The sequence below is a fragment of the Triticum aestivum genome, chromosome 1B (genome assembly GCF_018294505.1).
Source record: "Triticum aestivum cultivar Chinese Spring chromosome 1B, IWGSC CS RefSeq v2.1, whole genome shotgun sequence".
Lineage (NCBI taxonomy): Eukaryota > Viridiplantae > Streptophyta > Magnoliopsida > Poales > Poaceae > Triticum > Triticum aestivum.
This window is the reverse complement of record NC_057795.1, coordinates 330,684,789-330,828,967: the sequence shown is the minus strand read 5'-3', so window position 1 is coordinate 330,828,967 and position 144,179 is coordinate 330,684,789.

Sequence of the window (144,179 nt, the reverse complement as noted above, 5' to 3'; positions counted from 1 at the left end):
ACGGTATTGCAATGATAGGAAACAAGGCATAGGGTTCATACTTTCACTAGTGCAAGTTCTCTCAACAATAATAACATAGATAGATCATATAACAATCCCTCAACATGCAACAAAGAGTCACTCCAAAGCCACTAATAGCAGAGAACAAACAAAGAGATTATGGTAGGGTACGAAACCACCTCAAAGTTATTCTTTCGGATCAATCTATTCAAGAGTTCGTACTAGAATAACACCTTAAGATACAAATCAACCAAAACCCTAATGTCACCTAGATACTCCATTGTCACCTCAAGTATCCGTGGGCATGATTATACGATATGCATCACACAATCTCAGATTCATCTATTCAACCAACACAAAGTACTTCAAAGAGTGCCCCAAAGTTTCTACCGGAGAGTCAAGACAAAAACGTGTGCCAACCCCTATGCATAGGTTCATGGGCGGAACCCGCAAGTTGATCACCAAAACATACATCAAGTGGCACGTGAAATCCCATTGTCACCACAGATAAGCATGGCAAGACATACATCAAGTGTTCTCAAATCCTTAAAGACTCAATCCGATAAGATAACTTCAAGAGGAAAACTCAATTTATCACAAGAGAGTAGAGGGGGGAGAAAACATCATAAGATCCAACTATAATAGCAAAGCTCGCGATACATCAAGATTGTGCCATAGAGAGAACACGAGAGAGAGAGAGAGAGAGAGAGATCAAACACATAACTACTGATACATACCCTCAGCCCCGAGGGTGAACTACTCCCTCCTCGACATGGATAGCACCGAGATGATGAAGATGGCCACCGGTGATGGATTCCCCCTCCGACAGGTGCCGGAACGGGCTCCCGAGAGGTTTTTGGTGGCTACAGAGGCTTGCGGCGGCGGAACTCCCGATCTATCTTGATATTCGATGGTTTTAGGGTATGTGGACTTATATAGGCGAAAGAAGTCGATCGGGGGAGCCTCGAGGGGCCCACGAGAGGGGAGGGCGCGCCCAGGGGGGTGGGCGCGCCCCCTATCTCGTGGCTTCCTCGATGCTCCCCTGGCTTGCACTCCAAGTTTCCTGGGTCACGTTCATTCAAAAATCATGCTGCCAAAGGTTTCATTCCATTTGGACTCTGTTTGATATTCCTTTTCTTCGAAACACTGAAATAGACAATAAAACAGCAAGATGGGCTGGGCCTCGGGCTAATAGGTTAGTCCCAAAGTAATATAAAAGGTATAATAAAGCCCGTAAACATTCAAAACACATAATAATATAGCATGAATGCTTCATAAATTATAGATACGTTGGAGACGTATCAGCATCCCCAAGCTTAATTCCTGCTCGTCCTCGAGTAGGTAAATGATAAAAGAAAGAATTTATAAAGTGTGAATGCTAGAAGGTGCACAAGTTTGATCAATGATAATTTCAATCACCTTTTCTAGCATGATTATATGTCATGATAGTAGTTCATCTCATGAAACTTCTCACGAACAAGTAACAAGCAATTCACATATTAAAGCATAGACCATAAAACTAGCAAACTTCATTCTTAGTCATCAAACAATTACAATTCATCTTAGTTTCAGGAAGGGTCTAGGTCAGAGCTTTGATTTAGCAAACTTCACATACTCAACTATCATATAGTCTTCTACAATTGCTAACACTCACGCAATACTAATGGTTATGCAGTTTTAATCGGACACTGAGAAAGATAGGGGCTTATAGTGTTGCCTCCCAACGTATTCACCTTTGGGTGATGTCAACAATAATAGGTCATGCTAACTTACATCCAATTGGATATATATATATATACATACATAAACACTATTCTAATCACGGGATCAGAATAATATTCTGATCACAACCTGAACTGCACGAGTAACGCACCTAAACTTCTCTCTGTACGAACCCGACCTTCGGGCTATCTTCGCAACCGTGCCTTCTACCGCGACTTTTTCTGGTTAGTCGTGTTCCATGTGATGTAAGTGTAATTTTCAAACGATTTTTAGCAACTAAATACTCGTTTTAGATAGGAATCTCGCTCATAGGCGGATTTTGCACTCGGGTCGTGAAGAACTCGCGTTTTTTGCGATTTTACTGCCTGAGTTGTTCGACCTGAACTTCCCCCTGTGCTAGGTTGAACTTCCCGCAACATTGCTCAAATAGGGCTTGCTATATACCGTTGGAAAGCTATGGACACGAGTATCATGACCCAAGTTAAATTTTTCGCAAAATGTAAGCGGTTTAAGAGCAGTTTTGAAAACCGTTTTTTCTTCACACAAAAAATGTGAATCATAATTTCGATCGCATTTCTAAACCGTTTATCGGAATGAGGCATATAATATGGCGTTGGAAAGCTGCTGCAAAGCTGCTCCTTCCACATGTTGAAAGTTTTTTCTAATTCCCTATGGTTAAAGAGTAATTTGAAAAAACGTAAAATTTCGTAAACCAAATAGCTGAGTTCGTTTTTTCGATGTCATTTCTAAACGGCTAATCCAATGAAGGCATATGATATGGCATTGGAAAGCTTATGAAAATGCGCTACTTTTTCATGTTGAAAGTTTTTTCTAATTTTGAATGGTTTAGGAGTAATTTAGAAAATGGTCTAAGTCTTACCGAGTTCGTATTTTTGAGCTAATTTTTTAACCATGCGTCCGAATGCATCAAATGATATGGCGTTAGAAAGCCTGAACAAACTCGAAACTTTTTGGTATGTATTGTTTCTCCCAATTCTTTACGGTTTTAAGTCAGTTTCGAAAATGGCGAAAAACGTATTTTCGCCGTAATTTCTACAAACTTTATCGGAATTGGGCAAATAATATACCGTTGAAAAGCTACGAAAAATGCGAAACTTTTTCATGTTGATGGTTTTCTCTGATTCCTAGCCGTTTTCAAGTAATTCCGAAAACGGCAGGATCATTCGTTCTGCCTCTACCGCGAAACAGATTGTTCGAAAATGCACCGCGTGAAGAACCTGAACTTCTCGGTGCGTGTACCTGAACTTCACTCTGTTTTTCACGTGATTTTTTTGCTCGTAGATCTTCATCCACTGCTCGTTGCTCTCCATCCCACTCACGGGAATTGAACGGGTGATACACCGATGGAAAGCTGCTGTAAACACATAACTTTCCCGTGCTGATCATTTTTTCATACTCGCGACGATTTTGAAAGTTTTTCATCTGAAATTCATTTAGCGTAGTAGTTGAACTTCCTGTTGTTTTCACCTTGAACTTCTGGGACGTATTTTTGTTTGCAATTTTCTCATCCATTCGTAAGTGTTACACAAATAATATTCCCTTTTGTACAAACGTCTCTCACAATAATTTCTTTAACTTTCTCCGACCAAGGACTTGAACTTACACAAATGATATTACCGTCGTTTCGAGGTAGATTAGAAAATGGCGAGATCATGATTTCTGCGTTCATCATGAACGGAAATGCACTGCGTGAAGTAGTTGAACTTCTGGAGCATGTCTGTTTGAACTTCACTCTATTTTTTGACGTGATGTTTTTCACCCGTAATTCTCAAACCACTTACCATAATTGAGCAAATGATATACCGATGGAAAGCTATTAAAAACACGCAACTTTTTTGTGTTGATGAGTTTTTCATACTCGCAACGGTTCAAAATATATTTTTGAATGCGTAAAACAACGTCTTTTTTGCCTGTTTTTTACATGTAACTGAAGGTCGGACGTCTCACACTAGAGATCTCGAACTTCACCAGGAGTAGCACGTGAACTTCTAGCAACAAAATCTTTTAAGCTTTTTGTTTTCTATTCTTATTTTCCTATCTGAAATGCATTTCGTGTAGTAGTTGAACTTCCAGCTATTTTCATCTTGAACTTCTGTCATGTTTTTTAGTTCAACCTCTCTCACAAATTTTTTTTGAACTTCCCCGGACAGAGCACTTGAACTTGTAGCAACAACTTTTTTAGAAGTTATTTTATTTTTGAACTTCTTGTTTCCATTCTTTAATAACGAGATAAATCTGAGTTTTCTATAATCATCAAACTTCTGCATCTTTTTAATTTGGACTTCCTTGTTTTATTTCTTAATTTTTTCTATGAAATTTTGAAGCAGTCTATTTTTTAAAAGTTGAACTTCTTGTTTCCATTCTTTAATAACGAGGAAAATCTGAGTTTTCTATAATCGTCGAACTTCTCCATCTTTTTAATTTGGACTTCCTGGTTTTATTTCTTAATCTTTTTATGAAATTTTGAAGCGCCCTATTTTTAAAAGTTGAACTTTTTGTTATTTTATTTTTGAGCTTCTTTGTTTCCATTCTTTAATAACGAGGAAAATCTGAGTTTTCTATAATCATCGAACTTTGTCATCTTTTTAATATGGACTTCCTTGTTTTATTTCTTAATCTTTTTTTACAAAATTTTGAAGCGCTGTATTATTAAAAGTTAAACTTCTTGTTTCCATTCTTTAATAACGAGGAAAATCTGAGTTTTCTATAATCATCGAACGTGTCCATCTTTTTAATATGGACTTCCTGGTTTTATTTCTTAATCTTTTTTTACAAAATTTTGAAGCGCTCTATTATTAAAAGTTGAACTTCTTGTTTCATTTTTTAATAACAAGGAAAATCTGAGTTTTCTATAATCATCGAACTTGTTCATATTTTTAATATGGACTTCCTGGTTTTATTTCTTAATCTTTTTTAAGTTGAACTTCGTCATTTTTATTCTTTAGTAACAAGGAAAATCTGAGTTTTTTTTAAATATCGAACTTCTCTATTTTTCTAATTTGGACTTCTTGGTTTATTCTTTCAGTGACGGCAAAATCCTAGTTTTGTAATAAATATTGAACAGTTTCGTTATTTAAATTTGAAAATTTAGAGTTTTTTTTAGAAATGTTGATAATCCCGTTTTTGGATCTGTTGTATGCTGAAAAGACACTTTTTGAGAGGAAAAAAAATAGTGGTACATCTTTGTGAACACATGAAACTATGAGGCAATAATATTTTAACTTGACCCTAAAACTTGACCTTCTCGAACACAACTTCTTGACATTCAGAAAATAAATAAATAAAATGAAAAAAATACACAGTTGTAGAATAGATCAATTTCTTTCTATTTTTTATATGAAATCTCATTCGCATATGAGAAAGTAGTGCCTCGGCTTTTATTCATTTTTTAACAAATGATAAATTACGTCCAGTTTCTTTCTGTGGAATTTCGATAAATGAAAATCAAGTCGGATGCTCAAACATAAAGAAACAATCAAGAGTTTACTGTCACGCAGACCTTTATACAGAGCAAAACTTTCATCGGTGGATTTTGGACAAAGCGATGCTCTTTTACCCCACTAGGTGTTCTCTAAAACCAAAATGATCTTGTCCTTTGAGCAGCGATCTTGCAATCTCCAACTCGCAATCCTCCTTTTCGTCTTCTTCCGTGTGTGCCCATATCCCAAGATCTACTAGTTCTAGCAACCTCGTTTGTGTAAAATAAAAGCACAAATGTGGTATAGTGCACTGGAAAAGCTCTCTGGTGATACTACAAAAAAAATCTCTTTGAACCTCGTTTCCCCATTATCTCCAAACTGCATTCCGCTTAAAATCTTTTGTGTGATTTGCTTCTGCAAAATATGACGACCTGGTTCATCATGGTGGTGCCTGAAACGCAAGGATCGATAGAAGCACCCAAGAAGAATTAGAACTCCACGGTGTTGATTCATTTTGGAGAAGAAAACTCATGTTTTCCATTTTTTGAAGGACCTTTGAAATGAACCAACATATCACTACTTTTTTGCACCTCCAAGTATTTCTGAACTTCAGACAAGAAAATAACATAGAAAACAATACATAACTGAACATAGTATAGTAACAGGGAACAACATGTGAGCGAGATGGAGAGAAAATGTACCTTGGGGCGTCGATGTGCTAGGCAGCCGCACGCCATAGCTGCCGGGCGGGGGAGGTGTATTTGTACGCTGCATGCAGTCTGTACAAGAGATGGTCAAGGGCAGCTTCATTGTCCATTGCTGAACCTGCAAGTCGATGGAGAAGTCCTCCAAGGAGCATTTGTTGATGTGAACAGGAAGCATTATTTCACCCAAAAGCTGTTGAAAAATCATAGTGCAAATTCATTTAGGTATATATCAACAGAAGTCCAGAAGAAGGTGGGGCACAAGTCCAGAATATGAGGAACACTTGCCGCCGGAATATTTGGAGGAGCGTGCACGACATTTATTTGGTGCAAGGGCCTGAACTCAAAGCTCTGCATCAGTGAGGAGCTGGGCCGAGAACCTTGAACGGTGCTGGCATGGCCGCAGAGTCAGGGTAGCTCTGATTTTCATTTGTGGCCAAGGAGCATTGGGTGCGGGGGCGGCCGTGGTTGGCGTGGCAACGCAAAAGGGAGGAGATGCAGGGAGGCGTTGGAGACTAACCAAGGTGACGCACCAGCGACGAATCAGACTAAACTCTGACCGGTGAACTTCGCGCGACGGCATAGTCGACCTGCAGTAGCACGGGGGGAGACCTGGATGGGATCTGCTCCCCGGTCGGGAGATGCTACGATGGGGATCCGAGGCAGCGCCGGCACAGGTGGTCGCCGGCCGATGGTTGGCCGTCAGAACAGAAAAAGTTATGACGACCATGTCTAGCTCACCGTAGGAAGGGAAAAGGAAAGGGCAGGCCGTCGGTGACCTCCGGCAAGCACGAGATGCTCCCTGAGCACGGGATCTCGACTAACGTAATGGACGGTAGCCTCGAGCAGGGAAGTTTGACGGCGGCCTCAAGCATGGCGACGACATCCGCCTGGTGGAACGAGGGTGGAGGCAGGGTCCGACGTGTGGTGGAGGCAGCCGGCGTCCGGGTCGGTCCCTAGGGACGGATCCGCGGCCAGCGGCGTCCAGTTGGCCAGATCTATGGATGGGCAATGGCTCCAGTCGACGTATCCGATCATCAGGGAGAGGAGAGGAACTGGCGGCGGTGCGCTGGGAGCATCGGGGTGAGGCATGGTCCTGGCGGAAGTAGATGGGAAGAGGGTCGAGGAGCGGCGGCGGGGGTCCGGGAGGCCGCACGGCGGCGGGGATTCCAGGAGGCCGCGCGATGGCGGAGGGCCCCGGCAGGTCACGCGGCGGCGGGGTGGTCCGTATGGCAATGGGATCAGAGGATCGGGGGAACGTGGCCTAGTGAATCGAGCAGTTCGGGTCGGGGTGTTTTTTTTGCCGTGCGTTCAGGGAATCCGGGAATGTCTTCGCGGCCGCTTATAGAGGTGTTGTGATCAGAATAACTATTCTAATCCTGGGATTACATAGTGTTACTTTATATATATATATATATATATTTATATATATATATATATATATATATATATATATATATATATATATATATGGAAAATACATCCTACCACCCGGTGGTAGTTACCCCACATATCTCATATACTAGCATGTGGTACTATATATACTATTTTATTATATTAAATATGTTCGTATACTATATTTAAGATCTTTCAAAACAAGTTACATGAAAAAATTGCATATGAGCCCATAGTTTTTGTTATATTTGTGAAATACGTACATATTTGTATGTAAAAAAGAGCATACTCAAAAAATGGTACATACTACCTAAAAATTTGTATATATACTATCTAATCGTTGTTATATACTACATACTACATGTATATACTATCGATTTCAACAGATACTACATACAACATACAAAACGCAAGTGGTGGTAACTACCACTGCTTGTAGGAAACATTTGTCCTATATATATATATATATATATATATATATAACACGAGGTGCTTGCCAAAGGATAAAATGAAAAAAAGGGAAAGATGAAGATCACCTTGACTCTTGCATAAAAGTAAAAAATAGGCTCTTCGCAGAGGGAAGCAGGGATTTGCAGAGGTGCCAGAGCTCAATTTTGAAATAGAGATAAATAATTTTGAGAGGTATGATCTCATTGTCAACATAACAACGAAGAGTTCCCAATATCTTCCATACTACATACATTATAGGCGGTTCCCAAACAGAATGGTAAATTTTTTTACTCCCCCTCCACCAACAATCATCAATCCATGGCTTGCCCGAAACAATGGGTGCCTCCAACTAACATCAAATCTCGGGGAGTTTTGTTTGCAATTATTTTTGATTTGATTTTGATCTTTTGATCATGGGACTGGGCATCCCGGTTACCAGACATTTTACTCGTGAATGATGAGCGGAGTCCACTCATCTTGAGAATAACCCACCTAGCATGGAATATACTGACAACCCCTAGTCGCTACATGAGCGATTCGGGCATACAAAACAGATTATTATTTGAAGGTTTAGAGTTTGGCACATGCAAATTTACTTGAAACGGCAGGTAAATACCGCATATAGGTAGGTATGGTGGACACTCACGGAAAAAACTGGGTTTAAGGATATTTGGAAGCACAAGTAGTATCTCTACTTGGTGCAAGGATTTTGGCTAGCATGAGGGGGAAAGGCAAGCTCAACATGTTTGATCGATCCATGACAATATACTTTAACTGAGATGTGAGAAAACATAACCCATTACATTGTCTTCCTTGTCCAACATCAACTCTTTAGCATGTCATACTTAATGAGTGCTCACAATTATAAAAGATGTCTAAGATAGTATATTTATATGTGGAATCTCTCTTCCTTAAATATTTTTTCATGAATTGTTCAAATGACCAATACAATGCTTGCTAACCTTCAATAAATTTACAACCTCTACTTCTTAGATGTGAAGTCATTACTCCCCATGGGATATGCAAATGAAACATATATAATTTCAGATTTATGACAATCAACTCATTCAACAATTTACTCATAGGATATAAGTGAAGCACACGAGTAAATAAAAAATAAAAAAACTACTCTAAAAAGATATAAGTGAAGATCAATGAGTAGCTAAATAATTATGTAGCTATATGAAGACTCTCTCTCATTTAAGAATTTTAGATCTTGGTATTGTATTCAAACAACAAGCAAAACAAAATAAAATGACATTGCAAGGATAGCACAACTCAAGTGAAGAAGCAAAAACTTAGGCTCAACCGATACTAACCGATAGTTGTTGAAGAAGAAAGGTGGGATGCTTACCGGGGCATCCCCAAGCTTAGATGCTTGAGACTTCTTGAAATATTATCTTGGGGTGCCTTGGGCATCCCCAAACTTGAACCTTTGTGTCTCCTTAATTCCTCTCATACCATGGTTTCTCTTTTTATCAAAAGCTTCATCCACACCAAACTCAACAAGAACTCGTGAGATAGGTTAGTATAAACCAATGCAAAACCTTATCATTTTCTACTGTAACAAATCACTAAAATTATTATTCAACATTGCATACTAAATGCCTCTGCATATTTAATACTCCTATCCTCAAATAGAATCATTAAACAAGCAAACATATGCAAACAAGCAAACATATGCAAACAATGCAAACATAACAGCAATCTGCCAAAACAGTACAGTCTGTAAAGAATGCAAGAGTATCAATACTTCCCTAACTCCAAAAATATGATAAAAATACTATGCTGTAGAAGATTCATCAGATCTCAATATGCAAAAAGTTTCAACATTATACTATTCTCTGACTTTTCTAGGGAATTTTTGCAACAGCTGTAAACTTTCTGTTTTCAAACAGCAACATGTATACTAGCAAAAGAAGCATGGTAAAGACCATCCTTGACATTTTTATTGAAACTAAAGATGCAAAACATTATTCTAAATAACAGCAAGCAAATACTAACAAAAGAAAATGACACTCCAAGCCAAACACAAATCATGTGGTGAATAAAAATATAGCTCCAAGTAAAGTTACCGATAGACGAAGACGAAAGAGGGGATGCCTTCCGGGGCATCCCCAAGCTTAGGCTCTTGGTTGTCCTTGAATATTACCTTGGGGTGCCTGGGGCATCCCCAAGCTTAGGCTCTTGCCACTCCTTATTCCATATTCCATCGAATCTTTACCCAAAACTTGAAAACTTCACAACACAAAACTTAACAGAAAACTCGTAAGCTCCGTTAGTATAAGAAAATAAAACCACCACTTAGGTACTGTAATGAACTCATTCTAAATTCATATTGGTGTAATATCTACTGTACTCCAACTTACCTATGGTTCATACCCTTCGATACTACTCATAGATTCATCAAAATAAGCAAACAACACATAGAAAACAGAATCTGTCAAAAACAGAACAGTCTGTAGTAATCTATATCAAACGTATACTTCTGGAACTTCAAAAATCCTACAAAATTAGGAATTCCTCAGCAATTTGTGTACCAATCCAGAGCAAAAAGAATCATATCAGAATCACCTTTCTGTGAATTAACAAAACTAATTAACTGGATGCAAAAGTTTCTGATTCTCAGCAGGATCAACACAACTATCACCGTAAGCTATCCTAAAGGTCTTACTTGGCACTTTATTGAAACAAAAGCTATAAACATGATTATTATAGTAGCATAATCATGTGGACACACAAAAATAGTAAGGATAGATATTGTGGTGTCTCCCAATAAGCGCTTTTCTTTAATGCCTTTCTAGCTAGGCATGATGATGACAATGATGCTCACATAAAAGATAAGAATTGAAACATAACGGGAGCATCATGAAGAATATGACTAGCACATTTAAGTCTAACCAACTTCCTATGCATAGGGATTTTGTGAGCAAACAACTTATGGTAACAATAATCAACTAGCATAGGAAGGTAAAACAAGCATAGCTTCAAGATTTTAAGCACATAGGGAGGAAACTTGACATTACTGCAATTCCTACAAGCATATGTTCCTCCCTCATAATAATTTTCAGTAGCATCATGAATAAATTCAACAATATAACCAGCACCTAAAGCATTCTTTTCATGATCTACAAGCATAGAAAATTTACTACTCTCCACATAAGCAAAATTCTTCTCATTCGGAATAGTGGGAGTATCATAAGAGACTTGAACACTAAAAATTGTTTCCACATTAAAAGAGTAATGTTCAGAAAAAGGGTAATCATAATCATGACAAGATTTGTAAATATAATCATCACTACTTTTTATAGCATAAGTTTCATCACAATAATCATCATAAGTAGCAACTTCGTTCTCATCATAATCGATTGAAACCTCTCTCAAGATAGTGGAATCACTAAATAAAGTTGACACTCTTCCAAATCCACTTTCGTATTCATCACAATAAAATTCAACATCCTCCAAAATAGTGGGATCACTACTTCCTAAAGTTGACACTCTTCCAAACCCACTTTCATCATTATAATCATCATAGGTAAGAGGCATGCTATCATCATAACAACTTTGCATATCAAAACTTGGGATGCTAAAAATATCATCTTCATTAAACATAGCATCCCCAAGCTTGGGACAAACATTAATTTCAGCAAATATATTCTCAAATATTTCGTCCTCATCAAACATAGCTTCCCCAAGCTTGGGACCTTTCATATCATAAGCATAATCACTCTCATCATTAAAAATATGGATAGCACCAATAATATAGCAATTATCATCATCACAATGAGTAGTAGGAGCAACATCACTTGGGAGGGATACCTTTCTACCTTTGTTGCTCCTTCTTTTCTTTTTCTTCTTCACATTATGTGTGGGTTCGAGTTGGGATGCTTATTTTCTCTTATCTTCTTTGGTGGCTTTACCCAAAGTAGGGAGTTACGACGATACCGGTGCTAGGAAAATTTCCTCCCCAAAAATGTATAGATTTGAGAAATGGCTTTGTCAAATAGATTTAAAGAGTTAGTGCATGATGTTTGGAACTCCGTTTCTAATGCTTCTTCTGCTATTGAAAACTGGCAATTGAAAGTCAGACTTCTTAGATTTTTTAAAGGGTGGAGTATTAATATTGAACCTGACATTAAGATAAAGAAAAAGTTCTCCTTATGGAGTTTGATATTCTTGATGTGTTCTTTGGAAAAAATTAAACAATGATGAGATGACTAGGTGAAAGTGATTAAGAAGCAATTAAATGAGATTTGGAAGACCGAGAAAACCTTGTGGCAGAGGTCTAGAGATAAGAAGATTTTTGAAGGGACCAGAATAATTCTTATTATCACTCCTTTTATAATTATAAAGACAGGAAAAGGCATTTATCTACTCTTGTGGGTGAAAATGGTCCTATCTCTACTACCACTAACATGCTTGATGTGACTACTTCTTTTTATAAGAACTTGTTTGCTTTCGAACCCAAAACTTCATTTAAGGTGTAACACCCCAATAGTTAAGCTATAGTGAACCCATGCTAATGATGCCATGTCATCACTTTTTGCTAAGCCAGATTACCACTTGATAAAAATCAAAGTAAAATTCAAATTTAAATTTAAGTCAAATCGCTATTTCTACGAACAGTGAAACAAAAATGTTTACAATATGTCATAAAATCCCCAAGTATAGCTAAAAATAATTTCAACTCCATTTTAATGCCCCAAATGGCCCTAACAATATTTATAGTGGACTAGCAACATTAAATAAGCACATTCAAAAGTCAAAACTAAATTTGAACAATTCCAATTGGCCTCAAATTTTTTGTGTAACCTTGTAGTGTTGACTAGAATTTATGAGCAAAGTTTCATATTAAACAAAACTAAATGAAAAGCAACAAAGAAATAAAGAAACAGAAAAGAAAAAGGGAAAGATAAACACGTCCCTGTTCACCTAGGCTTCAAATCAAACAGTACGGCCTGGCCTAGCCCAACTCCCACTTTCTCCTACCTCTGGTCACAGAGGCACCATGGACGATGCACGCACGTCCATGGCAGGGGATCTCCACGTGCCAAGCATCCTCCGCTTTCCCGCCATCACCCATGCCGACAAGAAGTCCCCTGTGACCCCCTGACAAACCCTAGCCACTCCCCCTTCCCCCTCACGCCGCTTTCTTCTCCCTTGCGCAAGGCCGAGCCGCCATCGACATGCCTCACCTCGCCCGCATGCCCACCTCATCCTGCGCCCTAGAACCATGTCCTTTTGCTGCAACATCGTCTGCTGCATCGTCTTCGCTCACTGGATCGAGCCCAGAGCCCTTGTAGCGTGTGGATCGACCGTCTTTTTTGCCTACGACCGCTAGTGATCTTCTTTGAATCCAGCGATGTTTGTTGCTACTAGGCCATCACCGGTGTCACATCCCTGGATTATCTGAGTGTATTAGTTGCATCAGTGAGCATGCATCTTGGTAAATTCAAATGAAATTTGAATTGAGGAATTTTCAAAGCCTCAGAATCCTTTAAAAAATGATGACCAAGTTAAAATCTTTTCAAATGAGCCCAAGAGAGATGTTCCTGTTAAGCGTTGAAAAATATTGGCAAGAATAAAATTCAAACCAATATTTTTGGAGGCTTTTAAATATTTATTTTGGGCCTTTGAATTAAATCATAAACTATTTGAATTGGATTTATTTCTATTATAAAAGAAATACATGTCCAATAATCCTGAAACTTTAAGAGTGGCTGTGACATTAAACCCACAGACCACAAGAATATTTTCAGGAGCAACAAAAATGGTTTAGTGCTCGTACTAAATCAAAACATACAAAATAAAATAGAAAAAACCAGAACAAAATGGAACACACAGAGAGAGAGAGAACCACCTGAGCCACTTACCTGGCGCCCCACCGCAGCCCAGCAAAGGCCCAGCCCACTGGCCTCTGCCACTCGCCACCAACCTCCCGACAGGAGGACAGCACGCGCGTGGCAGCCGCGCGCGAGCACACGCCCCGCCACCTCCTACTTGCCACTGAGCTCCTGAACGCGTGGATGAACGCCCCGCTGCTGTCTTGTTCTAGGCGACACCTCACTTCCTCCTGGCTCTCTCCCTCGCCCTCTCCCTGCCATGGCCGTAGCCGCCGTTCGTTCACCGATGTCGCCCGCGTTGACACCATCTTCCCCTCGTATCCCCGACGTGTCTATGGGCGTCGCCGTCGTCCGCTTCGTCGAGCTAGCCGAGCCCCGAGTGCTCACATGCCCCGACGCGACCTCCCCGACCTCGCCTTCGCCATTTTGTTACCGAGATCGCCTCTGACCTCCATCTATCACCAGCCTCTCCCCGAGCTCGCCGATGCCACCGTAGCAACCGCCGTGAGCTCCTCTCTCTTCCCCCTAATCCCGCTACTCCTCTCACCCTCTAGCTATGATTCCTACCGGGCCAAATCCCGCAGCCGCTCGAGCTCATTGCCGAAGTTGCTCCGGCGGCCATTTGATCGTGCCAGCATGTCCAAAGGGCTTGTGGGCATGCCTAGGTATCGTAGGCGTCGAGAACCGGTCGTTTTGCACACATAGCAACGAATCCATTGTCACCCGAACTTCAGCGCCGCCTTGAGCTCGTTTCCGACGAGCTCCGGCCGCCCTAGCTACGGCTGCCTGCTGCGCTGGATGCAGGCGAGCTCCGGCTCCCCATGGACGCTCTTCGCTGCTCCTCTGGATGCCGGAGGAGCGAGCCCGAGTCCCTCCGCCGCGTCTGTGGACGCCAACATCTAGCCACCGGTGGTTTAGCCCCGGTTGACCAGGGATTTGACCCCCTGGATCACTAACATGCAGGCCCCGACCCCACTAACATTTTAGTTAGGTTTAACCTAAGGCTAATTAACTATGTTAATTAGCCGAGTCAATGACATAAGGGTCCCACTGGTCAGGTTTGACCTGGACCGACCCATTGATCTGATGGCGTCACTCAGACGTCATGCTGACATAATAATTCATTTCTGGAATTTAAAATAAATCATGAATGATCTATTTATTTCAAAAAGTATCCTAAACTTCTAAAATTCATATAAAATCAACCGTAACTCCAAATAAAATAATTTATATATGAAAAATTATCAGAAAAATCCAAAGATATGAATATGGCATTTTCATACACGTTTGAAGAACTTAAAGTTGCTGTATAAGCCAATTTGAATTAATGGCATTTGAAATGCCTTATATGGAATTTGAATTTGAATCTAGTGTTCAAACCAACTCCATTTAAATTATTGCTAGCTGCATTAGCTCAGATAACAACATATTGCCATGTCACATTCATGCATCATATTGTTGCATTGCATTGATTGTGTTTCCTCTTTGTTGCCGGTAATTGTCCCCCCCCCCCCTTAGTGGACATTGTTCGGGCGATGAGTTCGATGACACCGATGAAGAGCTCTCTTCAGAAGTGCCAGGCAAGCAAAACCCCCTTGATCACTCCGATGCAATCCAACTCTCTCGCTCCTGCTCTCTTTTACTGCATTAGGACAACAACGATTCAACTGTTACATGCTGTGGTAGTTGAACCCCTTTTCCTCTACATGACATGTCTTTGCCACAATAAATAGTTGAAACCCACTAGCATGAGTAGGAGTTGTTTGAGCCATGATGTGCGTACTCATTTATGCTTGCTTGTTATGCCTACTATGCTTAGAGTTGCGTCAGGTCTGACTCATCTGGGATGGATTGGAATGATGTGGACATGTCCTACTGTTGAGAGCTAAGTGGGTGAACACGATTTGGGAAAGGTAGCGGTGAGAGGCCATGTAGGAGTATATGATGAGTTGTCTCATTGAAACCGTCCTCAGGAACTGAGTTCTGTGTTTGTGATCCAAGAACAACTACTACCACACGTTGGGAAAAACTTGGCCCCAACCAACCAACTTGCAACACGTGCGTAGTTTTCTTGGTTTAGCCGGTTTCTATCATAGATTTGTGAAGGATTTTAGCACCATTGCTTCACCTTTGCATGCTTTGAGTAAGAAAAATGCTCCTTTTGTTTGGGGACCATCCCAAGATACCGCATTTAAGGAGCTTAAGAATTTGCTTACTCATGCTCCCGTGCTTGCATTACCCAACTTTGACAAACCTTTTGAAATTCATTGCGATGCTAGTGGTAATGGCATAGGAGAGTTAATGCAAGAAAAGCGCCCCATAGCATACTTTAGTGAGAAACTTTCCGGAGCGCAACTCAATTATCCCATCTATGACAAAGAGCTATATGCTTTAATGTGAGTTTTGCATGAATGGGAACATTATCTTCGCCCTCATGAATTTATCCTCCATACCAATCATGAAACACTCAAGTACCTAAAGGGTCAAACTAAGTTGAACAAGTGTCATGCTAAGTGGAGTGAATTCATTGAGTCACTTTCTTATGTCATCAAGTACATCAAAGGCAAGGAAAATGTTGTGGTGGATGTGCTTTCCCGCATATGCATGCTTTTTACTAAACTTGAATTGAGTATCATTGGCTTTGTGCACATAAAAGACTTGTATGCGCATGATCCTTGTTTTGCAATTCCTTATGCCAAATGTTTGACACATACATCTTGGGAACGCTATTACATCAAAGATGACTATCTTATGAGAGCTAACAAACTATGTATTCCCGAGTCTTCTCTTTGTTTGTTACTTTTGCAAGAATCTCATGGAGGAGGACTAATGGGACACTTTGGACGCGGCAAGACATTCGCTATGCCCTGCAAGAACTATTTTTGGCCCAAGATGTTCCGCAATGTCTCACGCTTCACAAACCGATATTCGACATGTCGCAAAGCTAAGTCAAAAGCTCAATCCCACGGTCTTTACATGCCACTTCCTATTCCATATCAACCTTGGGAAGACATTAGCATGGACTTTGTACTTAGTTTGCCTAGAACTTATAATGGAAAGGGTTTCGTGTTTGTTGTTGTGGACCGATTCTCTAAGATGGCTCATTTTATCCCATGCAACTAGAGAGACGATGCTTCACATATTGCAAATATTTTTTGTAGGGAAATATTGTGCCTCCATGGAGTGACAAAGACGATTGTCTCAGACCGTGACGTCAAGTTCTTGAGTTAATTTTGGAAGACTCTATGCGCCAAGCTCGGAATCAAGCTCTTGTTCTGTTCGGCATACCACCCTCAAACCGACGGCCAAATGGAGGTGACGAACCGCACGCTATCGACGCTTCTTAGTGTGTTGATCAAGAAGAACCTCAAGGAATGGGAGGAGTGCCTACCCATCGCCGAGTACGCCTACAACCATGCAAGACACTCTACAACCGGCAAGTCTCCCTTCAAGGTCGTCTACGGTTTCAACCCGTTGTCCCCATTGGACATTCTTCCTCTTCCACTACAAGAGCGCATCAATATGGACGCGAGTGCACAAGCAAGCTATCTCAAGAAGATGCATGGAGATACAAGGCACTCCATCGAGCGCCAAGTACAATGACATGCGACCAAGATCAACATCAACAAGCAACCCATGATATTCAACATTGGAGATCTTGTGTGGCTACACCATTCTCAAGGAACGCTTCCCCAAAAAACGCAAGTCCAAACTTCTACCACGAGCCGATGGACCCTTCAAGGTTCTAGCACGCTACAACAACAACGCTTACAAGATCGACCTCCCACGTGACAAGTATAACGTGAGCGACATGTTCAATGTCAAGGACCTCTCTCCCTGCAATGGTGATGAAGTTTTTGATCCGAGGTCAGATCTTTCCCAGGGGGGGGGGGATCATGCAGAGCATCGCACGATCATCCCCATGGACGCATCTACATCTCCTACGACATCACTTGGACCAATGACAAGAGCTCGAGCAAAGGCCATCGAAGATAAGGTGAACTCACTCCACTCCGAACTACCACTTTCTACACATGAGACATGGCTACTACCTCAAGCGGAAACACTATGTGTGATCAGGTACTTGGAGGAAGGCCACGGGGCAACTACATCCAACGGACAAGATGGCAAGGGCACCAAGTATGAGGGACAAGAAGAAGAGCTGCCGAAGAAACTCCAGCCACCAGACGACCGGAGAACATCGGACGTTCGGCGCCTGAAGCCCCTACCAGCCCAAGACACATCCAACACAAGCTACAACCACCGGCGACCGGTAGGGGCCAGACGTCCAACGCCTGGAGGTGCCATCCTGCCAGCCAAGTCCCAGCTAGCGCAAGCTCCCAGTGACCGAACATCCAGGCTCCACCGGAAAGCCGGCAGGTCCACACCCGAGCCAAATCAGCAGAAGTCCGAAGCGACCGAACGACCGGCCGTCTCCGGACGTCCGGTGCCACTTCAACAGAACCAAAATAGCGGAAGTCCAAACCCTACCAGACGTCCGAACCCTACCGGACGTCCGGACCCTACCGGACCTCCAGAACCTCGCGAGCCACCGGACGACCGGTAAAGGCCGAACGTCCGCTTCCTATGTGTGCATCGCGTGTTGGGCCGAGGCCTGTGTACCCCTCCGCCCACTTAGACTATATGTATTCTTTCCCCTTCCTCTAGCTAGGGTTAGCATTGGTTTAGCTCATTTGTGAGATAGAGCTTTGCTCATCCATCCGGATCTACTCCACCGAGAGCAACCATTCCCTCTTCGGAGAAGATCCACCTTGGATTCAAGACCCCTTCATGGGAAGACCTCTCAAGACCTCCTCTTGGAGATGAACTAGTTGCCACTTGTATCGTCCTTTGTTGGATTCGGATCATGTATCTCTTTGTGTTTCGAGGATCTAGCACATGTGTAATCAAATCTTGTTGGTTTGAGTGATTCTCTCGTGTTTCCCCTCGCGTTTTCTCCTCGTGTTCTTCGTGTTCTTCATAGGATTCCCTCCAATCATGAAATATTGGGCCGCTAGGGTTCTACCCTACATCACATTGCCATGGTGAAGATGGCTCACTAATGTAGACTTGATGATGATAGTCAGATCAAGATAGAATTTGCATCCAGACCAGATGTCTTCAATATGATGTTGTCAGCCAAAAATTTCATTGTGTTTTAACTAAGCTCCCAAGTATATATAAACTTCTCACGGATTTCTTCTGTTTCGGTGTCGACCGATGAGCAACCTTCTTAAGGGGAAATGAGGTAACACCAAAGATTCAAATAAAGAAGCACAAGAAATGATCGATTGCAAGAAAGCACACCGCATACAAGTTACATAACTACTCCACACAATCACACACAAACATGATGCTAAACAAGGCAACATGATCTACACAGATACTTAAACCTTACGCTAGGACAAACATTGGGTGACTGATGAAGAAGCTGGAGTAGTGAGTGGAGTAGCTGACACAGAAGCTCCGGTGGAATTAGATGGAGGGGTCGATGGAGAAGCCGGCTGAGATGGAGTTAGGGTAGCACCAATCAGTCTTCTGGCTCTGGTGGCGTCTCGGACTAGCTCAAAAATAAGAATATACTCAGCCGTCATGTATCGGGACATGGCGAAGATGGCTGCATCATCGTGAGAACGAACAGAAGGGAACTTGACTAGCTTAGGATTCTCGACGAGGGTAGGATAGTACTGATAAGCACGGTTTTATTATATCATACTCTCTTGATGACGAAGACCCGTGACTCTGGCCATTGCGTCTAGCTGAACCGCACATTCTGGAGTGGCACCATAACCACCATAGAAACCATAGGTGTGTCTCCTAATAGGAATCGCGGCTGTCAGATGAACATCGGTGACATATTCTAGGATTCTTCCTCCAACTGGAACCTGGAAGCACTACAAAAAAAGACACATCCCTGACATTTTGGGCCGAATGATTTCTTTTTCTGTCATACTTATGACACTTCTATGACGATAATTGTGACAAAACCCGGTATCATCATAAATGTGGTGGGCTCATACTTCTATGACAAAAAATCATGACAGAAAATGGGCTTTTCGTCCTAGGCGGGCCGGAGACGCAGCTGCATGACATTCTTTGGGCCGTCCATGATGGAAAAAACTGTGGTAGAAGCGAGGGCATGGAAAATTTCGGGGAGTTCCCAGTTACGGTGGGTGGTCGGGGGCCGAGCGATGCGGGTTTCTCTCGTACACGTACGCGCGTGGGTGCGAGGCGTTGGGCTCTAACTGAACCCGAGCGAGGCGTCGCCTACTGAACCCGAGCAATTGCATTGCAGGCTACGCGTTACTGAAACCAAGCGATTGAGCGATTCCTTTGCTACTGCTGCTAACTGAAGCCGATCGATGCTGCCTCTGGATGAACAGTGAGCGTTGGTGGGGGGGGGGGGTTGGATGAACAGTCCCCGGTGGGGGTTGGATGAACAGGACCCCGTGGTGTTGCCGCTGGATGAACAGGACCCCGATCGATCGAGCCAGTTGGGCATGGATGAATAGGACCCCGTGGAGGGCTGGATGAACAGGACCCCGTGGAGGGAAGGTTGAACAGTAGCCGGTGTAGGGCTGGTTGAATAGTAGCCGGTGTAGGGCTGGTTGAACAGTAGCGGGTGGAGGGCTGGATGAACAGTAGCCCGTGGAGGGGTAGTTGAACAAGACCCCGTGGAGAGGGCTAGTTGAACAGTAGCCGGTGGAGGGCTGGATGAACAGTAGCCGGTGGAGGGGTGGTTGAACAGTAGCCCATGGGGAGGGTTGGTTGAACAGTAGCCGGTGGAGGAGCGCGCGGTGGAGGCTGGATGAACAGGAGCCCGTGGATGAACAGTCGCACGTGGAGGCTGGAGGAGGTCGACGGTGGATGAACAGTAGCCCGTGGAGGCTGGAGGAGGTTGACTGTGGAGATGAATAGTATCCTGTGGAGTCCCGTTTTGTGGTACGCCACACCCCTCCCGATGAACAGGACCCCCATTTCGACCGTAGCGCTCCAACACAAGTCTGTTTCCTCCGTTTTGCCGTACGCCACACCCTCCCGATCAACATGACCCCGTTTCGACTGTAGGAGGTCCAACAGAAGTCGGTTTCCTTCGTTTTGTGGTACGCCAGACCCCTCCCGATGAACAGGATCCTGTTTCGACCGTGGCCGGTCAAACACAAGGCCGTTACCTCCGTTCCACGGTACGCCAGGCCTTGTTTCCATCGGATGTTCCGTCCAAGCCCTCCCGATGAACACGACGATGCATTCCGTTCCGACCCAGCCGGTTGGCTCCCCATGAACACGAGGACGGCGTAGTTTCTCCATTCCAACCCAGCCATGTACACGAGCCCTGGCCGTACATATGTGCGAGTAGGCGTTCGAGACCCTGCCCGTATGTACGCACGTGGCCGTATTTTCTTTCTTGCACCCTGGCTGTTGTACATACATGTACATGCTACGTGCGCGCCTCTACTACGACACATGTGCGCCTGCATTGACCAGTATGTACGTACACATTCGCGACCAGAATGACAACGCTACGTATGCTTCGACCAGGTGGGTCCCGACTGTCAGGCACTTCGTTGTGTGCGAATATGTAGCTGGTGGGTCCCAGCAGTCAGGGGGCGAATCATTTTTTTGCCCGTAATATGGACGCACTTCCTTGTGTGCGAAGATGTAGCTGGCAGGTCCCAGCAGTCAGGGGGAAACTTTCTTTTTTGCAAAATACGGTGGCCCATCCGGTGGGTCCCTGCTGTCATGTGGAGGAATCATTATTTTCCGCGTAATAAGGAGGCACTTCCTTGCTGCGGCCGTGGACCCAGCTGTCAGCCTCTCCACGTACAGTGCTCTTCCGATGGAAGTCGTTCCTTGACCATGTTGACCATGCCGCGCCGAGAGCACCAGGACGGTGGACGACGGCAAGACCTAGGAAGGGGACGACACGGAGCCGGGGAAGATGCGGCAGTGGATGCCCGGAGAGGAGTATAAGGGTTCACTGGTTCGGCTTCGGTGTGAGGCTGTCGTCGCAGCAGAATAATAGGGGGTGTGGGTGAGTGGAGGGATGGCCTATCCAGCGGTGGGAGTAGTAGGGGGCGGTGAGGCCTCCGCGGCAGCACAGCCGTCCACGAGAGGCAGGAGCGGGCGGCACGACCGGCGCTGCTTTGGGCGGCTGGAGCAAGAAGACCAGAGGTTGAAGAAGCACTACGGCCGTTGGATGGACATCGTACGGTCACTGGAGCTAGAATCGTTCATATTGACTAAGTTGACAAAGCCCTCCGTCCCCGTCAACTTAGTAGGCCCACAAGTTAGCCTCCCACTATGCTGGGTCCCAGTTAGCAGGGGGAGTATTCATTTTTTTGTGCGTAATAAGGAGGCACTTCCTTGCGTGCGAAGATATTGCTGGTGGGTCCGACCTATCAGCGGGGGGGGGGGGGCATTTTTTTCACGAAATACAGAGGCCCTTCCAGTGGGTCCTAGATGCCAGCTAGAGGAATCATTATTTTGCGCGTAATAAGGAGGCATTTCCTTGTGTGCGACCGTGGACCTAGCTATCAACCTCTCCATGTACAGTCCACGTCCGATGGAAGTTGTTCCTTGACCACGTTGACCACGCCGCACCGAGAGCACCAGGGCGATGGACGACGGCGAGGCCTAGGAAGGGGATGGCACGGAGCCGGGGAAGACGCGGTAGTGGATGCCCACGCGGAGAGGAGTACGAGGGTTCACTAGTTCGGCTGCGGTGTGAGGCTGCCATCGCCGCAGGGCCTGGCTAGCGATGGGAGTAGTAGGGGGTGGTGAGGCCTTAATGGCAGCATAGTCGGCCACTGGAGGCAGGAGCAGGCGGTCTCGCCGGTGCTGGTTTGGGCGGCTGGTGCAAGAAGAGCAACGATTGAAGAAGCAGCAGGACCGTTCGATTCAAATCCGGTTACTGATGCTAGAATTGTTTGTTGACTAAGTTGACAAGCCTTGAGTATGCGTCAACTTAGTAGGCCCACAGGTCAGCCTCCCAACCGGTGCACCCTAGATGTCAGTGAGAGGAATCATTTTTTTTGCATAATAAGGAGGCAGTTGATTGCGTGCGGCCAGGCCAGCAGAGGGAGGGCCGGTGAAGCCTGCGCGGCATCACAACGGGTCACAAGAGGAGGGAGCAGGCAGTCCCGCCGACGCTAGTTTAGGCGGCTGGAGCAAGAAGATCAGAGGTTGAAGAAGCACGTCGGCCGTTGGATGGACATCCAACAATCACTGCTACTAGAATCGTGTGTTGAGTGACAAAGCCTTGCGTAAACAAGTCAGCCTCGAAATCTATGGCGTGCACAACCCATTTGCTATTATTTTTATAATTTTTACTCATTTTCTAATTCATATGGAATTTATTGCAGCCCATTTTCCATTTTTAGAATTGCTGCCCATTTTCTGGTCAGTACCAGGGTTAAAAAATTTAATTAAATATGTGCAAAATTTTGAAAATTCGCAAATTTTTGCTGGGGAACAAAATATTCTTGATCCAAAAATTAGTGGCCATACTAAAACAAATTTAAAAATAAATTAGTACTATGTCATGTTAAATCCAATGAAATACTCCCTTCGTCCCAAAATTCTTATCTTAGATTTGTCTAAATACAGATGTATCAAGTCACGTTTTGGTATTAGATACATCTGTATCTAGACTAATCTAAGACATGAATTTTGGGACGGAGGGAGTATAAAATATCAGTGAAGAACAAAAACAAAAAAAGAAACTAATATCCCATGTGCTATAATTTTTCTGGAATTTTGAACCCCTTTGATATTACTTTTAATAGACACTGACCATACTCTTTGGCCAGGCCGGAATGCATCCCTCCTCGCCTTGAAAGATTTGCAGCCCAGTAAGTCGAAGAAAACAAATAGGCCTAGCTTGGGTATTCTTCAAAAAGAAATATTGGGCTACCTATTTTCCCAAAGAAAAAACTGCTGGGCTGGTCATGTTGTTAGACGGGCCACAGAGACCGCACAACCCAGTTTATAGCCTGCTCCTTCGAATTACTACTAAAAAAAGTTGTGCAATTCTGTCGCTAATTGGCTATACATTGAAAATGATGTGGGTCCCAGATATCAGCAGGGTGGATTAGAGTAAAAAAATGAGGGGTGCATCTGAGTAGTAAAAGAGGCGCTTGCTTGTGTTCGGGAGTGGACCTGGTGGGTCCGTATTGTCATACTCACAACTACAGTCCTCTCCCGATTCACTATGTTGACAGGGACCGTTTTGAAAAAAAAACTATGTTGACAGGGCCAGACGGCGGTGCCGCTGCGAGCGCACCAAGGCGGAGGATAAAGTGCTGGCGCTAATGTGCTGGGCTGGGTTGGACATTCTTATTGAAAAATAAAAATGGACTGGAACTATTTACGACGTTGACTACGATTTGCATGGGTCCACTGGTTGCAGGAAGAAAATGTTGGGAGAAAGAAGACTGGTCGCTATCTTTGCCTAAGAATAATATCGACTGAATGTAACGACACTATCATAAGAAATAATATCCTCCTATTAAATCGTGAATTTAAAGAACTAGTGCATGAGCATTTAGCTTTATTTATTTATTTACTTATTTATCTTTAAGGGACCATGAGCATGTACCTGGGCCGGATTCATGTGAGAGCCTCCCTTCTAGTTAATTATGGGCTCCTCTATTGGGCCTTCATCACTAGGCTGCATGTTATCAACAAGTGGAAAATGTGTTCTGTATGAAAAATAGTATGCGCTACGTACGATACGGGGCACTAAAGGATCAGACCATGCAACGACTTCCAAAACATTGTGTTTGTCATTCTAACAACACATTTATTCAACCAACAGACGAAATATACTGCTGATTGTACATTGAAAACAGCAGTAGTAGCAACCAGGGCTGGGGGTGCAATAGAAGTAGTAAGCAGGCCAGAAGAGTAAAGACGCAACTCTCTCTTCCAAACCAAACATCAACCATCATTACAAAAGGGCTACGAAAAAAGAACAAGTGTATGCATCAAACTAAATAAAGATCCTACTACACCAAGTGTACGCATCTAACTAACTGGCTCAATTAGACGCTACTATTTATTAAGCCGTCGAGATTGGTTGACGGCTTGAACCAAATGGGTGCCTGACTGGGGAAACTCCAGCCAACAGGCCGAAGTATGATACTTGCGACCCTCTCTCCTACTTTGGGTCATAGAGCGTGGCGGCACATATCAGGGTATGGTGCATGCAGAGACGCATGGTACGCTGTGTACACACAGTTTTGCCTGATGAACGAAACCATGCTGCCATCATGATCCTTGCCGTCGGTTATCTACTGGTTAATCGGATAATTCAGTCTGACAAACAGAGAGCATGTACCAAGGCTATTTACCAGCCTCCAGTCAAAAATTCCTGAAGGACCAGAGAAGCTGGGATCCTGCTCAAAGACCTTGCAGTGACTGTGATTGTATTCCGCGAAACAACATGTCCGGTACGTGTGAACGATCATCAATCGTTCGCCATCGTCTGATCGAGCCAAGAAGCACCTACAACTGCCATACCGCTTTTCTTTGAAAGGTTATGGGATTAGGAAGGGTAGGGACACCAGGCGGCCTACAACATCATATCAAGTTGGAGTCAAATAAAAAAAGGCTCTTAATGTAGTCAATCTTAAGAACAACATGTTATGAGCATGAATACTTTTTCAGTAAATGTTGACAGTAATATAAGCAAGCCATCATGATATCATAGGAAAGTAACATACTGCTGTAACAGCCGTTTGTAGCGATGACTGGAGTAGGTCAGCAATACGTCCAACCATGGAAGAAGTCGACGGTGTAAATGAAGCCCTTGTGTTCAATGGCATCAGAGAACCATGGAGGATGTATGATCCTGTGATGGACGTACAGATTTATCCACTTACCGCAGTGACCTGTCAGATAGACGAGACCGCGGTTGAAGAACGCAATTAGCCTGAAGTCTTTATAATTCGTAGATCTTGTGGGCACTTGGCAGATTACAATCTTGAGCAAATCAAACTTGGTATCATGTTGGCTACTGTAAGATTCCGAGTATTCTGGGCCGCGGTACCAAAGCAGTGTAGTGTTAATCGAAGGAAGGGGGATCAATCGCCGGGTGTAGACCTCCACGAGTATCCAGCTGCCGCAACCATCGATGAGCACCATCCAAGATGTGTTCATGCCGACCCAGTATATAACATTAATGTAGTTGAGGGTGACGGGGATCAGATCGCAGTCAAGGGGGTTGATGCTCGCCACCCTACGATCGTTATGCTGCATGACACGCCATTTCTGAAGATCACGCAGCATCAGCAAGCAAGGAGCTGGCTTAAAAAGCTCCGGCCTGAGGGCTTTGAGTAAACAGTACAGCCCCGACGAGCACGCGGCGAGCGGCATGGTACTGAGATTGTCCACACGTGAAACAATGAGCTTGATTACCTCTGTGGGGGAGCGAATTCCAACCACTCTTTCGGCGGACGCTGCTCGGTTCTGCAATTGTTAGTGCTTGGGTTTTGGACGAGGGGGGAGGCGCCTTAGCGGGGATGGAAGATTGGACGAGATTATGTGCGGACTAAGATGGAGAAGCGAATATGTGCTGCGGGAAGTGGACATGTGATGATGACTGAAACACGCCGCTTGACTTACGAGACACATACCAACAACGTAGGGTCATATTGATGCGAGACAACTTGCTTGAGTGATTACAGTACTGGTACTCCCTACGGTACCTACTACTATGCCCTAACTTGCTTGAGTAGAGTAGTAGTGGAGTGGGACTCTGCTCTACTACTAGCACCAGAGTAGTATATTCTAATCTAAAATAGTTACAAACTTCAATGCCTAAGCGTGGAATGACTACGAACCACCATTGGTGCTAACTCCAATCCCCAGCAAACGTTCGCTGGGAGACATGGCAGTTGCAAACGCCCGCGACGCAGTTACAGTATGTGTGTAAGCATGGCGGTTTTGTCAAATACTATGGCTTAAAACAGGCCACCGTCGGATGGAAATTTGATGGTTACGTGGGATTCGCCAAGATTGAGCTCATGGCGAACAATCGCCATATATAATTACTAAAAAAAAGTTTAAAACACCTGGGGCTATAACTTGCATTGGCTGACCACTAACAATGATATTAACATAGTTGTAAAATGGTCAAAGACCGTGTCTACATGGTGTTTGGAATTATATGCAAAAAAAATAGCAAGATGTCCATGCATTGCACGACACACCATCATCACCAACTCGGTTTTTTCTCTACTCCTACTCCTATAAAAGACGCAGTTGGTGATGATGGAGGCGAGGAGGTGTGTTCAGCCAAGCGTGCAGCGGACGACGTAGTACTATTTGATTTGTTATAAAAAACAAAGAAGAGTAGTAGAGATAGAGATAAGAGTACAGATAGAGACTTAGGGAGGAGCACCATCTACTGCTTCGTGTGCTACTCCTGCGCTCCATTCGGCGGCCACAACGTCCCCTACAGCCACTCCCTCCTACGCTCCATTCGGCGGGTGCTATTGAAATTTGGGGAGCGCACTCTCGCGACTACTGGCAGCCATGACTTCACCGACGATGACTTCTTCCCCAACCTCGGCTACCTCTTCCTCGATTACATGGGCGACAACCTCAATGCCAACGGTGCTACTCCCGTTGCACCGTATGTGTTTCTATCCTTCCTGTTCGAAATTGTGGTAGAATTCATGTTTCTACTCTGTATCCTAGATTCTATCTGTTCATCTACTATGCTAGTCCTCATGATTAGTTTAATTTTTGTTATAGCTGTCATGATTTATTTTGTTCTTATTCGGATTAAATCTGGTAGTAACTTGCTCATATATTCAACTTGCGCAACGTCCCCTACAGCCACTCCCGTTTCATGGATGGCCTGGTCGATGCCTCCAAGGAGCCCTTCGTCTACTGCTATGAGTACCTGCTGTTTTGGGGCTCGCCGGCGGACATCGTGCATCACCTCACAGATGCGTGAGGTGGTCACTACTAGCCCTTGGCGAAGAACATCAAGTACGAGACGTGCTACCCGTTCACCGTGCCGGAGTCGCTGGAGGATCACCGCCGCCTGCTAGTCTCGGAGGAGGACGACAGCGTCTTCCTCTTGATCGTGGGCCCCGGCGAGGCCCGCGCAGGCCACCACCCCATCTCTGTAGTGTGCGTCTGGGGCGACGCCGCTGACGCTGACGCTGACACGAGGCCGATGTACGGGTGCATGCTCACTGTTACTACCCCGCAGAGGTACGTGGGCAGCGACACCGGCTACATCAAACTGACTAGGACTCTGCAGAGCTGGGACCTTCCCGCCGATGTGGACATGGAAGACGCATGGTATGATTTACCCCCCAACACGGTGCATGGGGACACCAAGTAGGTTCACCTGGACATATGCGTTGCCAAGTTAAATGTTGATCATTAGTCTTCGCTCAATGTAATCCGTTTTCTAAGCATGTGGAGACTTCCATGCATGATCTTGTTCTATTGGAGTATCACGCATGAATAAAAGTGTATCCATTTATGGTTTAGTCTAGAATCTTTCATGTATGAATTTTTACTACAGTACTGGTGAAAGACTTACGATGAACCATTTCTTACATCTCCTCTGCCCCCTTCCAAGTCATCCTAATTTAATCCCTCTGTCTAGGTGTATAAGGGCATGGTTAATACTTAATAGTATAGCCAACTGTTAATTATAAGAAAGTGCCATGTCATCTGTAGCCAACATATATAACAATCGATACTCAAAAACTAATTCTTAAAGATCATTTCTTGCAAAGCACAATAAGTGTTATTTCTTCACAAGTTTTGGATGCGGGTTGAACAGTTAAACACTTTTGTTTGCAAAAGATACCTTTTTATCTATTTCACCCAGATGTTTGTGAGCTCTAGAGATGAAATAATATCCGAAGAAACCTATCGATACCCGTTATACATGAGATGACCCCCACATCCTTTGTCAAAATAAACAACTCCCCGATAATTGCATTTCACTCTTCCGTGCAACGCACGGGCACCTTACTGTAGATTAGTATGACCAAAAAGTGAACTAACATTATATATAGTACGATAAATGTTGATGCATATCACCTAAAGTTATATCATTGAAAACTATGTTCAAATACAAATCCAATGATATAGTTTTTGTTGACACGCACTAACATTTTGTCAGTTAAATCTTCAGTCAAATTCAATGGGGGGCTAATAAACCATGACCGATGTAGTACAAGTGTAGAGGGCGGCGCTGCACGGGAGTCTCACCCTGCTCGTGGCGTGGCAGTAAAGCTGTCATATCACAAAACCAAACCACTGCCAGTAATAAGTGGCCTGGTAAAATAAACGGACAAGCAACCATCACATCCCTCCGTCTTTTTTGCATTTCATCTCTCTGCATTTACTTTCTCCGATTCATCTCGCACACTCAATCCCTAGCTACTGCTCCTAGTATCCCTAGCTACTACTCCTAGGGCTAGTTCTTTTGGTGGCTTAAAAAATAAGTCGTCTCTTCCCCAGCTTTTCCCATAAGACTAGTCATAGTGGAGAGTAACATTAAGGCGGCAAGGGCGGCGCTAGGGGTATTCTTGGGTCTTCATGTGAACACCCATGATTTTTACAAAACATTGTTGATTTTGGCAAAATAGTGACAATTTTCGAAAAACAACAATGATTTTGGCAAAATGAATACACATGAATACCCGGTTGCAAATTCTTGGAGCCGCCATTTAAGGCGCCTCACTCATTTATTTGGGCTTCTAAACTACTACTAGTACCTCCGTCCTGGTTTATTCATCACCATTGTAATTTGTGGTAAATTTTGACCAAAGATTTAACTGATAAAATGTTAGTGCATGTGACATGCACAAACATTTCATTAGTTAAATTTATGATCAAAATTTGACATAGATTACAATGGGGACCAATAAACCAGGATGGAGGTAGTAGTAATGGGATTACTAATCTAGAAGCCTAAACGAACTGGCCCCTGGTACTCCTACTATTAGTAGTGCTCAAGTTGGAATTCCAATTGCACGGCACAACTTGTTAGGCAAAAAATTCGATACAGGGTGTAGGAAGCGGTTTGGGAATTTGCATGCCTTTCCGACCAGTGAGATACTCCGTACAAAGTACGACAGAGAAATAACCACAGAGAAGGAAGCTAAAAGTAAACAATCAAACGAGCATTTTTGCATTTGTTTCGCATCGAATCGTTTCACAAGCATGACTAGTGTTGTTTTTCTACTTTTACAAAAACCGCATCATAATGTTAAACGTGCATTTGCATGTACATAAGTAATAGTAGTACTCCCTCCATCTAGGTATATAAAGTCTTCCCTCCTTCTCGGTCATGGTGCATAACCAAAGATGACTTATTCACCTGGACGGAGGGAGTAGCACAGTCTGCAAGCATATATAGAGAGAGACGTGTAGTGCGATAGTATATAGTAAAGTTTCTGCTATATGCACATACTTACAAAATGCGTATAGATACACAAGGTTTCCAAACTTTCCCTCTTACATACTTAATTAAGGACACTAATAATTCCCGAATGTTCGGGATTTATCATTTGCGTCCTAAAACTAATGAGATCACCTTACAAAACTAAATTATACTCCTACTAAAAGCCACGATGCTCGCAGGAGCACTTGCGGCGCGCCGACACAACACCTCTTCCCCAGCCTCGCAACTCGCGAGATGCTGATTGGCGGCTTGCCGGCGGGCGAGCGCGCTCTCACCGGTGTGGTGATCTGGCACCAACAGCTACTCCTCCTCGCTGGAAGTGTGCACCCGGTCCACGTACCGCCAAGCGTAGATGAGGCGCTTGGGCCCGACTGCACTCAGGGCTTTTGCACGGGCATCCTCCGCCACCCTCATGGCCCTTGCACGAGCCTTCTGCCAAAGAGCCAATTGCCTGACTCTCTCAGACGCGACATAGACCTGCCAGGTAGCTTGCCCCGCGGCGCGCTTCTCTTTCTCGGCCTTCTTCTCCGCCTCTATTTTGGCGTGCTCTGCCGGAGGCAAAGCCTCCCACAAGGCGACATCCATTTCTTTTCGAAGCTCCTCAAGGCTGGGGGGGGCTCAGTGGGCGGCGTAGCGTTCTCCTCATTGTGGGGAGCCAACACGTCCTCCGACGCGCGTGCTGGCGAGATTGGGAACACCGACGCGTCCACCTCGACACGTTGCGGTGAGGAGTGGAACGCCGACTGATACGTCTCCAACGTATCTATAATTTTTGATTGTTCCATGCTATTATATTATCCATCTTGGATGTTTCATATGCATTTATATGCTATTTTATATGATTTTTGGGACTAACCTATTAACCTAGAGCCCAGTGCCAGTTTCTGTTTTTTCCTTGTTTTTGAGTTTTACAAAAAAGGAATACCAAACAGAGTCCAATTGAAGTGCCAATTTTTCATGATTTTTTATGGACCAAAAGAAGCCTCCAGAGTAAAAGAGTTGGGACAGAAGAGTCTCGGGCTGCCCATGAGGGTGGGGGGCGCGCCCACCCCCCTGGGCGCGCCCCCCTATCTCGTGGACGGCTCGGAGACCCCCCTGATGTGAAACCGACGCCAAAAATTCCTATAAATACAGAACCCCCCAGAAAGAAACCTAGATCGGGAGTTCCGCCGCCGCAAGCCTCTGTAGCCACCAAAAACCTCTCGGGACCCTGTTTCGGCACCCTGCCGGAGGGGGATCCCTCTCCAGTGGCCATCTTCATCATCCCGGCACTCTCCATGACGAGCAGGGAGTAGTTCACCCTCGGGGCTGAGGGTATGTACCAGTAGCTATGTGTTTGATCGCTCTCTCTCGTGTTCTTGATTTGGCACGATCTTAATGTATCACGAGCTTTGCTATTATAGTTGGATCTTATGATGTTTCTCCCCCTCTACTCTCTTGTAATGGATTGAGTTTTCCCTTTGAAGTTATCTTATCGGATTGAGTCTTTAAGGATTTGAGAACACTTGATGTATGTCTTGCATGTGCTTATCTGTGGTGACAATGGGATATTCACGTAATCTACTTGATGTACGTTTTGGTGATCAACTTGCGGGTTCAGTGACCTTGTGAACTTATGCATAGGGGATGGCACACGTTTTTGTCTTGACTCTTGAGTAGAAACTTTGAGGCACTCTTTGAACTACTTTGTGTTGGTTGAATAGATGAATCTCAGATTGTGTGATGCATATCGTATAATCATGCCCATGGATACTTGAGGTGACATTAGGGTTTTGGTTGATTTGTGTCTTAAGGTGTTATTCTAGTATGAACTCTATGATAGATCGAACGGAAAGAATAGCTTCGTGTTACTTTACTACAAACTCTTGAATAGATCGATTAGAAAGGATAACTTTGAGGTGGTTTCGTACCCTACAATAATCTCCTCGTTTGTCCTCCACTATTAGTGACTTTGGAGTGAATCTTTGTTACATGTTGAGGGATAGTTATATGATCTAGTTATGTTATTATTGTTGAGAGAACTTGCACTAGTGAAAGTATGAACCCTATGCCTTGTTTCCTACCATTGCAATACCGTTTACGCTCACTTTTATCATTAGTTACCTTGCTGTTTTTATATTTTCATATTACAAAAACCTATATCTCCATCCATATTGCACTTGCATCACCATCTCTTCGCCGAACTAGTGCACCTATACAATTTACCATTGTATTTGTTGTGTTGGGGACACAAGAGACTCTTTGTTATTTGGTTGCAGGGTTGCTTGAGAGAGACCATCTTCATCCTACACCTCCCACGGATTGATAAACCTTAGGTCATCCACTCGAGGGAAATTTGCTACTGTCCTACAAACCTCTGCACTTGGAGGCCCAACAACGTCTACAAGAAGAAGGTTGTGTAGTAGACATCAAGCTCTTTTCTGGCGCCGTTGCCGGGGAGGTGAGTGCTTGAAGGTATATCTTTAGATCTTGCAATCATATCTTTTTGTTACTTGTTTTATCACTAGTTTAGTCTATAAAAGAAAATTACAAAAAATGGAATTGAGGGTGCCTCATATGCTTCATCTTTTTAATGTCTTCCGTGAAAATAAGGATTCCGAAAATTGTGCTCAAGTACTAGAAGAAGAATTACATAGAATGCTTGGCATAAAATATGTGAATGATGAGCATGATTGCAATGTTGTTAGTATGAATTCTTTGAATACCCATGATGCTAATGATATGCAAAGCCACAAGCTTGGGGATGCTATGTTTGATGAATATGATATGTTTTGTCCCCCAAGTTTTGATGAGCAAATTTATTCTGATGAAAGCGTGCCTCTTATTTATGATGATTATTGTGATGATGCGTATGCCATAAAGAATAAACATAACCATGAAACTTGTCATCATGATTTTAATTTTCAATTGGATTATGCTTCACATGATAGTTATTTTGTTGAGTTTGCTCCCACTACTATTCATGAGAAGAAGTTTGCTTATGTGGAGAGCAGTAAAATTTATATGCTTGTGCATCATGAAAATAATGTTTATGTGATGGTTATAATGTTGAATCCATTCATGATGCTATTGAAAATTATTATGAGGGAGGAACATATGCTTGTAGGAATTGCAATCATATCAAGTTTCCTCTCTATGTGTTGAAAATCTTGAAGCTATGCTTGTTTTACCTTCCTATGCTAGTTGATTCTTGTTCCCACAAGTTGTTTGCTCAAAAAATCCCTATGCATAGGAAGTGGGCTAGGCTTAAATGTGATAGTCATATGCTTCATGATGCTCCCGTTATGTTTCAATTCTTATCTTTTATGTGAGCATCATTGTCATCATCATGCCTAGCTAGAAAGGCATTAAAGAAAAGCGCTTGTTGGGAGACAAGCCAATATTTACCCTTACTGTTTTTGTGTGTCCACATGATTATGCTACTTTATTAATCATGTTTTATAGCTTTTGTTTCAATAAAGTGCCAAGTAAGACCTTTAGGATAGCTTATGGTGATAGTTGTGTTGATCCTGCTGAAAATCAGAAACTTTTGCACCAAGTAAATTAGTTTTGATAATTCACAGAAACGTGATTTTGATCTGATTATTTTTTCTCTTGATTGGTACACAAATTGCTCAGGTTTTCCTAATTTGTTAGGATTTTTGGAGTTACAGAAGTATTCGAGAGTTACAGATTACTACAGACTGTTCTGTTTCTGACAGATTCTGTTTTCTATGTGTTGTTTGCTTATTTTGAAGAATCTATGAGTAATATCGGAGGGTATGAACCATAGAGAAATTGGAATACAGTAGATATTACACCAATATGAATTTAGAATGAGTTCATAACAGTACCTAAGTGGTGATTTATTTTCTTATACTAACAGAGCTTACGAGTTTTCTGTTAAGTTTTGTGTTGTGAAGTTTTCAAGTTTTGGGTAAAGATTTGATGGACTATGGAATAAGGAGTGGCAAGAGCCTAAGCTTGGGGATGCCCAAGGCACCCCAAGGTCATATTCAAGGACAACCAAGAGCCTAAGCTTGGGGATGCCCCGGATGGCACCCCCTCTGTCGTCTTCATTCATTGGTAACTTTACTTGGAGCTATATTTTTATTCACCACATGATATGTGTTTTGCTTGGAGCGTCGTTCTGTTTTATTTTGTTTTGCTTGCTGTTTGAATAATATCCCAAGATATGAAATTGTTAAATGTTAGAGAGTCTTCATATAGTTGCATAATTATTCGACTACTCATTGATCTTCACTTATATCTTTTGGAGTAGTTTGTCATTTGCTCTAGTGCTTCACTTATATCTTTTTAGAGCACGGTGGTGGTTTTATTTTGAAGAAATTGATGAAATCTCATGCTTCACTTATATTATTTTGAGAGTCTTCTAAAACAGCATGGTAATTTGCTTTGGTTATAAATTTAGTCCTAATATGATAGGCATCCAAGAGGGATATAATAAAAACTTTCATATAAAGTGCATTGAATACTATGAAAAGTTTGATTCTTTATGATTGTTTTGAGATATGAAGATGGTGATATTAGAGTCATGCTAGTAGAGTAGTTGTGAATTTGAGAGATACTTCTGTTAAAGTTTGTGATTCCCGTAGCATGCATGTATGGTGAACCGTTATGTGATGAAGTTGGAGCATGATTTATTTATTGATTGTTTGCCTTATGAGTGGAGGTCGGGATCGCGCGATGGTTAACTCCTACCAACCCTTCCCCTAGGAGCATGCGTGTAGTACTTGGTTTTGATGACTTGTAGATTTTTGCAATAAGTATGTGAGTTCTTTATGACTAATCTTGAGTGCATGGATTATACGCACTCTCACGCTTCCACCATTGCTAGCCTCCGTTGTGTCGCATAATTTTCGCCGATACCATACACCCACCATATACCTTCCTCAAAACAGCCACCATACCTACCTATTATGGCATTTCCATAGCCATTCCGAGATATATTGCCATGCAACTTTACACCGTTCCATTTATTATGACACGCTTCATCATTGTCATATTCCTTTGCATGATCATGTAGTTGACATGGTATTTGTGGCAAAGCCACCGTTCATAATTCTTTCATACATGTCACTCTTGATTCATTGCACATCCCGGTACATCGCCGGAGCCATTCATATAGAGTCATATTTTGTTCTAAGTATCGGGTTGTAATTCTTGAGTTGTAAGTAAATAAAAGTGTGATGATCATCATTATTAGAGCATTGTCCCAGTGAGGAAAGGATGATGGAGACTATGATCCCCCCACAAGTCAGGATGAGACTCCGGATGAAAAAGAAAAAAAAAGAAAAAAAAGAGACCATAAAAAGAGAGAAGGCGCAAATAAAAACATAAAAAATGAGAGAAAAAGAGAGAAGGGAAAATGTTACTATCCTTTTACCACACTTGTGCTTCGAAGTAGCACCATGATCTTCATGATAGAGAGTCTCCTATTTTGTCACCTTCATATGCTAGTGGGAATTTTTCATAATAGAACTTGGCATGTATATTCCAATGATGGGTTTCCTCAAATTGCCCTAGGTCTTCGTGAGCAAGTAAGTTGGATGCACACCCACTTAGTTTCTTTTGATGAGCTTTCATACACTTATAGCTCTAGTGCATCCGTTGCATGGAAATCCCTACTCACTCACATTGATATCTATTAATGGGCAACTCCATAGCCCATTGATACGCCTAGTTGATGTGAGACTATCTTCTCATTTTTTGTCTTCTCCACAACCACCATCCTATTCCACCTATAGTGCTATGTCCATGGCTCACGCTCATGTATTGCGTGAAGATTGAAAAAGTTTGAGAATACTAAAGTACGAAACAATTGCTTGGCTAAAACCGGGGTTGTGCATGATTAAATACTTTGTGTGATGAAGATAGAGCATAGCCAGACTATATGATATTGTAGGGATAACTTTCTTTGGCCATGTTATTTTGAGAAGACATGATTGCTTTGTTTGTATGCTTGAAGTATTATTATTTTTATGTCAATATTAAACTTTTGTTTTGAATCTTATGGATCTGAACATTCATGCCACAATAAAGAAAATTACATTGATAAATATGTTAGGTAGCATTCCACATCAAAAATTTTGTTTTTATCATTTACCTACTCGAGGACAAGCAGGAATTAAGCTTGTGATGCTTGATACGTCTCCAACGCATCTATAATTTTTGATTGTTCCATGATATTATATTATCCATCTTGGATGTTTTATATGCATTTATATGCTATTTTATATGATTTTTGGGACTAACCTATTAACCTAGAGCCCAGTGCCAGTTTCTATTTTTTCCTTGTTTTTGAGTTTTACAGAAAAGGTATACCAAACGGAGTCCAATTGACGTGCCGATTTTTGATAATTTTTATGGACCAAAAGAAGCCCCCAGAGTAAAAGAGTTGGGCCAGAAGAGTCCCGGGCTGCCCACGAGGGTGGGGGGCGCATGTGACACCCTCAGTTCAATTGTACACTAATCATACATGCAAATGTGTACGATCAAGATCAAGGACTCACGGGAAGATATCACAACACAACTCTAGACACAAATTAAAATAATACAAGCTTTATATTACAAGCCAGGGGCCTCGAGGGCTCGAATACATAAGCTCAAATACACAAGAGTCAGCGGAAGCAACATTATCTGAGTACAGACATGAGTTAAACAAGTTTGCCTTAAAAAGGCTAGCACAAAAGCAACATTGATCGAAAAGGCAAGGCCTACTGCCTGGGAGCCTCCTAACTACTCCTGGTCATCAGCGGTCTCCATGTAGTAGTAGGCACCGACAGTGGCATCTGGCTCCTGGGCTCCGACATCTGGTTGCATCAACCGGAAAGAAAAAGAAAGGGGGAAAAGGGGGAGAAAAGCAACCGTGAGTACTCATCCAAAGTACTCGCAAGAAAGGATCTATAGTACATATGCAACATTATCAAAGGAAGGCTGTATATGTGGACTGGGATGCAGAAATGCCAAAATAGAGAGAAGACCTAGTCCTATCGAAGACTAGCATCTTCTGGAAACCACCATCTTGCAGCAAACTGGAGGGAGTAGAGTAGCATAAAGTAAAGTAGTAGTAGTGTTATCAACCTCGGCCAGATATCCTTTCTCGACTCCCTACGAGAAAGAAATCCCAGAGCCATACTATCCATTTCTCATCACAAACCAATTCCCATCACAAGTATCCAGTTCTAGTTGTATCGATCGGGATACAACTCCAAGTGTCCGTTACCATAGGACTGGCTATCGATAGATGTTTTCTTCCCTGCAGGGGTGCACCAACTTACCCACCACGCTTGATTAACTTCGACCGGACACACTTTCCTGGGTCATGCCCGGCCTCGGCCAAACAATACGCCGCAACCCGACCTAGGCTTAATAGAGAGGTTAGCACGCAGGACTAAACCTATGCCCCCAGGGGTCATGGGCCATCTCCCTGGGAACTCCTGCATGTTGCGAACGCGGCCGGTGATCAGACCTAGCTACCCCCTTCAAAAAGGCAGGTGCTTACCAGTCCAACTAGGCGCGCGCCACTCAGTCGCTGACGTCTAATAAGCTTGGCTGATGCATACGACGCAGAACGCCCATACTATGCCCACGTGATGATTAGTGCTATTAGGACAGAGGCCCCTCGGATCAAATATCCAAATCGTAGTGGATTAGGAACGCGCGGTAACAAGCAGAGACTCACGAAAGATGTGACCCCGTTGCCCCGTCTCGAGGACTTGCGGCAAGGGCTAGGAATGCCCGGCCACGCCTCGTAATTATCTCGCGGGCACCCTCCAGGTCAACCCGTCTCCACATCACTCGCGGGCACCCCTCAGGTTCGACCCGCCTTTCCAAGTAACAATGGTGAAGTCCAAGTATCCGTGTGTCCAAACATCAAGGGGAAAACCCAAGGAATCACCCCCGGTGAATTCCACTCGATGTAATCATCAAGGTGAACGTAAGAGGAATCACCCCCAAGGTTCACACTTGAGGGGTTGCACGACAGAGTCGTATCAGAAGTGGTTAAGGCGGAATCACCCTCGATGACCACGACCGAATAGCTACACTATAGGGTTAACATCAGAAGTGCTGTAGAGGTCTCACCCTTGGCACTCGATAGTAACCCATCAGTGTCGAGCAACTAAGGGGAAAGTGATGTGCGGTGCCGGGGCCTGGTCTTCAATCCCGTTGATCGGGTCTTCGATGATGAAGCAGGAGCAACAATGACAAGGTGGGGGGGAGGGTCACTGATGGATCACTAACCAACGTATACTAAGCAGTTTAGGATAAGAAAGTAAGGTAACAATAAGCAGGTTACAAAAGCAGGATATGCATCAGAATAGGAGCAAACAATAACAATAACAAAATCTAATGCAAGCATGAGAGAATGGAATGGGTGATATCGGGATGATCAAAGGGGGGGGGGGGCTTGCCTGGAAGCTCCGCTAAAAGGGAAGAAGGGTCGTCGTCGATGTAGTCGATCACAGGGGCAGCATCGGTCTCGAGGTCTACCGGAGAGAAGAGGGGGAAGAAACAGTAAATATAAAGCAAGCATAGCATCACAAAGCATAACATGGCAATATGTTGTGCCGGGTGTGACCTAAGGTATGGCTACACGACAAAGGTGAAGGGGAAATTTAACCGGGAAGGTATTCCCGGTTCCAGACCTGTGTCAGACAGATGATTGGAGGGGGAATGTTCCATGTTCAGATAGTTAGAGGCATCTACCAGGTAAACGGACCGCTTATCCAGATTCGTTGCATTTTTCTGAGCAACTTTCATGTAGAAAACATTTTCATCGGAGTTACAGTTTAATTACTATGAATTTCTAAAGGTTTAAACATTTTCTGAAATTATTTAAATTAACAGAAATGGAATTATGATGTCAGCATGACATCTTGATGACCTCAGCAGTCAACAGAGCGGCTGACCAGGTCAAACCTGACCAGCGGGTCCAATGGGACCCACATGTCATAGAGAGAGAGAGAGCTAACAGAGTTTTAAAACTAACTAAACAAAGTTATTTAGCAGGTAGGCCCCACCTGTCATAGGCTAATTAACTAAACTAATTAGTTTTAATTATTAAAATATTTTAGTTAGAGGATTAAGCAGTGGGGCCCGCATGTCAGTGGCTGGGGCCTGCCCAGTCAGCACAGTTGACCAGGTCAACTAGTCAATAGGGGACCAGGGGCCCCACTAGCAGTGACCCAGGGGGTGGCCCCAGGTGTGCCAGCTCAGCGTGGCCGGCGGCTTGACGCCGGCGCCCTCTAGGCGCGGCGGAGGACGCGGCCTGGCGTCGGAAACACGCTACGAAGTGCCAAACCGCGCGAGACGACTTGCGTTCGAACCGTGGAAGCGTTCCACGTCGACTGGTGGTGGTGCCGAACCAAAAGGTCGCGGGAAACGGGACCGGCGATGAGCTACGGCGGCCGCGCATATGGGACCTCAACGAAAACTATGCTAGGAGGCACGGGGAGGCACGTGCTCGGCCTCGTTGGGCTCCTGGGAGATCCAGGAGTTTGACGGTGGCCTCAGGCGGCGGCAACGTCGACCACAGTGACGGCCACAAGCTCGTCGGTGGCGAGCAAAGCACGAATGCGGTGATAGCTAGCTATGGCACGCGAAGAGGCTGAAAGGATGGTAGCAGGAGATGGAGTAGCTCACCTAGCGGCACGCACGGTGGCCCTTGGAAGGTTAGGAGCAGCAGGAGCGTCGGAGAGGAGGGAGATCACCGGCGACCGAGGCGGAAGGGGGTGGCTCGATCTGCGGCCTGTGGTGCTCCCCGGCTTGTGCTCGTGGACGTGGAGGAGGTAGTCGACAAGGGCAGAGCTGCTGGACAGGTCGGCGAGGCGAACGGGTCTCGATGGCCGTGAGGATGGGCGAGGCACGGCGGCGGCCGCGTCGGCCTCCTCTCCAGAATGAAGGAGAGGGAGAGGAAGAGGCGGAGAGGGCGAGGAGATTCTGGGAGTGGGTGGAGGTAGGTGGGGGAGGACTCGAGGAGCCGGAGGGGGGCGCCCTTATCCTCTCGTGGGGGCGTCGCCGGCGAGGTGGCTAGGCGGCGACGGGCGCACGCTATCCCGCCCAGTCGGAGGAACATGAAGCGACCGGGGGAGGGGGAGGGGGCCGGCCTAGCTAGGCCAGTTGGCTCGGGCCAGGCACTGTGCACTTGGCCCAGTGCATAGGGGCCTATGCTCTTTCTCTTTCTCTTTTCTTTTTGTTTTTCTTTTTTAGCAGCTTTTGCATTTTCTTTTAGCCACAATTGACATTGCAAAAATTTGCCACTGGCCAAAACAATTATTGGGCACTGCCACAAAAAGTTTGGGGCCACCAGGAGTTGTCCAAGCATTTTAGAAAATGAAAAGGACACCTTAAATACTGTTGGACCAGATAATAAATTCCCAAGGGCAATTTGGGAATTCCAAAAATGTTGGCTTGAACATGACAAATATCTAGGGATTATTTGCCATAGGATGAACTATTTTATTTGCATGAAAGAAGAAGGAAATATTTTACATGCAATTTGAATTTGAATTTGAAGCAGATTTTGGACAAGTGGCATTTTGGCATGATGATCACGATGACATGACCTTCATTAGGGGGAGATTACTGTCGTGTGATGCTGGGGATGTTATAAATCTCCTCCACTACAAGAAATCTCGTCCCGAGATTTAAGTGGGGAAGTAAAGAGTAACTTCGGGTGAACTGGCCCTTATAGGGTTAATTATCTGGTGAACAATTCAGGGGATGTGGCAGAAGTATCTCTCGAGTTGAAACTTAAGAAAACATCGAGAGCAAAATATGAAGGTACAATAGGAAGTTTCAAGCGAATGGACAAATGATCGATACCTGAACAGAGTGTGAGAAGGGGGTTCAGAGCACTGGGAATAGATCATCTCTCGGACTCGTGATAACACACAAAGCCAAGAGCATAAGATACTTCGGCATCAAGGTTGTAAAGGAGAGTCAAGCTTCGATCCTGTGGTACTGTGGGTTATGGGCTCACCATGTGGTAGAAAGTAGGAAGGAAGCTGACATCTTGCATGGTCACGATAGCGAGGCATGTCAGAGGAAAACCTGTTAGTTATGGTGGCAACAATGTTGGTACCAAGGGCGAGGGATGAAGAGAACCATTTTCCTGCTCGTTGAAATGAAGCGGACCCATAGGCAAAGTTCTCGTCCACCCGCAGTTACCGGAATGTTAACAACAATATTAACAAGGTTATACTTGACAAGGTTGTACACCGAGGTGTTTACCTAAGCAGGGAATTACCTCTGCTTAGATAATTTAGGTCACGAGAAAGGTTAAACAAAACAATGGAAAGGAAAAATGATTAATTGATTATTCAAATTAATCAATGGGAAGGGAAATGTGTCTACACACAAAAATTGGGAGTATATCCTTCCCAGGGAAAAAAGCGGAGCAGGAAATACATGACAGGGCAGCAAGTTCAAAAGCATTTAGATAATGGGGCGAGGGAAGAATCATGATATTACGCATACAATGATGTGAGGGTAATTGAACGAGGAACATTTTGTATTATGCTTCCAATGTTCTTGTTGATATTCGGAATACCACAGTCATGCTTCGATGCAGCAACGATATGGTGTCAAGTAAAGATTGGGTTTGAAGATCTCAAGAGATACCGAGAAACAATTCCAAGATTATCTCAGAACTTAAGGAATAACCAGGCACAATCAGGTCTATGTTGGAAGAAAGTCAAGATGTCATCGCTGATATCACAAATCATCGAGGGGCAGGGATGGTATTTCTAGTCATGAATTCAATTGACATCTCTTAAGAAGCCAAAGTGTTGACGGTGATCACGATAGATTTTGTTGGGAGGCTCTATGAAGATGCCATCGAGCAGAAAAGGAAAGATGAAGTGAAAGGCTATGAGAACCACGGATTCGACACAAGCTCGAAGTCAAGCTTATTGTTCGAGGTGAAATGATAAGATGAGGAAGATCAACATAAGCTTAGCTCATCGTTGGAAGTTGCTCCGGGCATAAGGACCAGGTAGCACAGTTAAAAGTTGACACGATAAAAATATAGCCGATCAGGCTAGGAATGATGTGATGGGGTATAAAACTTCCCAATATCAATTACTAGGTGTAATGTCGGAAGGTAATTCGGAGTAGAGATTGCATGGGGGAAATGATTTGCAGAGGATAAGTATTTTAAATTATCCGGTAAATGGAATCAAGGAGGAAATATGGTCGGAACCACGATTGCAAAGGATCAATTCATAGGTACAAGATGAGCTTGTACCAAAGAAATAATTATGTTTACGAGCAGCTTCCATGATAAGTTCTACATTGGTTCCATGGGCATGAACACGAAGTTCAAGGTCGACTCCCACTTCTTTAATGCATCTCATTTCATTCACCTCTCGCTTTGATAAAACTGTATTGTTGGAATTTTATTTGTCAGAACACCGGAAGAGGATGACTTGTGAAAACTTTCGGGTTCTCACGGATTAGGGGAAGGCATAGGTTCAACCCATCAGGCATCTTAGTATCATATACCACAAGTTTCAAAAGTAAATACACAAGCTCGAAAGCAGAGCATGGTTGGCCAAGCAGAGGATACAATTTACCAAAGGCATTATGTATCAGGGGAAGAACTCACAAGGTGATTGAATATGAAGGACACTATCGGATAAAAATCCAACAATGGATCGGGCGATCCACAACAGAGCCGATGTGAGTATCGGTACTCACTCAGAGGAAGAAGAATGCAGAGGCATCGGATTCAAGAATCACCTGATTAGTCTGATGCTTAAGTAGAAAGAAACTATGGTTTCCAAAACGAAGGATGAGAAGCAGACGCTCTGATCAAGGATGGATAAGTCGAAAACACTTAGTTAGGCAATCAATAAAGGTTAGAATTGCCGAGAACTAACTCATGTCTGGAATAACGCCTGAGCCGGAAAGATAATTTTAAAAAGGATAACCTGATGACTGCGTGCGTACGCACACATTGAATCAATAGGCTCAAAATGACTAAGACAAGGGATGTTAACGAGGACTACTAGTCATATGGAATTAACCATAATGCAAGCAGGTGAGAGTTTCAAGAGTAACAGGCTGCAGAGGATTTTCGAAAGATCGGAAAGTATTCCGAAGAATTATGTGAGACACATGAACAATGGAGAAGAATGGATCCTCGATAAATGTGAGGAAAAACCCGTAAGGGTTTTCATGCGAAATAAAACTGCAAGACAGTAAAATCAAAGGATTCTCGAGGCAACGGAGAATAGTTTGAGGCATCTTGTAACAATAAGAGCGAAGAGAAATGATCATGAGAATGACAAGTGCATGCAGATATCCATAGGGATATATCGGTGGCAGTGAATTGCAAAGGCGATGAGCACAAGGGTCTCGGGAAATATCAAGGGATATCCTCAAAATCTTCTGACGAAGCAAATGATCTTTCGAAATGAGGACTCTTTGGGAGAAATAGTTACGAGAACCTAGAGTTAGAGTTTGCAAAATCATTTAACCCGAATAGAATAGAGATCAGAGTCCCAGAGCATAGACGAGGAGTAAAAGATCCTAATACCACCCAAATGGCGACGTGGGCTCGTAAGACTCACAGCCATGTTAGTAAAAGTTTTGTAGTGACTAGACTCAACTTCGACCAAGGAGTGTGGAAAGGGGGATTCCTACAGGCAGTCGGCTCTGATACCAACTTGTGATGCCCTCGATTCAATCATACATTAATCGTACACGCAAATGTGTACGATCAAGATCAAGGACTCACGGGAAGATATCACAACACAACTCTAGACACAAATTAAATAATACAAGCTTTATATTACAAGCCAGGGGCCTCGAGGGCTCGAATACACAAGAGTCAGTGGAAGCAACATTATCTGAGTACAGACATGAGTTAAACAAGTTTGCCTTAAAAAGGCTAGCACAAAAGCAACATTGATCGAAAAGGCAAGGCCTCCTGCCTGGGAGCCTCCTAACTACTCCTGGTCGTCAGCGGTCTACATGTAGTAGTAGGCACCGATGGTGGCATCTGGCTCCTGGGCTCCGACATCTGGTTGCATCAACCGGAAAGAAAAAGAAAGGGGGAAAAGGGGGAGCAAAGCAACCATGAGTACTCATCCAAAGTACTCGCAAGCAAGGATCTATACTACATATGCAACATTATCAAAGGAGGGCTGTATATGTGGACTGGGCTGCAGAAATGCCAAAATAGAGAGAAGACCTAGTCCTATCAAAGACTAGCATCTTCTAGAAACCACCTTCTTGCAGCAAACAGGAGGGAGTAGAGTAGCATAAAGTAAAGTAGTAGTAGTGTTATCAACCTCGGCCAGAGATCCTTTCTCGACTCCATGCGAGAAAGAAATCCTAGAGCCATACTATCCATTTCTCATCACAAACCAATTCTCATCACAAACCAATTCTCATCACAAGTATCCAATTCTAGTTGTATCGATCGTGATACAACTCCAAGTGTCTGTTACCGTAGGACAGGCTATCGATAGATGTTTTCTTCCCTGCAGGGGTGCACCAACTTACCCACCACACTTGATTAACTCTGGCCGAACACACTTTCCTGGGTCATGCCCGGCCTCGGCCAAACAATACGCCCTGACCTAGGCTTAATAGAGAGGTCAGTACGCGGGACTAAACCTATGCCCCCAGGGGTCATGGGCCATCTCCCCGGGAACTCCTGCATGTTGCGAACGCGGCCGGTGAGAAGACCTAGCTACCCCCTTCAAAAAGGCAGGTGCTTACCAGTCCAACCCGGCGCGATCCGCTCAGTCTCTGACGTCTAATAAGATTTGGCTGATGCATACAACGAAGAACGCCCATACTATGCCCACGTGATGGTCAGTGCTATCAGGCAAGAGGCCCCCAGATCAAATATCCAAATAGTAGTAGATTAGGAACGCGCGGTAACAAGCAGAGACTCAGGAAAGATGTGACCCCATTGCCCCGTCTCAAGGACTTGCGACAAGGGCTAGGAATGCCCGGCCACGCCTCGAAATTATCTCCCGGGCACCCTCCAGGTCAACCCATCTCCACATCACTCGCGGGTACCCCTTAGGTTCGACCCGCCTTTCCAAGTAAGAATGGTAAAGTCCAAGTATCCGTGTGTCCAAACATCAAGGGGAAAACCCAAGGAATCACCCCAGTGAATTCCACTTGATGTAATCATCAAGGTGAACGTAAGAGGAATCACCCCTGAGGTTCACACTTGAGGGGTTGCACGACAGAGTCGTATCGGAAGTGGTTAAGGCGGAATCACCCTCGATGACCACGTCCGAATAGCTACACTATAGGGTTACCATCAGAAGTGTTGTAGAGGTCTCACCCTCGACACTCGATAGTAACCCAGCAGTGTCGAGCAACTAAGGGGAAAGTGATATGCGGTGCCGGGGCCTGGTCTTCGATCCCGTTGATCGGGTCTTTGATGATGAAGCAGGGGAAACAAGGACAAGGTGGGGGGGAGGGGAGGTCACTGATGGATCACTAACCAACCTATACTAAGCAGTTTAGTATAAGCAAGTAAGGTAACAATAAGCAGGTTACAAAAGCAGGCTATGCATCAGAATAGGAGCAAACAATAACAATAGCAAAATCTAATGCAAGCATGAGAGAATGGAATGGGCGATATCGGGATGATCAAAGGGTGGGCTTGCCTGGAAGCTCCGCTGAAAGGGAAGAAGGGTCGTCGTCGACGTAGTCGATCACAGGGGCAACATCGATCTCGGGGTCTACCGGAGAGAAGAGGGGGAAGAAACAGTAAATATAAAGCAAGCATAGCATTACAAAGCATAACATGGCAATATGCTGTGCCGGGTGTGACCTAAGGTATGGCTACACGACAAAGGTGAAGGGGGAATTCAACCGGGAAGGTATTCCCGGTTCCGGACCTGTGTCAGACAGATGACTTGAGGGGGAATGTTCCATGTTCAGATAGTTAGAGGCATCTGACAGGTAAACGGACCGCGTATCCGGATTCGTTGCATTTTTCTGAGCAACTTTCATGTAGAAAACATTTTCATCGGAGTTACGGTTTAATTACTATGAATTTCTAAAGGTTTAACATTTTCTGAAATTATTTAAATTAACAAAAATGGAATTATGATGTCAGCATGACATCTTGATGACCTCAGCAGTCAACAGAGCGGCTGACCAGGTCAAACCTGACTAGTGGGTCCAATGGGACCCACATGTCATAGACAGAGAGCTAACAGTGTTTTAAAACAAACTAAACAAAGTTATTTAGCAGGTAGGCCCCACCTATCATAGGCTAATTAGCTAAACCAATTAGTTTTAATTATTAAAACATTTTAGTTAGAGGATTAAGCGGTGGGGCCCGCACGTCAGTGGCTGGGGCCTGCCCAGTCAACATAGTTGACCAGGTCAACTGTCAATAGGGGACCAGGGGCCCCACTGGCAGTGACCCAGGGGGTGGCCCCAGGTGTGCCAGCTCAGTGCGGCTGGCGGCTTGACGCCGGCGCCCTCCAGGCGCGGCGGAGGACGCAGCCCGACATCGGAAATGCGCTACAAAGCGCCAAACCGCGCGAGATGACTTGCATTCGAACCATGGAAGCGTTCCGCGTCGACTGGTGGTGGTGCTGAACCAAAAGGTCACCGGAAACGGGACCGACGGCGAGCTACGGCGGCCGCGCATACGGGACCTCAACGGAAACTATGCTAGGAGGCACGGGGAGGGATGTGCTCGGGCTCGTTGGGCTCCTGGGAGCTCCAGGAGTTCGACGGTGGCCTCAGGCAGTGGCGACGTCGACCACAGTGACGGCCACAAGCTCATCGGCGGCGAGCAGAGCACGGATGCGGCGACAGCTAGCTATGGCGCGCGAAGAGGCTGAAATGAGGTGAGCAGGAGACGGAGGAGCTCACTTAGCGGCACGCACAGTGGCCCTTGGAAGGTTAGGAGCAGCAGGAGCGTCGGAGAGGAGGGAGATCACCGGCGACCGATGCAGAAGGGGGCGGCTCGATCCGCGGCCTGCGGTGCTCCCCGGCTTGTGCTCGTCGACGGGGAGGAGGTAGTCAACGAGGGCGGAGCTGCTGGACAGGTCGGCGAGGCAAACGGGTCTCGATGGCCGCGAGGATGGGCAAGGCACGGCGGCCACCGCGTCGGCCTCCTCTCCAGAACGAAGGGGAGGAAGAGAAAGAGGCGGAGAGGGCAAGGAGATTCCGGGAGTGGGTGGAGGTAGGTGGGGAGGACTCGAGGAGCCGGAGGGGGGCGCCCTTATCCCCTCGCGGGGGCGTCGCCGGCGAGGTGGCTAGGCGGCGACGGGCGTGCGCTGTCCCGCCCGGTCGGAGGAACAGGAAACGATCGGGAGAGGGGGAGTCGGCCGGCCTACCTGGGCCAGTTGGCTCGGGCCAGACACTATGCACTTGGCCCAGTGCATAGGGGCCTGTGCTCTTTCTCTTTCTCTTTTCTTTTTCTTTTTATTTTTAGCAGCTTTTGCATTTTCTTTTAGCCACAATTGACATTGCAAAAATTTGCAACTGGCCAAAACAATTTTAAACAATTATTGGGCATTGCCACAAAAAGTTTGGGGCCATGAGGAGTTGTCCAAGCATTTTAGAAAATGAAAAGGACACCTTAAATACTGTTGGACCGGATAATAAATTCCCAGGGGCAATTTGGGAATTCCAAAATTTTTGGCTTCAATATGACAAATATCTAGGGATTATTTGCCATAGAATGAACTATTTTATTTGCATGAAAGAATAAGCAAATATTTGACATGCAATTTGAATTTGAAGCAGATTTTGGACAAGTTGCATTTCGGCATGATGATCATGATGACATGACCTTCATCAGGGGGAGCTTACTGTAGTGTGATGCTGGGGATGTTACAGCGCGCCCACCCTCCTGGGCGCCCCCCTATCTTGTGGACGGTTCGGAGACCCCCCTGACGTGAAACCGAAGCCAAAAATTCCTATAAATACAGAAACCCCCAGAAAGAAACCTAGATCAGGAGTTTCGCCGCCGCAAGCCTCTGTAGCCACCAAAAACGTCTCGGGACCCTGTTCCGGCACCCTGCCGGAGGGGTGTTCCCTCACCGGTGGCCATCTTCATCATCCCGGCGCTCTCCATGGCGTGAAGGGAGTAGTTCACCCTCGGGGCTGAGGGTATGTACCAGTAGCTATGTGTTTGATCGCTCTCTCTCGTGTTCTTGATTTGGCATGATCTTGATGTATCGCGAGCTTTGCTATTATAGTTGGATCTTATGATGTTTCTCCCCCTCTACTCTCTTGTAATGGATTGAGTTTTCCCTTTGAAGTTATCTTATCGGATTGAGTCTTTAAGGATTTGAGAACACTTGATGTATTTCTTGCATGTGCTTATCTGTGGTGACAATGGGATATTCACGTGATCTACTTGATGTACGTTTTGGTGATCAACTTGCGGGTTCAGTGACCTTGTGAACTTATGCATAGGGGTTGGCACACATTTTCGTCTTGACTCTTCGGTAGAAACTATGGGGCACTGTCGGTGTCAAAACCGGCGGATCTCGGGTAGGGGGTCCCGAACTGTGCGTCTAGGCGGATGGTAACAGGAGACAAGGGACATGATGCTTTTACCCAGGTTCGGGCCCTCTCGATGGAGGTAAAACCCTACTCTTGCATGATTAATATTGATGATATGGGTAGTACAAGAGTAGATCTACCACGAGATCAGAGAGGCTAAACCCTAGAAGCTAGCCTATGGTATGATTGTTGTTCGTCCTACGGACTAAAACCCTCCGGTTTATATAGGCACCGAAGAGGGTTAGGGTTACACAGAGTCGGTTACAATGGTAGGAGATCTACATATCCGTATCGCCAAGCTTGCCTTCCACGCCAAGGAAAGTCCCATCCGGACACGGGACGAAGTCTTCAATCTTGTATCTTCATAGTCCAGGAGTTCGGCCAAAGGCTATAGTCCGGCCATCCGGACACCCCCTAATCCAGGACTCCCTCAGTAGCCCCTGAACCAGGCTTCAATGACGACGAGTCTGGCGCGCATATTGTCTTCGGCATTGCAAGGCGGGTTCCTCCTCCGAATACTTCATAGAAGATTTTGAACACAAGGATAGTGTCCGGCTCTGCAAAATAAGTTCCACATACCACCGTAGAGAGAATAATATTTACACAAATTCAATCTGCTGACGTATTCCGTGGCGTGACATCACACCACGGCCAAGCCTTTATTCGAATCGTTTTTACTGTCCCACCTCAGCGCGTTTAGCGAGGCGGTTTCCTTGGCACGTCTTGTCAAAGCAGAGATCGTGTCCCCTTATTCCGGGATTCTCATTAATACGGGCGTGGGTAACCCAGTCGTGCCCGTTGGCACGTCTCCTCTATCGAAGGCGAGTCCCGAACGGTCACGGGGAAGGCTCTTGGTATTCAACCTCTTTATAAAGAGACCAAGGCTCCACTCCTTTCTTTCAATCTCAATCGAATCCGCCCCTCGCCTCGAGTTCCAACACCCAAAGCTCCAGATTCAGGCGCTTCGGACCTTCGATGATGTCCTGCTCCGACCTGCAAGGCCGGTGGATGCCTTCCTCCGTTACGGAAGAAGACGTGCTAAAGCTAAGAGATGCCAGGTATCTAACCGGCGAAATTTCGCATAGGCTGCCTGCCCAAGGGCAGGTTATTCCCACTCCCAAGCCTGGCGAAAGCGTAGTGTTCGCGTCTCACTTTCCTTCGGGGGCTAGGCTTCCCGACGGACCCCTTCGTGAGGGGGCTCATGTTTTACTATGGGCTGGAATTTCATGACTTGGATCCGGAGTCCATCCTCCACATCTCATCGTTCATTATCGTATGCGAAGCCTTCCTCCGCATTACCCCTCACTTTGGATTGTGGCTCAAGACATTCAAAGTGGAGCCGAAGATGATCAAGGGGCAACTGGCAGATTGCAGAGGGGCTGTTATAAGCAAGAGTGCTAATGCTCCACGACCCAAGGGCTCTTTTCAAGAGGAGCTCAGCCTATGGCAACAAGAGTGGTTTTATATCACAGCTCCCAGGGGCACCAAATGGGTGGCGCCACTTGCCTTTCGCTCGGGTCCTCCAGCGCAGCTGGCATCATGGGTCAATAAAGGACTTGACTGGGGGCCGTCCAAGGACGTGCCCTTGTTGCAAGGCCGCATTTAAGACCTCCTAGAGAGAGAGAAATCACTCTGGTCGTAGTAGCACAGGTCATGCTGATTCATCGCATCCTGCCCTGCAAACGTTGCCTCCTTCGCCTGTGGGAATTTAACCCGGAGGGACCACGAGATCTCCAACATTTTATGGGCGCAACACCCGTGGAGATGTATAAGCTTTTCTTCGGATCACAAGCGATGTGTCCGGACTTGACCGAGGATGCAGGTCTGAGCTGCAATCGCCCGGATACTCAAGTAAGTAGCTTTGTACCCGGACATGCTATCCCATATTTGTCATGAATTTTCCCTCAAAAGAGTTGTCCCTTGAACAGGAGTGGATAGCAAAAGCAAAGTTAATCAGGTGTCTAGCCCCCCTCCCTGAGACCACGCCGGATCCCGTGTTATTCAGGATGCTGGAGGTTGCGCCTTCAGAAGAAGGTGAAGGGGGGAACAAGGAAGCTACCGCCTCCGCGAAGGAGGCTGTCAGGAAAGGAGGGATCGAGAATCCCTCCATCCAAGGGAAGAAGAGGACCACCTCTGAAGACCCGGAGACCATGGTCTCAAAGCGGGGGAAGAAATCTTCGTCAGAGGGTCCTGCGCCGAGAGATGCCTCGGCCGCATTGTGCCCCCAAGGGGATCAGCCCTCCATCGAGCCGTGAGTAAAAAGGGGAGTTTAAAAAAAAATAAAGGATATCCCTACCCTATTTCTGATGAAGATAACCGAAATTTTACCTTGTAGTTCGGATCTCAGCCCTTCTCAGGAGAGCTCATCTTTGGGGGATCTTCGTCCGGAAATGATAGAGAGCGAAATGCCTCCCCCTGCCGTACCGTCTTGCGAGGCGGGCGACCCTGAGGTGTCATCGCAGAGGGTTTCTCCGAGTCCGGCGGGGCCGGAAGGCAGTCGTATGTCCCCCAAAAGCCCTCAGCGTCCGGCCTTCGAAAAAGGCCATCGGACCAGTCCGGCACCACCTGGTCTACGGTCGGAGGAGCTGAAGGATCTGCTCGGGCGAGCGTCTATCTCAGAAGATCACCGTGCGTTAATGGGTACGGTGATTGAAAGGATTTCATCCGCTAAGAGCGGATTGCACGAAGCCGTCAGAAGTTTACTGACAGGTTTTGAGGTACGCAAAATGATGTACCTTCTGACAGTTCCGCATATAAAATGCGCCCTGTGTAGATAGTAGCCCCTGAGGCTCGGTGTGTTGTCAAAAAATGACAGCGCGCCGAGGATCATAATCCCAGGTATAATATGTCGCCCTTCCTATGTAGGTGGCGAAGGGTCCGGTGGCTAGCCGGACTGATGAATTTGCCGAACTAAAGCGGCAACTTGACGTGGCGGATGCCGACATCGCGCTTGTCAATAAGCGACTTGACGAGTCACAAGGTATGCAATTTCTCCGCGGACACCTGGTAAGGGAGCTTGATGCCCGTGCCTTACAACATGTATGCTTGATGCAGATGGTGCCGCTGCCATGGAGAACCTTCGGGCGGAGCTCGCCCGAGCCAAGGAGCAGGCCAGAAAGAGTGATGCGGCTGCCTTAAAGGCGGCCGAAGAGCTAAAAGCCGAACAGGCTGCTCACTGCCGAAGCAAGAAGGAAATGGCCGAGATGGCCGTGAAGTTGAAGAATGCTGCCGACCGCTGCAAGCTTCTTGAAAAAGAAGATCGAGCGGTACAAGAGGACCTGAAGAAGGCCACTACCGAGGCCAAGGATGCTCGCTCTGCGATGAGAGCTATGAAGGAGGAGCTGCGTCAGGCCGGAGATATCGCGGCTGGAAAGCCCTTTCTGCTGCGGAGGAAATTCATGGATCCTAAATATGCTCAGTTGGACCGGCTGTGGAGTGCGGAGGATGCTTATCTGGACTTGGCGGCAAGTGCCGCGGACGCGGCCGAACACTTCCGAGATCAAAAGGATCACGAAATGGAAAAGGTTTTTTGGTCGCAGTTCCATAATCCAGAGCGCCCACTTCCATTAACCGATCGCTTGGCCGAATGGGCGGAGCTGAATAGGTTATCCGGACTTGCCATGAAGGATGTCGTGAGTCTTTTGTGGCCGAAGAGGCCCGAGCCGAAGAGTTATTTTGGCTTGGTGCAGCAGTTCCTTGGTGCGGTGCCGCATATCAATGCAATGAGGAGGTCGGCATGCATAGAGGGTGCGCGGATGGCTCTTGCCCGTGTCAAGACATACTGGGCGGAGATGAAGGCCACCGATGTTGCATCCCAAGATTCGGACGGAAGCCGAGTACCTGTCGAGCACTATTTTCAGGAAGTTCTGCAGGGCGCTCGTTTAATAGAGACGCAGTGCTCGAAGGATATTATGTTCGAATAACATGTATTATTGTGAAACAATGTTTCGATGAAATATAAAAGCTTTTTATACTTGTGCCTTCAAGAATTAAAATACCTCCTGTGCGGCCGTTAATGTATATGTGTATATAACCTGAAAGATGGCAGTCTTCGGCTTCAGCCCCCACGCATATAATGCGGGGGTGTTTGCAAAAGGCGCATTTTCACACTTGATCCAACGTCTTGGTCCTATAAAGGAGGTGGTAGCGCAGCAAACTAGGCAACCGGACTATAATGCTTTATCACTTTCACTTAGCCATAGGAGTTTGACAGTGGGGCTACTATATAGCCCCTAGGGGCACCGCGCTCACCCGAATTCGGGGCGCGTATGTGCCTGACCGGGAAACGGCCCTTCGTCAATGCGGAGGAATCCTAAAGATTCCGGCGGGTCATCGAGTGGTTGACCAGTCTCACGCTATATCATGACAGTCAGTTTTCGGCTTTCTCTACTGAGGTGCTCGCCTGGCCGAACCGGGGCACAATCGCAGTAGTTCTCCTGGTGCCGCCTTAGCCGATAGAGCGGAACGTAAGGCAGCAAAACACAGGAGCCGGGCAAACCCAACATTTGACCAAAGACATGATTCGGAGCTGATGCATATAAGGCCTAACTCGAGACGCCGAACACTCCCTAAGGTATTCGGTCTTTATGAAAACGGGCCGAACAATGCCCTTGGTAATAAGCCCCTGGTGTCCAGGTACGCGCAAAATTCTGACGTGGCCCATGCCAAAACGCCAGCCTCCTCCTCGGTTATAGCAAGAAACCAGGGGATGTGTATCAACAAGAGACAGTAAAAAAGGTTTACGCAGGGTCTTAATCTGAAAAGAATCCTTGTCACGGGTCCCTACTGCACGTCTGCGCCTGTGTCTCCATTGTGCCGTATCCTGGACGGGTGTAGCACGGTGTTCATCTGTAAAAGAGAGGAACTTAGTTGAAAAAGATCGTGCAAGAATGTACGTTATATTAAATAAACAAAGTACGATTCAAAAAATGAATAAAATTGAGCTTTATTGTCTCTTGTTGTACATGCGCGGAGCCCCTTGTGCGGGGGTATGCGGCTAGTAAGCCCTTGTATGTTTACGCCGGACTCGTCTAACCGTGTCCGGGGTCTGAACGACCTGTTTAGGTGCTTTGATTAGTGAAGCCGGTTTAGTGTGTGGCTGTCAAGGCAGTCACACAATCTTCCGCTCTCGAGGAACACTCGATATTTCCCTTTAAGGAGATGATGCCTCGCGGACCGGGCATTTTAAGTGTGAGGGATGCATAATGCGGTATTGCGTTAAAGCGGGCGAAAGCTTCGCGTCCCAGTAGTGCTTGGTAGCTACTTGCAAATGGGGCGAGGTGGAAGGTTAACTTTTCGCGGCGGAAGTTGTCGGGTGAGCCGAACACAACTTCTAGCAGTAGAGAGCCCGTACAATGGGCATATGGGCCTGGCATTACCCCTTGAAAGGAAGTGTTGCTATGGCGAATTTTGGTTGGGTCTATCCCCATTTTGCGGATTGTGTCCTGATATAGCAGGTTTAGATCACTGCCGCCGTCCATTAGGACTTGTGTAAATTGGAGTCCGTCGATTATCGGATCTAATATCAAGGCAGTCCATCCTGCATTCTGGATACTTCTAGAGTAATCCTGATGGTCGAAGGTGATTGGTTTTAACAACCAGTGGCGGGACTCCTCTGGGATAGGCCGTATGGCGCGTATCTCTATGGGCGCCATTCTGTTTTCCCCTTTTGTCACGTAAAGTGAGTTTACTGTTTTGACTTCTTGTGGGAAATTCTTTTGTTTTCCGGTGCTCTGCTTGTGGGGTTCGTCATCGTCCTCGCTTGGTGTGTCGAGCCCCTTGTGTTCGGCGTTGAGTTTGCCGGACTGCTTGAAGACCCAACAATCTCTGTGGGTATGGTTTGCAGGCTTCCCGGGAGTACTGTGGATTTGGCATATCTTGTCCAAGATTTTGTTTAAGTTAGATAGCTCGTCCTTGTTATCCTTAAGGGGCAGTTTTTTATGATTCTGCCGTGAGCTTTTGAATCCGGCGTTGACTGCCGTGCTCTTCGGGCTGTTTCCCTTTGTCCGGCGCTGGTCCTTGCTGCGTCGCGGTTTCCCGTTTCCATCCCTGACTTCGGATGTACTTGGGTCGCTGGTACTGCATCTTGCCAGCCAGCTATCCTCTCCCACGCAAAAGCGGGTCATGAGGCTTGTCAATGCGGCCATTGTTCTTGGCTTTTCTTGGCCGAGGTGTCTGGCGAGCCATTCGTCTCGGACGTTGTGTTTGAAAGCTGCTAAGGCTTCGGCGTCCGGACAGTCGACTATTTGGTTCTTTTTAGTAAGGAATCTGTTCCAGAATTTTCGGGCTGACTCTCCGGGTTGTTGAGTTATGTGACTTAAATCGTCTGCATCCGGAGGTCGGACATAGGTCCCTTGAAAATTTGCCCGAAAAGCATCCTCGAGCTCTTCCCAACTTCCAATGGTGTTTTCGGGGAGGCTTTTGAGCCAATGCCGGGCTGGCCCTTTGAGCTTGAGGGGTAAGTATTTTATGGCGTGGAGGTCATCTCCTCTAGCCATGTGTATGTGGAGGATGTAATCCTCGATCCAGACTCCAGGGTCTGTTGTTCCGTCGTATGCCTCTATGTTTACGGGTTTGAATCCCGCTGGAAATTCATAATCCAGAACCTCATCGGTGAAACATAGGGGGTGTGCGGCACCCCTATATTTAGGTGTACCGTAATATTCGGATACTTGATGTGTTGCATTGCTTACTAGAGCTTGCTTTCTTGGCCCGTAGATAGATCTAACTGGGCCATCTTTTTGATGTGAATCCATGTGCGGATCGCGTGCCGGCTTGTGTGCGGCGCCGTTTGCCGCTGTATGTTTGCCATGGGGTCGTCTATCCGACCGGGTGGTCTCCTTGTTCTTTGATTGCGGGGGCTCTACGGCCTCCTCGTCAAATTCGGGCAGTAGTTTTCGCTTCGGGTAGCTCTTTGTTCGGCGACTATCGCTGTATTTGTCTGCGGTGTTGAGTATTTTGCTCCATCTGATTCTGAGCGCATCTTCCGCTGTTTTGAGCTTCCGCTTCTGCTTTTTCAGGCTACGCGCAGTGGCGACGAGCCTTTTGTGGAGGTTCTTCTGCTCCAGCAACTTGTCCGGCGTGAGACCGTCCGGACCGTTATCTTTGCCGGGGACGGATTGTTTATCCAGGTTGTCCTATTCGGACGGTTGCTTGATAGCATGTTCGTCGTCCACCGGTTCGCCCTGCTCTAGGGCTAGGTCTGTATGGCTGCTGTCTTTGTCGAGGCGGGACTTTGAGCGGCGCTTACGTCGCCGTTTTGACTGCTTTTCGAGGGAATGATCCCTTGTGACATCCCGTTGTTCCTCATCGTCGCTTCCTTTAGGTGTGTCCACCATGTATACATCGTGAGATGAGGTGGCTTCCAGTGCCCTATAGGTACTGGTTCATGTTTGTATCCTACATCGTCGTCCATACCGTTGATGTCTTCAGAGTCGAAGTCGAGCACGTCGTTTAAACTTTCGATAGTGGCTACGAAGTGGGTGGTGGGTGGGAGTCGAATTTCTTCGTCGTCCGCATCCCAACCTTGCTGACTATAGTCCGGCCAGGGCTCTCCGGATAAAGAGAGAGACTTTAGTGAATTCAGGATGTCGCCAAAGGGCGAGTGCTGAAAGATGTCCGCGGTGGTGAACTCCATGATCGGCGCCCAATCGAATTTGATTGGCAGGGGCACAGAAGGTTTGGAGCCCGGAGAGGAGTCCAGCACCTTGGAGTCACGAGCTTCGCAAAGGACAGGGTTGGTGTTCGGCTCAATCGCCATAGAGATCGCAGCCCCCGAGGCGGAGTCCAGCCACCCATCCTCGATCGGCGCAATCAGCTCCGAACTAAGGGTCGGAGCGGGCACTGGCGCGGCCCCCAGGGCACTGTTCGGCGGCAGAGCTAAATCATGCCCATCATGACAGTGCGGCACGCTTGGCTGTGGCTTGAACCCGTCGAAGATCAAGTCTCCGCGGACGTCAGCCGTATAGTTCAAACTTCCAAATCTGACCTGATGGCCAGGGGAGTAGCTTTCAATCTGCTCCAGATGGCCAAGCGAATTGGCCCGCGGTGCAAAGCCGCCGAATACGAAGATCTGTTCGGGGAGAAAAGTCTCACCCTGGACTGCGTCATTGTTGATGATCGGAGGAGCCATCGGGCCTAAAGATGTCGACACAGAGGAACTCTCAATGAAAGCACCAATGTCGGTGTCAAAACCGGCGGATCTCGGGTAGGGGGTCCCGAACTGTGCGTCTAGGCGGATGGTAACAGGAGACAAGGGACACGATGTTTTTACCCAGGTTCGGGCCCTCTCGATGGAGGTAAAACCCTACTCCTGCTTGATTAGTATTGATGATATGGGTAGTACAAGAGTAGATCTACCACGAGAACAGAGAGGCTAAACCCTAGAAGCTAGCCTATGGTATGATTGTTGTTCGTCCTACGGACTAAAACCCTCCGGTTTATATAGGCACCAAAGAGGGTTAGGGTTACACAGAGTCGGTTACAATGGTAGGAGATCTACATATCCGTATCGCCAAGCTTGCCTTCCATGCCAAGGAAAGTCCCATCCGGACACAGGATGAAGTCTTCAATCTTGTATCTTCATAGTCCAGGAGTCCGGCCAAAGGCTATAGTCCGGCCATCCGGACACCCCCTAGTCCAGGACTCCCTCAGGCACTCTTTGAAGTACTTTGTGTTGGTTGAATAGAGGAATCTGAGATTGTGTGATGCATATCGTATAATCATGCCCACGGATACTTGAGGTGACATTGGAGTCTCTAGGTGACATTGGGGTTTTGGTTGATGTGTGTCTTAAGGTGTTATTCTAGTATGAACTCTATGATAGATCGAACGGAAAGAATAGCCTTGTGTTATTTTACTACGGACTCTTGAATAGATCGATCAGAAAGGATAACTTTGAGGTGGTTTCGTACCCTACAATAATCTCTTCGTTTGTTCTCCGCTATTAGTGACTTTGGATTGACTCTTTGTTGCATGTTGAGGGATAGTTATATGATCCAGTTATGTTATTATTGTTGAGAGAACTTGCACTAGTGAAAGTATGAACCCTAGGCCTTGTTTCCTACCATTGCAATACCGTTTACGCTCACTTTTATCATTAGTTACCTTGCTGTTTTTATATTTTCAGATTACAAAAACCTATATCTACCATCCATATTGCACTTGTATCACCATCTCTTCGCCGAACTAGTGCACCTATACAATTTACCATTGTATTGGTTGCAGGGTTGCTTGAAAGAGACCATCTTCATCCTATGCCTCCCACGGATTGATAAACCTTAGGCCATCCACTTGAGGGAAATTTGCTGATGTCCTACAAACCTCTGCACTTGGAGGCCCAACAACGTCTACAAGAAGAAGGTTGTGTAGTAAACATCACCGATGTGTCCTCCTCGACTAGTGGCGGCAAGGAACAGAACGGCGACGCGTGACTGTCTGTGCGGTGCAGCGAGGGGCGCCTAGGGCTTGGGAGGGGCGATGCCATGGTGGTCGACGTGAGAGGGAGGGGGAGGAGATAGCAATGAACGTGAGCGTTCTTCCGAATGCTGTGGGAGGCACAGTATTTATAGCGAGCAATGGCACACCTATGTAAGATATGGACTGAGCTGCACTGACTTAACTGCAGGTCCAGTTGTATCACTGACATGTGGGCCAAACCCCTGTTGGGCCGATATGTCAGTGACCCAATGCACCTGCAGTTAAGTAACTGAAGCAGTGTCCCGTAAGATATGTTGCGTGATTAACATAACAGCTACGTGGGCATATTTGTTGGAGTAAATTACGGGGGAGGGAAGGGGTGGAAATATTGCTGGTGACAATGGATTGGACGAGCACGGGGGGAGGAGAGTCATGCATGCAGATTTTTTCCACACGGGGTGGAGTGGTGGGACCGTCGAAGGGAGAAGGAGAGTCTGGCAGGCATATTGTTTCCACACATGGAGAGGAAAAGATTTGGAGACGAACGGGCTTCCTGCAGGTATGGGGAACGGTGCATAATAAGTCATCTTGCATGCCGGGCTAGGTATAGTCTCAAGTCATTAAAAACATACAAGCCCCACACATGTTCATATTTCAAGGTGCACTAAATTATTGCATGCGATGATTAAGGCTGGCCATAATGGTGGTATCTTAGCTGGTATCATGCACATGGGAATAACAAACATGCTGATGTGGCAAAAAATTAAAGAAGAGAGGGGGTTAGAGTAACTAGTGTTCATGCATGCATGCAATGTGATAATGCATTGATAAGCACATTTTTTGTGAAGAACGACAACATTAGTTGAGTACTTTTGTAGCTACAAAAACTATTCCACCGCCTCTATCTTGCTAAGAGTAGGTGAAAATTTTGAATCGAGCCCTTTAAACTAGAAGGGAGGTAGTAGTACTCTAATAGCTAACCTTGTCGTGATGACTAGATAGGACATGGCACGCACCTGGATAGAGGAACTAGTCTGCATTGTGCATTTAAGTTTTGTCTGAAGTCAATGTACCTCCACTTTGACCAAACTTATAGAAAAATGTATCAACATTCACAATGTCAAATCAATATATTTATACTCATTATAAAACATAGTTCTTATACTCATTATAATCAATATTGTAGACATTGATATTTTTAGTATAAATTTGATCAAACACTTTGCAAACGGTTGACGGAAGTAAAAAGGACCAGAGGGAGTATCATGCATGCGGAGTAGGCAAAAAAACTGCTCATTTATAGCCGGTCAAAGTCTCAAAGGGCGCGACCGCGCGAGGAAGGCAAAGGTCATGGGAGGGACAGTTGACAGAATTAACTGTTACATCCACGCGCCGGCATGATGTGCGAACAGGCAGAAGCTATACTATCAGGCCTACGATATGGGTCTAGTAGACATGACATCTAATGGGTCCCGCATAGTACTCGAGAACTCTTTGGGAGCTTACAACCGTTTATCCACCGGGCAAGCTAACAACCCCACGCCGTTCGCACGCCCTACTCGTCCCCATCTTTTACTAGTATAGTACCTTACAACAGTTCGCTCCTAGTCGGCCCGGCCTTTCATATTACACCAGTTCAACTTCTCCTAACCCTCCTCCAAAATCCATGGCCTCCCAAATCTCCATGGTCGCTGCTGAGTACCAGGTTAGATCCATCACCAGCGATGAGTTCATCATCATCTACACACGTGGATCCACGACGGTGAAAGCATGCCTTGCTCGCTTCCTACGCATGTTCAACAGTTCAAAGGATGAGTGTGTCGCTGAGCTAGATGTTGAGTACACCACAGTCCTGGGACGAGAGAAGGATCTAAAGGACAAAGAGAGGAAGAAGCCCACCGTGATCCAGGTTTACATACATAACGTGTGCTTGGTCTACCACAGATGCCATGCCGACGTTAAGTGCCAGGATTTTAAGAACTTCCTCAAGGACGAAAGAGTGAAATTCGTTACTGTAGACTTTAGGAACGACAGGGATGTCCTGGGTCGGATAGGCCTCGTTGTAGGCCAGCCCTTCGATCTCCAGAAGGCAAGCCTGGTGTCCTCCTCTCAGCCTTTAATGCTAACCCTGACAGCAACCATGATTGATCCTTCGTACGCTAAACTGAAGAGACCTTACCACGAGTTTCATCATGCATGGGAGTCGAAGACATTAGATGAAGATCACATCCTGTACGCAACAATGGATGCCCACCTTTGTTTAAATATCTACAACGTTTGGATGAAGAAGCAGAGCTCAGTGTCCCTTTCAAGCAAATAAGCATTGGCGAAGAGGAAGAGGAAGAGGGACGAGGACGAAGTCGAGGATGTGGACTCGGACTCCGAGTAAGTTGGCAGTGTCGTCGCTCATGCTGGTTCTACTGTAGTGTCAAGCGGACTAGTTGCTTAGTTTATTTTCAGGGGTGTGTTGTGCTGAGCCCCCAGCAGAACTATGTTTATGTTCTTTCTCGTTATTTGAACTTTATGTTCTTTCTCGTTATTTGAACTCTTTAGTACGTACAGTAGTACTAGTACTATGTCTTACTACTGTTCTTCTTGCAGTTGGTACTACTGCTTGTATCTTCGTGTTCCTACTATACTTAATACGTTTGTAATAGTAGTATAATTAGGGCCAGTCGATTTGTGAAAGAAGTTCGATGGAGCGAAGGAAAAAAATGACAGAGAAGCTACCCCAGTATCTATATTAGGGTGGCAGGGTGCCCATGATCTATCTTATGAGTGTTGGGTGTGGAATGCAGTTCGCCGGAAAAAAATGGATCGTTCCCGGGGTTAAATGGATGGCGGGGGTGGGGGGTGAGGGAGTCCTGGATTAAGGGGTCCTCGGACAGCCGGACTATTAACATGGGTCAGACTATTGGGCTATGAAGATACAAGACAGAAGACTTCTTCCCGTGTCCGGATGGGACTCTCCTTGACATGGAAGGCAAGCTTGGCAATTCAGATATGTAGATTCCTTTCTCTGTAACCGACCTTGTATAACCCTAGCACCCTCCGGTGTCTATATAAACCGGAGGGTTTCATCCATAGACAACAATCAGAATCATAGGCTAGACTTCTAGGGTTATCAAGCAGGAAGTAGGGTATTACCTCCATAGAGAGGGCCCGAACCTGGGTAAACACGGTGTCCCCCGCCTCCTGTTACCATTAGCCTTAGACGCATAGTTCCGGACCCCCTACCCGAGATCCGCTGGTTTTGACACCGATATTGGTGCTTCCATTGAGAGTTTCGCTATGACGTCGAAGATAGGATTGATGGCTCGCCTTGTTATCAATGACAACATCACCTCCGGAGGAGCCCTGGCCTCAGGCCAAACCCTCCGGCTAGGTGGCTTCACTATGACCACCCGTTCGGCCGTCGGGCCGACGATGACTTCTCGGGTCATCGAAAATTGCCTCTGTGTCAACTCAGAATACTCTGAATAGATGGATCCAACGGAGTTGTCGTCTTTAAATGAACTCCTGGATCACATCGCTGCCTTGGGAGTCGCTACGGACTACAATCGGATTGGGCTCAAACCCGATTAGAGAGAAATTGAATCTCCACCGATCACCCATCAGATAGCGGTAGTGGAGGAGCAATACGAAAACTCTTCCTCTATATTGAGGACGAACTATGCTCGGATTTCCGAGCTCACAGAGCCGGATACCCGCCCCGCGGGAAGACATGCCTCGTACTCCGAACCTAGAGTCAGACTGTGGGCCTAAAAATTGGTTGATATCCCGGAACCCGAACTATGAAGCTTGGGAGTTTCTCAAACTCCGGATGCCAGACTGGGTCAGGGTTTGGACTTAAATCCACCCACCCACCCAGATACAAGCAATCTTACCCACATCAGATGGCAGTCCCAAGAAACGGTCCATCACTTTTGGGCCAGATTCCTCCTTGTCAAGGACAAGATCAAAGACTGCCGTGATGAAGACGCAATCTCATTATTCTGCAAAAATTGCACGGACATGGGAATCCTCAATGCAATCAACCACCGTCACGTATCACAGTTTGCTGACTTGGCAACCATAGTACAGAAGTACTACACAATGAAAAGCGCCTGGAAAACTCAGGCAGCCTCTTGGGAGCCACCGGTTTCCACTAAACCCCTCGTCCGGACAAAAAGGATGTACCCTCGTAGGTCGCCTGATCCAATAACAAAAAATATCGAAGCCCATCACGGGGCGCGGAGCCACCGGTTTCCACTAAACCCCTCGTCTGGAAAAAAGGATGTACCCTCGTAGGTCGCCTGATCCAATAACAAAAAATCGAAGCCCATCACGGGGCGCGGAACTGTTCTGGAGGGATGGCTCGATAGGCCATGCAAAATACACACAACACCGGATACCATACCAACCCACAGCCTTAGAGCATGTTGGATACTCCGGCAGGTGGCCAAGAGCGGCGAGGATCTCCTCAACAAAAACACTGCAGAGCAACATCCCACAGAAGACAACAACCCTACAGTATTGACGGTCTTTGAGACTTTCGCCTCAAACAATAGGCGCAAAATGGCACTCTGTGGCCTCACTGAAGTCTGCCAAGTTGCAGTAATAAACCCCTGGAACGACACGACCATAACTTTTAATGCCAGTGACGAACCAAAATTCAGAACAGTCCGGGCACTAGCCACATTGGTCCTCAGTCCTATTGTGGACGGCTTTCGACTTACCAAAGTACTCATGGACGGCGATAGCGGACTAAACCTCATTTACGAGGAAACTCTTAACAAAATGGAAATAGACAGGAGCCGCATTGAGCAAAGTAGCACGACCTTTCAAGGAATTATTCCCAGTCGGGAGGCGCGATGTGTGGGAAAAATCACACTCGATGTGGTATTCGGCACACCGGAGAATTATCGGTCCGAAGAGATAACCTTTCAAGTGGCCCCTTTCAATAGTGGATATCACGCCTTGCTAGGGCGAGATGCATTTGCAAGCTTCCAAGCTATAACCCATTACGGGTACATGAAGCTCAAGATGCCCGGGCCCAATGGAATAATCACTCTTGCCAGCGATCCGGACATAGCACTCCGCGCCGAAAACAAAACCACCGCCTTGGCCCTCGAGGCATTTTCTGAAGCCCTCGCGGCCGAAGAATTAGCCGCATTGCGCTCCACGGTGGATAGGGACGACGTGATACTTGATAAGCAACCCAAATCCACCTCCTTTAAACCAGTAGATGAAATATTCAAATTCCAAGTCCACCCAACGGACTCCACGAAGACAACATCCATCTGGGCACAGCTTGACCCCACGGTCGACAGTGCACTGCAGGCGTTCCTACGCGAAAACTAAGACATATTCGCCTTGCACCATTCTGATATGCCAGGGATCCCACGCAGGCTGGCAGAACATAGCCTAAACATATTGAAGGGATATAAGCCGGTCAAGCGAACATTACGACACTTTTTCGAACCTAAGCGACAAGCCATGGGAGAGGAGCTAGCCTATTTTTTAACTATGAACAATAGGGTAAACACCCCACTACAATTTTTATATTAATAAAATAGCAAGGTGTCAAGTACTCTTGGTACATTAATAAGGAAGGGCTTGAGCAAAGCCCTTAAAGAAAACTAACAAAACTAACAAAACTATAGAAACTAAGAAATTACAACAAAAGGCATGAGAGTTGCCTAGAAGACTATCCTTGCTGTTGAAGCCAAGCCAAGAATTGATCAGCAAGCTTTGGTTTGATCCTGTGAGTGAACAACTTCATCTCCAGCATATAAATTTGTTTCCATCCTTGGAAGGTAGGCTGAATATGTTGAAAGATCTTGTTATTTCTAGAGATCCAAATTGTCCATGAACTAAGGATTATGATCTCCATGAAGAAAGGTACTCTCAACTTCTCTTTGATGTCTTGAAAAGCTTCCATGACAAAAAAATTGTGTGTTCTGGCAGGGCAGATGTAGTCCCAGCATCTCTTTGCAAAAGGGCATCCCCAGAATAGGTGATGCAGAGTTTCCTCATGCTGACATTCTCTGGTTGCACAGTTATATTCCTCTAATACAAAGTTCTTCCTTCTCAAGAGGTTTCTTGTGTTGAGCCTATCATGCAAGAGCATCTAAAAGAACATTTTGTGTTTTGGCTGACATGAAGAATTCCAAATCTAGTTGAAATGTGGAGGGACTTGTTTGATTCCAATCATAACATTGTATGCCTTTGCTGCAGAGAATTGCTCATTGCCCCATATGTAACTCCACGTATCTGTCATATCATGGAATTGAGATTGCCTCAGTGAGCGACAGATGCCTTCTAACTGCAAAAATTGCTCATGTGCTTGAATAGACAGATGGTAGATGGAATAGGTCTTCCAAATACTCTGTATTTGTGACTTGTTGCACCGTGAGTTTATGGTTGACTACAAAGGAGAAAAGATGTGGAAACTGGTGCTACATAAGTTGCTCCCCCCATAAATCACTCCAGAAATATGCTGATCTGCCATCCCCCAAGTTGCATCTGGCTAATGCTTTATAATTCTGGATTAAATGTTGGTTTGCTTTCCACCAAAATGATCCAATTAGTTCTTCTCCTGGAAGTTTGTTGTCAGAGTAATGTTTTTCCCAAATCAAATTAACCCATGGGATATCATGCCTGTTATAGAATTTGTGCAAGTTCTTCATCAGTAGAGCCTTGTTCTGTGTGAAGATATCCATAACTCCTAGTCCTCCTTGATTTTTTGGCCTGCAAATAGTGCTCCATTTTACCAAAGCAGGTCTATGATCCTCCATATCTGGCCCTCTCCAAAGGCAATGTCTGAAGTATTTTAGGATTTGTTGCTTTATAGTTACTGGGACATCCAGACAGCTCATAAAAAATATAGTGAGTGAATTCAAAACAGTTTTAACCATCAGCAACCTTCCTGCATATGTCATAAATGTTGCAATGCCAGCAAGTATTCTAGCCACTTTATTAACCATTGGTAGACATTGCTCAACAGTAGGCTTATAAAGCCCTAAAGGTAGCCCAAGATATGTGAATGGAAATTGTCCCAACTAACAGTTAAGTGTGCCAGCAAGCAATTGGGCCCTCTCCTCTTGAATATTAGTTGGAACCATAACAGACTTATGATAATTTACTTTTAGACCTGTGGCAGAAGCCAATGCATTGAGAAATGCTTTATGATAGACTAGTTGTCTTGTGTCAGCTTGCACTATCAGCAGTGTGTCATCTGCATACTGCACAATTGGGAAGTCAGCGCATGAGTTAACCTGCAATGGTGCATGTAAGAGGCCCATACTCATTGCTATATTAATCATTGATTGTAGAAGATCTGCAACTAGGACAAACAAAAGAGGGGATAGAGGATCTCCTTGTCTTACACCCCTTTTGCAATAATTTGTTTTACCTGGTACTCCATTAAGCATAACAGAAGTTGAAGCAGAACTGAAAATCATTTGCATCCAAGAAATCCATTTTTCACCAAAACCTTTAGCTTTGAGCATGTCTATAATAGATGGTGCTCAATAGTGTCAAATGCCTTTTAAAAATCCAACTTGATAACAAGCATTTCCCCTCTAGATTTGAGACATTGATGAATGTACTCATAGGACCAACCTAAGCAATCTTGGATAACCCTGTTTTTCAGAAATCCATACTGATTGATGTGAATCATTTTCAGGATTACTTTCTGCAACCTATTAGCTAGTAATTTAGTGATTATCTTGAGCACTCCATTAAGCAAAGAAATAGGCCTAAAATCATTAGGTGTAAGAGGTGCATCATTCTTGGGAATTAGTGTAATATAAGAGGTATTGATACTCTCCAGGGAGATATTCCCAACATGAAAAGCATGAATGAGATGTCTAACATCAGTTCCTAGATGTCCCAACAAGCTTTTAAAAATTCTTTGTTAAATCCATCAGGTCCAGGAGACTTGTCAGTAGGAAGTTCTTTGACAACATTATTAATTTCATCATCTGTAAAAGGTCTTTCAATATCTATGAAAATATCTGGGTCAGGCTGCTGTCCAAGAAGATTTTGCAGATCAAAATGCATGGAGTGTCCCTCAGAACATCCCAATCTCTTTTTAAATGCTTCCCACAAGATGCCAGCTTTACCCTCATGGTCATTTATTTCAATGTGCTCATCATTAAGAAGCATGGCTATCTTATTATGCCTATAGTTGATAGAAGCTCTCGTGTGGAAAAAAGTTGGTATTCTCATCTCCAAATTTAACTCCTTTGATCTTCCCTCTCTGCTTCCAATATATTTTTTGGTTTTTTAAAAGAGTCAATAGTTGGTCCTTAAGTAACTTTCTACAATTCCATTGCAAAGTGTCTAATCTCCTAAATTCCTCAAAGAAATCCAAAAGGAAAATGCACTCATTGATATCAGCTATGTGTTTCTTCAGACAAGTTAATGTTTTTGCCCATAATTTCAGGCTCCTCCTTACATTCTTGAATTTTGCATTGATCATTTTTGCAGGATCTGTAAATCCAACTGGAATTTCCCAAGCTGTCTTGACCACCTCCTTAAAAGAGCTATGTTTCAACCAAAAATTTTCAAACCTAAAAACCATTGATTTAGGTATTGAGGTGCCCACTTTAATCAAGCAAGGTAAATGATCAGAAATAGGCCTTGAAAGTGGCAGAGCAATAGTGTCAGGGTATGATGTCATCCAGGCAGCAGAAGTAAAAAACCAATCCAGTTTTCCAACAGTGGTTTTTCTTGCATATTGCTCCAACTGAAAAGTCTCCCTTTTAATGGCAATTCTAACAAACCCAGGATACTGATTGCTGCATTGAAAAGTAGCATTTGATTCACATCTCCCCCAGGCTTATTTCTATCACTTGGAGATCTAATGAAGTTAAAATCCCGCATAACTATCCAATCCACTTCTTGAGGCATTTCAATGTTACTGAACCAATCTATAAATTCTGCTTTATCTTCCTGATTACTAGGTCCATATATATTGGTCAGTACCCAGGACCGAGTAGAGGTGTTGCAAGTGAATTTTACTGATAGAGAGAATCTGTTCTGAAACATAACTTCTCCTTGAAACAAAGAACAAATCCAAGCAATTAAAATCCCACCTGAGGCCCCCACTGAAGGCAATAACTCAAACTTACTAAATCCGTGTGGGCAAAAATTATGTAAATATGCAAAATCAAACTCTTCTCTTTTAGTCTCTTGTAGACATATTATCCCAGCTGCACTTTCCTCAGTTTTCTGTTTAAGAGCTAGCCATTTTGATTCTGAGTTAATGCCCCTGATAGTCCAGTTTAAAATGTTCCATGTTTTGTTTCTATTCATATTGTAACATCAATTTATTTTTGTTTCTATCAAGGCCCATCCCTTGACCTCCCAAATTATTCCACAAGGTAACACCTGAAACCTGTGCCAACACATAATGCCAAATCCTTTGTTTAAAAGTCTCCCAACCATATGACACATAAAAACAAAAGCTACATTGTCTGCATACATAAGAGATAACCAGGCACATAACAAAGTTCCACTGACAGTGCTCATAACCAACAGACTGAAACCCTAACTGAATATCCTTGCTTCTCAAGCTAGTAGCCTTACAACCAAAATACAACAAGTTGTAACTAATCATTAGGCACTATTGGTGGGAGTGTTGTTATCCTTGGCCTTGGAAACCTTGGCCTCCTCCTCATTCTCCTTGTTTTTTGGCTTCTTAGCCAGCTTTCCAAGTAATTACTCCTCAGCCACCTTGCAAAATGATGAAGCAAGATTTTTAACCACTTTACTATGTAAAACTGGAGGAACAACATTACAAGGAAGACAAATATTTCTAGAGCAAGAGTTTCTCTTAAAGCCCATATTTTCCTCTCTAATTCTGCCACTTCTCCTTACCTGTGTCTCAACTAAGGGACCTTTGCCCCTCCTTTTCCTTGAAATAGCCTCCCCAGCATGCAACAGAATGATATTTCCTAAAGAAACTATTTTGAGAGGGCTGCCTACTGCAGATGAAGAATGGGATGCTGGGATAAGACCATCATTCTCCTTGGTAAAGCCAACATGTGAATGTAGCCTGCAAACAGGTACCTGAGAAACAGAGCACTTATCAGGTATGCAGAAAGTCATGGTATCCTCAGCCTTACAATTTTTAGTCAGAATTTTCTAGAGAGGTGATTGAAGCAGATGCAGAGTCCATTTAAACTTGTCTGGAGTGAGCAGCAGATGCAGAATGAAGTTAAACCAACTTATAGGGATTTGCTGAAGTAAAAGAGCTAGCCACTTGGGTAGGTGAAGGAGCAAAATGTTTTCCCCATAGCTCTATTCCTTGCTCAGACATAAGATGAGAGCCATCAATAATAGAGACAGCATGTTGTGAAGCCAGATTAAACACATCATGTGAACTGATATTGTTTGTACTAGAAAAATCCAACGAACTAGAATTAATACCTGTAGAAGCACCAACATTGCCCCTTGAAGGACCAGGAGGAATCTCTCCTTGTGCCATGACCACAGATGGCCCCTCTAGAGACCCAACCAAAGGAAGATCAGCTGCAACAGGCATTGCTACTGCAGCAGGTAAGGCCTGTGTTGTTGCAGCAGGAGCATCAGGAACTTCCTCCTGCAAATTTAGATTTAAGTCTTGCACATTTCCTGCTTGTACAATCTGTTCAGGAGCCACAACATGAGGAGCAATCACATCATTAGTACCCAACTGCTGATCCACAGGTGCAACAAATTCTCCTTCCTCCAGATCTTGATCATCAGAAAGATATGTTTGAGCAATATTGAGCAAACCAACTCCTATAGGATTCGCCATGTTTTCCAATGCAACTTGATTGACTTCCTGATTCATGATGTTGGCCCCAACATTGTTGTGAGAAGATAAACTTTCAGAAAGAGACACTGTAGTGGTGATGTTGCTGTTTGGGATAACATCATTACCATCCACCAGAATTTCTTCTTGTTGAGCCACTGCCATAGGCTGAACTGCTGGGTGTGGAAAAGCCCAGTGCCCTTGTTCCTCCCAATCATCCCACTCATCATTGTCAATAGGAGCATTGTTCATCTGTAGATGAAAACCTGGAAAGTCATTGGCATTTTGTGGGACTGGATCTGGATCAACCCCAGGAGGAGGAATTGGATCTTCATCAGCTGGCCCCACCCTGCATTTCTTCAAGCAGAACTTCCACAGAGCTAGTGAGAGAACCCTCCTCAAAATTCTCTCCTTGAGACCACCTGACACTCTTAGGAACTTCCAGTAAGTCTGTGATTCTAGCTTTAACAAGAATCTTACCCTTCAAAGCATCATCTTTTTCCCATGTGATTAATCTGCCAAACTTTGCAATTGCCATCGCAATGTCTTCAGTATTGCAATGATCAAAGGGAACCCCCACAATAAGTAACCAACAAACTCTATTAAATTGAACCCTCCTCCAGTTCCTCCCCTCATTGTGCTTGGTGAATGTAATGAAAACATCACCAAATGCATGTTGGCTGTCTCTGACCATCCTATCTCTGTCTCTAATATGCCTAAACTGAACATTGGCCTCTCCGAACGGGCAGGGCTGAATATCCCGAACACCAGCTTGTGCATCCGGATCATTTTGCAAGAAATCTTGGAGAACTTCATGCACGTTGGGAAAGAGTACCTCATCGGGAAGCAACTGGATGGTAGCAATGTCCCAGTCTTCATGTCGATGCGGACGAGGCGGAAGCAACACTCTGGTCACCCCGTTCTTCCTTCAACATGTAGAATCTGAAACCCATGAGGAACAAATGGTTGTGGATCGATTGTAATATTGGCCATTGTCGTCTCCGAGGTGATGTGAAGCTCCGGGCCTGACAGCAATGGCGGAGAGGTTGGTGGAGTGGGCACAAAAGAGGAAGTAGGGGTGGAATGTGCTACGTCTTGAGCTTGCGTTGGTTTTCCTTGAAGAGGAAAGGGTGATGTAGCAATAGTAGCGTAAGTATTTCCCTCAGTTTTTGAGAACCAAGGTATCAATCCAGTAGGAGGCCCCTCAAAATTCCCACGCACCTACACAAATAAACAAAGAACTCGCAACCAACCAGGGTATCAATCCATGCCTTTCTTTAATGGAAATTGGAATCTAATATTCCCTTCCTTCATATCAATAATCGCACCAATCGTTCTAAGGAAAGGTCTACCAAGAATAATAGGGCAAGAAAGATTGCAATCTATATCAAGAACGATGGGCACCAAATTTCTATTTGCAACGATGAGAACATCATTGATCCTTCCCATTGGCTTTTTAATGGTGGAATCCGCAAGGTGCAAATTTAAAGAGCAATCATCAAAATCATGGAAACCTAGAATATCACATAAAGTTTTCAGAATCGTGGAAACACTAGCACCCAAATCACACAAAGCAAAACACTCATGATCTTTAATTCTAATCTTTATAGTAGGTTCCCACTCACCATTAAGTTTTCTAGGTATAGAAACTTCCAAATTAAGTTTTTCATCATAAGATTGCATCAAGGCATCAACGATATGGTTGGTAAAAGCTTTATTTTGACTATAAGCATGAGGAGAATTAACAACGGATTGCAACAAGGAAATACAACCTTCTAAAGAACAATTATCATAATCAAATTCCTTGAAATCCGAGATAGTGGGTTCAATGCTATTTAAAGTCATGACCTCTCCAATCCTACTTTTACCAAATTTAGCATCAAGATCTAAAGACTCCGAATTCTTGGGACGCCTTCTAGGCAAAGCTGACTCATCATCAGTCCCAGAATTATCAAGATTCATATTGCAAAACAAAGATCTAATAGGAGACGCATCAATAACTTTAAGATCTTCATCATTATTTTCATCTAACTTTTCTGGTTTGGCGGCCATCTTATTGACTAAGGTGGCTTGCTTATCAGAAATTTTGGCTATAGCATCTTCAAGCCGGGCAATTTGAGAGTTCACACCATAAAATTCTTTATTCATATCATCAAGCTCTTCGTTCATAAACCCCAAAAAACCTTTTTGTTCCTTAAGCTCTTTTCTGAAGAAAGTATTATGCTCAAATTGTAAATGCATAAAGCTTCTAATATATGATTCAATCTCTTCCAACCTTCTAAGAAGGTGATTGGAACCCTTAGGCAAATCCATAAGGACAAACAAGCACACATGCAAACAGAAAAAGGCAAGCGAAAGAGAGAGGAGGAGATTGGGAAAGAGAGGGCGAATAAAACGGCAAGGGTGAAGTGGGGGAGAGGAAAACGAGAGGCAAATGGCAAATAATGTAAATGTGAGGGAGATGAGTTTGTGATGGGTACTTGGTATGTCTTGACTTGAGCGAAGACCTCCCCGGCAACGGCGCCAGAAATCCTTCTTGCTACGTCTTGAGCTTGCGTTGGTTTTCCTTGAAGAGGAAAGGGTGATATAGCAATAGTAGCATAAGTATTTCCCTCAGTTTTTGAGAACCAAGGTATCAATCCAGTAGGAGGCTCCTCAAAAGTCCCAGGCACCTAAACAAACAAACAAAGAACTCGCAACCAACACAATAAAGGGGTTGTCAATCCCTTCACGACCACTTGCGAAAGTGAGATCTGATAGAGATAGTATGATAAGATAAATATATTTTTGGTATTTTATAATATAGATGCTAAAAGTAGATTGAAAGCAAATATGATAAAAGATAGACATGGGGGCCATAGGTTTCACCTAGTGGCTTCTCTCAAGATAGCATAAGTATTACGATGGGTGAACAAATTACTGTCGAGCAATTGATAGAAAAGCGAATAATTATGAGATTATGTACGCATGATCATGTATATAGGCATCACGCCGTGACAAGTAGACCGACTCCTACCTGCATCTACTACTATTACTCCACAAATCGACTGACTCCTGCCTGCATCTAGAGTATTAAGTTCATAAGAAGAGAGTAACGCCTTAAGCAAGATGACATGATGTAGAGGGATAAACTCATGCAATATGATATAAACCCCATCTTTTTATCCTCGATGGCAACAATACAATACGTGCCTTGCAACCCTTTCTGTCAATGGGTAAGGACACCACAAGATTGAACCCAAAGCTAAGCACTTCTCCCATGGCAAGAAAGATCAATCTAGTAGGCCAAATCAAACTGATAATTCGAAGAGACTTGCAAAGATAACTCAATCATACATAAAACAATTCAGAGGAGATTCAAATATTTATCATAGATAAACTTGATCATAAACCCACAATTCATCGGATCTCGACAAACACACCGCAAAAAGAGTTTACATCGAATAGATCTCCACAAGAGAGGGGAAGAACATTGTATTGAGATCCAAAAAGAGAGAAGAAGCCATCTAGCTAATAACTATGGACCCGTAGGTCTGTGGTAAACTACTCACAACTCATCGGAGGGGCTATGGTGTTGATGTAGAAGCCCTCCATGGTCGATTCCCCCTCCGGCAGAACGCCGCGAAGGCTCCAAGATGGGATCTCGCGGATATAGAAGGTTACGGCGGTGGAAATTGTGTTTCGGTGGCTCTGTGGATGTTTTCGGGGTACGTAGGCTTATATAGGAGGAAGAAGTACGTCGGTGGCCGCCCGAGGGGCCCAGGAGACAGGGCGTGCCCTATAGGGGGGGGGGCGCCCTTCTATCTCGTGGCGGCCTCGGCTGCTTCTTGACTTGCACTCCAAGTCCTCTGGATCATGTTTATTCCAAAAATCATGCTCTCGAAGGTTTCATTCCGTTTGGACTCCGTTTGATATTCCTTTTCTTCGAAATACTGAAATAGGCAAAAAAACAACAATACGGGCTGGGCCTCCGGTTAGTAGGTTAGTCCCAAAAATGATATAAATGTGTCAAATAAATCCCATAAACATCCAAAAGGGGTAATATAATAGCATGGAACAATCAAAAATTATAAATACGTTGGAGACGTATCAAGCGTCCCCAAGCTTAATTCCTGCTCGTCCTCGAGTAGGTAAATGATAAAAAAGAAATTTTTGATGTGGAATGCTACCTAGAATAATTCTCAATGTAATTTTCTTTATTGTGGCATGAATGTTCAGATCCAAATGATACAAAATAAAAGTTCATATTAACATGAAAATGGTGATACTTCAAGCATACTAATCAAAGTAATCATGTCTTCTCAAAATAACATGGCCAAAGAAAGTTATCCCTACAAAATTGTATAGTCTGGCTGTTTCTCTATCTTCATCACACAAAGTATCTAATCATGCACAACCCCGATGAAAAGCCAAGCAATTGTTTCATACTTTAATAATCTCAAACTCTTTCAACTTTCACACAATACATGAGCGTGAGCCATGGACATAGCACTATATGTGGAATAGAATGGTGGTTGTGGAGAAGACAAAAAGGGAGAAGATAGTCTCACATCAACTAGGCGTATCAACGGGCTATGGCGATGCCCATTATTAGATATCAATGTGAGTGAGTAGGGATTGCCATGCAACGGATGCACTAGAGCTATAAATATATGAAAGCTCAACAAAAGAAACTAAGTGGGTGTGCATCCAACTTGCTTGCTCATGAAGACCTAGGGCATTTTGAGGAAGCCCATAATTAGAATATACAAGCCAAGTTCTATAATGAAAAATTCCCACTAGTATATGAAAGTGACAACATATGAGACTCTCTAACATGAAGATCATGGTGCTACTTTGAAGCACAAGTGTTGAAAAAGAGATAGTAGCATTGTCCCTTCTCTCTTTTTCTCTCATTTTATTTATTTTTCTTTTTTATTTTTCTTCTTTTTTTTCTTTGGCCTTTTTTTTCTTTTTGGCCTTTCTGTTTTTCCCTCTTTTTTTCTTTTTGTAAAGTCCGAAGTCTCATCCCGACTTGTGGGGGAATCATAGTCTTCATCATCCTTTCCTCACTAGGATAATGCTCTAATAATGAAGATCATCACACTTTTATGGATTTGCAACTCAAAGCTAGAACAAGATATGACTCTATATGAATGCCTCCGGCGGTGTACCGGGATATGCAATGAATCAAGAGCGACATGTATGAAAATTATGAAGGTGGCCTTGCCACAAATACGATGTCAACTACATGATCATGCAAAGAGAAATATGACAAAAGTAATGCGTGTCATATGAACGGAATGATGGAAAGTTGCATGGCAATATATCTAGGAATGGCTATGGAAATGCCATAATAGGTAGGTATGGTGGCTGTTTTGAGGAAGGTACATGGTGGGTGTATGGTACCGGTGAAAGTTGTGCGGCACAAGAGAGGCTAGCAATGGTGGAAGGGTGAAAGGGTGTGTATAATACATGGACTCAACACTAGTCAAAAGAACTCATGTACTTGTTGCAAAAATCTAGAAGTCATCAAAAACCAAAGCACTACGCGCATGCTCCTAGGGGGATAGATTGGTAGGAAAAGACCATCTCTCGTCCCCGACCGCCACTCATAAGGAAGACACTCAATAAATAAAATTGTGCTCCAACTTCATCACAAAGCGGTCCACCATACGTGCATGCTACGGGAATTACAACTGTCAACACAAGTACTTTTCATAATCACCTCAACTAGCATGACTCTAATATCACTACCTCCATATCTCAAAACAATTATGAAGCATCATATTGATCATAGCATCCAATTCTTTTTCTATAATAGTTTTTATTATACCCAACTTGGATGCTCATCATTCTAGGACCAACTTTGTAACCATAGCAAATACCATGCTGTTCTAAAAGACTCTCAAAAAGATACAAGTGAAGCATGAGAGACTAGCAATTTCTTCAAAATTAAGTCACCACCGTGCTCTAAAAGATATAAGTGAAGCACTAGAGCAAAAACTATCAAGCTCAAAAGATATAAGTGAAGCACATAGAGTATTCTAGCAAATCCTAATCAAGTAGGCTTCTCCCAAAAGGTGTGTACAGCAAGGATGATTGTGGTAAACTAAAAAGCAAAGACTAATATAATAGACGATGCTCCAAGCAAAACACATATCATGTGGCGAATAAAAATATAACTCCAAGTAAAGTTACCAATGAACAAAGACGAAAGAGGGGATGCCTTCCCGGGGCATCCCCAAGCTTAGGTTTTTGGCTATCCTTGAATATATTGGGGGGCCATGGGCATCCCCAAGGTTAGGCTCTTGCCACTCCTTATTCCATAGTCCATAAAAGCTTTACCCAAAACTTGAAAACTTCACAACACAAAACTCAACAGGAAATCTTATAAGCTCCGTTAGTGAAAGAAAACAAAATCACCACATAAGGTACTGTAATGAACTCATTCTTTATTTATTTTGGTGTTAAACCTACTGTATTCCAACTTCTCTATGGTTTATAAACTATTTTACTAGCCATAGATGCATCAAAATAAGCAAACAACACACGAAAAACAGAATCTGTCAAAAACAGAACAGTCTGTAGAAATCTGTAACTAACGCAAACTTATGGAACTCTAAAAATCCTACCAAAATAGGAAGTCCTGGACAATTTGTCTATTGATCAGCAGCAAAAAGAATCAACACAAAAGCACTTTTCTGTGATTTAACAAAACTAAATTTGTGTGCGCAAAGTTTCTGTTTTTCAGCAGAATCACATCAACTATCATCATAGGTTATCCTATAGGTTCTACTTGGAACAAACACTAATTAAAAGATAAAAACACATCTAAACAGGAGGTAGATGCAAGATTTATTACTAAACAGGAACAAAAACAAAAAACACAAAGAAAATTGGGTTGCCTCCCAACTAGCGCTATCGTTTAACGCCCCAAAGCTAGGCATAAAAGCGAAGATAGATCTAAGTAGTGCCATCTTTGGCACTAAATTCATAAGTAGCCCGCACGATATATTCATAAGGCAATTTGACTTTCTTTCTTGGAAAGTGCTCCATGCCTTTCTTTAATGGAAATTGGAATCTAATATTCCCTTCCTTCATATCAATAATCGCACCAATCATTCTAAGGAAAGGTCTACCAAGAATAATAGGGCAAGAAAGATTGCAATCTATATCAAGAACATAAATCTACGGGCACCAAATTTCTATTTGCAACAATGAGAACATCATTGATCCTTCCCATTGGCTTTTTAATGGTGGAATCCGCAAGGTGCAAATTTAAAGAGCAATCATCAAGATCATGGAAACCTAGAATATCACATAAAGTTTTCGGAATCATGGAAACACTAGCACCCAAATCACACAAAGCAAACACTCATGATCTTTAATTCTAATCTTTATAGTAGGTTCCCACTCATCATTAAGTTTTCTAGGTATATAAACTTCCAAATTAAGTTTTTCATCATAAGATTGCATCAAGGCATCAACGATATGTTTGGTAAAAGCTTTATTTTGACTATAAGCATGAGGAGAATTAACAACGGATTGCAACAAGGAAATACAACCTTCTAAAGAACAATTATCATAATCAAATTCCTTGAAATCCGAGATAGTGGGTTCAATGCTATTTAGAGTCATGACCTCTCCAATCCTACTTTTACCAAATTTAGCATCAAGATCTAAAGACTCCGAATTCTTAGGATGCCTTCTAGGCAAAGTTGACTCATCATCAGTCCCATAATTATCAAGATTCATATTGCAAAACAAAGATCTAATAGGAGATGCATCAATAACTTTAAGATCTTCATCATTATTTTCATCTAACTTTTCTGGTTTGGCGGCCATCTTATTGACTAAGGTGACTTGCTTATCAGAAATTTTGGCTATAGCATCTTCAAGCCGGGCAATTTGAGAGTTCACACCATAAAATTCTTTATTCATATCATCAAGCTCTTTGTTCATAAACCCCAAAAAACCTTTTTGTTCCTTAAGCTCTTTTCTGAAGAAATTATTATGCTCAAATTGTAAATTTATAAAGCTTCTAATATTTGATTCAATCTCTCCCAACCTTCTAAGAAGGTGGTCGGAACCCTTAGGCAAAGCCATAAGGACAAACAAGCACACATGCAAACAGAAAAAGGCAAGCGAAAGAGAGAGGAGGAGATTGGGAAAGAGAGGGCGGATAAAACGACAAGGGTGAAGTGGGGGAGAGGAAAATGAGAGGCAAATGGCAAATAATGTAAATGCGAGGGAGATGAGTTTGTGATGGGTACTTGGTATGTCTTGACTTGAGCGAAGACCTCCCCGGCAACGGCGCCAGAAATCCTTCTTGCTACGTCTTGAGCTTGCATTGGTTTTCCTTGAAGAGGAAAGGGTGATGCAGCAATAGTAGCGTAAGTATTTCCCTCAGTTTTTGAGAACCAAGGTATCAATCCAGTAGGAGGCTCCTCAAAGGTCCCAAGCACCTACACAAACAAACAAAGAACTCGCAACTAACACAATAAAGGGGTTGTCAATCCCTTCACGGCCACTTGCGAAAGTGAGATCTGATAGAGATAGTATGATAAGATAAATATATTTTTAGTATTTTATAATATAGATGCAAAAAGTAAAGATGCAAATAAAAGTAGATTGAAAGAAAATATGATAAAAGATAGACACGGGGGCCATAGGTTTCACTAGTGGCTTCTCTCAAGATAGCATAAGTATTACGATGGGTGAACAAATTACTGTCGAGCAATTGATAGAAAAGTGAATAATTATGAGATTATCTAGGCATGATCATGTATATAGGCATCACGTCCGTGACAAGTAGACCGACTCCTGCCTGCATCTACTACTATTACTCCACACATTGACCGACTCCTGCCTGGATCTACTACTATTACTCCACACATTGACCGACTCCTGCCTGCATCTAGAGTATTAAGTTCATAAGAAGAGAGTAACGCCTTAAGCAAGATGACACGATGTAGAGGGATAAACTCATGCAATATGATATAAACCCCATCTTTTTATCCTCGATGGCAACAATACAATACGTGCCATGCAACCCTTTCTGTAACTGGGTAAGGACACTGCAAGATTTAACCCAATGCTAAGCACTTCTCCCATGGCAAGAAAGATCAATCTAGTAGGCCAAACCAAACTGATAATTCAAAGAGACTTGCAAAGATAACTCAATCATACATAAAACAATTCAGATGAGATTCTAATATTTCTCATAGATAAACTTGATCATAAACCCACAATTCATCGGATCTCGACAAACACACCGCAAAAAGAGTTTACATCGAATAGATCTCCATAAGAGAGGGGGAGAACATTGTATTGAGATCCAAAAAGAGAGAAGAAGCCATCTAGCTAATAACTATGGACCCGTAGGTCTGTGGTAAACTACTCACAACTCATCGGAGGGCTATGGTGTTGATGTAGAAGCCCTCCATGGTCGATTCCCCCTCCGGCAGAACGCCAGTGAAGGCTCCAAGATGGGATTTCGCGGATACAGAAGGTTACGGCGGTGGAAATTGTGTTTAGGTGGCTCTCTGGATGTTTTTGGGGTACGTAGGCTTATATAGGAGGAAGAAGTACGTCGGTGGCCGCCAAAGGGGCCCATGAGACAGGGGGCGCGCCCTATAGGGGGGGCGCCCTCCTATCTCGTGGAGGCCTCGGCTGCTTCTTGACTTGCACTCCAAGTCCTCTGGATCACGTTCGTTCCAAAAATCATGCTCCCGAAGGTTTCATTCCGTTTGGACTCTGTTTGATATTCCTTTTCTTAGAAATACTGAAATAGGCAAAAAAACAGCAATACGGGTTGGGCCTCCAGTTAGTAGGTTAGTCCCAAAAATGATATAAATGTGTAAAATAAAGCCCATAAACATCCAAAAGGGGTAATATAATAGCTTGGAACAATCAAAAATTATAGATACGTTGGAGACGTATCAGAATGCGAGGTGTTTGTCTGCTTTCTTGGCTGAAAGTTTTGGAAATATCCTGAAACCAGCTCGCTAAAAGTGGCAACTTATTTTGGCTCTTGGGCCGGCCCAAAGTGCTTGAACCAGTCCTCAACCACACCTTCAGCCCAGGCGCTGGCAGGCAGGCAACTGAATTGGCCAGAGGTAGGAACGGCCAAAGCCCAGTCAACCTTGGTCGATTACAAAAATGTGCAAAGTGGCCTACGTCACCATATGCAAAGCATGCACGTTCAAACGGACGTGAATGATCATTAGTTTCTGACAAAAGCTCCTGCCCCTCAATTCCCGACTCATTAACAACAAATTGAATATTACCATTAACTTGCTGACCCAAATCACGTACCTCATGAATTGCACATGAAATACGCTGGAAATTCGACCTATTTACCCTCGTTGGAGAAAGATTCCGATGATCGCCGGAAGTAGGAACTATGGCCTTACCATTCCGACCAACCACCGTCCATTCATCATCCAATTCTTTGTAAAAGAGAGCCTCCTCATGGCACCAATTAGGCCCACCATTGCCCCAAAGACTAAAACACATCTCAAATGCCACTTCAACCACTTTACCAGCATCGTAAATATGAAAAGCCACAGATTTTGAAGCAACCGAGAATTTGAAAGATCAATCTTTGAGGAAAGAAACACTAAAACCTTGCGAATAACCACCAAAAGTGGCCTATAGGGCAATACTTACCATGTGTATATCCAACTTGAATGATGCACGACAAAATGAGACCACCAACGTGAATTCTCTTTGACGAAATCCTGGAGAGAATACCACTGGATGACCAAACTTACTCCTCATACTCGCTTGAAACGCCTTGCCCCTCTCGAAGTTTAGTGAAAAAGGAGCCATGACTCCCTGAAAACTAAACCAAGAAGGTGGAAATCTGGCTAGGTGGTTGCCGTGACCGGAGTGGCCACAAGCAGAGGGCAGAAAGGTGGCTGCCGGGGCCGGAGTGGCCACCGGCAGAGGGCAGCAAGGTGGCCACCGGTGCCGGAGTGGCCACCGGTGCAAGGCTCCTAGGAGAGGAGAGGAGAGGAGAGGGTGGAAAAATAGGTTGTGTGGTTGAATTGGAGCTAGCCAAGTTACTTAAGGCCGGATTCATCAGAGAGATAAAACACCCGGACTGGCTAGCAAACCTGGTAATGGTACCAAAGAAGGATAAATCCTGGCGCCTATGTGTCGATTTCAAAGACCTTAACAAGGCCTGCCCTAAGGATCCCTTTCCCCTCCCCCACATTGATCAGATTATCGATGCTACCACAAGACACAACTCATTGTGTTTCCTCGATGCATACTCCAGATACCATCAATTCAAGATGAAGGAGTCTAATCAGGCCGCAACAACATTTATCACCCCATACGGGCCTTTCTGCTTCAACACTATGCCTTTCGGGCTCAAAAACGCCGGTGCCACCTATCAACGCATGATTCAAACATGCCTGGAGAAACAAATTGGCAAGACAGTTGAAGCATACGTGGATGACGTAGTCATCAAAACTAGGCACGTCGAGTCCCTAATAGATGATCTGCGTCTCACATTCACAACCTCCAAACATATGACATCAAGCTCAATCCAGAAAAGTGTGTTTTCAGCATTCCTGCTGGAAAGCTTCTGGGCTTCATTATTTCCAATAGAGGAATTGAGGCAAACCCAGATAAATCCGAGCTTTGTCACAGTTGGCTACGCCAACAAACCTTAAACAAGTCCAATAACTATCCGGCTGTGTGGCTGCTTTAAGCCGCTTTATCTCCAGACTAGGAGAAAAGGCGTTGCCACTCTATCGCCTTCTCCGACGCACTGATCACTTCGAGTGGACGGACGCGGCAATGGCGGGACTGGAAGAAATAAAGGCTCTTCTCGCAAGCAACCCAATCCTAGTCGCATAGAACGTCGGTGAACCCATGTTATTATACATATTGGCCACAGACCAAGTCGTAAGCGCGGTGCTCATCATCGAATGAGAGGAAGACGGACACAAATTCTTGCTTCAGAAGCCAGTATACTACGTATCCACCATCCTCACACCATGCAAATCCCGATACCCTCACTACCAAAAAATAGCATACGCGGTCTTCATGGCATCCCAGAAACTATGACACTACTTTCAAGAGTGTTCAGTAATGGTGGCCTCCGAAGTACCACTCAACGACATAATAAACAACTGTGACGCTATAGGCCGGATTGCCAAGTGGGCCATTGAGCTCCTCCCATTCGACATATCATAAAAACCGCACCGGGCCATTAAATCTCAAGTACTGGCCGACTTCGTCGCCGAATTGACAAAGGCCGAACTCCCTAAAGAGCATGACACATATTCCAACTCGGTCATGCACTTCGACAGCTCCAAAATGCTAGTAGGCTTAGGGGCAGGCGTTGTCCTAACATCCCCTACTGGTGATACAGTTCAGTACGTCCTCCAAATATTATTCACGAACTCCAAGAATGCAGCCAAATACGAAACCTTATTGCATGGTCTCTGGATGGCCGTCTCCATGGGCATACAACGCCTGGAAGTGCGTGGGGATTCAAACCTCGCAATATCTAAAATAAATGGAGATTTCGATGCCAAAGATCCGAAGATGGCGGCTTACCGTAACGTCATTCTCAAAATGTCGGCTCGGTTTGAGGGGCTCAAGTTTCACCATGTGGCTCGAGAAAGTAATCAAGCGGCCGATGTCCTTGCTCGCATCAGCGCCAAGCGCGACCCTGTCCCACCTAACATCTTTCTGGAAAGACTCTTCAATCCATCCGTGGTGTGGCAAGGGGAGAGCGGCAACACCAATCCGAATCCGAATACAACCCTAGATTCCGAACATATCAACATCATCGGGGGCTCAGCCACCGAAATTACACCATCGACCCATCTCATCATGGCAGTCATTGCCCCATGGACCGAACCCTTCTTGGCCTACCTTAATAGGTGAGAGCTTCCTGAGGATCAGAATGAGGCACGCTACATTGTGCGGCGCTCTAAAGTCTACAAGGTTCACGAGGGAGAACTCTACAAGAAAAGCGCTACCGGAGTACTTCAAAGATGTATCTCCGAGGAAGAAGGGCGGGAGCTCTTGGATGAAATTCATGCCGGTCTCGGTGGTCACCACGCGCAGCTCGGGCCCTTGTAAGCAAGGCCTTCCATACAGGTTTCTATTGGTCAACGGCCCGAGCAGACGCACAAGACCTTGTCCAACATTGTGTCGGATGCCAGCTTTTCACCAACCAAAGCCATATGCCACCCACCGCTTTACAAACAATCCCCATCACTTGGACTTTTGCAGTCTGGGGGCTTGATATGTCGGACCCCTTAAAGGAGGAAGCCATAAGAAAAAATATCTGTTGGTCATGGTGGATAAATTCACTAAGTGGATAGAAGCCAAACCAGTTAAAACGGCCAAAGCCGGGCCAGTGATAGACTTTATATCCGGTGTGGTGCACCTCTATGGTGTTCCACACAGCATCATCACCGACAACGGCTCCAATTTCACAGCCGATGAGGTGAAATCCTGGTGTACTAATCTGGGCATCAAGCTCGACTACGCCTTCATCTATCACCCACAAACCAACAGACAAGTCGAACGTGCCAATGGTCTTATTATGAGCGGCATTAAACCCAGGTTAGTGCGGTCTTTGAAAGAATCAGACAAGCACTGGGTCGAGGAGCTTGACTCCGTACTCTAGGGGCTGCGGACCACGCTCAATCGTTCTACTGGATATACACCTTTCTTCATGGTGTATGGCGCAGAGGTTGTGTTACCCTGCGACATTATTCATGACTCACCTCGAGTGCGCATGTATGAAGAGAGAGAAGCCGATTTGGATCGGCAAGACAACTTAGATGCCCTGGAGGAGGAGCGCGACGTCGCAAAAGCCCGTTCCGCATTTTATCAACAACAGGTCCGCAGGTATCAAAGTAGAGAAGTACAGGCCAAGACTTATAATGTTGGCGAACTTGTTCTACGCTTGCCGGAGAAGAAAAAGGACAAACTCAAGCCCAAGTGGGAGGGTCCCTTCATCATTGATGAAGTCCTCACCGAAGGAGCGTACCGACTGCGTGACGCATCAGCCAACCGCCTAGAGCCGAACCCATGGAACGCGGCCAAACTCTGAAGATTCTATGCCTAGCACCGGACTCTTCGTTCGTCTCCTTCTTCCCTTTTTGTGTCCATTATTTATTTTCCTCTCTTTTCACTTTTTTTTAAAAGCCATAAAGCTCTCGTGTGGCTAGGCAGCACAAGTACGACGCATACATTTTTGAATATGTACGTCAGTTATATATGGGGGCTTCCTGTACAGAAGTTTATTATTATTATTTTCCGAGCATCAAGCTCACCGCATATGTGTCTTTCCCGCGTATGCACCTTTTCTCCACCATTGTACGGAAGCTAGCGTTCTTAAGGGAATATTCGGTCGGCAGACTAAAGATGTCTTTTACTTGTCACATTATGAACCCCCCTGACATTATGTATACTGTGGTTTTTCGAACACAGTTCAGACATGCACGTTAACGCATGCTGACCCAGGGAAAGGAAACCTTAACGGAACTATTCTCCCTGGAAGATGTTTCTTACTATAAAAAAATGTAATATAACATAGCTAGACGGATACTTATCTGTTCAAGCAACTATGATATGCCTGGTTTCCACTCGTACCCTGGTATATCTTACCGAGCGGGTATTCGGAAACACTCCGCACCTTCGGGTCTAGAGGTTGAAGCGAAAAGGTCTGCCATGACAATCGTTCTACAATCCGACTAGGGAAAAATTTGTCAATTGAAGTACATAGTCACTTGGACTCAAAAACTTCTTCCTCTATGCCATCCAACAGGCTATCTAACCTACAATCCTGTTGGGAAAACTTGGCGGCTACTTGTACCTGGTCATATACCAAACTAACAGGAATTTCTTTTCCATTTGACCCTAAAGGTCCGACCCGGGCCATGTGATTCGGGTCAAGCTTGGTATACGAAGTTTTCACCATCGCCCAAGCCTCTCGCACCTTCCCGGCAGGCCGATATCTTCCATAATCGGAAGCGTCACCGTGCTCCCTTGAATAGTTGTACAAGCCCCCTCCATACTTCCTGGAGGGGACTCGGATGTCCATAAGGCCTTGGCAATGCTTTGCATCGCCTGCCGATCTCGCTCGTGCATTTGCGACAGCTCTTGTAGCAGATTGCTCGACGATCCGGACACCTCCTCTTCGGGACGGCCTGTCAATATACCTACAGACATAATTCTGTCAGTTTCTTCCCTAGCCGAATTACGCAGGGGTAAGTTTAAACACATACTAAACATGCCGCCTTGCAGCTTCTTATTCTCCTTCACGGAGTCAGCCAGCTGGGTCCGCACGTCTTTCAGCTCTTCGCCCGGTTTGGTGTGGGAATCTTGGAGTTTGTTCTTCTCATTCCTGACCCGTGTCAATATAAGTTGGCCCGTGCCCAATTGCCTTTGGGCTTCTGGACCTCCCGCTCGTGCGACTTCCGGTGCCTCTTCCAGATGGTCTGATGACTCTGCCATAAGATTTGCACCTGCATTAATAATCCTGGTATATGATTATGTTTTCTCGATAAGGGGAACATTACCAGACGCTGCCTTCTTGGATTTCTCTAGTTTGGTGGTAGCAGCAGCTAGCTAGGACTAACACTTTTTCAGCTCTTGAGACAACATGTTGTTCTTATCTGTGAGCACCTGTTCATACAGTGATCCTTAAATCATTGTTGCAACTGTTTCAAGTCTCAGGGGCTATTAGTATATAATTATCAAAATTATGCAAGTATGAACTTACCCGCATATCTCTCAAATACTGGTCTGTGGCTCTGAAAAGCCCATCTCAAGCAGCTCGGATGTATGCATCACCAGAGTTGAAGGCGTTGAAAGCCTCTTCTGAAAAACCGGGGTCGCAGAGAGCGGCCCGCCGGCGCCGATGATTAATGGTGCTTTCCACTTCGGAGTTTGCGACAGATACTTTATCCGAATCCTCCGCAGAAGGACAATCCAGTGTCACTTCCGCGTTAGCCTCGGTCCTCGAGATAGGGTCCGGAATCCGGCTCGTAGAGGCATGATCGGCAGGATCCCCGGACACAGTCCAATGAATGTTTTTCCTGATAAGACACAATGGATAGCGTCATACTCCAAGATGACAGCCATGGAGCATATTTAAAACCATACCTCTTCGATGAAGGCTCGTCCATATTTCTATTTGCCTTCCTCTTCGAAGGCCTGCCCGGCGTAGGCGCCGCTTTCTTGCGAGTTGCTTCAGGTGCATCGTGGCGCGCCGATCGCCTTCCCTTTAGAGCACAAGATAGTGTGGTGGGTAAGGCGGAAAGAGGAAATTATTTTGAAGGATAAGTCTCCTGATTACTTACATGCGACATAGGGAGAAGGCCGGGATAGTCAGGGATGATGGCCACTTCTGTGCCATCATGGCTTGCCTGGTAAAACACTCCTTCCCCAAGCTCCACGAATATACCCAGATCCTCTTCGAATTCGGGGTCAAGGGCCCGGTTGTGGTCCTCAGCTGGCTGTGGTGCGGGGATATGGATCTCCTTGGTGATTTTCCACCATTCCTGTTACAAATGGATGGATTAATATTTATGGAAACGGACTCAGGGAGTAAATGGAGTATAGTAATGGGATGGAAACACACCCAGTTGGGAGGGTTGTACATGGAAAATCCATGTCTGGGCTTAATGCGGATGAACTCCTCTTTCTCCCCTTTGTATAATCCGGACAATATTTTCGCCAAAGCAGCGGGAGTGTCCAGACCCTTCCGACCATAGCAGGTGGCATCATCTTCTCCATTGAAGTGCCACATAGGATGCCCTCGGTATTGGAGTGGCCGAACCCCTCGCATTATGGATATCGCCATAACTTCGACTATTGAAAATCCGGACTGAGCAAGCGTCTTTATCTTGCTCATCAATTGGAGGACTTCCGTGCTATCTTCATCCCCAAGGCTCCGAGGATGCCAGTTGAGGTGTTTCTTTAATGGAGCACCTGAAAATTCAGGAAGACCCATTTGGATTGGGTCGGGAAGGGAGACGTCCTTGATATAGAACCATTCGGAAGGCCATTCTTCGGATGCCTTCTTCGGTGTGCCAGACAGGTACCCGGTCCCAGCGATACGCCATATTTTTGCGCCGCCCACTTGTAATATTGACCCCTCTTGATTACGAGGGATGAGGCAAAACAACTTCTTCCATAACTCAAAATGGGCCTTACAGCCCAGGAATAGCTCACAAAGAGCAACATAACGCGCAATATGCAGGATGGAGGTAGGAGTGAAGTTGTGCAGTTGGAGGCCATAGTACTCCAGAAGCCCTCGGAGGAACAGATGGATTGGAAATCTGATGCCTCTCAACAAATAGGGAATAAAGCATACTCATTCCCCCCTGGATGGGTTGGGGAACTCCGCCTGCTCCCTACCATCGAAGGAAGCCAATCCGGCTTGAACGGGGACTAGATCTGCAGGGGGGAAGAAGTCCCTGTGTCTGCAGCTTCACTAGTTGGTCGTGGGAGACGGAACACTTTTCCCAGTCACCCTGTTTGGGGCCGTGAGGGCGGGAGCAAGAGCTAGGAGCACTAGCCATGTTGGGGTGGTTTCTGCTGGCAACCTCTGAGGATTCCGCGCTTGGTGTGGGCTGGATCTGAAGATCCCCATCTCTTTAAATAGACGACTTTCTTGTATGGTCAGGGTGGTAAGTGTAAAAATGCCCCGACCTCTCGTATTCGCTTGACACGTGGAAGCTGAAATCATGAAGGTGCAGAAGCCGATGAGCCCGACATTAAATGGAAAGCCGGAACTGCTCTTTAAGTCAGGTACTTTGAAGAATTCGGAGAAGGAACCCGCCTTGCAATGCCGAGGACAATCTGCGCGCCGGACTCATCGTCATTGAAGCCTGGTTCGGGGGCTCCCGAGGAAGTCCTGGATTAAGGGGTCCTTGGACAGCCGGAAAATTAGCATGGGCCGGACTATTGGGCTATGAAGATACAAGACAGAAGACTTCTTCCCGTGTCCAGATGGGACTGTCCTTGACGTGGAAGGCAAGCTTGGCGATTCGGATATGTAGATTCCTTTCTCTATAACCGACCTTGTATAACCCTAGCCCCCTCTGATGTCTATATAAACCGGAGGGTTTCGTCCATAGACAACAATCAAAATCATAGGCTAGACTTCTAGGGTTTAGCCATTACGATCTCGTGGTAGATCAACTCTTGTAATACTCATATTCATCAAGATCAATCAAGTAGGAAGTAGGGTATTACCTCCATAGAGAGGGCCCAAACCTGGGTAAACATTGTGTCTCCCGCCTCCTGTTACCATTAGCCTTGGACGCACAGTTCAGGACCCCCTACCCGAGATCCGCCGGTTTTGACACTGACAGGGGGGGCATGGTGGTGGAAGGCGGTTCAGGAGAGGGTAGGGCAGTGGCGGCAGGCAGTTAGGCATGTGGCGGGCTGAGAAGATGAACCGTGCATCAGTTTCGGAGGTTGAAGAAGCCCTTCTAGCCATCCATGTTGCATCCAACGGCTCACAAGAGTCGACTAACCCAAATTGCTCCTTCAGATTGCATGATCCATGTGGCATTCAAGGTCTCAAAGGTAGATTCCATGTCCGCACCAGGTTTGTGGGCTCGGTGCGGGCGCGACCGGCTTCTGCCACGACAACCACCATGGGCGCCTCCTTCGCGCGGGTGGAGACGACAATGACACGCTAGTTCCTCCTCGCCGACATGCTAGAGCACGCGCTCGTCCTCCTCTTCGTACGCTACGTGAATAGACGCAGCTCCACCAGCTGCTCGCGTGCTTGGCAGCGCGGCGGCATCGCGAGGAGGGACTGCAGACGACGTGAGCAAGCGATCCTTCGGCTTCATGACACAGGGATGGCGGCGACACGACGGTGATGGGCGAGAAATTGTTGACCGGAGCAGGCGGGCGCTGGCATGCGCAACAGTGGCGGCGGCATATTGATGAGTGCGTGTATGGGAGCTTAGTTTAGTTTTATATAGGGTTGGTCAAACTTTAAAGAAAACCGTACTAGTACACGTAAACATTAGACTGAGGCAGCGCTTATATTAGTTACCACAGCCACGATACGGAATCCTATGCAAGCGCGTGAACTGCGGCCGCACGGTCGATCGAACGGTGCATCACCGTGTCGTGCTTGAAGGACATCCACCAAACCTTTTTGTGTGTGTGAAAACAATCCCCGAATATTACTCAACTTTTTTTCCTGGAAAAGTTCTTGATGCTACAATATTTCCATATATTTGAATTTAGCATTAGTTTGTGTTTATTTGGATTTGTACGTTTTAGGTGCACCCTAGTTTTTTTAATACTGATTTTGTGTGTGTGACTGAGAGAGAACGTGTGTATGTGTCCATATGTGTGTTGTGGCGGAAGGGCAATGTGGAGACGGTGTGCGTGTGATAGAGACATAGAGAGGTGTGAATGTGCAAATGATCATGCATGAGTGAGACATAGACAGATGCTGATACGTTGTGTATACATGAGAGAACGGTCTTCTATTTTACTTGTGTGTGTGTGTGAGAGAGAGAGAGAGGAGCATCCGTAACACAACAACCATCTCTCTCGATTCGTCCGTTCCTCGCACGACCGCATGTAACACATGCATCAACGCGCACATTTTGACACCCTCACCCGGCCCTTGCCCACCTCAAGGCCCGCAAATCGCTCTCTATCTCGCACGCACAATCTCTTCGTGAATACCCTGTTTAGCATGTAGCTTTCCATCACATACACACACATTCCTCTCCATAGGTTTGTTTTCTCTCAATATCTGACACACCCACCCACCCACCCACCCACCCACACACACACACATACACACACACACACACACACACACTCCCCCGAGCACACAATTCATCCCCATCCAAGGTTATATGGCGATCACTCTCGCTTGTGCTTCTCTGCACCCCAACATGCACAACACCTCAATCTTCAAAGAGGACATGAAGGAGATCAAAGACAGGGACCACACTGCGCTAGAGTATGCAGGGCCATTTGCCCCCACCCTCTCTCTCCCACACAAAATTACCAATCCCTCTCACCCCCGCACAAAATTATCAATCCCTCAACCCACGAGATCCTTCCCCTCTTGTCCATGTTTTTCCAGCTCTCTCGTCAAACCTGTTGTCTCTTATCCTTCCACGTGTACAGAATCCGGATGCACACGCATCTCACGTATATTACATGTCTCCATCTTTCCCACAGACCTAACTTCTTCCTCTCTCTCTCTCTCTCTCTCTCTCTCTCTCGTTAGTGTTGTCTCCTACTCTCTCGTCCACATACATACTATCTTTCCCGCCCTATCTGCTCCATCTTTGCAAGGTCTCTCTACATGTTTCATTCACACATTGGGATATGTTCAAAATGTTGCTTTTATAATGGATGATGTAGAGTTATGATTGGTTTTGTTGCATCCTACACAGTAATAACTATGGAATGAATTTAGATTCTCATTTGGCTGGGATTATGAGAGTTTGAGCATGTTGTGAAGTACTATAGACCTCGTATACATCTTGGAATTTGACAATGATTGTAACTATTGAATTGTGTAGACCATTACATTCGAAGTCAGTAGCCTAATATATTTATTTCACAATTACAACAAATGATTAATTCACTACAAACTAAGAAAACAAATGTGTACTCCCTTCGTTTTTATTTAAGTCCGCGTATTAGCATTGGTCAAAGTCAAGTTTTGTAAACTCTCAGAAAGTTTATAACAAAAAATATTAACATATACAATAACAAATAAATACCATTAGATTCATTATTGAATGTACTTTCACATCATACATATTTTTTATGGTAAATGTTTATATTTTTCTATAAATTTGGTCAAACTTTAGGAAGTTTGACTTCGGTCAAACCTAATATGCAGAGTTAATAAAAACGGAGGGAGTACTAGCAGTTACTAGTACTACTCGGTAGTTGCTTAGCCAAATCACCCAGCACGCCACATGGGGAGTTCAGTGTCGGAAAATCTCCCGCGGCCCTGATTCAAGCAGTCGGAAGTTACCATCATAGCCTTTGAAACAGGCCTACGGATGACACTTGGTAGGAGGCTGTTTTTGTAACTTTAGGTTCACCCTACCCAGCCAACCCCGCCCCGGCACCCAAAGTAGTACACCTGAATACTCCCCATTTTCTATCCCCACCGCAAAATAGACTTCTCCACGGCACCGCAGCCATCGTGCTCCTCCCCATCTACATCGGCGCACTCGTCCACCGCAGCGCATCTGCCTCATGGACGACCTCGTATGCCGCACTGGAGCCAGTCCACTATCGTCGTCGTACACTGAGCCTCTTCCCCGGCACCATCTTCCATGGTCTCGGATCTGCTTCCCAGAAGCCGACGCCAAGTGCAGAAGCACCACCATTGTGGACAATGAACTGACTCCCGTTGCCGACCATGATGCACAGAGGCCGCCACGACCATCGTTCTCCTCCTTGATTGGTAATGTGTGTATTGAATCACTTAGCAGTACATGTGCAGTTCCAATTTTGTTCATACCTACCCTTCAAATTTCCTGGTTGCTATTGTTCCCGTAAAAGTAATTGGTTATAGCCTCCATTATCCAACAGAATATCAGCTTGTAATTGTGCGTCGCTCCTATATCGCGCTGTGCTTAGGTAGGTTCTTCATCTACAACCAGTAGTGTGGCAAATGATGGAAAGTTTTTTAGAACTAGCAAGATGCCCATGCATTGCACGCATCAAGATGCATTTGTATGAGTAGTTTATCTTGTGGGAGAAAAGGATGAAGAGGGAAGGCCTTAAGCAAATCTGGAGAGGGGTGTGGGTATCTTTCTGCAAAATTGCCATAATTTCCTTACTACCCGTCGGATATAAATTGGACGGCCTATACTATAGGATGGCAGGCACACCATCATCACCAACTCTGTTTTTTAAAGAAACAAACCTAGCAAGATGCCCATGCGTTGCACGGAACATCAAGATGCATTTGTATGAGTAGTTTATCTTGTGGGAGAAAAGGATGAACGAGGGAAGGCCTAATTTACAAATGTGGAGAGGGGTGTGGGTATGTTTTTGCAAAATTGCCACTGTTTCCTTCCTATCTGTCAGATATAAATCGGACGGCCTATATTGCAGGATGGCAGGCACACCATCATCACCAACTCTGTTTTTTATAAGAGTAGAGAAAAAAAGTATAGAGTAGAGAAGTAGAGATAAATATTAAATATAGAATAAATATAATAGTAGCGGAGTAGAGATAGCAGAGACGTCGAGAAAGGATCACGCGTGCGTGGGAAAAAGCGTTTTGGCGCGCAGCGTCTGGCGCGCTTTATAAAATCCAACGCCCTCCCACCGCTCTGTGCATTGCCACCGCTCTCTCCCCGCTCTGTGCCTCGTCACCGCTCTCTCCCTGCTCTTTCTCGCCTCGCCGCTGCCGCACCACCATGCCGCCGCATCGCCGGGAAACTTGGGGATACCGCGGCATCCGCGCGCGCCCCTCCGGCGGCTTCTCCGCGGAGATCCGGTTCGGCAGGATGTGCCTCGGCCTCGGCAATTTCGACACCGCCAACAAGGCCGCCCGCGCGTACGACGCGGCGGCGTGGCACCTCCGGTGGCCTCATAGAACACTGAACTTCCCCAATGTGCCAACGCAGGAGCAGGCGCAGGAGGTCGCACCTCTGCTGCGGCTTATCACGGACGAGGATCGTCGCGACAACCGGAGGTGGGAGCACCGTCTTGGCATCACCGAGATGGATGAGGAAGCCATGGCGCTGTGGCGCCAATGCTTCCAGTAGGACATCATCAATGAGCGCGAGTTCTACGCGCAAAGGAGGGCGGAGAGGGAGAAGAGGAAGGGGGAGCGAGCCGCCTATCGTGAGGACAAGCGTAGGCGAAAAGCGGACACTCAATTCAACATGAGGCTAGGAGCAGCGTCGCCCTGGGAATTCAATGACAATCGGTATCTTCACGCCTACATTCAGACGTCAGAGGAGGACATCACTGAGGAGGAGTCGGACGACGAGGAGTAGTTGAATTATCTATTTTTTATCTATCTATGCCGAGAACTATCATCTACTCTCTAGTCTCTACTCTCTATGTCTACTTCTCGATCTCAGCACTGTAAACACTTTTTAAAGAGCCGCGCGTTGTGATTCTGTTGGAGATGCTCTAACATGGCAGATGAGTGCTTTAATGTTTCCCACAAGATGCGTGAGTATTACTAGTAGTATATTTTTCTTGCCATGTTGAGATTTTCAAACCACGAGTGCGAACATGCAGAGGAGCAATGAAGACCAAACACGGGATATTGGGGACATCTTCAAGGAGTGTGGCAAGTTAAAGAGGAGATGCACCGAACCTGTAAAACGAGCTTTGGTAAGTAACACCTTTCAATTACTTTCGTTTAGCCTCGTGTTCATCGATGTGTATATGTTGTAGTTTCTGTTTCTCTTAGCCTTGTGTTCTTCGATGTGTAATAAGAAGAGTCTTAATCGTCCTAATGCTTTCATTTTTAGCTTGATGTAGCAAGTGGGTGTTCTCACCTTGTAGTCTGTTTTTATTTATTTATTTCCTTTTGAATTCACTTCTCCGAGTCCTGTTTATCTGGCTTCTACTAAATGGATCTGGGTTGCTCTGAGTATTGATCTAAAAAAGAAGTAACTTCATGTCAGGATGCAGTTCCTGCGAGGAGGGAAGTATGGTCAACCTCGAGATCATGTTTCCAAAATGAGGCTGGATTACACACAAGGTGCTAGTTCCCTAATGATGCTGGATTAGACACAAGGTGCAAATTCCCAGATGATGTTGGATTACACACAAGCCAGGTGGAGTCGTCAGCTGTTTGTGTCCTCATGGCTCTAGTAAAGGCTGAAACAAAGTGTGCAGCAGCCCTTGAGAATGTAGCTGAGTTCCTGAAGAAGCAAAAAGAGCAATCAGATGCTCTCTTCACCCAAGCCAAAGAATAGATGGAAGAAGACAGAAATAAGCTAGCAGAGGCAGAGCAGGCTAGGTGTCTCCTGCTATCTAAAACTGTTGTCAATACAAAATTTCCTTCATAATAGCTAGGTTCAAATGTCTATCCAAGTCAGCATGCCTGTTGTGGTGTCCGTGCATCTACTGATGTGGCACCAAATAATTTTTTTGGGTCATGTAATAACAGCAATTACTTTCCAAACAATAACAGACGAAGCATTGGACATGGTATAGTTCACGCGCAAGCCCGACATTCCAAGTTCAACTTCCACATCAAACTCCTATTCACAGATATCTGCACATTCATAGGTAATGTCCACAACCATGATTCACTTCAAAGCCAAAAAATGTGAGGAGAGTTATAAATAAAGAAAACCTCTAGTTCCTGCTACCAGTGCGAGCACAACAAGTCAAGACCATGCGTAATTAATTATATTTTGGTCATTTTTTGTGTTCTAAAATGCCGGCCGGCTCGCGGAAGGACGTGTTGCTGGCACACGCGCGGATTCAATGGAGGCAGGTGGGGCAGTCTGAAACCGATTGCATGCGGCGAGGAGGCGTGTTCAGCCGGGCCTGCAGCGAGTGGGGCCCTCTTGGCTGGTGCGCGGGTTCAATGCAAGTGCTATGAGAGGTCGCGTCCGGTCAGAGCAATCACTCCCTCCAGTCCTTTTTTGTTTGCGTATAACAAAATCTCGTTCTCCATTCACATTTTACAAGTAAAATTCGTGGACAAACTTTGACCCAAAATACGATGGGGACTAGTAAACCAGAATGGAGGTAGTATTTTTTTGATCAAAGATGGGTTTCCCCCTTCCCATTTTCATTACTAAAAACCAACATCTACACCATAGTATTTGCCCAAGAACTACCAGGTTCGACATCTCGCAAGATAAACCCATACAACCATATGCCAAGGAGGTACGTAGTAGTAGTTATGAATTCCATTTTCGCTCAATACCAATCGTTCTAAAAACTACTTAGTACGTATAATGCGCCATTGCGATACTACCAAACAAAGTTTATTTTAATGAAAACTCTAATGTTCCTAAATTTTATGTACTTTCCCAATATCGACGATTCGCAAGATAATAGCTATTATTCTTTTAAGTTACCTATTATTTGAAGTTAGTCGCTATGGTGAAATTGGTAGACACACTGCTCTTAGGAAGCAGTGCTCAAGCATCTCGGTTCTAATCCGAGTGGCAACATTCTTGAAAAAGAATACAATAGATTAGAAATCAATTCGAAATTTACAATTTTGTAATGGGACCTTCCCCTTATGACATTTGCAACTTAAAATCGGAACTCTTAACCCCGCTAAAAAAATGATATTTTAAACATGGCTACTCGGTCTGTGGCAACTGGCGAGCCACCGCCTCCAAGTCATTCACCTGTGGTCCCGACCATCAACTCCTACGGATCAAATTATCACGCGAGCTGACTATTCCTACAAAGGTGCGCTCCACCACGTACCCGGTACCCGCGCATGCAGCAATCGGGCACCTAGGGTTTTAGGGCTTATTTGTTAATGGTGCCTTTACGTAACTCTCATGTGTGAGACATAGCGAGAGACCAACTGCGTGCGTGCGCCTCTTCTCTTTGTATATGTACTCCACCGTTTTTCTGGTGTCCAAAAAATTATATAGTGGTAATAACTACTAGCAATGTGCCAATGCGTTGCCACATGATCAAAGTAGATTAATACATATTCACCGATTTGATAGAAAAAAAGAGTCTAGTTTTGAAATACATATATCACTAAAATATGTTATGTTACTCAAAATATATTCCTTTGGCGGTTTTGATGAGATAAGGGAGGAATGTTGTTGGTTTCAAGATTCGAGAAGTGGTATATGTCTAATTTCTACTCTTACTAGCAAGATGCCTGTGCGTTGCACGGAACATCACGATCTTGTGGGAGAAAAGGATGAACGAGGGAAGGCCTTCTCTGCAAATGTGGACAGGAGTGCGGGTAAATTGCCATAGTTTCCTTCCTATCCGTCATATATAAATTGGACGGCCTGTATTGCAGGATTGCAGGCCCACCATCATCACCAACTCTGTTTTTTATCCCTGCTCTTATAAAAATCATAGTTGGTGATGATCTTGTGCCTGCCATCCTGCAATATAGGCCGTCGGATCTATATCTGACGGATAGGAAGGAAACTATGGCAATTTTGCAAAAAGATACCCACATCCGTCTCCATATTTGCAAATAAGGCCTTCCCTCGTTCATCCTTTTCTCCCACAAGATAAACTACTCATACAAATGCATCTTCATGTTTCGTGCAATGCATGCGCATCTTGCTAGTTGTTGCAAAAAGCCCATGTGTGAGAGAGAGAGAGAGGAAGAGAGGAGGAGGATGGAGTGCATGTGTGACAAAGACACAAAGAGTGTGTGTGTGAAAGGTATTAGCTTAAAATGAGGCGATAGTGTGTGTGTGCACGATCAAGAGGGCGTGTCTCAAGAAGGGAAGAAAAATCTACATAGATACAAGGAGCGGGAGAGAGACATGTATGCGATAGTGGAAGCACGAGTGTGCGGGTGTATAAACTGTCGGCGTTCTGGGAACGGGGGTCCCCAAACTTGCCTGCCTACGGCCTGTAGTGCGGCTCAGTCGGTGGCCCAGTACAGCCCGTCTTCATAAACCAACACTCAAGACCCTCGCGAGGGGCCAAGCCTCGCGGGGCGGATGTCGGTGTCAAAACCGGCGAATCTCGGGTAGGGGGTCCCGAACTGTGCGTCTAAGGCTAATGGTAACAGGAGGCGGGGGACACAATGTTTACCCAGGTTCGGGCCCTCTCTATGGAGGTAATACCCTACTTCCTGCTTGATTGATCTTGATGATATGAGTATTACAAGAGTTAATCTACCACGAGATCATAGAGGCTAACCCTAGAAGCTAGCCTATGATTATGATTTTTGTTGTCCTACGGACTAAACCCTTCCGGTTTATATAGAAACCGGAGGGGGCTAGGGTTACATAGAGTCGGTTATAGAGAAGTGAATCTACATATCCGAATTGCCAAGCTTGCCTTCCACGCAAAGGAGAGTCCCACCCGGACACGGGGCGAAGTCTTCAATCTTGTATTTTCATAGTCCAACAGTCCGGCATAAGCATATAGTCCGGTTGTCCGAGGACCCCCTAATCCAGGACTCCCTCAATAGCCCCTGAACCAGGCTTCAATGACGATGAGTCCGGCACGTAGATTGTCTTCGGCATTGCAAGGCGGGTTCCTTCTCCGAATACTCCAAAGTAGATCTTGAACACAAGAATCGTGTCCGGCTCTACAAAACAAATTCCACATACCACCGTAGCGAGCACAATATTCCACAAGTCTAATCTGCTGACAACTTTCCCATAGCATGACATCACGTCGTGGCCCGGTCATTATTTGAACCGTTTTTTCAACCTGCTACTTCACATCTTGCGAGGCGATTTTATTGGCACGTCTTGTCGAAGCAGAGATCGTGTCCCCTTATCATGGGATTCTCATCAATATGGGTGTGGGTAACCCAACCGCACCATTAACACGGCTCTTGGGGAATAAGCGAGTTTCCAGGGCAAGTGGGGAGGCGCATGATTTCTACTTCCTTTATAAAGAGACAAGGATTCCCCTTTTTCACCCACGCCTTCTTCTTCCTCTGCTCATCCATTCTCTCTCGCTCGAGCTCCAGTGCCCAAGCATTCACCTTCTCCGCCCACATAGGCCCTCCAAAAATGTCCGGATCTAGAGCAGGAGGCAAGTGGATGGCCTCTGCCGTCCAGGAGAAGGATATCATGAAACTTCAGGAGGCCGGGTATCTGACCAAGAAGATCGGCCACCGCCTTCTGACGGAGGGACAGATTGTCCCTACTCCGGAACCCCACGAGAGGGTTGTATTCCTCCCACACTTTGTCCGCGGGCTAGGGTTTCCCCTCCACCCATTCGTTTGTGGCATTATGTATTACTATGGGATCGATTTTCATGATCTATCCCCCAAATCCTTCCTCAACATCTTGACATTCATCGTCATGTGCGAGGACTTCCTCCGCATCTCTCCACACTTTGGATTATGGCTGAAGATTTTCAATGTGAAGACCAAGGTGGTGAGCGGTGAGCACACTGAGTGCGGAGGAGCCATGGTGAGCAACATGTCCAACGTCACATGGCCATCATGTACCTTCAATGATTCCGTCAAAGGGTGGTAACAACAGTGGTTCTATGTCACTAAGCCACGTGGCACAAAATTGGTCGCAGCTCCCGAATTCAGATCCGGAGCTCCGTTGTGGCTTACATCCTGGCCCAAGAAGGGCCTGAACTGGTCTTCGCCAGATGAGTTGGCGGTGCTCCAGGCGCGTGTCAAGGGTATGGAGGACAAGAATATCAAACTCGTCAACATCGTCCAGGTGATGTTAGTTCGCCAGATTCTCCCTTGTCAACACAGGGCTTGCAATTAATAGGAATCCGACCTGGCCAAGCACCAGACCCTACTAGGGTTCTTCGACTGATCGCACAAGGACATCTGGAAGGTGCTCTTTAATTCTGGAAAATCGTGGCCGGATTCAACCGAGGATCGCAGGTACCAACTGTCCCCACCCACGAGTTCGGTAAGTCTTCGTATGTTGGCAAGTCATATGCTTTATCTGCATAATCCGAGGGAAATGCTTAATGTATTTTCCCACAACTCTCCTAGGGCTAGACGAAGAAGGCAGGGCAGATCTACTGCCCAGCCTAGCTGCCAGAAGAACCAGCTGGCCCACTTCTGACGAAGATGCTGGTCCTGGCACCTTACAAGGCGCCGAAGAAGAAAGCCAAGAAAGAGGCCAAAGAGACCAGGGGCAGTCTTCATCGCCAAGGCACTTCAGACGTAATATCCGAAGACTCCGAGGCCTGCTCTTCCTCCAAAGAGGATGGGGAAGAGGAGGAAAGCCGATCCCCCCAGCGAGGGGGAGAAAGAAAAGGACGGCCTCCACACATTTGGAGGCTGAGTTGCCTAAGAAGGGAAAAACTCTCCTTCCGGAGGAATCCGCCACCGCCGCCAACAACAGCCCGGAGTGGGATCCCAGGGTCCAGCCCCTGGTGAAATCGTGAGTATATAAAACCCGGACATGTTTGTGCATCCAGACTCACTATCGTATGATGTTTAATCGCATTGAGTCACACCTTTTTTGCAGTCCGGCGAGGTTCCGCGCCGAACAATCCTCATCGGAGTATTCACTTGGTTCGGATGCTATGGACAGCGGGACACCCCCGATGGCCCCCTCCCCAAAACACGTGAATGACACCTGGGTATCATCCCAAAGGGACCCAACCCGAGGAGGGGGCGGGGAGATTGTCAAGGCGGCGCCAGAGGGTCAAACCTCGGTGGCCGGACACACAGGGGAAAAGACTCCCATGGATATCGATGGCGGGGGCTATCTTGAATTCGGCCCCCAGCTGGACCCAGTTCCGGAGACCAACACGGCTCCAGAATCAGGCAGGCAACCTCCCTCGACAGAAGGGGGTGCGCCTTTTCCTAGCGGCAACCTCTGCCCAACCAGAGGTTCCGGATACCTTATCTGCAGCGCTGAAGAGCGCCTCCATCATTGAAGAACACCGTGCCCTTATGGGTGCGGTGATTGAGAAGATTCAGTCTGCTGAAAGCGGGCTGAATAAAGCCTGCATCAGCCTTATAACGGGCTTTGAGGTATGTTGTGAGGTTTCAAAGAGTGTCATAGTATAGATAGTAGCCCCTGATACACTGTTCAGTGTTCGAAAGAAAGAACCGGACAGAGGATCAAATATATGTTTGCAGGAGACTTACCTTGTGGTACCTCTCCCTCCTTTGTTTTTTGTAAGCAGACATCTGTAGTGACTGCTGCCTCTCATACTGCGGAAGTCTCTGGAATGAAGCAGAGTCTGGAACGGGCCAAAGAAGAACTTGGCCAAGTGAAAAAGCAGTTGAAGGATAACCAAGGTATGCAAAAAACCTTGTTCGCATTCAGTGCGAATGAATAATTGAGTATGCTGAAATTTTTTCATGATGTTCTCTAGGGGCGACGGCCGAAGTCGAGGCTCTTAAGAAGGCGGTGGCCGAGGCCGAGAAGAAGGCAGCCACAGAGCAGGCTCTTCATGAAAAGCACGAGGCCAGGGTTATTGAAGTTCAGCAAGAGCTCCAAGAGGCCGTGAAGAAATGCGAGACCTTGGAGCAGAGTTTAACGGAGAAAGAATCTAAACTCACCAAGGCTCGTCAGGCCGCACATGATGCCTGGGGCGAAGCCCAAGGCGCCCTGCAGGAAATCTAGGAGGCCAGGAAGATCGCGGCGGGTAATGATTTTTCTATGCAAAGCAAATATTTAAAGGGAGAAAATCATGTTACTAATTTGAATTCGGATTTCTCCATAGGTGTTTGCGGAACTACCGCACAGCGTATCTGATGCCGCACAATTCTACCGAGCTGAAGAAAGGAGCTCCACGGAGAAGCTCTTCTGGTCGCAATATCTGGCGCCAGAGTATCCAGTGCCCTTTGCCGACCAACTGAAACAGCTGATCGAACTGCATAGGGCGGCCTAGCCATGAAGGATTTGATTATTCGGCTATGGCCCACCGAGGCAATTCCCAGCACCTACTTCGGGCTCGTGAAGCTGCTTGTAAGTGCCTGCCCTCGGCTTGAAGTCATCAAGCGGTTGGTTTGTATGGAAGGTGCGCGAATGGCCTTCGCCCGTGCAAAGGTGCACTGGGCGAAGATGGATGCCGAAAAGCTGATGACCGAAGGACCGGCTGCGGGGAAGGAGCACCGCAAGCCCGAGTTATATTATGACAATGTCCTGAAAGGATCCCGCCTATGTAGTGTTGAACAAGGTCATTTATATGATATAATGCATTTTATTTGAAAATTTTACCTCCTGTGCGGCCGTTTTATATATTAATCCTAAGAGTTGCCGAGTCGTCGGCTTCTGCCCCCACGAAGGAAGTACGGGGGTGTTCGGGATAAACCTGAGCACTCTTTACCCCAGTTTTGGGTCCTTGAAGGAGGTGTTCAGCGCAACGAACCAGGCAATCGGACTATAAGGCTTTATCACCCTCACTTAGCCATAGGAGTTTGACAAAAGAAAGGTAGGCGCAGCCCCTGGTGTTCGGAAGACCACACTACGGGCTCTATAAGCACCTGATCGGAAGAAAAAGCCGACCCATCGCACGCTGCATTAGTTATCACATAATGCGGAAGAAATCCTTAAAGATTTTATAACCTCTCGAACAGCTGACCAGCTCTTGCCGTATCATGACAGTCAGTTTTCGGCTTTCTCTACTGAGGCGCTCGTCCAGAAGAACAGGGACACAATCACAGTAGTTCTCCCTTTACTACCCTAGCCGATATAGCGGAACGTAGGGTAGCAAGCACAGGAGCCGGACAACCCAACTATTGACCCAAGACATGATTTGGAGCCGATGCATATAATGCTATAAGTTCGGGGTGCCGAACGACCATGAAGGTATTCGGACTTTATTGCCGTATTATGGGTACAACGAGGCCCCTGGCATATTAAGGCCTACCGTAGTGTACAGATACCATTTGACAAAGAATATCAATAAGAAAGAATAGAAAGTAAGCATCATACGAAGCCACGTGTTGTAATTGAGTAATACGTCGAGGCATACGAGTACAAGTAGTGCGATAAAAATAAATATGTCTTCAGAACCTGCTGAGACCAGGGGGGAGGCTGTGTGCGGATCCTGGTAATAATCGGATGGTCATCAAGGGGAATATCTAAGGATTCCCTTACGCGTTCGAGCTGTTTCCCTCCTTGGTATGTTCGTCCCCTAATGGGTATGGTTGCCATGTCGCCAGTGATGGCCTACACAAAAGTGGACCTACAAAGAAAATGCAAAAAATGTTTGAGTGCCACGGAGTGGTTAAGCCGCATTGTGTGTCCTAACCTAGCTTTGCATCCGCCTATCGCCGGAGTGGTTAATTGAGCTCTTGACGAGCTGGGCTATCCTGCCACGGAGTAGTTCGGACTCTTTTGATGGTGTTTGGGAACCTGGCTGTCGAATGAAGGTTCGATTGAAAAATGCCACTCTACACTTCTACTATTAAGGCGGCGGTGTGCTCTTCAGTACGGAGGGAGCGTTCGACTTTGCCATTATTTGTTATGACGCCGCGTGGACCAGGCATCTTGAGCTTAAGATAAGCGTAATGTGGCACCACGTTGAATTGAGCGAATACGGTTCGTCCAAGCAGCGCATGATAGCTGTTGCAAAAAGGGACGATATCAAAGATCAACTTTTCGTTACGGTAATTATCCGGGGGTCTGAAGACTACCTCCAGAGTGACGGAGCCTGTACAGCGGGCCTCCACGCCTGGTATAACACCTTTGAAGGTGGTTTTAGTGGGTTTGATCTTTGAAGGATCGATGCCCATCTTGCACGTAGTATCCTAATAAAGCAGGTTCAGACTGCTGCCTCCGTCCATAAGGACTCGTGTGAGGTGGAATCCGTCAATTATTGGGTCAAGGACTAGTGCGGCAGAGCCGCCCTGACGGGTATTGGTCGGACGATCCTTGCGGTCAAAGGTGATCGGGCCGGACGACCATGGGTTATATTTTGGGGCGACTAGCTCCGTTGCGTCGATGTCCCTAAGTGTGCGCCTCCGCTCCCGTTTGGGAATATTGGTGGCGTTTATCACATTCACCGTTTTAATTTGCGGGGAAACTTATATTGCCCTCCTGTGTTCGGTGGCCGGGGCTCCTTGTCGGCGTCATTGCTTTGCGACCCCTTCTCCTTGTTTTCGGCACCTGACTTGTCGGCTTGTTTGAAGACCCAGCATTCTCTATTGGTATGATTGGCTGGTGTTCCTGGGGTGCCGTGAATTTGACATGGACGGTCGAGTATATGGTCCAAACTGGATGTGCCCAGACTGTTTCTTTTGAATTGCTCCTTCCTTTGACCAGTATTAGAGCCGCTGAACCCGACATTGATGATCGTGTCTTCGGTGTTGTCGCCATTATTTCGACGCTTGTGTTTGCTGCGTCGGGGCTTGCCGTTGTTATCTCTGGCGTCTGAAGTGCCAGGATTTCTTGATGTGTTGTTGCTACGAGCCAACCAGCTATCCTCGCCCGCACAAAAGCGGGTCATGAGGGTCGTAAGGGCTGCCATGGACTTCGGCTTCTCTTGGCCGAGGTGTCAGGCAAGCCACTCGTCACGGATGTTATGCTTAAAGGCCGCTAGGTCTTCGGCATCCGGACAGTCGACGATTTGGTTCTTTTTAGTTAAGAACCGAGTCAAGAATTTCCTGGCCGACTCTCCGGGCTATTGGGTTATGTGACTTAAGTCATCAGCATCTGGTGGTCGCACATAAGTGCCCTGGAACTTGTCAAGGAATGCGTCTTCCAGGTTCTCCCAACTGCCAATGGAGTTTGTCGGCAGACTATTTAGCCAATGTCGAGCTGGTCCCTTGAGTTTTAGTGGGAGGTACTTGATGGCATGTAGATCATCTCCGCGGGCCATGTGAATGTGGAGAAGGAAATCTTTGATCCATACCGCATGGTCTGTTGTCCCATCACATGGTTCGATGTTCACGGGCTTAAACCCTTCTGGGAATTCATGCTCCATTACCTCGTCAGTGAAGCATAGGGGGTGTGCGGCGCCTCTATGTTGGGCTACATCGCAACGTAGTTCGAATGAGTCTGGTCTGCTGTATTCGGCCCGGACAGATTTGTCTTTAGTATATCCGGAGTGGCGGTCATCGCCACGCGTTGGGGTGTGCCCCCGTGATCAGTAGATCGATCTTGACTGTCCTGCTTTATTTTCCAATTTGTCTCGCAGGTCATGCGTGTAGCCCCGGGCCTTCGTGTTTTTGTTTGTTTGGCGACAGGGTGCAGGCTGGTGTTTGGGCTAATACGCCGCTTTGTCTCGGCCACGAGGTGGTCGGTCAGCCGCATCCTGCGCTGGTATTATAGGTTCTAGTGCCTCGTCCTCGAAGTGAGGTAACAACCTGCGCCTCGGGTAACTTTTTGTTGGGCGCTCGAGTCTGTATTCCTCGGCCGCTAGGACCTCGGCCCATCTGTCAGTTGGCAGATCTTGATCAGCTTGAAGCTGCTGCTGCTTTTTCTTCAGGCTCTTTGCAGTGGCTATAAGCCGGCGCTTGAAGAGCTCCTGCTCGACGGGATCCTCAGGCACGGTAAATTCTTCGTCGCCAAGGCTCACCTCGTCTTCGGAGAGGGGCATGTAATTGTCATCCTCCGAATCTTCATCCATTGCCTGTTCATCAGGGCAAGCTTGCCCGTCCTCCCGCCCTGCCTGCTCAAAGCTTGGCTGGGCGGGATTGTTTTCGTCTTTGGCATCATCCGGAGTGCTATTGTCTCTTGTAACACCCCGGATACAACTTTCCATATTCATAACTCCAACTCTTGCCATTTTTGGCTAGGTGATATATTATTTTCTCCGTGGTTGGGTTTTTGTCTTTTGTTTTGCAGTTTGTTCATGTCATGCATTTCATCTCATGTCATCATTCGCTTTGCATCCGCATGTTTACATAAAACTTGCATCCGCACGTAGTTGCCGCGTCCCCCCTTGCTTTCGTTGACCGCTCCGAGACCAACCAGATTTTGTTTCCCTCTTGCCTGGCTTCCTAACCTCTTTGCGCATCCCGCAAACCCCTCGCATGCGCGTCCGAAACTTCTCCAAACCCGACCCGAGCAGTCATGACCGATGGGTCCGGATCATCCCCCAACATCTATAAAACATCTCCGTTTTCTTATTTGGACTCCCTATCTATTTATTTCTAGACCATCCGATTAAGATCGGAGGGACCAAATACCCCTATCCAAAATTCACTTATTATATAAAGACTAACCCTAAAACCTAGGGACCTTGTCCCATCCACCCGTCGCCGCCGCCGCCACTCCACCAAACTCCCCTCGGGATCCATCCCCAATCAGCCTAGCTTCCTTCCTCCAACCCGCACCAGCAGCCTCCTCCCTCAGGGTCGGCCCTGGGGGTATGGCCAGGGGGCGACGGCCCAGGGCCCACGCTGGAGGGGGGCCCATGATGTAGTACACACGTATAGTATAGCCCAGCAAAAAATAGACAAGAAAAAAATTATGAGAGGAAGAAAACAAGATGGGCTCGGCCCATCAGATCGCCTGGTAATGCGTAGCGAAGCGTCGGCATGCAAGTCACGGCCGCGCGACGCACGCGTACGTGTGAAACAAATCAATCGGAATATCTGACTTTTCCTGTTCGTCGCTCATCGGTTCATCTTCGTCATCTCATCAGCCCGTCGCTCGATCGTTCCTCGCTCGGTGCCTCAGCCGCTCGTTGCCGCCGCAGCATGCAGTAGTCCGGCAACTCGAACTTCCAGCAATACGGCAATACATATGTATGTGAATGCAGGTACTTATCCAATATCCATGTTCCGATGTTCTTGATCCATTCATCCATGCCCCAATTTCAGTAGTTTCTTTAGCACGTATATTTAACTATTCATCCATGATCCAACCCATGAAGTATCAAAAAAAATTATGTATAATTTTCTAATTCGATCTTTCATAGTATGTATTAAACTATTATTGTAGTCAATTTTCAAACTAAAGATGCGTGGTGGAAAGTTTACTTTTAATATTATGCAAATGAAGTTATATATATATATATATATATATATATATATATATTGTTTATTTATCACGCAAATACATAGATACATACATATATATGGTCTTAGGACTTAGGGCCCATGTCATCGAGTTCGCCTAGGGCCTCCCGAAACACAGGGCCGCCCCTATCCTCCCTCGATCTACGCAGCCATCCAACCAGCGCCCGAGCCCGAGCTCCTTCGGTCGGAGCCACCAAGAGATCCCTGCTGCCCCGACCGAGATAGAGCTTCTCCCGTTTGCTCCTTTCTCCATGGCGCCGTCGCCGCCGGCGAACCCAGCCACCCCGAGCGCCGCCCTCATGCTCGAGCTCCTCCAGGAACCCGTCGCCCCTTCCCCTCTTCTTCTCCTCCTTCCCTCCTCTCTCCGGTTCACTCCCTCGGTTCTCATGCCTCTCCTCTATGTACTAGGAGCCGCCATGGTTGCCCGCAGCTCCATCGCTGCCGGGAACGAGTCCCTCCGCCCCGAATCTGGCGACTGCCTCGTCTCGGACCTCACCTGCGGCTCGACCACCCCGTCAAGTTCCCGGAGCCAGCGCCGCCTCGCCAGCGCCGCTCGCCTCCGCTCATCAAGCTTCCGCGTCGCTGCGCCAAGTCCCCTGCATCGCAGTGCCACCTGCATCGAGCGGGACAACCCCGCGTTGCCCCGTGCCTCGTCTGTTCCAGTCGCGCCGCCCCTTGTCTCCCCTGCTCCGGATCAAACGCCAAGCCGCCACCGTCCCCGCGACGTCCCTGGCGCCAAGTCCACGCCGCGGCCTCTGCTTCCTCTTCATCGAGCAGGAGCTCTGCTCGTCCCGCGCACCTGGAGATCGAGCGCCGCTCGCCTCCCGTTGACCGTGCACTCGCTTGGTCTGCCTCCAAACCACCCCTTGGGCCAGATCCACCGACCGGCCTTGAGGCCCCGATGTGAGCAGCTCCCCAGCGTCCTGGGCCAGATCTTAGATTCAGCCCGATGCGTGTTTTTTCCTCTGTTGCGATTTAGCTATTATCTGGGACTTACTATTTTACAGAAAAGTCCCTCTAGATCATGTATTTAATAACTCACAAATGGTGCATCGGTTTAAAACGATTTAAATATGTAAAATGCTTAGAATTTCATCTATTTTAATATTTTGCCACTCTAATCCATGTTTAACATGTTTACAATGTTGTTTGTTTAAATTTGCTCAAATGCCATGTTAAAATGCTTTATTTCATAACTAATTAACCATAGCTCCAATTTTAATAAACTTTATATGTAAATGGGGTAGAAAAATGCCTAGTTTAACATGGTGGAATTTATTTTCCTGTTTAACAACAATATAATATGTTTTAGGGAAGAACAGTACCAAATTTGAAATATGCATATGGGGATTTTTTGGAATTGTTGTTTGTTGTTCCGGCCTCATATAAACTTGCCTAGATAGGTAGTTTTCTTATGCTTCACCCCTTGAAATGTTTAACAACATTTAATATTGTTGGGTACATAAACACGAGAGAACTAAATAATTGATGTGGTGTTTTGTCAATATGCAACTCGTTGCATATTGAGCTCCACTTAATTTGTAGTATTGTGTGTTGTAGTTTGCCATGCCATGCCTTATTAAACCGGACATGCATCATACTTGTTGTGCATCATGCCATGTTTATGCTTGTGCATTTACCATGTTGTTTGTTTCTTTCCGGTGTTGCTTCTTAGTTCCGGTAATGTTGCGATTGTGAGGATTCGTTCGACTACTCCCGTTCGTCTTCTTCATGGACTCGTTCTTCTTCCTAGCGAGATTTTAGGCAAGATGACCGTCACCTTGGATCTCATTACTATCATTGCTATGCTAGTTGCTTCATTCTATCGCTTTGCTGCGCTACGTATCACTTGTTCTTCAAGCCTCCCCAAATTGCCATGTCAGCCTCTAACCTTTTCACCCTTCCTAGATGATTGAAGGGGCCATCAAGCCTTATGGTCACGACACAGTGGAACTCTCAATGAAAGCACCAATGTCGGTGTCAAAACTGGCAGATCTCTGGTAGGGGGTCCCGAACTATGCGTCTAAGGCTAATGGTAACAGGAGGCGGGGGACACGATGTTTACCCAGGTTTGGGCCCACTCTATGGAGGTAATACCCTACTTCCTGCTTGATTGATCTTGATGATATGAGTATTACAAGAGTTGATCTACCACGAGATCGTAGAGGCTAACCCTAGAAGCTAGCCTATAATTATGATTGTTGTTGTCTTACGGACTAAACCCTTCTGGTTTATATAGACACCGGAGGGGGCTAGGGTTACACAGAGTTGGTTACAGAGAAGGGAATCTACATATCCGAATTGCCAAGCTTGCCTTCCACGCAAAGGAGAGTCCCACCCGGACACGGGACAAAGTCTTCAATCTTGTATTTTCATAGTCCAACAGTCCGGCATAAGCATATAGTCCGGCTGTCCGAGGACCCCCTAATCCATGACTCCCTCAGCGGAGGACGCAAGGACTCCTCAGGGGCGGCCTCACCAGGCAGGCTCGCGAGGAGGCGGAGAGATTAAGGCAAGGGGTACCTCGCGAGGTCCTCGTGATGCAAGCCATGACGACCAAGGCTAGGCGGGCGCCAGGCGGGCGCTAGCCTGCGCAGTGTCCTTGATTCCTCTTTGGTGCAGAGGGGGAAAGCGTAGGCGCGGAGTACCGAGGCATCAGGCAAAGGTTTCCTTATTGGTGCAACAAGACCAAGACTAGCAGGACGGCAGGACGGAGGTCACCTTGGAGCCCAAGACAACGTCATCACCAGCACCTTTGGCAGGCGAAGACCACCTTTAGTCAGGATAGCTTGTACTAGCTATCCCCTTTTCAAAATGGCCGTTGTTGGATCCCTTCCCGCTCAATATTTGGGAAGAGGACCAGGGCCTCTATAAATAGGGCTAGCCACCACAGTAGAGAGGGATCCAAACACAGTTCCTCTAGCACACCACCAAACACAAGAACACATCTCCTCGCGAGGTTGTTCTTCCCTTGTACTGTTCATCATCAGCCCAAGAGGCAATCCACGACCACACACAGGAGTAGGGTATTACACCACAACGGCGGCCCGAACCTGTATAAATCTCGTGTCTCTTGTGTTGTTCATCGTGCTAGCTTAGAGATCACGGCGAGGCTGAGGGTGTGTTTCGGTAGGGAGAGATCTTCGTGCGCACCCCAGAGTTTGAACCTTAAGGGTTTTGCTGGAACCCGATATCCGACATTTGTCACGCCAGGTAGGGGTGTGCCGAAATCTTCTTTCCGTTGATCTGCGTCCCATTTCTTTGTCGCATCCATGGCAGACACTCGCCGAGCTCGCGACGAGCACCGGGCTGCTCTCATCGCCTATGTCGCCCAGATGGCTCCCGTCGGCGGGCCTCCTCGTTGTTCTCCATCGCCTGCCACCAACGCCGCCACCGGCCCGGCGGGGAACGAGCAGCAAGCATCTTCGCGGCACCCCTCGGTGCGGCGAGAAGGCCGCACCGCCACTCCATCGCTGACCCTAGCAGGTTCGTCGTCTCACGCTCGTCGCGCCCCCACGGACACACAGGACACGTTGCTCTTGGCACGTGAGCTCCTGCACTACCGCCCCGTCAACGACCTCTACGAAGAATGGCTCGCTCACATCACCGAGCTCGTCAGCGCCGCAAGGGGCTCTCCCGCGCCATCCCTCTTGCTGCCTCGCCCTCCGTCATGCGTGGGCGACGCGGCTCAGGGAGCACCTCCACCACCTCTCCCCCAAGACGGTGCCCTGGCTCCAAGGCACGCGGTCCCTGGACGTGACCCACCGCATCTAGTGCCCGCGCGACAAGAAATAAGCTGCCAAGAAATCCCTGGGCCTCAAGAAGGCGCTCCCATGCTTCCTGCTCCAGCACGACAAGACCACGTCCCTGCACCCGCGCGTCGTGCTGCCCCTGGAGGCGGTGCACGGGTACCATCGGGAGCAAGCCCTGCGTCAGCAAAGGGCTTTGGTGGCCACAACAGGTTGTCGTGCCTTCACCACCGAGCTGCGTAGCGTCGTCTGGCCGGGCAAGTTCAAGCCGGACCTACCTCCTCGCTATGACGGCACCGCCAACCTTGCGGAGTTCCCACAGCTCTATGAGCTTGTCATCGAGGCGGCCAATGGAGACGAGAAGGTCATGGCAAACTGGTTTCCCATGGCGCTCAAGGATGGTGCCCGCACCTGGCTCCTAAACCTGCCTCCCAGCTCGATCTCCTCCTGGGACGAGATGCGTATCTGCTTCGTCACCAACTTCCAGGGCACTCGCGACCGCCCTCCGGCCGCGGGTGACCTGCGCTGCATCAAGCAGCAGCCTGGAGAGACCCTGCAGAAATACATCCAATGCTTCAACAGCGCCCGCCTTAAGATCCCCAAGGTGATAGACGAGGCCATCATCTCAGCGTTCTCTGATGGCATCCGTGACGTCAAGATGAAGGAGGAGCTCGCCATCCACGAGGAATTGTGCACATCCCTTGAGTTGTTCAACCTAGTGACCAAGTGCGCAAGAGCTGAGGAAGGACGCCTCTCCCTCCTCGGGCTTCCAGCTGCTGACCCATAAGAAAAGAAGGACAAGGCCAAGGACGTGAAGCGCAAAGGAGTAGTCGTTCTTGCAGCAGAACCAGACACGAAGCACGGCAGGGACCAGCCGGAGTCGTCCAAGGGCAGCCGACCGTTCTGTGCCTACCACAACCTGCACACCCACAACACCAACGAATGCCAAGAGCTCAGGCCCGTTCAAGAAGGACGTTTTGGTCGATGCCCCGAGCGCAACGACCGGGGCTACGTCCAAGGAGGAGGACGAGGCGGAGGACGATGGGACGACCGTGGCCCTCGCTAGGAGTGGCGTGACCGACCTCGTAAGGATCACTGGAAGGACAAGCCTCACGAGGGCGCCTGGAGGGATCAACCTCACGAGGACCGCCCGCAGGGCAACATAGGCCTTCCTCCTCTGCCGCCACCGTCAAGAAGGAATGACGACCACCACCAGGATGAGGGGGCTGGGGGCTTCCAGGAGCCACGCGCTATCACTTGCATCTTGGGCGGAGCTTAGTCCCTAGCCTCTCAGCGCATCTTCAAGCAGTTTGCTCGCGAGGTGAATGCAATCCTCCCCAGGCTCGAGGCCATGCGCCTGCTCAGGTGGTCCAAGTGCGCCATCACCTTTAGCTCAGCAGATCAACTCAAGTGTGCGGCTACTGCTGGCGTTCTGCCGATGCTTTGTTCCCCAGTCATCAGCAACGTGCAAGTCACCAGGACCCTCATCGACAGTGGCACAAGGCTTAACGTCTTGTCCATAGAGATGTTCGACAACCTTCAAGTGCCATATGATCAACTTCAGCCTACCAAGCCTTTCTCAGGAGTTACTGACAGCTCCACCACCCCGATAGGGCAGGTCCGCCTCCCTATCACCTTCGGGCAGTGCATCAACTACCGCACGGGACTCATCGACTTCGACGTCGCCCACATCCACCTGCCGTACAATGCCATCCTCGGGTATCCAGCCCTGGCCAAGTTCATTGCGGTAACCCACCATGGCTACAACATCCTCAAGATGCCAGGAAGCAGGGAAATCATCACGGTCCCCTGCAAGGAAAGAGATGCGGTGTGCTCCCTTGAACACGCCTTGCAAGCTGCATCAATCGAGGACCCGAACGACAAGGGCGAGAACCCTCCTGAGGTAGTCCCCAAGAAGAAGAAGACACCGCTCAGCTCAAGGCCTCAGGAGATTGGCATCTCAGGAGGTGCCGCATCAGGATCCGCGCCCGTGCAAGGGGCACCTCCTTCCATCGCATAGGAAGGCATGCCCGGCGCCCTCCTCGGGCAGGGCTTGGGGGCTCTCTTCTGGAGGGCCTCGGACTTTACAAAAATCACGAGGGAGGCGCTCGGGCACCACTTGGAGGCGTGCTTCGCAACACGTTTCCCTCAGGAAGGCACAGGGCATGGAAAGCCCAACCCTCAGGAGTTCATCACCAAGACCACTCAGGAGCTTCAGGAAGCAAGAGCCATGTGCGGCGATCACCGTTTGCCTGGCGTGGCTCCCCATCAAGGCGAGGATGGTGGGCTGCGCGTCTGCATCGACGTACCAGGGCTCAACCGAGCCGCATCTCAGGAGCGCCTCTGGCCTTCGCATGTGGGATGCTGCAAGGGCCCATCGCACAGCTATGTTCGCATGCCTTTCGGCCTGTCGAACATGGCTGCTACCCACCAGCGTCACCTGCGGAGCATTCTGGCGGCTTAGGAGGCTAGGCACCACGCGGTCCTAGCGGAGATGGAGATTGTCCTCGAGGAACCGCCTGGACCCCCAGAGCCTCCCGAGGCTCAGGGCTCCGGTTGCTCGTGAGGGTCAGCCTCTTCACTGCACATCTTCAACTACTCCAACACCCCTTCTACAATCGTACCAGGTGACATCTTCCAAGTTCATTTCAGCTGGGAGTGCCCTCAGGGCTGCATCAATCCCAGACCACATGGGTTCGTCCCTGCGACATGTATCCCTTTTTCTTATGTCTTTAGTTTACCTTGCTGGGGGCGCCCCTCAGGCTGCATCATTGATAACCCACAAGTGTAGGGGATCGCAACAGCTTTCGAGGGTAGAGTATTCAACCCAGATTTATTGATTCGACACAAGGGGAGCCAAAGAATATTTTTTAGTATTAGTAGTTGAGTTGTCAATTCAACCACACCTGGATAACTTAATATCTGCAGCAAAGTATTTAGTAGCAAAGTAGTATGATAGCAATGGTAACAGTGGCAAAAGTAAAGATAGCAATTTTGTAGGAGTTTTAACAGTAGCAATGGAAAAGTAAATAAGTGAAGCACAATATGTGAAAAGCTCATAGGCATTGGATCAGTGATGGATAATTATGTCGGATGCGATTGCTCATGTAATAGCTATAACATAGGGTGACACAGAACTAACTCCAATTCATCAATGTAATGTAGGCATGTATTCCAAATATAGTCATACGTGCTTATGGAAAAGAACTTGCATGACATCTTTTGTCCTACCCTCCCGTGGCAGCGGGGTCCTAGTGGAAACTAAGGGATATTAAGGCCTCCTTTTAATAGAGAACCGGAACAAAGCATTAGCACATGGTGAATACATGAACTCCTCAAACTACGGTCATCACCGAGAAGTATCCCGATTATTGTCACTCCGGGGTTGTCGGATCATAACACATAATAGGTGACTATAGACTTGCAAGATAGGATCAAGAACACACATATATTCATGAAAACATAATAGGTTCAGATCTGAAATCATGGCACTCGGGCCCTAGTGACAAGCATTAAGCATAGCAAAGTCATAGCAAAATCAATCTCAGAACATAGTGGATACTAGGGATCAAACCCTAACAAAACTAACTTGATTACATGGTAAATCTCATCCAACCCATCACCGTCCAGCAAGCCTACGATGGAATTACTCACGCACGGCGGTGAGCATCATGAAATTGGTGTTGGAGGATGGTTGATGATGACGACGGCGACGAATCCTCCTCTTCGGAGCCCCGAACGGACTCCAGATCAGCCCTCCCGAGAGAGATTAGGGCTTGGCGGTGGCTCAGTATCGTAAAACACGATGAAACTTTCTCTTTGATTTTTTTTCTCCGTGAAACGGAATATATGGAGTGGGAGTTGAGGTCGGTGGAGTGTCAGGGGGCCCACGAGACAGGGGGCGCGCCCACGGGGGAGGGCGCGCCCCCCACCCTCGTGGACAGGGTGTGGGCCCCCTGGCCTTGATTCTTTCGCCAGTATTTTTTATATTTTCCAAAACTCAGCTCTATGGATTTTCAGGTCATTCCGAGAACTTTTGTTTTCTACACAATAAACAACATCATGGCAGTTCTGCTGAAAACAGAGTCAGTCCGGGTTAGTTTCATTCAAATCATGCAAGTTAGAGTCCAAAACAAGGGCAAAAGTGTTTGGAAAAGTAGATACATTGGAGACGTATCAACTCCCCCAAGCTTAAACCTTTGCTTGTCCTCAAGCAATTCAGTTGATAAACTGAAAGTGATAAAGAAAAACTTTTACAAACTCTATTTGCTCTTGTTGTTGTCAATATGTAAAGCCCGCATTCAGGTTTTCAGCAAGTATTATGAACTAACCATACTCACAATAACACTTAGGTCTCACAATTACTCATATCAATGGCATAATCAGCTAGCGAGCAATAATAATAAAACTCGGATGACAACACTTTCTCAAAACAATCATAATACGATATAACAAAATGGTATCTCGCTACCCTTTCTGAGACTGCAAAACATAAATGCAGAGCACCTTTAAAGATCAAGGACTGACTAAACATTGTAATTCATGGTAAAAGAGATCCAGTCAAGTCATACCCAATATAAACCAATAGTAACGAATGCAAATGATAGTGTGCTCTCCAGCGGGTGCTTTTTAATAAGAAGGATGATGACTCAACATAAGAGTAAATAGATAGGCCCTTCGCAGAGGGAAGCAGGGATTTGTAGAGGTGCCAGAGCTCGATTTTAAAATAGAGATGAATAAATTTTGAGCGGCATACTTTCACTGTCAACACAACAACTATGAGATGGCTTTATCTTACATACTACATGCATTATAGGCAGTTCCCAAACAGAATGGTAAAAGTTATACTCCCCCACCACCAACAAGCATCAATCCATGGCTTGCTCGAAACAACGAGTGCCTCCAACTAACAACAGCCCTGGGGGAGTTTTGTTTAATTATTTTGATTTGCTTTGATCTTTTTGGATCATGGGACTGGGCATCCCGGTTACCGGCCCTTTCTCGTGAATGAGGAGCGGAGTCCACTCCTCTTGAGAATAACCCACCTAGCATGGAAGATATAGGCATTCCTAGTTGAAACATGAGCTGCTCGAGCATACAAAGCAGAATTTCATTTGAAGGTTTGGAGTTTGGCACATACAAATTTACTTGGAACGGTAGGTAGATACCACATATAGGAAGGTATGGTGGACTCATTGGAATAACTTTGGGGTTTAAGGAGTTTGGATGCACAAGAAGTATTCCCGCTTAGTACAGGTGAAGGCTAGCAAAAGACTGGGAAGTGACCAACTGAGAGAGCGACAACAGTCATGAACATGCATTAAATTTAATTCACACCGAGTACAAACATGAGTAGGATATAATCTACCATGAACATAAATATCATGAAGGCTATGTTGGTTTGTTTCAACTACGTGCGTGAACATGTGCCAAGTCGAGTCACTCAATTCATTCAAAGGAGGATACCATCCCATCATACCACATCATAATCATTTTAATAGCATGTTGGCACGCAAGGTAAACCATTATAACTCATAGCTAATCAAGCATGGCACAAGCAACTATAATCTCTAAATGTCATTCCAAATATGTTTACTTCATAATAAGCTGAATCAGGAACAATGAACTCATCATATTTACAAAAACAAAAGAGGTCGAGTTTATACCAGCTTTTGTCATCTCAATCAGTTCATCATATCTCGTCATTATTGCCTTTCACTTGCACGACCGAACGATGTGTATAATAATAATAGTGCACGTGCATTGGACTAAGCTGGAATCTGCAAGCATTCAAGTCAAGAGAGAAGACAAAGTAATATGGGCTCTAAGTTAAATAAAAAATCATGCATATGAGAGCCACTAAACATTTTAATTATGGTCTTCTACTCTCGACCCCCAAAGAAAAGAAAAGAAAAGAAAACTATTTACATGGGAAAGCTCCCAACAAGTAAATAGAAGAACAAGAAGTCTTTTTGGGTTTTCATTTTAATTTCTACTACAAGCATGGAAATTAAACTAACTAATTTTTTGGTTTTTCTTAAGGTTTATCAAACACACAAGAAGGAAGCTAGAAAAAGAAAATTAAACTAGCATGGATAATACAATGAAAGAGTATGAGCACCGACGACTAGTATAGTGTGTGAACATGAGTGTAAAGTCGGTGAGAAATACGTACTCCCCCAAGCTTAGACTTTTGGCCTAAGTTGGTCTAAGGCCAAGGGTAGCCTGGCTAATATCCGTAGTTGTAACTGGGGTTGTACTGCGATGCAGCATCAAATGCCTCTTGAGCTGCGGCATGTTGGCGAGCCGCCTCCGCTCTCCCCTCGTGTTCAGCTGCCTCCTCCCTGGTAACAACATATCTTCATTTTGCCTGGTAATCAAAAAAGGAAAGGAGCAGGGAGAGTAACATGGATAGAGATATGTCTGTCAAAGATTAGTCGATACTGAAGGAATTGTTTGTTCCTCACAAGAAAACGATGTTTGACCATCGCGTCATAATCTAAATAAGCAGGAGGCAATTCCATATCCCCTCTCGTGGGGCTATACCAAGATAATTAGCCACACGGGTCGCATAAATTCCTCCAAATAAATCTCCAGCCCTACCATTATTATGCAACCTACGTGCAACTATTGCCCCCCAAGTTGTAATCTTTATTACCTAACACAGCACTCTTGAGGACACAATGATCAGGGACACACATGTGACATGCTTCATCTTTACCGTTAATGCATCTACCAATGAAGAGAGCAAAATATTGTATAGCAGGGAAATGAATGCTCCCTATGGTAGCTTGTGCTATATCCCTAGATTCTCCCACAGTAATACTAGCAAGAAAATCTCTCTTATCATAACGTTGATTCTTTGATTGTGGGTTATCAAGATCAACCGCAGGTTCAATCTCTACATCATGATTTTTGCTAGGTTGAGCATCAACATGAACATTATCATTAACATTATCACTAGGTTCATGTTCATCACCTGATTGTGTTTCAGCATCAGAAATAGAAATATCATTGGGATTCTCAGGTGTGTCTACACCAGTTTCACTAGAAGCATGCAAAGTCCTATCATTTTTCTTTTTCTTCTTTTTAGAAGAACTAGGTGCCTCTAAATTATTTCTCTGAGAATCCTGCTCGATTCTCTTAGGGTGGCCTTCAGGATACAAAGGTTCCTGAGTCATTCTACCAGTTCTAGTAGCCACTCTAACAACAAAGTCATATTTATTATTTAATTCATCAAGCAAATCATTTTGAGCTTTAAGTACTTGCTCAGCTTGAGTGGCAACCATAGAAGCATATTTGCTAATGAGTTTAAGTTCACCTTTAACTCTAGCCATATAATCACTCAAGCGTCCTATCTCGAAAGCATTATTCTTTAATTCTCTACCAACATAAGCATTAAAACTTTCTTGTCTAGCCATAAAGTCATCAAATTCATCTAAGCATGGGCTATGAAATTTAGTAGAGGGAATTTCAACTTTATCATGTTTAAAGTTTATTATGTAGTTCATAAACAAAAGTTAGTCCTTCCTTAATTTAAGTTTTCAGTTGTACAACCAAGTTCCTTCTTCATACCATGTAAATTAAACTATACAGAGAAACTGATCTTCTTTTGCACTGCATGTATGCTTCTGTTCTTGATCCTTAATCCAGTGGTGTGGTGAACCTACCCACTACAGCACAATGTCATATTCTGCAATGTCTTAACTATGAACAATGTCATATCATTCTACTATTATTTAAATCGTCTCTTTATTTGCCAATCTGAAATGGGATAAATTGACAGCACACTAACCATTGATACTTATGAGTTCTTGATCTGTAATCCAGTGGTGTCGTGAAGCTGCCAACTCCTTCAGAATGTCATTTCCTGCCATGTCTTGACCTGAACAATACCATATTTTGTTAATGCAATTTTAAACTGTGTCACTTTATTCATCAGTAAGAAATGTGATGAATTGTCAGCACTGATACTTATATGTGCAAAACCTGTCATCTGTCTGCTTGTTTATCTTTCAGAGTGAGGAGGATATAAGTGTTAAACAAGCGTAGTCTCATGAGCTTGCGCTGCAGCTCTCGAGCAGGGCTAACCTTTCTTGAACTCTATTGAAGTGATGTCAGTTTTGTATGTTATTTTATTAGCGTGTTTATTTGCACTGATGGCGATCTTTGATGCCCAGTGTATGTAATCAGTTGTCTGCTTGTGCTTTATTATCATAGTGGCGAACTTTGATGCCCAGTGGATGTAATATGCCATAATTTCTTTATTGTATAGTCTAGGTTTTTTCTTATTCCCAATGCTGCAGTTATTTTACTGTATATATCATGTGTTCACAGTAAACCGGCCAAACCGTAAAATTATGGTACATAATCGGGCCGTCATGCAATCACTATGTATGATCCGCATCATGGGCCTCGTCATCTTGGTCTGTTAACAGGCCTAAACATAAACTGGCCCACTAGTAGATTCGGGCCTTTATTAGGCCGAGTAAACTGCCGGCCCTATTTTCGCAAGAAAACTCAATGGCTTTTAGGAGGCTGAAAAGTAGGTTGGGCCTGAAACGTGCCGAACAGCTCACGGGCCGGCAGCAGCCCAAAATGGACCCTGGCCCATGATTGTGCCAATCAAATCACGGGCTTTTAACACGCCAAAATTGTCTCGGTCCTTGTTTGGCCCAATGAGATTATCGGTTGTGAGCAGGCCGGATGCAAACCGGGCCGTAGTTAGGCCCAACTATATGATGGGCTTTTAACAGGACGAAATAAATATAGTGCCGAAATGTTAAACGGGCCTTTAACAGACCGAACTAATATCAGGCTGAATTACTAAATGGGCCTTTAGCAAGTGGGCCAAAAAGCATAGCATCCAGTTGACGGGCCGAATCTGATATGGGCCATAATTTAGCCCAAAGCCTCTTAAAGGGTCGGACCTGATCTAGGCCGTAATTTCGCCCAGAACGTGGTAGGCTTTTAACGGACCAGATCTCATATGGGCCTTTATTAGGCCCGGAACGTGGCAGGCTGTTAATGGACCGGATCAAATATGGGCCAACATTTGGCCCAAAACATGGCAGCCTGTTAATGGGCCGGCCTACTAGTGTCCTCAAAATCTTGTGGGCCTTCAGCTGGGCCAGCCCATTATGGTCGGTGAAATCTCGTGGGCCTTTAGCTGGGCCGGCCCATTATGGTCCGCAAAATCTTGTGAGCCTTTAGCTGGGCCGGCCCATTATGGTCCGCAAAATCTCGTGGGCCTTTAGCTGGGCTGGCCCATTAGGGCCCACAAAATCTTGTGGGCCTTTAGCTGGGCTGGCCCATTATGGTCCGCAAAATCTCGTGGGCCTTTAGCTAGGCCGGCCCATTATGGTCCGCAAAATCTTGTGGGCCTTTAGTTGGGCCAGCCCATTTAAACTTTATGGGCCACTTTTGGGCCGGTCCACATGTCAACATATCATAGGCGCATCTCGCCCATTGGATGAGTGACACTTGTGCCAACGCGGAGCTGACACGTGTTTCCTCCAGCCAATGATGATTTTACATGTGGAAAATCCCCATTGGTCCGGGCTGTTAACGGGTTATCGGATCCAAAACCGGACCCGATAGCTTAACGGCATTCCGTTATGGTGGATGCCACGTATCGGTCACCCTTGACGAAAGCACTTCTGTGATGCGCAATTTATCGTCATGGAAGTGGACACTTCTGTGATGATAATTTTGGTAATGTCATGGAACACTTCTACGACAGCACATGTATGACTATCTTGATCCTTTCATAAAATCGTCATGGATGTACATGCATAACAGAAAACGTGACCTACTGTGACAAACACGTATCATCACAGAAGTGTATTTTTTTGTAGTGAAGACTTGATAATTGGGTGGATCTCCATTGGGATAGAGACTACGCCACATGTCGCAAAGGAGGGTGGAAAGCTAAGAGGTGTAGGGGCAGCACTGAATGCAATAGGAACAACGTGGAACTCACTGGGGATGGCAACCATCTATACGCACGGAATAAACGATTTGGAATAAAGAAATGAATCTACATGCATGCTATGCGGCAGACAAATGCAACAACCAAATGCAACAAACAAGCTAGGCCCTATACTACCATTTTCTAATGCTCGCGCGGACTAGGGCGTTCTACAGCCAGATCTGCTCTGATACCAAGTCATGTGGCAGCCCGGCTCAGAGAAACCGGAACACCCCATATTCCATCCCAGAGATCAAGTCTTCTGGAATACAACACTGCTTGGCATAGAGTAAATCAGCTCTTATTACAAAGGATAGGGATACAAAGGTTCCAATAGTATAGCGGCTTACATCGGCATGGTGACACTACACCTGACAGGGTTGCTCTATGCTAGCAGCAGAACAACTCGTAGCAGCAGAACAACGATGATGGTGATGGACTCTACTCCGTAGGGACTCTGGGTGGAACGTGTATCCTAGCTCGCAAACTTGGGATCCTCGGCAATCAAGCAAACATGGCATGACCTGCAAACTGGCATGACATGCTAGGTGAGTACTTTGAATGTACTCGCAAGCTCACAACATCCAAAGTAATCAAGACAAACAATAGTATGGCATTTACAGGTTAAAGATCAAAGATGAACATGATATTACTAGATCAATACCAGATGAGCATGGCACGAGCATATGATCATGACGATACAAGCATGCAACATGTTTACACTAACATTATTCAGCTTACTCTGTTCAGAGGTTACCGCGTAACCACCACATGCATTAACTCACCAGCGTGGATTGTTGGGGAACGTAGTAATTTCAAAAAAAATCGTACGCACACGCAAGATCATGGTGATGCATAGCAACGAGAGGGGAGAGTGTTGTCCACGTACCCTCGTAGACCGAAAGCGGAAGCGTTAGCACAACACGGTTGATGTAGTTGTACGTCTTCACGGCCCGACCGATCAAGCACCGAAAGCACGGCACCTCCGCGTTCTTGCACACGTTCAGCTCGATGGCATCCCTCGAACTCCGATCTAGCCGAGTGTCGAGAGAGAGTTCCGTCAGCACGACGGCGTGGTGACGATGATGATGTTCTATCGACGCAGGGCTTCGCCTAAGCACCGCTACGATATTATCAAGGTGGAATATGGTGGAGGGGGGCACCGCACACGGCTAATAGATCTCAAGGATTAATTGTTGTTTCTAGAGGTGCCCCCCTGCCCCCGTATATAAAGGAGGGAGCGAGAGGCCGGCCATAGAGGGGGCGCGCCAAGTGTGGGGAGTCCTACTAGGACTCCCAAGTCCTAGTAGGATTCCCCTTTCCTTTTCGGAGTAGGAGAGAAGGAAAGAGGGGGAGAGGGAGAAGGAAAAGGGGACTGCACCCCTTGTCCAATTCGGACTAGAGGGGGGGCGCGCCTCCTTCCTTTTGGCCTCTCTCCTCTATTCCCGTATGGCCCAATAAGGCCCATATACTCCCCGGTGAATTCCCTTAACTCTCCGGTACTCCGAAAAATACCCAAATCACTCGGAATCTTTCCGAAGTCCGAATATAGTCGTCCAATATATCGATATTTACGTCTCGACCAATTCGAGACTCCTTGTCATGTTCCCGATCTCATCCGGGACTCCGAACTACCTTCGGTACATCAAAACACATAAACTCATAATATAACCGTCATCGAACTTTAAGCGTGCGGACCCTACGGGTTCGAGAACTATGTAGACATGACCGAGACACGTCTCCGGTCAATAACCAATAGCGGAACCTGGATGCTCATATTGGCTCCCACATATTCTACAAAGATCTTTATCGGTCAAACCGCATAACAAGATACGTTGTTCCCTTTATCATCGGTATGTTACTTGCCCGAGATTCCATCATCGGTATCTCAATACCTAGTTCAATGTCATTACTGGCAAGTCTCTTTACTCGTTCCGTAATACATCATCCTGTAACTAACTCATTAGTTACAATGCTTGCAAGGCTTATAGTGATGTGCATTATCGAGAGGGCCCAGAGATACCTCTCTGACAATCGGAGTGACAAATCCTAATCTCGAAATACGCCAAGTCAACAAGTACCTTCAGAGACACCTGTAGAGCTCCTTTATAATCACCCAGTTACGTTGTGACATTTGGTAGCACACAAAGTGTTCCTCCGGTAAATGGGAGTTGCATAATCTCATAGTCATAGGAACATGTATAAGTCATGAAGAAAGCAATAGCAACATACTAAACGATCAAGTGCTAAGCTAACAGAATGGGTCAAGTCAATCACATCATTCTCCAATGATGTGATCCTGTTAATCAAATGACAACTCATGTCTATGGCTAGGAAACTTAACCATCTTTGATTCAATGAGCTAGTCAAGTAGAGGCACACTAGTGACACTTTGTTTGTCTATGTATTCACACATGTACTAAGTTTCCGGTTAATACAATTCTAGCATGAATAATAAACATGTATCATGAAATAAGGAAATAAATAATAACTTTATTATTGCCTCTAGGGCATATTTCCTTCAGTCTCCCACTTGCACTAGAGTCAATAATCTAGTTCACATCATCATGTGATTTAACACCAATATTCATATCTGTATATGATTAACACCCATAGTTCACATCGTCATGTGACCAACACCCAAAGGGTTTACTAGAGTCAATAATCTAGTTCACATCGCTATGTGACTAACACCCAAAGAGTACTAAGGTATGCTCATGTTTTGCTCGTGAGAGAAGTTTAGTCAATGGGTCTGTCACATTTAGAGCCGTATGTATTTTGCAAATATTCTATGTCTACAAAGCTCTGCATGGAGCTACTCTAGCTAATTGCTCCCACTTTCAATATGTATCTATATTGAGACTTAGAGTCATCTAGATCGGTGTAAAAGCTTGCATCGACGTAACTCTTTACGACGAACTCTTTATCACCTCCATAATCGAGAAACATTCCTTAGTCCTCACTAAGGATATTCTTAACCACTATCCAGTGATCTACTCTTAGATCAAAATTGTACTCCCTTGCCAAACTCAGAGCAAGGTATACAATAGGTCTGGTACACAGCATAGCATACTTTATAGAACCTATGTCTGAGGCACAGGGAATGACTTTTCATTCTCTTTCTATTTTCTGCCATAGTCGGGTTTTGAGTCTTACTCAACTTCACACCTTGCAACACAGGCAAGAACTCTTTCTTTGACTGTTCCATTTTGAACTACTTCAAAATCTTGTCAAGGTATGTACTCATTGAAAATCTTATCAAGCGTCTTGATCTATCTCAATAGATCTTGATGCTCAATATGTAAGTAGCTTTACTGAGGTCTTTCTATTGAAGAACTCTTATTCAAGTATCCTTTTATGCTATCCAGAATTTCTATATCATCTCCAATCAACAATATGTCATCTACATATAGTATTAGAAATGCTACAGAGCTCCCACTCACTTTCTTGTAAATACAGGCTTCTCCAAAAGTTTGTATAAAACCATATGCTTTGCTCAACTCATCAAAGTGTATATTCCAACTCCGAGATGCTTGCACCAGTCCATAGATGGATCGCTGGAGCTTGCACATTTTGTTAGCACCTTTAGGATTGACAAAACCTTCTGGTTGCATCATATACAACTCTTCTCTAATAAATCCATTAAGGAATGCAGTTTTGACATCCATTTGCCAAATTTCATAAAATGTGGCAATTGCTAACATGATTCAGACAGACTTAAGCATCGATACGAGTGAGAAAATCTCATCGTATTCAACACCTTGAACTTGTCGAAAAACCTTTTGCGACAAGTCGAGCTTTGTAGATAGTAACACTACTATCAACGTATGTCTTCCTCTTGAAGATCCATTTATTTTCTATGGCTTACCGATCATCGGGCAAGTCCAGCAAAGTCCATACTTTGTTCTCATACATGGATCCTATCTCAGATTTCATAGCCTTAAGCCATTTCGTGGAATCTGGGCTCATCATTGCTTCCTCATAGTTCATAGGTTCACCATGGTCAAGTAACATGACCTCCAGAATAGGATTACCGTACCACTCTGGTGCGGATCTTACTCTAGTTGACCTACGAGGTTCGGTAGTAACTTTATTTGAAGTTTCATGATCAATATCATTAGTTTCCTCACTAATTGGTGTAGGAATCACTGGAACTGATTTCTGTGATGAACTACTTTCCAATAAAGGAGTAGGTACAGTTACCTCATCAAGTTCTAGTTTCCTCCCACTCACCTCTTTCGAGAGAAACTCCTTCTCTAGAAAGGATCCATCTTAGCAACGAATATTTTGCCTTCAGATCTGTGATAGAAGGTGTACCCAATAGTTTCCTTTGGGTATTCTATGAAGACGCACTTCTCTGATTTGGGTTCGAGCTTATCAGGTTGAAACTTTTTCACATAAGCATCGCAGCCCCAAACTTTAAGAAACGACAACTTTGGTTTCTTGATAAACCATAGTTCATAAGGCATCATCTCAACGGATTTCGATGGTGCCCCATTTAAAGTGAATGCAGCTGTCTCTAACGCATAACCCCAAAATGATAGTGGTAAAACGGTAAGATACATCATAGATCGCACCATATCCAATAAAGTGCAGTTATGACGTTCGGACACACCATTACGCTGTGGTGTTCCAGGTGGTGTGAGCTGTGAAACTATTCCACATTGTTTTATATGAAGGCCAAACTCGTAACTCAAATATTTTCCTCCACGATCAGATCGTAGAAACTTTATTTTCTTGTTACGATGATTCTCCACTTCACTCTGAAATTCTTTGAAATTTTAAAAATGTTTCAGACTTGGGCTTCATTAAGTAGATATACTCATATCTGCTCAAATCATCTGTGAAGGTCAGAAAATAATGATACCCGCCACGAGCATCAACACTCATTGGACTGCATACATCGGTATGTATTATTTCCAACAAATCAGTTGCTCATTCCATTGATCTGGAGAACGGAGTTTTAGTCATCTATCCCAAAAGGCACGGTTTGCAAGCATCAAATGATTCATAACCAAATGATTCCAAAAATCCATCTTTATGGAGTTTCTTCATGCACTTTACAGCGATATGACCCAAACGGCAGTGCCACAAATAAGTTGCACTATCATTATCAACTTTGCATCTTTTGGCATCAATATTATGAATATCTGTATCACTACGATCGAGATCCAACAAACTATTTTCATTGGGTGTATAACCATCAAAGGCTTTATTCATGTAAACAGAACAACAATTATTCTCTGACTTTAAATGAATAACCGTATTGCAATAAACATGATCAAATCATATTCATACTCAACGCAAATGCCAAATAACATTTATTTAGGTTTAACACTAATCCCGAAAGTATAGGGAGTGTGCGACGATGATCATATCAATCTTGGAACCACTTCCAACATACATCGTCACTTCACCCTCAACTAGTCTCTGTTTTTTCTGTAACTCCTGTTTCGAGTTACTAATTTTTAGCAACCGAACAAGTATCAAATACCCAGGGGCTACAATAAACACTAGTAAGGTACACATCAATAACCTGTATATCAAATATACCCTTGTTCACTTTGCCATCCTTCTTATCCACCAAATATTCAGGGCATTTCCGCTTCAAGTGACCATTTCCTTTGCAGTAGAAGCACTCAGTTTCAGGCTTTGGTCCAGTTTGGGCTTTTCGCGGGAGTGACAACTTGCTTGCCATTCTACATGAAGGTCCCTTTCTTTCCCTTTGCCCTTTTATTGGAACTAGTGGTCTTGTTAAGCATCAACACTTGATGCTCTTTCTTGATTTCTACCTTCATCGATTTCATCATCATGAAAAGCTTGGGAAACGTTTTCATCATCCCTTGCATACTATAGTTCATCATGAAGTTCTAGTAACTTGGTGATGGTAACTAGAGAACTATGCCAATCACTATCTTATCTGGAAGATTAACTCCCACTTGATTCAAGCAATTGTAGTACCCAGACAATCTGAGCACATGCTCACTAGTTGAGCAATTCTCCTCCATCTTTTAGCTATAGAACTTGTTGGAGACTTCATATCTCTCAACTTGGGTATTTGCTTGAAATATTAACTTCAACTCCTGGAACATCTCATATGGTCCATGACGTTCAAAACTTCTTTGAAGTCCCGATTCTAAGCTGTTAAGCATGGTGCACTAAACTATCAAGTAGTCATCATATTGAGCTAGCCAAACGTTCATAACGTCTACATCTGCTCCTGCAATAGGTCTATCACCTAGCGGTGCATCAAGGACATAATTCTTCTGTGCAGCAATGAGGATAAACCTCAGATCACGGGCCCAGTCCGCATCATTGCTACTATCATTTTTCAACTTAGTTTTCTCTAGGAACACATATAAAAACATAAGGAAGTAACAACGCGAGCTATTGATCTACAACATAATTTGCAAAATACTATCAGGACTAAGTTCATGATAAATTAAAGTTCAATTAATCATATTACTTAAGAACTCCCACTTAGATAGACATCCCCCTAATCATCTAAGTGATCACGTGATCCAAATCAACTAAACCATGTCCGATCATCACGTGAGATGGGGTAGTTTTCAATGGTGAACATCACTATGTTGATCATATCTACTATATGATTCACGCTCGACCTTTCGGTCTCCAGTGTTCCGAGGCCATATTTGTATATGCTAGGCTCGTCAAGTTTAACCCGAGTATTATGCGTGTGCAAAATTGTCTTACACCCGTTGTATTTGAACGTAGAGCTTATCACACCCGATCATCACGTGGTGTCTCGGCACGAAGAACTGTCGCAACGGTGCATACTCAGAGAGAACACTTATACCTTGAAATTTTTGTAAGGGATCATCTTATAAAGCTACCGTTGAACTAAGCAAAATAAGATGTATAAAAGATAAACATCATATGCAATCAAAATATGTGACATGATATGGCCATCATCATCTTGTGCCTTTGATCTTCATCTCCAAAGCATCATCATGATCTCCATCGTCATCGGATGACACCATGATCTCCATCATCTTGATATATATCAATGTGTCGTCACATGGTTGTCTTGCCAACTATTGTTCTTGCAACTATTGCTATCGCATAGCGATAAAGTAAAGCAATTATTTGGCGCTTGCATCTTATGCAATAAAGAGACAACCATAAGGCTTCTGCCAGTTGCCGATAACTTCAACAAAACATGATCATCTCATACAACAACTTATATCTCATCACGTCTTGACCATATCACATCACAACATGCCCTGCAAAAACAAGTTAGACGTCCTCTTCTTTGTTGTTGCAAGTTTTACGTGGCTGCTATGGGCTGAGCAAGAACCGTTCTTACCTACGCATCAAAACCACAGTGATAGTTCGTCAAGTTAGTGTTGTTTTAACCTTCTCAAGGACCGGGCGTAGCCACACTCGGTTCAACTAAAGTTGGAGAAACTGACACCCGCCAGCCACCTGTGTGCAAAGCACGTCGGTAGAACGAGTCTCACGTAAGCGTACGCGTAATGTCGGTCCGGGCCGCTTCATCCAACAATACCACTGAACCAAAGTATGACATGCTGGTAAGCAGTATGACTTGTATCGCCCACAACTCACTTGTGTTCTACTCATGCATATAACATCAATGCATAAAATCTGGCTCTGATGCCACTGTTGGGGAACGTAGTAATTTCAAAAAAATTCGTGCGCACACGCAAGATCATGGTGATGCATAGCAACGAGAGGGGAGAGTGTTGTCCACGTACCCTCGTAGACCGAAAGCGGAAGCGTTAGCACAACGCGGTTGATGTAGTCGTACGTCTTCACGGACCGACCGATCAAGCACCGAAAGCACGGCACCTCCGAGTTCTTGCACACGTTCAGCTCGATGACGTCCCTCGAACTCCGATCCAGCCGAGTGTCGAGGGAGAGTTCCGTCAGCACGACGGCGTGGTGACGATGATGATGTTCTACCGACGCAGGGCTTCGCCTAAGCACCGCTACGATATTATCGAGGTGGAATATGGTGGAGGGGGGCACCGCACACGGCTAATAGATCTCAAGGATCAATTGTTGTTTCTAGAGGTGCCCCCCTGCCCCCGTATATAAAGGAGGGAGGGAGAGGCTGGCCATAGAGGGGGCGCACCAAGTGTGGGGAGTCCTACTAGGACTCGCAAGTCCTAGTAGGATTCCCCTTTCCTTTCCGGAGTAGGAGAGAAAGAAAGAGGGGGAGAGGGAGAAGGAGAAGGGGGCTGCACCCCTTGTCCAATTCGGACCAGAGGGGGGGGCTCCTCCTTCCTTTTGGCCTCTCTCCTCTATTCGCGTATGGCCCAATAAGGCACATATACACCCCGGCGAATTCCCGTAACTCTCCGGTATTCCGGAAAATACCCGAATCACTCGGAACCTTTCCTAAGTCCGAATATAGTCGTCCAATATATCGATATTTACGTCTTGATCATTTTGAGACTCCTCGTCATGTCCCCGATCTCATCCGGGACTCCGAACTACCTTCGGTACATCAAAACACATAAACTCATAATATAACCGTCATCGAACTTTAAGCGTGCGGACCCTACGGGTTCGAGAACTATGTAGACATGACCGAGACACGTCTCCGGTCAATAACCAATAGCGGAACCTGGATGCTCATATTGGCTCCCACATATTCTACGAAGATTTTTATCGGTCAAACCGCATAACAACATATGTTGTTCCCTTTGTCATCGGTATGTTACTTGCCCGAGATTCGATCGTCGGTATCTCAATACCTAGTTCAATATCGTTACTGGCAAATCTCTTTACTCGTTCCGTAATACATCATCCTGCAACTAACTCATTAGTTACAATGCTTGCAAGGCTTATAGTGATGTGCATTACCGAGAGGGCCCATAGATACCTCTCCAACAATCGGAGTGACAAATCCTAATCTTGAAATACGCCAACTCAACAAGTACCTTCGGAGACACATGTAGAGCTCCTTTATAATCACCCAGTTACGTTGTGACGTTTGGTAGCACACAAAGTGTTCCTCCGGTAAACAGGAGTTGCATAATCTCATAGTCATAGGAACATGTATAAGTCATGAAGAAAGCAATAGCAACATACTAAACGATCAAGTGCTAAGCTAACGGAATGGGTCAAGTCAATCACATCATTCTCCAATGATGTGATCCCGTTAATCAAATGACAACTCATGTCTATGGCTAGGAAACTTAACCATCTTTGATTCAACGAGCTAGTCAAGTAGAGGCACACTAGTGACACTTTGTTTGTCTATGTATTCACACATGTGCTAAGTTTCCGGTTAATACAATTCTAGCATGAATAATAAACATTTATCATGAAATAAGGAAATAAATAATAACTTTATTATTGCCTCTAGGGCGTATTTCCTTCATGGATATCACACAATCATCTCATGTTCAACCAAGCTTGGTATTAACAATACTGGAGTGACCACATGACCACAAGGAGCTTGATCTTTACTCGGGATCATCACATGACACCACAAATATCAACCAACTTCGGTATCCATGATACCACGGTGAACCTCTTATAATCACATAAAGATCAACCAACTTCTTTCCTCACCGAACCAGGGTTGTTTATTAATCAGGTTATTATTATTGTTGACTCATAGTGTGACCTAATACGAACTGGGCACATATCCGCTTGCGTGGCTATCGATAGATTATACACTCTGTAGAGGTTAGTACATTGTACCCACACCACATAACCCATGGCCTCGTGCTCCCATTTGGGTGGACCAACGGTGTTCCGAAAAATACAATCTATTGCATGACACTCTCCAAGCCACTTCGACAAACTCCCCTTTGGGATAAGTCATGGGTGGCCCCGGATGCCACTCTGGACATAAAACGGCCACCGTCGTGGCAAAACAAAAACGGTCCCAAATGGGGACAACCCGGGTACAACACAACTTGTGCACACAAGGTTATTGCTGCCTACCGGGCCAGGGTAGGCATGCACCTAACCTTCCCTAGTTGGAGGCGCCAGCGAGAGGCATGACAATAGAATGCATTAAGGCCTTCCCATACAGGAAAGTGTGGCTGCACTGGTCAGCTCGACTTGATGGCACTACGACTCGGCCAAAAGGTGTTCAAGCTCAGTTAATGTCCGGCTAAGCTTGAAAAGTAAATAGCCGAGTCATAAAATAACATGTTGAAATGACAATGCACAAGAACATGATATCAACATGAACATGGATGGGAAGTATAACCATTTAACATATGCAGCATTAGCATCAACCATAACAAAGCACTTAGTCTACTCGATGCATATGAACATGGCATAGTGATGATTGTGCATAGCACATGTACTTTTCATAACAGATGATAATAATGCATCGGAGAACATCATTATTACCAGCAGATAATAACAACAAGAATGACATACGAGAATAATACTAGCAAGTAGTAACATACTAACAGGGTGCAAAAGAACATAACATGGAGATGAACATGAATCCGCAAGCATACGAAAACAGTAATATCAGTAGTAGATGAGCAAACAATTAATAAATATTCAAGTATAAACCCATGGCTATTGCATCGCCATCATGCAAGTGGTTGTCGTGGCTTGCCTGGGGATGAAGGTGTTGGGGAACGTAGCATGCAATTTCAAAAAAATTCCTACGATCATGCAAGATCTATCTAGGAGATGCATAGCAACGAGAGGGGGAGAGTGTGTCCACGTACCCTCGTAGACCGAAAGTGGAAGAGTTATGTTAACGCGGTTGATGTAGTCGAACGTCTTCACAATCAAACCAATCTAGCACCGAACGTACGGCACCTACGAGCTCAGCACACGTTCAGCTCGATGACGTCCCTTGAACTATTGATCCAACAGAGGATCGAGGGAGAGTTTTGTCAGCACGATGGCGTGATGACGGTGTTGATGATGTGATCCGCGTAGGGCTTCACCTAAGCACTACGATGATACTATCGGATGAGTAAACGGTGCAGGGGGCACCGCACATGGCTAAGACAATGTTGTGTCTTTGGGGTGCCCCCGTATATAAAGGAGGGAGGAGGAGGCCGGCCACCAGGGGCGCACCGAGGAAGGGGGAAGTCCTACTAGGACTCCACTCCTGGTAGTGTCATTGAATTGTCACGGCAGATGTCCTTAGTGTCAGGACTTAGTCGCGAGGCCAACGCATCTATGTGGTAGCTTGAGAGGGGTTTGATCAGGACGAGAGACGCAACATACAAGACAAGGATTTAGACAGCTTTGGGCCCCGGGAAACATCATCCGGTAATAGCCCTACATGCTGTTTGTGGCTAGATCTCATTATGCTCATGAGAGAGTCGCCGTAAGCCGGCTCTCCTCTTTGTGTCTAGCCCTAGACATTGTTTCTTGTTTACTTGTCCCTCTTTGGGGTGCCCTGCCCCTCCTTATATAAGTTAGAGGGGCGGATTACATGTGGAGTCCAAATAGGATTAGGACTAGCCTATCTTCTACTACAAGCCGGATACAAGTCCGGGTCTTGTGTAAGGAAGATATTCCTCACGCCTTTCCTCTTAAACTGGCCTACCATAACATAAGCCGGCCTTTCTGGGCCTTGAGCCTCCTGGGCCCCCGGGTCTTGTCTCTCCTCTGATCCGCTTACCAGGTCACCCTTAAGTCGCCAGGATCGGGCGGGTCACTTAGTGTGTCGTCCAGCCAGGGCAGGTCATTAGTGAGTCGCCAAGTCTGACCGGGTTATACTTCCGACCGAGTTACACCGCGGGGTATATCCCCGACATTAGGCCCCAAGTTTAGCTTGGATTTATCCATGGTAAACTTATGCTGCAAAATAAACACAAGAACAAATTTGACAGGTTGTGCTCCGGGTTAAGAATTCTTGTAAACCGACACCTGAACATCCTTAAGTCTTTGTCATTTCCTTCTTCTAGAAAATCCAGGTCAATAAGCCAGCTTCATACTCAATTTGCTGACATTGGTTTCACACCGAGAAATATTGTGAAGAATAATCCACTTGAGTCGGCTTCCAAAGCGTCGGCTTAAGAAATATTGGTCTTGAAATACTCATCTGATATTCAGCCGGTTTGAAGATGTAAAACTTGCCGGTTTAATATTACCAAAATTGCCGAGTTATATAACATACGATGCCGGGTCATAATTGTTGTTGACATCGGGTCATGCAATTGATCTTCCTGATTTGCTCAAAACTGATAATTTGAAGATGTTCCTCCTTATATATGCATAATACATGTAGCCCCCAAGTCTTAAGAGGAGAACATAGTGATAGTTTAAGACTTGCTCCAATATAAGTGTTGCAACCAAAGAAGAAATCCGGTTTGTTCATCTCAATCATTAGTCATAAACTGAATATTCCACATAGGTAGCCCCCAAGTTCCGGGTTGTCATGCTTGCAGCAACCTGGGACTTGTAATTGCCTTATGCTCATAAAAACTTCAACCAGTGTAGCCTCCAAGGGCCAGGTCATTATGCAATAATGAGCAGGGAATTTATAAATATGATCATGTAGATTTGAACAGCAACGTGTAGCCCCCAAGGGCTGGCTTAGCAAGATAATACTGAGCCGGGACTTTGTATATAATTTATTGATAATAACATCATATAATACAATCTCCACCATGGGGCTTGAACCCATGTCCACAGGGTTAAGAGCTTTGCGCTTTACCAACTGAGCAGTAGACCCTTGAATTTAATGGATTTAAAACTTGTGTACCTTGAATTATTGACATGAGCAATCGGTAGCCCCCAAGGGCCGGATCATTACAATGTGATGAGTCGGGTCTTCAATAAGTTGAGCAAAAAATTACTTTGCATTAGCCCCCAAGTGCCATGGTGCATGCTGGCAGCGACATGGGACTTGTATATTTGATGTAATTTCAACTTGAATAATGTAGCCCTCAAGTGCCGGGTCGTAAGCCTGCAGCAACTCGGGACTATTCCTTTCATTGTAGAATAAATCATATCCATTGATAAAATAATAGCCATTGTGCTGAAGCGACTTTGAAAACCTCAATCATAACACTGGTTATTGATAACCACAATAGAAATCCAGCCATGTTGGCTATTTAAGATTTGAACAATATAATCCGGTATGAAAACCTCAATCACTCAATTCATGAAAATCCAGCTAGTTTTGGCTATTAAAGATTTGAATACCTCATCGGTTGACAAGTAAATCCGGAGTTTAAATACCTGGCGGCTCTTGGCCGATGCGCATTCATTGTAACCCGGTCCCGAATAGCCTTTGAGAAAATCAAGAATTAATAACCCTTTTGAGACATCAATCTCAATCTTTGATGATGGGCTTGAACTTGATCATTTATGTAATCCATAGCTCTGTAGATCCTGCACAGAGTTTAAACAACATATGCCCTGGCGACTTAATATCAAAAGCCAGGGCGGGTAACCACCCAAATATAGTCTTATCCTGCACACAAGTAGATCACAAGATCCCTATGATCCTTTGAATGATACTGCCGGTTTATGTGACCCGGACAGTGAAGTTGATAACTCAACTCTGTAAGAGCCGGCACATATGATATTTGTGACAACTCAAATACTTGCGATTGTATAAAAATAGATAAAATTTTTGAGGCTTCTGATTCGAATACGATCAGTAAACCGTTCCAAAGGGGTTAAGCTAAGATTCGAATATGATCATATAGCCCCCAGTGGCGTTGGTGATGCCGATCAAAGTGGGTATCGACAGCTATGTTCTCTTTGGTTTGAATATGACCTATGTTTGAACAGGAAGCCCCCAAATGACCTTAAGAGTTGTTTAGCGACGCTGATTCGAATACGATCCACGTCGATTCCCAAAGGGGTTGAGCTATGATTCGGATACGATCAAGAAGCCCCCAAGTAGGTTCAGCAGTTTGCTAATCAAAAGGGTATCGATAGCTATGTTCTCTTTGGTTCGAATAAGACCTATGTTTGAACAGGAAGCCCCCAAATGACCATATAAGTTTTGGCATTGCGCCAATCAAGAGGGTACTGATAGCTATGCCCGATGTGCAGGAAGCCCCCAAGTGACAATAATAAGATAAGCCGTAAGGCATGACACCTATGTTTGAACCGCGCATCATGGTAGCAAGTTCTTTTTGGCACCCTTTAATCTTTCTGAGAACTCGAACTTGCGAGAGATTAATTCTTTTTGAATCGGAAGTTTAAACCGGATTTGAAAGCTTCAAAACTTTGAGAGAGATAAATTTACCTTGAGCCGGATTTGAACCGGATTTGAGAGCTTCAAAACCTTGTGGTAAATAAATTTCCCTTGAACCGGTTTTTAAACCATATATTAAGAGTGTCAGTGATTTGTGGGAGAGAGATGTCTCTTGAAGCGGATTTTAAACCGGAGTCCTTCTTTTTAAGCCGGAAATTTTCTGATGGCCTTCAAATTTTTCACCAATATAGCGGTAGCCTCTGGAACCGGGTTACCTTCCCTCCAATGACCCGGAGTTCTTGAATCCATTGAAACCGGCTAATTTTGCCGAGCCATACCATTGTAACCCCCGAGTCTCAAGATGACTCGAAGAGTTGGCTTGAGATTCTCCATATTTGGCCATAGCAGAAGGTGTATATCATTGGTGTTGATAGCGCGATGTGAATCTAGAGAAGGTTGGGATGACTGCGATGGGTCATAAATGATCATGTATGAGCCGTGTTAACAACTCGGCCAATGGTTCCTTCCAACTGGCTGTTTGAAGTTAACTAAATTGTAGTGGCAACGACTTGTGTGCCTGCCCGTTAAGCCATCCAGTGCAGACGACGGCTGATAATATATAATAATTTGCCTCCACATTGCTTAGAATAAAACCGGGGTACCCAAGCAGTGACTTGCTCATACTCAATAAATAGCTCATGCAGACAGGCGTGGCCCGGTATGCTGATATAGACCAAGCTGCAAGAGACAGACGGTAAATACGACCGTAGCATCAGAGGCGGTACAGACAGATGAGTCGATCGCGGCGTTGTAAGCCGGCGCGGACGGGTGAGTCAAACGCAGGCGCGGTAAGCCACGGGGGCGGGCGAGTCAACCATGTTGTGTTGATGTAGTGAACAATTGTCCTGCATCAACAACATCGCAAGCCAGAGTAATTGCTCTTTTTAAAGAAAACAATATATAATATATAAAAATATACTGGATTGATGTCACCTGATATGTCAGGCCAGAAATTATCCACCGCGGAGTTGATGATCACCACGGTGAAGCTGAAATCAATCACGGCCGAGTCAACCGCGGGAGCAGACAGATGAGCCGGCCGCGGCGTTGTAAACCGGTGTGAACGAGCGAGTCAATCACAGGATCGGTAAGCCGCGCGGACGCTGAGCCAATCATGGGCGTGGTTCCAACGAGTTAATGTAGATCGACCTACATGGGCGGCGGCTTGCGCACACCCATTTAACAGCAAACGAGCGTGGACGCCAGTGCATGATGATGCTAACGCACACTCCATAGGCATAGCATGGCACCACCTTGATAATGGATCATTGTCCTACACAAAATATATTGCGGACCAGAATAATTTGTTCTTGGAAAAAACAATATATGCGCTAATAAAATAAACTTTAGATAGATATGACCTGATTGTAGCAGAAAAACTCCATCGGGCGGTGGCTCAATGCGGCCCCATCGGATCAAGACAGTAGAGGCGACTCAACGCGGCCCTGGTGGCCCGCGCTCGACGGCGGCTTAGAATGGCCCCAGCGGCTCAAGATGGCCTCCATGGGCTCAAATGCGGCACGGACGCGGGTGAATCGGCCGTGGGAGCCGGCAGGTAATTCAGCCGTGGCTTCACAAACCGGCATGGACGGGAGAGCCAGCAGCGGTGTCGTAAGCCGATGCGGCGAGGCGAGGAATCACAGGCACAGTAAGCGGCATGGACGAGCGAGTTGATGTAGACCGGGCTGCAAGGGCGGCGACTTGCGCACGCTCTGTATCCGTGGCATGAAACCACTTTTATAATGAACAATTGTCCTGATATTTTTGCCGGATGAAGGCGGACACTGATCCTGGATTACGCTGAGTACTAGCACTATCCGTACGAAATCATCCGTACTAGTGCTAGTACGTGACTACTGGATGCCTTTGATGTTCGTATGGTGACACACAGCATGTGAGGGAGCCAATCCATTGAGCCTTGGAACTCGTGCAGATTAATTAATGGTACTTGGTCACGTGGCCACCTTTTTTTAGAAAAGTGGTATTACCCCAGCCTCTGCATCAGAAAGATGCATACAGCTCATATTATTAAAAAACAAAATGAGTCACAAAGTCTCCAATATCTGAAAGGTCGAAAAGAAAACAAGCTGCTCAAGCGAGCCTAATCATGAAGCCACAACCGGCTGGCAAATAAAATAGGAGCACTACATGCCTATCCTATTACATGACCGCCATCCAAACCGGTTGAAAATAACCCGAGCTACCATCTCCCATCGGGTAGACGCAGTAGCCAAACGCCCCCTGGCCTCCGTCGGAGTGAGTAGCGACCACATACGGACCAATGTTGTGGCCCTGAAGATAACCTGCAAAAAATGAAAGTTCGTTGTTCTGTTAAAAACCAGATCATTTCTGCAGTTCCATACTGCCCATAACAAAGCACACACTCCGACACGAATGTGTCTTGCTAAATCCAAATTAACCCCATCAAGCCATGTTCCAAATAACATATTGATAGAGGTAGGTGGAGTAATATTGAAAGCAATATGAATCGAACGCCAAAGAATCTTAGCCAGCGGACAATCTAGAAAAAGGTGCCTGATAGTTTCGTTACAATCACAAAAACTACACCTAGCAGAACCCATCCAATTACGTTTTGCCAGATTATCCTTTGTCAAAATGACTTGTTTACGCACAAACCACATAAACACTTTGATTCGCAAAGGTACCTTGACTTTCCAGACGTGCTTCGAGCAAGGAATGACACTAGTGTTTATGACATCCAGATACATGGATTTGACCGAGAACCTGCCGTCCTTAGTCAGTTTCCAAAACAATCTCTATCTGGCTGCTGAGACAGCTGGACATCCATCAACCTTCGTACAAGATGAAGCCATGCCTCCCAACGATCGCCTACCAGCGTCCTCGGAAGCTAATATTGAGAGGCATGGACTGTAAGACAGTTGCAACGTAGGCTTCTCGACGTTGAACAATGTTATACAGAGTAGGATATTGAAGTGCCAGAGGCGTCTCCCCAAGCCACGTATCCTCCCAGAACCTCGTGTTAGCCCAATCCCCGACTAAGATCTTTGCCCTGTTAAAGAAGAGGGGCTTGACTCTCATCAATCCTTTCCAAAACGGTGAATCAGTCGGGCGCACAGTCACCTGAGCCAAAGTTTTAGACTGAAAATACTTATTTCGCAAAATTTGAGCCCAAGTAGCCTCTGTCTTGGACGAAAGTTTAAAAAGCCACTTGCTAAGGAGACATCTATTCTTGATCTCTAGATTTTCAATGCCTAGACCGCCTTGGTCCTTCGGCCTACAGATGATATCCCATTTTGCAAGCCTATACTTTCGTTTCAACTCATCATTCTGCCAAAAGAATCGAGAACGATAAAATCTAACCTCTTTCTGACCCCCACCGGGACCTCAAAAAAGGATAAAAGAAACATGGCCATACTGGTGAGGACCGAATTAATTAGAATTAATCGACCTCCATATGACATGAGCTTCCCTTTCCAACAGCTCAGTTTCTTTTCAAAACGATCCTCGATGCACTTCCACTCCTTGTTCGTCAGCTTACGATGATGAATGGGTATACCTAAGTATGTAAACGGTAGCGAACCCAACTCACATCCGAACAATTGCTTATACGCCTCCTGGTCCTCATTAGCTCTTCCAAAGCAAAACAGTTCGCTCTTATGGAAGTTAATCTTGAGTCCAGACAATTGTTCAAATAAGCACAACACAAGCTTCATGTTCCTTGCTTTCGCCAAGTCATGCTCCATAAAGATGATAGTATCATCAGCATACTGCAAAATGGATATACCACCATCAACTAGGTGCGGAACCAAACCAGACACCTGCCCCGCATCCTTAGCCCGACCTATTAAAATAGATAACATATCAACCACTATGTTGAATAGAATCGGTGACATGGGATCTCCTTGCCTTAGTCCTTTGTGTGTCTGGAAATAGTGACCTATATCATCATTCACTTTAATCCCTACACTCCCTTTTTGCGTAAAGGACTCAACCTGGTCTCGCCAGGCCTTGTCAAATCCTTTCATACGCAACGCCTGTTGAAGGAAAGGCCATTTAACTTTTTCGTATGCTTTTTCAAAATCCACTTTAAAAACCACACCATCTAGTTTTTTTGAGTGAATCTCATGGAGTGTTTCATGCAAGACGACCACCCCTTCAAGGATATTTCTATCTGGCATGAAAGCGGTCTGGGACGGTTGCACAACTGAATGCGCAATCTGCGTGAGTCGGTTCGTCCCAACCTTGGTGAAAATTTTAAACTGACATTAAGCAAAAAGATAGGCCTAAACTGCTCAATGCGAATAGCCTCTGTCTTCTTAGGAAGAAAAGTTATCTTTCCAAAATTGAGCTTGAACAAATGAAGCTGACCAATGAATAAATCATGAAACATCGGCAACAAGTCACCCTTAATAAAATGCCAGCACTTTTTGTAGAACTCCGCCGGAAACCCATCTGGTCCTGGCGCTTTATTGTTTTTCATTTGTGCAATGGCCTCAAACACCTCCTCCGTAAAAGGAGCAGTCAAAATCTCATTCTCTTCTGTCTCAAGTTGGGGAACATCCTCAACTCTTGACTCATCAAGGGACACAAAACTCTCTTACGGAGGTCCAAACAGCTGCTAATAATAGTTGGTAATGTAAACTTTCAGGTTTTCCTGACCAACTATCGTCCCTTCATCTTGTTCTAATTGAAATATTCTCTTCTTACGATGCTTACCATTAGCAATCATATGAAAAAATTGAGTGTTGTCCTCTCCTTAGACAACCTTACGAACCTTAGCTCTCAAAGCCCATTTCAGTTCCTCCTCGCGGAGGAGCTCTTTCAACCTTAACTCGGCCTCCACTTTAGACTCCATCTTGCTGGTATCTAAAATAGAAGTTTCAGCTTTTAACTCAAGGGAGTGAATAATCATAAGGAGTCTTTCCTTCTCCGCCTTATATATCCCATTCGTATGCTTAGCCCATCCACGAAGGAACCTTCGAAGATGACGAATCTTGCACTGCCACCGCTCAATGGGTGACCTTCCCCCCCGAGTCTTTAGCCCACTCTCTAGCTAACAACTCAACAAACCCTTCTCTTTCAAACCAAGCAAGTTCGAAGGAGAAAATATTCTTATTACCCATATGAGTTTGAGCCCCTGAGTCGACTAATAGCGGTGTGTGATCCGAGATACCTCGTGTCAACGCCTGCACCGTTACCAGAGGATACTTCTGTTCCCAATCGACGCTCGCCAAAACACGATCAAGCTTCTCAAAAGTCGGGACCGGTAGCGAGTTTGCCCAAGTGAATTTCCTACCCGAAAGCTCTATCTCTCTGAGATCCAAGCTTTCAATGATAGTATTGAACATAAACGACCATCTGCCATCAAAGTTGTCATTATTCTTTTCCTCCTTTCTTCGAATAATGTTAAAATCACCACCCACTAAGACGGGTAACTGCTCGTTGCCGCAAACACGGACCAAATCAGCCAAGAAATCTGGCTTGAGTTCGGGTTGCGCAGCACCATAGACTGCCACCAAAGCCCAATCAAAACCATCCGCTTTAGTTCTGACCCGAAACTTTACCGCAAACTCACCCAACACTACACTCCGAACCTCCAACGTTTCGCACTTTACCCCGAGTAAAACCCCACCGGATCTTCCTCTAGGTGGGAGGCAGTGCCAGTCAAAATCTACCCCCCAGATAAGGTGCTCAGAAATTGTGGAAAAAAATCACCTCGTCCAGTCTCGGACAAAGCAATAAAGTCTAGATGATGTTCAAGAGAAGCCTCTGCTAGAAACCGTCTTTTAGCCAAGTCTTTAAGACCTCTGCTGTTCCAAAAGATGCCTCTCATATTTCATCATGAAATTTTTTGGAGGTACGGATCCTAGCACTTCTACGCACAGCCGACACCGGGTAAACCTTCCGTTTCCAGGTCCTCTTAGGCTTAACGCAAACATCAGAAGGTTCGGCACGCTCGGATGAGCCTCTATGGCCAAAGACTCAACTTCAAGGTTAGTAGTATCCAGGGAGGGATACTCATCCTCCTCCTCCGTCTCCTGTACCGCAGGGTCAAGATCAGCACACAAAGCCATCAAGAACCCTAACCCCAAGCGCATCAATCTCCGACTCATTCATCGGTCTAACTGCAGCTATGTTACGAATCAAATCTAACGCTCGTTCAGCTTCCAAATCTAGCATATCGTTAACAGACTTAGAAATTTCTAGATCATTATTACCAAGAGATACTCCTAATTGGTTGGCATTTTGCACAATCTCATCATTGGTAAAATGCATAATAGAATTAGACTTGTTAACAGACATACCAGTAGAAAGCTCGACGTCCCGCAACTTGGCCGCCCTCAACGCGCACCTGAGCTGCATGTCATCAACATCCGGGTGCTCCTGCAGTCTCCCGCTAACCCGTCTCCCTGTAGAGACAGGATCCGGGATCCCACCGAAAGCGATGACCTCCTCGCGAGAAGCAGCACTGGGGAAAGAGCCTCCTGCCCGTCCCCCAGCAGTGGTGACCAGCGCCGGGGCCACTGGAGCAACATCCAAAGACGACGAGAGCTCCTAGGGCCTATTGACGGCCATCCCGCCGATGCCCGAGCCCGGTGAACTCGTCCTAGCGCGATCCAGGGAATCCGGTGCCGCAGTGACCACACCAGCCGGCCCGCCCTCTAGAGCAGCAAAAGGGGAAACGACGGTCTCCTGCGCGCCCGTTCCCTCGCAAGCCGACGACCTCACCAAAGGGGCCACGCCGCCCCTCGGCACCGCCAGCGTCAAAGACCCGAAGGGCCGAGCCTCCTGCTCGACAACTCCCCCCGCGACCACCGGCTCGGCCACCACAGCCATAGCCGAGGGAGAAACAGGAACCGAGGGCGGGACCTCCTGCCCCGCAGCACCTTCGTCCTCAACAGACCTCGCCACACGCAAACTGAGCACCGGGCTCGCAGAACCAACCCTGTCACACGACAACCTCGGCGGCGCCGAGAACGCCCCAATAGAACCCAGCTGAAGATTGGTAGTCGGAACTGTGCTAGACGGCCCAACAGGGGCGGAGTCAGCATTATCCGACGGCCCCGACGGTCCCATATCCTTGTCATCATTACTCTTTGCAATATCATCCTGGTTCCCCGAACCCCCTCCTCCCTCAGAAGTATCCATGGGATTATCATCCTCAAACTCATTGAAAAGATCAGGATCCTCATACTCAACATCCAACTAATATAAAACACCTGCGTAAGTCCAAGGCACCATGTCTGGCAAGAACTGAATATTGGCGACACTGACCAGCAGCCGTGCCACCCCATGAGCCCGAGTGAACTGCATATCCACCTGCTCAGTCCTGCCAATCAAAGACCCCAGACTCCAGGTCACCAAGAAGCTATCCAAAGGAGCAGACTGGGTACCAGAGAAACGAACCCAAATTTGAGTTAAAGGCGTGCCCTGTGGCTCTTGCTTTTTCCACTCATTGAATTCCAGCACAAAACTAGTACATGTGACCCTGCTCATACCAAACTTGAGAATCCTCACCTGATCCTCCTTAGACGGGAAATCCACTTTAAATGAATTATTGGAGAGCTTAAGTAAAGACCATTGAAAATTACCCGGAGCGAGCTCTCTCAACTGCTGAATGATCTGTGCTTCGGTTAACGGCCCGTGAACCACCTTCACCACACCGGGGAAGGATGTTTCCACTATGGGCGCAGAAGGCTCCACAGACGGAGACTCAAAAAACATCAACTCCGAACAACACACTCCGTAAATCTGAACGGATGGTTTTGGCCCCAACATAAGAGGACAGTCGGCCGCAGTGTGTTTAGGCTTCCGGCACAGATCACATAACTCCGCAGTACACTGAACCAAAAAGTGACCCGGTTCCCCACACCGGAAACAAGTGAGCTTCTTCTTCTTAGCCGCCCACTTAGACAACTTCTCACTCTCGGCCTTGTCCGAACCATGCTCAGAAGCAGAATCGCCAGTCTACATAGGCTCAGGCAGCGAAACTGCAGCCAATGCCTGCACCGTCTCCACCGCCACGTGGGGTAAATCCGATGCACCCTCCGCTACCTCCGTCACTGTATCAGTCCTTGCATACCGAGGCTGGTGTTGCCTCCGGTTCCTGCCCCGACCTCCACAAAAGCGTCCTCGGAAAGCACGGTTGTTAGGACCTGGCGCGCCCTTGACGAAATTTCCGGTCGGTCCTTGGAACCCCCGGTTATCATTGCCATTGTCCACCCAAGCATAACCACGGCCCCCTCCGGTTGAGGAAGAGCCCCGGTGCAAACCAGCGCCATAAGCGTCATATCCGTCATCACCCCACTGACGGCGCGGGGGGTTATGGTCATCTCCTGCCGACGCACCCATCCCAAGGCCGGTGGAACCCTGACCGACAACGCCTGGGCCTCCCGCCATCTGCCTCGGCCATGGACGTTGTGCCGGCGGCGTTTTTGTCCTAGCAGCCGACGCCGGTGCAGCCCGCGGCCCGGAGACAGGTGCTAATGGCGGAGGCATCGGCCCCCGAGGCGGAGCAGGCGCCCTAGGCGCGAACGGGGCCATCGCCCCAGCCGGAGTCGGAGACGGCGCCCGGTGCGGAGGCGGCGCTGTCCCCCTGGGCGGAGGTGGAGCTGTCCCCCTGGGTGGCCTCAAGGCTGGCGCTGGCGGAGGCGCAGCCTAGCCATACCCGGAGCCGGCAACGCCACTGCCAAGGCCGCAGCACCCACGGTTGTCACGGCTTTCTTCGCCGGCGGCGGAGGCTTGGGCGGCATCGCATCGTCGCCGGCCGACTTCGCAAGGTCAGAGGCGCCTGAGGCCCGCCTGGCACGGCCACGCACAACTGATGGAAAACCCACCCGACCGCGGCGGCGAACCCTAGCGAGAAGAACGCCTCGACAGGGAGACACCGATCGTGCATGTGATGGCTCACGATCCGACGCAATCACATGCACGTATGCCTCGACCGTCCGCTCGCCAGTAGCCGGTTTTGCCTGGGCCTCTAGCCCCGCTAATCCCGGCCCACACTTAGCCAAACCATCCACACCCGACGTTCCAGTCGAAGAAAGGCCCGTACAGTGGCCCACTACTCCGAGCCCGTCAGAACCCAACAAAGTATTCAAACGCATGATCTGATCCGCCCGAATCACGGACGAGCGATCACTCGCCGGCTTCGGCCTCAGCGCCGCCGGCGGCCGCCGATCCTTCTTCTTCTTCCGCGTCACAAGAGTCCAGTTATCCGGCAAGAAATCAGACAACGTTACCGTTTTTCTCAGAATCTTTGGAATCGGTCTGCTCCACGGCTTCATGCCCGGCTTCGAGTTTTGAACAGGAGAGCTACACCGAGTGGTCTTGATCTCAAGCTCCGGTGAAGAACCAGCGCTCGGCGAGGCCAAGGGCACTCCGCCAGCTACCTTCGTAGATGTTTGGCCCTCGACCTGGTCCTCGTCGTCACTGTCCATAAGCGCCCAAAACCTCCCTCCCGGTCTCGCATTAACCACCGGCTCCGAAAGATCGATCAACTCCGGTGATCTCGGTTGAACATCCACCTGCATACATTCACGCACAACTACGTCATATAAATCAAGAGTGAATCTAGAACCAACCTCAATCTTGCCGTCGTCTGGAAGATAGTCGCCAGCGAGGACGTCATTGTCCAAATCTAGGAGAACCATCCATCTCGAACATGGAGAGAAACGAAGTCGTCCTTCGATCCAGACGGAGAAATTGATCCCTTCAGAGAAATTCGCCCGCCATTGCATCAAACGCCTCTCATCCCGTCCGATCTCACCCGGCTGCAGATCGCCGCGAGCGCCACTCGACCCTACCGTCTCCTCCGTTCCTCCCGACGGCGCCGCCGCCAGGGTACTTGGAGAGGCCGGTTGGATCTCATACGCCGGAGCGCGTCCGCCAGAGGAGGGTTGAAGCAGCAGCGGCGGCGATCCGGCCGCCTTTGGTAGCCTCGTCTCCGCCGCGCCCTCTGTCGCGCCCTCCGCCTCACTCATCACAACATCAGCGCCCTCCACCGCGCCCCTAGTGGTCGCTACTGGGTGCCACCTAATTTTAGTTTGGTAATTGGTCCAGATGATGTTGCCCTCCACTTCCTTACTCGGAATTGTTGCGTCAGGTTCAATTCGCCACATGCATGGGCCGCGGCTTGACTCTTCATTATTTTAATATTGCATGTTCCTTTGTTTTGATCGCACCAAGCCGTCGCATGAGGAATCAACAGCCGCTTTGAGATTGAGAGTTATCTTAAGTACTCCTCCTCCGACGGCTCTGTGTTGAACTGAATGTTCACGGCATGCTTCTTTCCGTAGATCATTAACAGAATCTTGATGCTGCTCTAGCACTCTAAGCACTCAAGTAGGTAACTCAGCAAAGATTCAGGGAAGCCACAACGGCACAGCGGCTCGGACAACGCAGAGGCAGGACCAGCGGCGGCAGTGGAGTAGCGACGGGACTCGGGCCGTGCGCCTGTGCTGGCGGAGAAGGCAAGGCCCGGCGCGGCCCGGGACAGAGAGCGGAGACGGAGGGCGAGGCCAGCCCTGGAAGTGGCGACTTGGAAAAAGGCTGCAAGGACGGCTCGTGGTTTGCTCAACACGGACAGCGGGTTGGAGCCCCGGCCATGAGGAGTGGTTGCAGTGAGGTGAGCCCATGGCGGCGGATGCTGGCTGCTGAGCCTGTGACCGTCACCGCAGCCGCGGATGCTCACCGATGGAGGGAGGCGAGTCAACGGAGTGCTCGAGGTCGATAGCGGCGGCCCAGCGATGCAGGAGGCTTGCAAGGACGGCGGCGACACCGGTGACTCACAAACAAGGCATGGCAGAGGCGGGGCAGGCTCCAGACGACAACTGCAGTTGAAGTGGTGAAGCGGCGAGTTTTAGGATGAGGTCTTGGCCGACAAAGCGACCTGACGCAGCCGCACGCAGAGAAAGTGACTCGGGATCAGAGACGAGACCGCCGGGGCGACTTGAGGGCGGCCGCAGGAGCGGCGTCCGGCGGAGGCAGCTTGGCAGCAGGCTCGACGTAGAGGTACGAGCCGGCGGCGGCTGGCGGGTCGGGGCTCGCAGGCGAGGCAGCCCCCTCGACGGCGGTGGCTCGAAACCGAGTTCATATCTAAATTTGTTTCCGGGTTGTGGGCTGCTTCCGATTGGTTTTGCTCCGCCCTTCACCCGGATGTGCGTTGACGAATCTGGCAGCGCCTTGGTCTCGGCGACCCCTGTACGCAGCGGCGGCGACTCGTCGAATTAGACCAAAACAACCATAATTAGATGATTTTGATCCGTACTGATGGAACCCCTTCTCCCTTTGGCTTCTCACGGCGTTGCAGCGGAAAGTGATTCGGCCACGTTGCCACGACGAATCGCCTGGTTGCGAGTGACGGTGTACACAGACGCAATTCGACTCTTCTTCGTCTAAAAATCCCTGGGGAAGATCCCTCCAAGAACTCAACACCACCATGCGCAGGCCCCACGGTGGGCGCAAACTGTCGTTGCATTGTCACGGCAGATGTCCTTAGTGTCAGGACTTAGCCGCGAGGCCACGCATCTATGTGGTATCTTGAGAGAGGTTTGATCGGGACGAGAGACGCAACATACAAGACAAGGATTTAGACAGCTTAAGGCCCCGGGAAACATCATCCGGTAATAGCCCTACATGTTGTTTGTGGCTAGATCTCATTATGCTCATGAGAGAGTCGCCGTAAGCCGGCTCTCCTCTTTGTGTCTAGCCCTAGACATTGTTTCTTGTTTACTTGTCCCTCTTTGGGGTGCCCTGCCCCTCCTTATATAAGTTAGAGGGGCGGGTTACATGTTGAGTCCAAACAGGATTAGGACTAGCCTATCTTCTACTACAAGCCGGATACAAGTCCGGGTCTTGATTCCTTGTAAGGAAGATATTCCACACGCCTTTCCTCTTAAACCGGCCTACCATAATGTAAGTCGGCCTTTCTGGGCCTTGAGCCTCCTGGGCCCCCGGGTCTTGTCGCTCCTCTGATCCGCTTGCCAGGTCACCCTTAAATCGCCAGGATCGGGCGGGT